This window comes from Schistocerca serialis, chromosome 6 (genome assembly GCF_023864345.2).
Source record: "Schistocerca serialis cubense isolate TAMUIC-IGC-003099 chromosome 6, iqSchSeri2.2, whole genome shotgun sequence".
Lineage (NCBI taxonomy): Eukaryota > Metazoa > Arthropoda > Insecta > Orthoptera > Acrididae > Schistocerca > Schistocerca serialis.
In genome coordinates this window covers 86,627,120-86,749,015 of record NC_064643.1, presented here as the reverse complement: position 1 = coordinate 86,749,015, position 121,896 = coordinate 86,627,120, and the positions used below count along the sequence as shown (strand labels likewise).

At 44.1% G+C, this 121,896-nt stretch overlaps 1 protein-coding gene across 1 annotated transcript; it reads right to left on the bottom strand.

Annotated features, from left to right (window-relative positions):
* Positions 1 to 2,679: 2,679 nt before the first annotated feature.
* LOC126484098 (UDP-glycosyltransferase UGT5-like) lies at positions 2,680 to 121,291 on the bottom strand. The gene is made up of 7 exons (XM_050107474.1): positions 121,165 to 121,291; positions 104,805 to 105,115; positions 82,968 to 83,219; positions 69,877 to 70,197; positions 63,771 to 63,993; positions 27,613 to 27,832; positions 2,680 to 3,327 (listed from the first exon to the last, which is right to left on the bottom strand). The coding sequence occupies exons 2-7, from the start codon at positions 105,072 to 105,074 to the stop codon at positions 3,036 to 3,038; spliced, it is 1,578 nt and encodes a 525-aa protein (XP_049963431.1). The 5' UTR covers positions 105,075 to 105,115; positions 121,165 to 121,291; the 3' UTR covers positions 2,680 to 3,035.
* Positions 121,292 to 121,896: the final 605 nt, after the last annotated feature.

Here is a 121,896-nt window from a genome sequence, read left to right as displayed (position 1 = left end):
CCGCGCGGCAGCTATTGTCGCAGGTTAGAATCCTGCCTCGGGCGTGGATGTGTGTGATGTCCTTAGGTTAGTTAGGTTTAAGTAGTTCTAAGTTCTAGGGGACTGATGACCTCAGAAGTTTAGTCCCATAGTGCTCAGACCCATTTGAACTTTTTTTTTTTTTCAAATGTAGCACGTTTCTTTCTGGTGACACAGCGCGATCTTTGCGTGCAGTGACTCTACAAACTGTGTGAGACTTTTGTCTCTGTTTTCGCGATCACACCACGAATTTGATTTAACAATACTTGTACGTAAATTGACGTGAGTGGTCACAGTTTCGATTAATATTCCGGTAAATTTCTTTACTTCTTCCACAGTGTCTCTCAAATTGACTTGAATCAAAATTGCAAAGTTTACATTGCTCCTCAGGGACTAACACAATGCTACTGCACTTACTTTTATTATTTGTAACTCAGAGTTCACTGACCTGACTTGTGACAAATAAATAAAAACACCTACAGCCGTCCTTATCATTTTATTTTATTTTGTCGCTACCAGTTTCAGCTCTTCATGCGTCATCTTCAGGCTCATTTTCACGAGATAGAGGTTGATATGATCCCCGTGCATAACACATCAGTTGCCAGCATTACTGGATACGCAGATAATGTGTCAGCACTCCAACCATCAACTATATGTAGATTTGTCAGATATTGAAGCAGGTTGTGTCTACAGCCGTGTGTAGTCTTCGTTACAGATCTCACTGACATTACTCTGTAGATCAACAACAATGCCAATTTCGGAATCTAACCGATTACTCCGATCTACATTGCCTCATTACAACTGTTTATTAGAAATCTTAGTTTGATTATTTATCTTATCATGCATTTTATCCCGACATTAGGTGACATTTTCTATCTGCTCTTTCTTCTCTGGCGACAGATTTTGGTTTTGTTTTACTACAATATTATTTTACACACTACTGCTCTCATTTTGCAAAGTGTGAACAGACTCATCATCATGGCTTAATCTGTATTACAATCCTCTCGGTTCATTTGAAATGTCGAAGTCACAAAATAATGTTCAAATGTGTGTTAAATCTTGTGGGACTTAACTGCTAAGGTCATCAGTCCGTAACCTTACAAACCTAAATTATCCTAAGGACAAACACACACACCCATGCCCGAGGGAGAACTCGAACTTCCGCCGGGACCAGCCGCACAGTCCATGATTGCAGCGCCTCAGACCGCTCGGCTAATCCCTCGCTCGAAGTCACATTCAGCGTATCTGGCGTCGTGATTCAAATCTTCAACACAGTCATTTGCTACAGACCCCGCAGTGCCATGCACATTATCCCAAATTATACAACCGGGGTTTGTAGCTGATGTACGTTACAAATATTACCGAATGGTAACTGCAGGTGGGTGCATAATAAAAGGTGTCCGATGGGTCCATCGTTCGGTTTCGTCCCATATCGGATCTGTCGGGAACACTTCATGTAGATTTCCCTGCTTTTTTTTTTATTTCTGCAAATGCCAGCAGCTGTAGTGTCAAAATTGCGTGGTTAAGCTAAACGTTGCAAAATGGTTCGAATGGCTCTGAGTGCTATGGGACTTAACATCTGAGGTCATCAGTCCCCTAGAAGTCAGAACTACTTAAACCTAAGTAACCTAAAATACAAGATAAAAATGTCGGCACTCGGTGTTGCCATTTCGACATCGATAGATCGTTATGTCAGAGAAGGGAATCTGCAGCGTTCATGCACTGCTGAGTCATGAGCGAACGTCTCGGCTAACTCAGATTACTACACCAGAAACCTCATACTAGCTGTTGTTACCACACCAGACGGTCACAGGCAGCGATGTTACGTGACTTCCGAAAACTCCAGCCAAATGTTGATGTGCCAGCATGAGCTCCTACGACAAGCAGGTGGATAACAAACCTCTTCAGTAATCTTTCCTTACAAAAGGAAAGTAGATGGTATCACTAGCAACAACTTCATGTTGCCGCGCTGAAATGGTTATCATTCGTCTAACAAAACATGACGTACGCACGGCGCCAGTTTTGCGTTTTCTATATGCCGTATTCGTGATGTTTCAGTTTTAATATCTCTGTACTTACTGCTCGGACATTTAATCAAGCCCGTATGTTAAGGGCGAAAACGGGTCTCTGGACGATTTACCCGAAATTCAAAAACAGATTATAGTTTCAGATGTGTTGAATAACACTTAATAATGTAGGGTCACAAAATGCCAGAGTACACTGGACGTGTACGGTAAACTAAATATTAAGGTTTCGAGAACGAGTGGAGCTACAGTGTTAAACGGCTCACAAAATGGTTCAAATGGCTCTGAGCACTATGGGACTTTTCTAAGGTCATCAGTCCCCTAGAACATAGAACTACTTAAACCTAACTAACCTAAGGACATCACACACATCCATGCACGAGGCAGGATTCGAACGTGCGACCGTAGCGATCACGTGGTTCCAGACTGTAGCGCCTAGAGCCGCTCGGCCACCCCGGCCGGCAAACGGCTCACACACTGCCTCAGAGATGGTCGACTTTCATTAACGATCTCATAGAACAAGGTAAGGATAATTGATGTAAAGCAGTCGGTAACTGATGAACTACGACAATCACACCATTAGTCGTCCGAGCAGGGAAATTATTTTTGTGTCAAGAATTATACAACAGATCACTCAGTGCATGTGGCGCTTCATCTGACCGACACTTACGACTCGTATTGCAAGTACGCTTGATTTGTTCTACTCGTGAAATTGTTTTAATAACAGAGTGCGCAGGCATAGTAAGTCAGTCCATCTACACTGTGAGATGTTAGACCCACTGTCACACGTTCACATCAAGTATTTTACAGACAATCTCATAATATTATTGGCAGTGCTCCAGAATGTCATCGGAAACTGGTTCAAATAAATAAACACAGTTCTTTTTGCCAGATCTGCTAACTTATCTACATCAGTCCCAAATGCAGCCTCGCCAAAGATGCGACTGGTGGTGGCAAATGTAACTGTTATCGTGGCTTGTGGTGTGGATCGTCTCAGTTCCTCTTCTTCCCTTTCGGCACAGGGCGAGAGGCCCCCACCAAGCAGGACAATATTTTGCGAACGACGAGGTACAGTACGAGCAGCGCCGCTGCCATCGTGGCCACCACGAAGGCAGCAACGTCTAGCAGCAGGTACTGGTACCAGGCCAGGTCCAGCGCCGCAGACCTCAGGTGAGGCGCCCCCCGGTGCCTGATGACGTACTCCACCCAGTAGACAGCCTCCTCCAGCGGCGGCCGGGGGCGGTCCCGGAACAGCCGGGACAGCTGCTTGGCGCGCTCGCGGTACCTGTAAAAGAGGAAAGGACAGAGCATAGTTAGAACAACATCAGACAACATAATACGGAGAAGGAATTATCCACTCCCAAGATCCAAAAAACAAAGTGTCCTGACTGAGTAAGATACAATTGCGTAATTGTACGCAGCGGGTAACGATACGCATTCAGTATTTGAAGCTTGCGATACACCAGACAGCTTACGACTACTCCTGAAATTTCTGTTCCGACACTGACAATGTTGAGTGTGTATGGATAAAGTTCAAGGCAATCGTAAAATGCCTTTTAGACGGGTACGTACCGAGTAAAACTGTGAGGAACGGGGAAAACCCACCGTGGTTCAACAACAGAGTTAGGAAATTACTGCGAAAGCAAAGGGAGCTTCACTGCAAATTTAAACGCAGCCAAAACCTCTCAAACAAACAGAAGCTTAACGATGTCAAAGTTAGCGTAAGGAGGGCTATGCGTGAAGTGTTCAGTGAATTAGAAAGTAAAATTCTGTGTACCGACTTGACAGAAAATCCTAGGAAGTTCTGGTCTTACGTTAAATCAGTAAGTGGATCGAAACAGCATATCCAGACCGTCTGGGATGATAATGGCATTGAAACAGAGGATGACACGCGTAAACCTGAAATATTAAACACCTTTTTCCAAAGCTGTTTCACACAGGAAGACCGCACTGCATTTCCTTCTCTAAATCCTCGCACAAACGAAAAAATGGCTCACATCGAAATAAGTGTCCAAGGAATAGAAAAGCAACTGAAAACATTCAACAGAGTAAAGTCCACTGGACCTGACGGGATACCAATTCGATTCTACACAGAGTACTCGAAAGAACTTGCCTCCGTTCTAACAGCGGTGTACCGCAAGTCTCTAGAGGAACGGAAGGTTCCAAATGATTGGAAAAGAGCACACGTAGTTACAGTTTTCAAGAAGGGTCGCCGAGCAGATGCGCAAAACCATATGCCTATATCTCTGACATCGATCTTGGTTCAAATGGCTCTGAGCACTATGGGACTTAACATCTGTGGTCATCAGTCCCCTAGAATTTAGAACTACTTAAACCTAACTAACCTAAGGACATCACACGCATCCATGCCCGAGACAGGATTCGAACCTGCGACCGCAGCAGTCCCACGGCTCCGGACTGAGCGCCTAGAACCGCTAGACAACCGCGGCCGGCTGACATCGATCTGTTGTAGAATTTTAGAACATGTTTTTTGCTCGTGTATCATGTCATTTCTGGAAACCCAGAATCTACTCTGTAGGACTCAACATGGATTACGGAAACACCGATCGTGTGAGACCCAACTCGCGTTATTTGTTCATGATACCCAGAAAATATTAGATACAGGCTCCCAGGTAGATACAATTTTCCTTGACTTCCGGAAGGCGTTCGATACAGTTCCGCACTGTCGCCTGATAAACAAAGTAACAGCCTACGGAATATCAGACCAGCTGTGTGGCTGGATTGAAGAGTTTTTAGCAGAGAGAACACAGCATGTTGTTCTCAGTGGAGAGACGTCTACAGGCGTTAAAGTAACCTCTGCCGTGCCACAGGGGAGTGATATGGGACCATTGCTTTTCACAATATATATAAATGACCTAATAGATAGTGTCGGAAGTTCCATGCGGCTTTTCGCGGATGATGCTGCAGTATACAGAGAAGTTGAAGCATTAGAAAATTGCAGCGAAATGCAGGAAGATCTGCAGCGGACAGGCACTTGGTGCAGGGAGTGGCAACTGACCCTTAACATAGACAAATGTAATGTATTGCGAATACGTAGAAAGAAGGATCCTTTATTGTATGATTATATGATAGCGGAACAAACACTGGTAGCAGTTACTTCTGTAGAATATCTGGGAGTATACCTATGGAATGATTTGAAGTGGAATGATCATACAAAATTAATTGTTGGTAAGGCAGGTGCCAGGTTGATATTCATTGGGAGAGTCCTTAGAAAATGTAGTCCATCAACAAACGAGGTGGCTTACAAAACACTCTTTCGACCTACACTTGAGTATTGCTCATCAGTGTGGGCTCCGTACCAGGTCACGTTGACGGAGGAGATAGGGAAGATCCAAAGAAGAGCGGCGCGTTTCGTCACAGGGTTGTTTGGTAAGCGTGATAGCGTTACGGAGATGTTTAGCAAACTCAAGTGGCAGACTCTGCAAGAGAGGCGCTCTGCATCGCGGTGTAGCTTGCTGCCCAGGTTTCGAGAGGTGCGTTTCTGGATGAGGTATCGAATATATTGCTTCCCCCTACTTATACCTCCCAAGGAGATCACCAATGTAAAATTAGAGACATTTGAGAGCGCACAGAGGCTTTCCAGCAGGCGTTCTTCCCCCAAACCATACGCGACTGGAACAGGAAAGGCAGATAATGACAGTGGCACGTAAAGTGCCCTCTGCCATCCGCCACACACCGTGGGGTGGCTTCCGGAGTAAAAATGTAGATGTTGATGTAGACTTCTTTATAGTCCTGTATGTAACGAACAGAAGGGACAGTGAGATGCAAATAAAACAGGCCTGCTATTTTCAGAAGACAGAAAATAAGGCGATAAGCTTACAGGTATTACAGATTTACTTTGACTGTTTTACTTTGATCTGAATATCTAACTGAAATCGCCGTATGTGTCAGTACATTTATCCCAGAGTGAGACAAGACGTTCAGTGGCTGCAAGGAAAAATGTTTGCGGTTGCCTAAGTGAAAAATGGTTGAACACAGGCGCGCTCCTCTTCGTCCGAGGCAAATTGTTGGAAACGAATGTTTTTCTTCAGGGCTCCAAAAATCGCATGGGGAGTGATCGGGACTACATAGAGGGTGTGGGCGGGGCACGTGCCCCCAAGGTTGTTTTCGACTGTGCAGCAGAGGTCTCGATGGAAAGCGGGAAAGCCCTTACACATCCTCCATGCGATTTTTATATTTTTGGAGCCGTGAAGAAAGACACTGGTGGTCGTCGATTTCCTTCAGACAAAGAGTTGCACGCCAGGGTGCAATAATTGCTGCCTAAGCCGAAAGGTCGGTTTTCATTACAGATTTTTATTCATTTAGTTATGTAAAGCTGATTAGATCTGTATTTTCTAAGCTTCGTTCCACGAAAGTTTGTTCACCCGTTTTAATTTCATCAGTCAAAGTAACTAAAAATATTTTCCCTCACCGCACCTTGTTGATATACGCTACGTAATACACAAGAGCTACATCTATTTGCGGTATACCAGATGGTAGAGCTCAAAAACATCTAAATAAAAGTCCGGGACAACATATGCTGATGTTATAATTGTTGTTTATTTTTACATTAGAAGTCGCCCATTTTAGAACCTACAAAGCAGCAAAAGGATGATTGTGACTTTAGCGTTAAGGATAAACATATGCTATCGCGCACTCTTTTGGAGTTCTTTTTGAAGTCTACATTTCAGTACCAAATCAAATAATTTTGCCCTAATACATTAGGCAGCCTAGTGCAAGAGAACGCAATGGCAGCCCACGTACTTCCGACCTGATTTCAATTTATCGCCATTTCGTTTGCTCATGTAACCTATATTAGTTATGTTGCTGTTATTGTGGTCTTCAGTCCTGAGACTGGATTGATGCAGCTCTCCATGCTACTCTATCCTGTGCAACCTTCTTCAACTCCCAGTACCTACTGCAACCTACATCCCTCTGAATCTGCTGAGTGTATTCATCTCTTGGTCTCCCTCTACGATTTTTACCCTCCACGCTGCCCTCCAATACTAAATTGGTGAGCCCTTGATGCCTCAGAACTTGTCCTACCAACCGATCCCTTCTTCTAGTCAAGTTGTGCCACAAACTTCTCTTCTCCCCAATCCTATTCAATACCTCCTCATTAGTTATGTGAGCTACCCATCTAATCTTCAGCATTCTTCTGTAGCACCACATTTCGAAAGCTTCTATTCTCTTCTTGTCCAAACTATTTATCGTCCATGTTTCACTTCCATACATGGCTACACTCCATACAAATACTTCCAAAAATGACTTCCTGACACTTAAATCTGTACTCGATGTTAACGGATTTCTCTTCGTCAGAAATGCTTTCCTTGCCATTCTACATCTTATAACCTCCCTACCTCGACCTTCATGTTATTTTTCTGCCCAAACAGCAAAACTCGTCTACTACTTTGTCTCATTTCCTCAGCATCACGTGATTTAAGTCGACTACATTTCATTATCCTCGTTTTACTTTTGTTGTTCATCTTATATCGTCCTTTCAAGACACTATCCATTCCATTCAACTGCTCTTGCAAGTCCTTTGCTGTCTCTGACAGATTTACGTCATCGGCGAACCTCAACCTTTTTATTTCTTCTCCATGGATTTTAATACCTACTCCAAACTTTTCTTTTGTTTCCTTTACTGCTTGCTCAGCATACAGATTGAATAACATCGGGGAGAGGCTACAACTCTGTCTCACTCCTTTCCCAACCACTGCTTCCCTTTCATGCCCCTCGACTCTTATAACGGCCATCTGGTTTCTGTACAAATTGTAAATAGCCTTTCGCTCTCTGTATTTTACCCCTGCCACCGTCAGAATTCGAAAGCATATTCCAATCAACATTGTCAAAAGCTTTCTCTAAGTCTACAAATGCTAGAAACGTAGGTTTGCCTTTCCTTAATCTAGCTTCTATGGTAAGTCGTAGGGTCAGCGCTGCTTCACGTGTTCCAGTATTTCTACGGAATCCAAACTGATCTTCCCCGACGTCGGCTTCTACCAGTTTTTCCATGCGTCTGTAAGGAATTCGCGTTTGTATTTTGCAGCCGTGACTTATTAAACTGATAGTTCGGCGATTTTCACATCTGTCAACACCTTCTTTCTTTGGGATTGGAATTATTATGTTATTCTTAAAGTCTGAGGGTATTTCGCCTGTCTCATGCATCTTGCTCACCAGATGGTAGAGTTTTGTCGGGCCCAGCTCTCTCAAGGTTGTCAGTATTTCTAATGGAATGTTGTCTACTCCCGGGGCCTTGTTTCGACTCAGGTCTTTCAGTGCTCTGTCAAACTCTTCACGCAGTATCATATCTCCCATTTCATCTTCATCTACATCCTCTTCCATTTACATAATATTGTCCTCAAGTAAATCGCCCTTGTACAGACTCTCTATGTACTCCTTCCACCATAATGATTTCCCTTCTTTGCTTAGAACTGGGTTACCATTTGAGCTCTTGATATTCATACAAGTGGTTCTATTTTCTTCAAAGGTCTTTTTATTTTCCTGTAGGCAGTATCTATCTTACCCCTAGTGAGACAAGCCTCTACATCCATACATTTGTCCTATAACCATCCCTGCTTAGCCATTTTGCACTTCCTGTCGATCTCATTTTTGAGACGTTTATATTCCTTTTTGCCTGCTTCATTTACTGCATTTTTATATTTTTTTCCTTTCATCAATTAAATTCAATATTTCTTCTGTTACTCAAGGATTTCTACTAGCCCTCGCCTTTTTACCTACTTTATCATCTGCTGCCTTCACTACTTCATCCCTCAAAGCTACCCATTCTTCTTCTACTGTATTTCGTTCTCCCATTCCTGTCAACTGTTCCCTTATGCTCTCCCTGAAACTCTGTACAACCTCTGGTTTAGCCAGTTTATCCAGCTCCCATCTCCTTAGGTTCCAACCTTTTTGCAATTTCTTTTGTTTTAATCTACAGTTCATAACCAATAGATTGTGGTCAGAGTTCATATCTGCCCCTGGCAATGTCTTACAATTTAATACCTGGTTCCTAAATCTCTGTCTTACCAATATATAATCTATTTGAAACCTGTCAGTATCTGCGGGCTTCTTCCATGTATACAACCTTCTTTTATGATTCTTGAACCAAATGTTAGCTATGATAAAGTTGTGCTCTGTGCAAAATTCTACCAGGCGGCTTCCTCTTTCGTTTCTTCCCCCCAATCCATATTCACCTACTACGTTTCCTTCTCTCCCTTTTCCTACTACCGAATTCCAGTCACCCATGACTATTAAATTATTGTCTCCTTTCACTATCTGAATAATTTCTTTTATTTTATCATACATTTCTTCAATTACTTCATCTGCAGAGCTAGTTGGCATATAAACTTGTACTACTGTAGCAGGCGTGGGCTTCGTGTCCATCTTGGCCACAATAATGCGTTCACTATGCTGATCGTAGTACCTTACCCGCACTCCTATTTTTTTTATTCATCATTAAACCTACTCCTACATTACCCCTATTTGAATTTGTATTTATAACCCTGTATTCACCTGACCAAAATTCTTGTTCCTCCTGCCACCGAATTTCATTAATTCCGACTATATCTGACTTTAGCCTATCCATTTCCCTTTTTAAATTTTCTAGCCTACCTGCCAGATTAAGGGATCTGACATTCCATGCTCCGATGCGTAGAACGCCAGTTTTCTTTCTCCTGGTACCGACGTCCTCTTGAGTAGTCCCCGCCCGGAGATCCGAATGGGGGACTATTTTACCTCCGGAATATTTTACCCAAGAGGACGCCATCATCATTTAACCATAAAGCTGCATGCCCTCGGGAAAAATTACGGCTGTAGTTTCCCCTTGCTTTCAGCCGTTCGCAGTACCAGCACAGCAAGGCCGTTTTGGTCGATGTTACAAGGCCAGATCAGTCAATCATCCAGACTGTTGCCCCTGCAACTACTGAAAAGGCTGCCGCTCCTCTTCAGGAACCACACGTTTGTCTGGCCTCTCAACAGATACCGCTCCGTTGTGGTTGCACCTACGGTACGGCTATCTGTATCACTGAGGCACGCAAGTCTCCCCACCAACGGCAAGGTCCATGGTTCATGTCGGTGGATATTAGTTATATGTGTACGAAAACATAGTCAGTGAATATATGTGTGAATTATTAAACGAAGAAGCACGTAAATTGTATAGGCAAAAAACATCTCATCGCAATTTCCTGTTTCGTCCCAAAAAGTACTGCTAAGCATCTAGGGTGTTGCGCCAATCGTACCGAGTAAACTATTAAAATAAGAAATTCAGAAAGTATGGAATAAGGTGAATAAAAAATAAATGATAAACGATTAACTTTAAATACAAGTCAGCTGCCTATGAAACGTAGGTAAATCTTAAAACAACAATATCAAATCGTCGAGTCAAAGTCTAAATTAATTTACCCCGGAAAATTCACAATGTAGGGACCAGAGGTCTACAAATCGTCCTACCAGCTTGCCTGCCTGCATCTCCGCAGCAGCCATTACAGCTGCTCAGCCTGCCGCAATAGACACACGAGAGTGCACGTGTACCGGAGCACAGTGGCTACAGCACGGCGGCTCGTGTTTCCGCAAGCCTGGCGGGCTTCACGGGACCCGTCCAGCCTGCTCCAGTCCAATGCATGTGTCTGCGTACGTATTTTTACTGCAGATCAATTACCACAATGGTGGGAGCAGCACTGATGAATCAACCTCAAATGAGACTGAGGAGAAATTACTAATTGGGAAATATATACCAGTCACGAAAAAGGGTCCAGCTGGGAAAAAGTTGTGTGTATATCAGTCTGCTTCAAATAAATCAGAAGGTGTTTCGCAATGCAAAATGTGTGAAACGTTACTGAACACTCATTCGGGAGCCTCGAATATGTTACGACATATTTGTAAAATTAACCAGCAGTTTGCTTACTCCATATATATTATGAAACACTGACAAGTGTGTGGAAATGTGTGCTAAGGACTTTAGGCCATTGAGCAGGATGTAGGCTTTCTAAATTTAGGGGAGACGTTGATTGAGATAAGAATAAAATGTGGCCCAGTGGACATTAAAAACCACATTCTGGCGGTACGCAACGTAGTGTGACGAAAGCTTAGTATGAAATAGAAAGCATATTCTTTCAGAAAAATGCTCTTTAAATTGGTATAATACGAGAAACGAAGTGCCTAAATGCACATTTTACCTAATGTCAGTCAAAAAAATATATATATATAATTGAGAACAGTGGCGTTGAACGCCCAGTCTTACTGATACTGATGGTTAACTTCTGTTCTTTCATTAATCAGTGTTAGACGATGTCGGTTTAACGCACCTGTACACTAACTTAATTTAAGTACGAAATATTTAGGCACTGCAGCCTTTCTTTCTCTCAGCCATTATGTCTTGCTAAGAATATGTAATTTGACACAATATACGTGCATGTACACTGTTCCATTGTCTTTATGGCGTTATACGCCAAATTTAAGAAAAGGTCCTCGGAAACCTAACACTTAGCCTGATACTTTTGTAGTACCACGATTAACGTGTTACATCATGTTATGTTACTACCTGATATTCTGCCAGGCCTACCCAGTTTCTAACTACCCTACGCAATTTTTGTTTATGCTATCTTCATTACTGCTACTAATGCAATGTTAATACAAATTCATCTACGTTTTTTTTAGGCGCTGTTGCCTTTATTGATGCTCAGTCATACTGATGTACTCTCCGCGATACTATACAGGGTGATTCAAAAAGAATATCACAACTTTAGGAATTTAAAACTCTGCAACGACAAAAGGCAGAGCTAAGCACTATCTGTCGGCGAATTAAGGGAGCTATAAAGTTTCATTTAGTTGTACATTTGTTCGCTTGAGGCGCTGTTGACTAGGCGTCAGCGTCAGTTGATGCTAAGATGGCGACCGCTCAACAGAAAGCTTTTTGTGTTATTGAGTACGGCAGAAGTGAATCGACGACAGTTGTTCAGCGTGCATTTCGAACAAAGTATGGTGTTAAACCTCCTGATAGGTGGTGTATTAAACGTTGGTATAAACGGTTTACAGAGAATGGGTGTTTGTGCAAAGGGAAAAGTTCTGGACGGCCGAGAACGAGTGATGAAAATGTAGCACGCATCCAGCAAGCATTTGTTCGCAGCCCAGGAAAATCGGCTCGCAGAGCTAGCAGATAGCTGCAAATTCCACAGTCAACTGTATGGAGAGTCCTACGAAAAAGGTTAGTTATGAAACGTTATCGTCTGAAATTGGTTCAAGCACTGTCTGCAGCTGATAAGATTAAAAGAATCGATTTCTGTGATTTTATCCTTGCTCAAATGGAAACAGATGAATCTTTCGTTTCAAAGATTGTGTTTAGTGATGAATCAACTTTCCACACTAATGGGAAAGTCAACCGTCACGATGTCTGTATATGGGGCACTGAGAATCCGCGGGAAACAACTCAGTATGAACGTGACTCACCTAAGGTAAACGTTTTCTGTGCCATTTCAGCCAATAAAGTTTTTGGCCCCTTTTTCTTCGAAGGTGCTACTGTAACTGGACTACAGTATCTGGAGATGTTAGAGAATTTGCTGTTCCCTCAGCTTGAACAAGAAGCACAACAATTCATATTTCAGCAGGATGGAGCGCCACCACATTGGCACTTATCTGTCCGTAACTACCTGAACGTCAACTACCCGAGGCGATGGATCGGCCGCGAGGCAGCCCGTGACAGAGTACTTCATCACTGGCCTCCAAGAAGCCCTGATCTTACCCCCTGCGATTTTTTCTTAAGGGGGTATGTTAAGGATATGGTGTTTCGGCCACCTCTCCCAGCCACCATTGATGATTTGAAACGAGAAATAACAGCAGCTATCCAAACTGTTATCCCTGATATGCTACAGAGAGTGTGGAACGAGTTGGAGTATCGGGTTGATATTGCTTGTGTGTCTGGAGGGGCCATATTGAACATCTCTGAACTTGTTTTGAGTGAAAAAAAACCTTTTTAAATACTCTTTGTAATGATGTATAACAGAAGGTTATATTATGTTTCTTTCATTAAATACACATTTTTAAAGTTGTGGTATTCTTTTTGAAACACCCTGTATATCATTCCTGTAAATAGCCACACATACGTTCATTAATTAACCAGATAAAGATTGAGCAATGTATTCAACATTGAGAAATAATTTTACAGAGTAATAGCTATTCTGTCTCACGGGCTCCGAATCTGTTATAGGGGTATCGGTCTCCTGAGAAGCAAGTTATTTTACATAAGACGCCATTAAAGGTTTTAATGGTTATATTAATCCAATTGCTAATCTAAAGATAGCTACCGTTCTGTATCTATATTTCCATGCGCGCACGCGCATGGCTTTCAGCAATGCTCGGTACACAGGTGCTCGCCGCGTTTAGTTCCTTGCGCAGCTCTCGCGGCCTACCGACCTCGTCCGCGCAGTGGGGCCTGCTGTTTCTCTTCTGCTAAGTAATGTAGATTTATGACTGGCTACTACGGTGCTACAGTTTTACACTTGACATGGCCAAACTTTGGCATGCAGTAGTTTAGTATCTCTCGCTTCTGAAGAAGGCCAAGTTATTTTGGCTGAAACCTGGGTAAAGTGAGGCTGACGTGTTACATGTTCAATTATCACAGTTGCTGACAGGGCTGCACAATGTTAAAAATACTTATATATAAAATGAATAGGTAACTCTGTTCTTTACCAATGACAGGCTAATTAAAGACGCATTGGTTTTCACATCATCTATATTCCAGTATATTCCACATTTGGTGGCACGTAGATGCAGCGTCTGTGGCTGTGATTTCAAATCATTTCCGAGTACAGTATATTTCGTTTATTTGAACCAAATAGCTGTTACATCCTCGAACACTCTCGAACATCTGTACTAACGTCGTAGTCAAGAAATTTGTGCCCGAGTGAGACTTAGGCCGTCTACAAAAAAAAAGAAAAAAAAAAGAATGGTTCAAATGCTTCTGAGCACTATGGGACTTAACATCTGAGGTCATGTCCCCTAGAACTTAGAACTACTTACACCTAACTAACCTAAGGACATCACACACATCCATGCCCGAGGCAGGATTCGAACCTGCGACCGTAGCGGTCGCTCGGTTCCAGACTGAAGCACCTAGAACCTCTCGGCCACACCGGCCGGCCGGCCGACCGTCTACAAATTGTTAAAGAAGATCTTATGTTTTTACCCAAATGTGCCATCGGCTTCCATAGAGACGATATGACCGAAAGAACAGAGACCACGCATTCATTTCACTGAGTCGCCTCCTTGGGTTATGAATCGACCACCTCCAGTGTGAATGCACAGCCACGTTCAACTGCGGCGGCAGTCTCAAAGTAACGAGCATGGAGGACGTGGACAGGTATTGCGGATAGGTGGCACTGTATGGGAATGTGGGTCCCCGTTGTTTCAATAAACATCGTGTCCGGGTGGCACAGTGGTTAGATCAACTGCCTAGTAAGCAGGAGATCCGGGTTCGAATCCTGGTCTAGCACGCATTTTCGCTCAGCGCCGCTGATTTCGCATACATTCCCGACGCAGCTGACACCATAATTTCCTTCCCTTCCCTTTGTTTCTCCCCCCGCCCACTTCAGATTACATAATAACAACCACAGCTGTGGATTCCGCGTGATCTCATTTCTTTCAGACATGTTCAAAAGAACAGAGACGAACAATCAGGCACTCTGATGACCACGTCGGAGCTCTATCGGGTGATCACGCGGGGTGATCGCTGCGTGTCTTCGACCTTACTTTTGAGGCACCACAAGACTTGGTCGTATCTGCCTCTCGATCGTACAGAAAAATCATCAGTCACGTCACAGAAAATTGGCAAACCATCGTGACCTACCACGTCTTAAATGGCATGCCTCAGATCAAACTTAAACGGACGAAGCACATGCCTTGTTAATTGATGATTGGCCTCGAACTCGTGAGGGCTGTGGCCACGAGGGGGGCGTCCAAACGGTTTGCCTCCACAGACACCTGATTCAGACACCTGTAAGATGTGTCGTACTCCTCGTGACGCATTCGCTGCTATTGCAGAGGTACCAGATGCACTGACCCAGATTCCTTCAGATCTGCCAGCATTCCCTTGCACTGACGGGACGGCGAGTCCTCAGATTGCTACTCGATCCCCTCAGGAGCCCTTTGGACGCCTTCAGAACCTGAGAGGCAATGTTGCACTAGTGATCGATATTGATTGAGACGTCGTACCAACCTCTGATTTCCTTCTGGTTGGGACGGCGTCAGATAGTGACCAGTCACACTACAATATGGGATGGGTTTGGAAGCAGAAATCACCAACGAAGCGCAAGAAACGCAGTCGTACGCCACCTGGCTATTTTCTCCTCATCGTGGCAACATGGGGTGGTGAACCGCCGTCAGAAAACGCATCTATGTTGGGCTTGGCTCCTTACCCACCTACGTCAGTGACGTCAGTGGTTTGTGCTGCACCGCCTGTGATGCTTTCTCCTCCACCGCCTGTGACCTCTGTTGACAAGCTCTGTATGGTGTTGTTGTTGTGGTCTTCAGTCCTGAGACTGGTTTGATGCAGCTCTCCATGCTACTCTATCCTGTACAAGCTTCTTCATCTCCCAGTACCTACTGCAACCTACATCCTTCTGAATCTGCTTAGTGTATTCATCTCTTGGTCTCCCTCTACGATTTTTACCCTCCACGCTGCCCTCCAATGCTAAATTTGTGATCCCTTGATGCCTCAAAACATGTCCTACCAACCGATCCCTTCTTCTAGTCAAGTTGTGCCACAAACTTCTCTTCTCCCCAATCCTATTCAATACCTCCTCATTAGTTACGTGATCTACGCACCTTATCTTCAGCATTCTTCTGTAGCACCACATTTCGAAAGCTTCTATTCTCTTCTTGTCCAAACTGGTTATCGTCCATGTTTCACTTCCATACATGGCTACACTCCATACAAATACTTTCAGAAACGACTTCCTGACACTTAAATCTATACTCGATGTTAACAAATTTCTCTTCTTCAGAAACGATTTCCTTGCCATTGCCAGTCTACATTTTGTATCCTCTCTGCTTCGACCATCATCAGTTATTTTACTCCCTAAATAGCAAAACTCCTTTACTACTTTAAGTGTCTCATTTCCTAATCTAATCCCCTCAGCATCACCCGATTTAATTTGACTACATTCCATTATCCTCGTTTTGCTTTTGTTGATGTTCATGTTATATCCTCTTTTCAAGACACTGTCCATTCCGTTCAACTGCTCTTCCAAGTCCTTTGCTGTCTCTGACAGAATTACAATGTATGCTGTGTATGGAGGTCGCTCAAATGTGGTGTCGTCTTGATGATTCTACCACTCGACAACGTACTAGTGCTGCTTCTGTTTCTTGAATGGACAACATAAAGGAGCAATTGGAACAGGCTGCGAATATTGTTGGTGGGTACGTTCCACCATCAGTTGTGCCCCCCCCCCCTCCCTCCACATTGTAGTGACCATCAAGCCCTCGACTGTCTTTTGCGGCCTGCCCCAGCTGGCTGCCACTGGAAGATCCCAAGTCTTCACAGCAGAAGTGCCAGAACAGACGTATCGCCTAGCTATTATCAATGCCAGCGCTATCTGTGTCCCACATAAATTGGCGATGCTCCACGATACACTTCTAGTGGCAGATTTAGACGTGGCCCTCTTACGAGAAGTGCATATCGATGGTTTTCTAACCGGTCGCGGTGCATTCCTTTTGTCTCCTATGTGTCAGATACTGGTAGCAGAGTGGCGATTCTCATCCGTGAAGGATTACCCATTGACAACGTCCAATATCTTCCGGATTTGAGCGAGATGGCTCATGCGATCATTGCTGTCTGAATTATTAACATCTATGTTCCTTCAGGATCAGGGAGGAGAAGGAAACGTTCCACCTTCTTTGTGTAGGTAACCTTATCTCTTTTCGTCGGGCGGCAAAATGCATTGGTGCTGGATGGTGATTTCAATTCCACCATCCACCCCAAAGATCAGCCGCTGCATCATTCGCCTTGGGCAGAGCTTGCCGTGATCTTCGACCATCTCCAACTTGTGGACACACGAGAACAAGTTTCTGACGACCGCCCCAGATGTACACTGTACACCGTTCCTAGTCGCCTTGATTGCTTTCATATCTCGCGCTCGTTGGTGGAAGGAACCCAACTGGCTGCGATCTGGCCTGTCACTTTTTCCGACCATGCAGCTTATGTCTGCACAGTCACATTTGACCATCAGAGGTGTAGCAAGGAAGGGGTGTTTTTAAATGAATGCGGTTCTACTGGCGTCTCCTGACTGTCGGCATCTTATCAAGGTGACTTGGGATTCATGTCGCCACTGCCGTAGCGCTTCTCCATCTATGTCGTCATGGTAGCTGTCTGGTGACAAACATGCCGTCCACTGGGCCTTGATGGTGTATAGCAGAGACTCTGCAGTTTGGAGAAGGCAATCCACGAAAAATTACCAAATACTGAGGGACTGCTCTACGATGCCATTTTCACCTGAAAGATGTACAATAGGGGACTACATCGAGGCAGAAATTGCCGCCCTCACGTGCCACCATCTTGAATGGATGGTGATGCTAGCCTGCGGTTGTATGCCTTCTAGCAGACAGGTGAAGATGGTGCCAGGCCTTGATTCGAACCACCACTGATGACAATGGCAGGCAGCACCCAGTGGCAATGGATGCAGCCTTCATGTCCATTATGGTACACTGTACACTAACCACCCCCATTCACAGCTGTTTTTGAAGAAGCGTCTCAGCACATGTTTGCAGAGCATAAAAAATTCGGGCAGTCCTCTGCCACTACACAGACCTGATCGCCCTCACTGGAACTCTGCATCCACCTGCAGCTTTGGTATGATTAGCCTTCAGCCCGGCAGTTAACCAGGTCGATCATTCTTTTCTTACAGCTGTCCTCCATCGAGGTGGTCAACGTATCCTGCACAGTGCGACATCCTTGGCGCTGTATAAAGGTTAGTTGATACAACCAATCCTGGTGTGATGGGGGTCCCCTGTCCACGCTGCTGCACGCCTCCACCCAGAACCATTGTTATGTGGACTATGACTACGTGTGATGGGAACGTCCCTAGGTGGACATCGATGTTGTTGCACCGACTATGCAGACGATTTGGTCCTCTGTGTTTGAAGTGCTGACGATACCCGAGTGTTGCCTGCATGGGTGGCGACCTACAGTGAGGTGTCAGGCAGCTCCCTCAATGTACGTAAACTGTGGGCTATGTTTATTGGTACAGGCCTGCCTGAGAACCGAGCGAGGTGGTGCAGTGGTTAGCAACCTGGACTCGCATTCGGGAGGACGACGGTTCAAGCCCAGGTCCAGCCATCCTGATTAAGGTTTCCCGTGATGTCCCTAGATCACTTCAGGCAAATGCTGGGATGGTTCCTTTGAAAGGGCACGGCCGATTCCATTCCTTCCCTAATCCAAGCTTGTGCTCCGTCTCTAATTACTTCGTTGTCGATGGAAAGTTAAACACTAATCTCCTCCTCCTCCTCCTCCTCCTGCCTGAGAGAAGTGCTGACCCACTCAGTGTGACCAGTGCCTTATGCTGTCTTGGCATGGGGTTTATGACTGACATGTGGTGCTCTGGAGCCTTCAGTTGCAGATACCACTGCAACGGATCACGTTTGGACTCACTGAACATCACCTCCATTCCCTTGACTTCCTGCAATGTATGTGCCATGTCACTAACTACATAGCATTGCAGATTCCTCACATGGAGCAAACTCTTCCGGCCATGCACACACTGGCTAGATACAGGTTAACTGTAATGGGTCCCTTTGTTAACCAGGGGATGACCTCCAAGGTGTACTATGAGTTCCTTACCCTTCTCCAGGCTTGATGGTGTGTGGATCTTTGCCACGTTCTGGATACAGTTCGGACCTTTTGTCAGTTCACAGTCGACGATACCCGATACCAGATTACTCTTTGCTGCATATGCGCCAGCCTTGTTGGTTGTTTCAGCGATGTTTCGGACATCCTAGCGCCTTTCTATCACATTGGACGCATTTTTCTGGAACACAGCTACCTAACTGCCTCTCTGCCGCAGGTGTGTTTGTTGTCTTCGAGTCGATCGTTGTGGCCGAGCGGTTCTAGGCGCTTCAAAATGGCTCTGAGCACGATGGGACTTAACATCTGAGGTCATCAGTCCCCTAGAACTTAGAACTACTTAAACCTAACTAACCTAAGGACACCACACACATCCATGCCCGAGGCAGGATTCGAACCTGCGACCGTAGCAGTCGCGCGGTTCCGCACTGAGCGCCTAGAACCGCGAGACCACCGCGGCCGGCCCTAGGCCCTTCAGTCTGGAACCGCACTGCTGCTACGGTCTCAGGTTCGAATCCTGCCTCGGGCACGGATGTGTGTGCTGTCCTTAGGTTAGTTAGGTTTAAGTAGTTCTAAGTCTAGGGAATTGATGACCTCAGATGTTAAGTCCCATAGTGCTTAGAACCATTTCTGCTGTCGTCGAAGGCAGTCTACACTGAGATGCATGTGGCCTACACCGCCATTGCGATAGAACAGAAGTACCTGCACAACTAGTGGTGGAATGTGTGGCGGGCAGTTAGCGCCCCTTTTCTTGCCACTGCAGCACATTCCGCTTAGTATGTCACCATCAACTGGAAACAATCGAATCATTCTCATCTCGACCAAGTTCACCTCGCCAACTCCCCACTTTTTGCCACATGTGGGGTGCCTGACACGGAAGATCAACGCTTGTGGCCTGGCAGTAGACATCTGGTGTTTGGGCTATCAAATTCTGGCATTCCTCATACGAGCTACTCCTGGCCGAATAACAAAGGGATCAGTCGTGTTCCTGGATGCCATGATCTACCCACTGATGAAGACCCACTTTGTGAAGCGATGTCTAGATATTTTTGTTTTTAGGATCCAAGTGGCTGTTGCAAATAGTCCCCCACTTTTTATAAGTTGCTTTATACACAAGAAAGCGAGGGAGGAAAAAAAGAGTGTTCTGAAATGACGAAGAAAAGTAAACAGGAGTTCGAGGTTCGAATCCTGGTCTGGCACAAATTTTAAGCTTGCCCCAGTGATTTAAGTCAATGTACACTGGCAGCTAATTTCTCAATCCTTTTTTATCTTGACTCATAGTGACTGGAGAGTCAAAAAATATTGTCTGTTTTTTCGAACATGTCCGAAAGAACGTAGTATGTCAGTCACTTTTATACAGGGTGAGTCACCTAACATTACCGCTGGATATATTTCGTAAACCACATCAAATACTGACTTATCGATTCCACAGACCTAACGGGAGGAGAGGGGCTAGTGTAATTGGTTAATACAAACCATAAAAAAATGCACGGAAGTATATTTTTTAAAACAAACCTACGTTTTTTTAAATGGAACCCCGTTAGTTTTGTTAGCACATCTGAATATATAAACAAATACGTAATCAGTTCCGTTTGTTTCATTATAAAATGTTGATTACATCCGGAGATATTGTAACCAAAGTTGACGCTTGAGTACCACTCCTCCGCTGTTCGATCGTGTGTATCGGAGAGCACCGAATTACGTAGGGATCCAAAGGGAACGGTGATGGACCTTAGGTACAGAAGAGACTGGAACAGCACATTACGTCCACATGCTAACACCTTTTTATTGGTCTTTTTGACTGACGCATATGTACATTACCATGAGGGGTGAGGTACACGTACACATGTGGTTTCCGTTTTCAATTACGGAGTGAAATAGAGTGTGTCCCGACATGTCAGGCCAATAGATGTTCAATGTCGTGGCCATCATTTGCTGCACACAATTGCAATCTCTGGCGTAATGAATGTCGTACACACCGCAGTACATCTGGTGTAATTTCGCCGCAGGCTGCCACAATACGTTGTTTCATATCCTCTGGGGTTGTAGGCACATCACGGTACACATTCTCCTTTAACGTACCCCACAGAAAGAAGTCCAGAGGTGTAAGATCAGGAGAACGGGCTGGCCAATTTATGCGTCCTCCACGTCCTATGAAACGCCCGTCGATCATCCTGTCAAGGGTCAGCCTAGTGTTATTTGCGGAATGTGCAGGTGCACCATCATGCTGATACCACATACGTCGACGCGTTTCCAGTGGGACATTTTTGAGCAACGTTGGCAGATCATTCTGTAGAAACGCGATGTATGTTGCAGCTGTTTGGGCCCCTGCAATAAAGTGAGGACCAATGAGGTGGTCGCCAATGATTCATGATTCATACATTTACAGTCCACGGTCGCTGTCGCTCTACCTGTCTGAGCCAGCGAGGGTTGTCCACGGACCTGTAATGCATGTTCCGTAGATTCACTGCCTCGTGGTTTGTGAAACCCGCTTCATCGGTAAACAGGTAGAACTGCAACGCAGTCTCTGTTAATGCCCCGGTGTGGCCGAGCGGTTCTAGGCGCTACAGTCTGGAACCGCACGACCGCTACGGTTGCAGGTTCGAATCCTGCCTCGGGCATGGATGTGTGTGATGTCCTTAGGATAGTTAGGTTTAACTAGTTCTAGGTTCTAGGGGACTGATGACCTCAGAAGTTAAGTCCCATAGTGCTCAGAGCCATTTGAACCATCTCTTCCTGAGGAAAACAACGTAGACCTCCAGGATGGTTGTAAAAAAAAATTGTCTTTCAAATGTGAATTACACTGCACATCACTCAGTACGATCTGCTCATGTATGGGGGTGCTTTTAGCTGAAGCAGCATACGGTCTCGAAAACAGCTGGAAGCCTGTTGTAAGATCGGCAGTGTACTCAAAACGTTAAAAAACCAGAATGAATTCGTCAAAGCTCAAATTCTTTAATTCCCGAGAGTTTAGGAAAATGGATGGTCTTTTTGCTCGAATTTGTCCCTTCCAGAATGCGGTTTTCGTTGTAAATACAATCGCACCAAATCAGAAATAACTTGTTTCTCATCTTGCAATGCCTTACTGTGGGCAGTTTGCAGTCAGGTTCACCTCAAACACGAGGTTTGTAACCCATTCTGGATCTTTCAATTTTTATTTTTGGTCTCCTTTTTCCAATGTGACAAAGGCGGGTTCTAAACCGAAAAATCGTTCCAGGCATGCCCCTCGATTTAATCAGTGCACTTCGCAGTAATATGTCAACTCTGTATATTTTACATTCGCTGTCATAGTAAAATGTTGTAGACGGCAGTGGAATAATGTGTGCGATTTCAGAAATCTTACTGTTTACACAATCAATTCCTTCACATGCTTCATGCCTTCAAATTTAGCACAAAGTGCTTCTTGATGTACAGAGCAATGAATCCTGCCTGTCATTCGTTGTTAACTTTTTGCTCTTTCGTCATTACGTAAATCTTAAAATTCTTTTGGCGTGGTGTTTTAATGTAATTCCATAGCAACTTTTCGCCTGTCGATTATGCAACTGTATATCTCACAATAAAAACACAGAATTCTTAGTCTTCTCTTCTGTTACTACTGTTCATTTTTTAAGGTTTGTGACGATAGACAATTTTCTGCAAACAGCCACTGGACCTGTTAACTTCTTTTACACCACGAACAAATACCAAAGGGTAAACAACGTTGGCACCACGAAATGCCGAGCTGAAGTAAGGGTGCCGACAGAGAAATGTCGTACCGCGGTGCTAAGTGATATTTCACGCTGTACTGAAGACCGCTCCGCCAACTTACACGCAGCCCGCGCATCGGCCTCGCGTGTGGTTGGGCACACAATGACCAATCCTCATCCACTGGATAACGTTGGAGACCTCATAAGGCTGTTCTCTGAGCGGCAGTCAAGCGTGGAGCACCTGTTCCGCTTACTCACTTTCGTTCAGCCATAGGCCCCCGCTTGTACGGGCTACAAATCAGGAGTCTCTTCCGGCTTTGCTTTTATTAAAGCATTAGTGAGTACTCACATTGAGGTCTCGCAGCATAACAAAATGGCACTTGGAGAGTTTAGCATGGCGTCATCCGATTGGAGAATTGTCGTGTCTTCTCGTCGAGGGGGGATGTCGAGCTTGGATGGTGCCATGGGGACGCGGCGGTCTGATTCCGCGGACCCGCAGATAAGTTGCGTGCTGTGTGGAAAACACGACACGGCAGGGTACCAAGGCTCCACATAAAACACACGCAGAAGGGAAAGGTTGCTTAGCCCGCCCCCCCCCCCCTCCCCCCACACACGAAATCAAGACACCAGCACCCCATCAAACCACACAGAGAGACCAAACAGGACAACACACACAGAAAAAGCTTTGGTAAACCAAGGCCTGACACACCAAGGTCAACATATGTGGAGAACGTGGAGAAATCGAAGCAAGTCCAGTCACCACAACACCAGACACGCACGCAACAACAACGCCGGGAAAAACACAACAATGACCAGATCCACCAAGACAGAGGAAGCACTCAGTCCACCCCTTCGGATCAATTGTTACGCATTATGGTCCAGACCACGAACGTCGTCATGGAAATGATGAAGGAATTCAGGGAGGTCCAGAAGCAGAACACTCACATCCTCGTTGCCCTTCAGGCAGCAGTCCACCCCTTCGGATCAATTGTTACGCATTATGGTCCAGACCACGAACGTCGTCATGGAAATGATGAAGGAATTCAGGGAGGTCCAGAAGCAGAACACTCACATCCTCGTTGCCCTTCAGGCAGCAGTCCAGCAGTCGCTCCCCTCTGCAACTTCCTCAGTAGTTTCAAAACCCCATCATGGATAGACGACCAAATATCCAAGGCCCGACAATGTGCGTCTTTAACGCAGTCAGCATTGTTAATCAAGAGGTCGAGTTCAGAGAACTCATGAAGGGGCTCTCCATCGACATATGCATGACGGGGAAACCCACCTAAAACCGGGAATAAAAGCGACAGTTCCCAATTACGTTAGGTACCATAAGGACGGGCCAACCCAAGGCAGGGGAGTGGCCATATACATAAAAAGAGGGATTGCCACCACCAGGTATTCTTACCAGCTACCAATAAAATCGAAGCAGTGGCGGTGGAAGTAACCACTGCCACTGGACCCCTAACAATTGTTGCAATCTACCGAGCCCCACAAGACGAGATAGACGAGGGAGACATAGCTGCTCTAGTGCAAATCGAAGGCGATTTCAGTGTCAAACGCCCCGATTGGAACTCTAGAGTAATCTCCAGAGTAGGCGCCAAACTGCAGCAAATAGCGTGCTATTACCACTTCGAAACACGGGGCCCAGTCAAGCCCACGCATTTTCCAAAAAATGGAGGTAGGTCCGACGTGTTGGACAGTGCCCTCACTAGGAGGATCACGGGATTCTAGAGGCCGATGTGGAAGAATGGGTATCACCCCCACAGTACCAGATGTCTTACAAACGTAGAAACTGGGAGCTATACCGAGAAACTATCGCCTCTGATATCGCTCGCGCTCAGCCACCTACTACCGAAACAGTAGAACAAGTGCTAGAAGACCTAACAGGTACCATCTTACAGGTAGCGGAAGATGCCACTCCCCCATAACAGGACGGCCGCCCCCGCGTGTACAATTCCCGGAACATTTGCTAGCTCAAATCCCACAGAAGAACAGAGTGGCAAAAGAGTTGAAGATCGCCAGAAATCAGGCCACCAGGAGGCTGCTCAATCGTCTACAGAGAGAGCTGAAGATAGCGCTCAATGAGAACAGAAACCAGCAGTGGCAAAAGCTCCGCGCAGCCCTCGATGACACGCTATGGCAAGCAACCAAGCAATTCACCAAAAGACACATTAGGATGCCGCCACTGCACGGCGAGCGGGTTCTGGCCTACAGCCATACTGAAAAGGCCAACGCCCTCGTCGACACCTTTGAGAAGCAGTTTCAGGCGGCAGAACCCCAGGATAACGAACACGAAGAGCTAGTCCGTCGTCGACTGGCTGTCTTCCTCAGTGCTGAGGAGGACCCAGAGGACGAAACCCCACTTTTCACCCCCGAAGACTTGGAGAAAGTAATGAGGTCCCTCCCTATAAAAAAAGGCGCCAGGACGCGACAATGCCACCAACCATCTAGTTAAAAAACTTCCGTCCTCGGTTATCGAACACCTCGCGAATATCTTCAACGAGATTGTTCGTACCTGCGAGTTCCCAGCTTACTAGAAACATGCGGAAATGGTCGCGATACACAAACCAGGGAAAGACCCTTTATTCCCGCAGCACTACATGCAGATTAGCCTCTTGCCAACTCCCAGTAAGATCTAAGAGCGCCTCCTCCTTAGACCACATCACCAACGAGCAACTTCTGCCGGATTTCCAATTCGGATTCCGACAGGAGCGCCCCACAACAGATCATGAGACTGGTGGAAGCAGCCACAGAGGGCTTCAATCACAGACGCTACTGCGGGATAGTGCTACCTGATGTAGCCAAAGCCTTCGACTCAGTATGCCATAAGGGCTGTTACACAAGTTATATACACAGGGGTTCCGACGGACCATAGTCAGGTTAATCTAAAGCTATCTCACGAACAGAACTTTCTCTGTCGAGGTAGAAACAGCTACCTCCACCAAAAGGCGTATTCGTGCAGGGGGTGCCACGGGGATTGGTCCTGGGGCTCATTTAATACGGTCTGTACACTGTGGACACTCCCACAGCCCCCCTGGTGCACACCACACAGTAAGCTGACGACACAGCCTTTTACACTCGTAATGCTAATAACGTAGGCTACAAAGGGCTTTAGGTAACACAGAAACTTGGGCCCATCGCTGGCGCATCACCATCAAGCCTGAAAAGATACAGGCTATGCTGATCACCTGGAGACTCGGGAGACGTGGACCCCCTCAATGTCTCCCCCTTCACCTGCACCTAGGTGGATCCCGACTCCCTTGGCGCAAATCTGCCAAGTATCTAGGCGAAACCTTAGACTCGAGACTAACGTAGAAACCCCACAGACGACGTCCACAGGAAGGTCTGTGACAGAATGTCCATCCTATACCCAGTCCTCAACACAACCAGCTCCCTTCCCTGCTCTGTAGGAGTAAATGTCTATCAGGCCCTTATACTCCCCCTAATGGAATATGCGTGCCCTGTCTGGGGATACGTGGCGAAGGAGCACCTGGACAAACTCCAGAAGCTGGAGAACCACGCCCTCAGGAGGGCACTGCATCTACCCACGGGATTCCCCACCGACTATCTGTACGCCGCATCCGAAATCCCCCTCCAATATCTGGTAAGGGCTTCCTACGAGAGCTCTACCAGATCTGGAAATAACGTCATCCACTCCCTAGGTCGGTATGACATGTCCCGTGATAAGCACAAACGCCCTATGACGGTCTTCGAAGAGAAAAATCCCAAAATTCCAAGTCCTAATAACAATCCTTAATCCTTAAAATACCTAACATCTCGCCAACCCCAGGCAAGTAGAAGACACCACCAGAACACCACCACAATATACAGACAGCCAAAACAATCAAAGATAATCACACACACACAACACACATTGTAGAGTACAGCCAACAGGCTATAAACTCCTCCATACACTTCCCCAAGGAGAGGAAAGCAAAAGGTGAGAGACAGAGAGTTGTCTGTATCAACTTTGCCCCTCCAGACGACTGTGGCGGGATACAGGAAGGCCTGCATAGCGTTGACAGAAGGTGCAAGGACTGCCAACTGACTCTGACGGTAAATAAATGTACCTTATTGCCCATAAAAAGACGAAGAGATCTTCTGCCGTCCGATTACTCCACCAGCGACGAATCACTGGGAACAGTAACTATAATAGAAATACTGAGGAGTAAGGTTTCGGAGCGATCTGAAGTGAAATGCCTACATAAAACAATGTTTTCTAAAGACAAAAAATGGTTCAAATGGCTCTGAGGTCATCAGTCCCCTAGAACTTAGGACTACTTAAACCTAACTAACCTAAGGACATAACACATATCCATGCCCGAGGCAGGATTCGAACCTGCGACCGTAGCGGTCGCCCGATTCCAGACTGTAGCGCCTAGAACCGCCCCTCCACCCCGGCCGGCTTTGTAAAGTCGGGTGACAGGCTAAGGTTCATTGGAAGGATACTGAAGAAAAAGCAGTTTTACCAATGAAGAATTCGCTTACAAAATTCTGTTCCTACCGATTCTTGAGTACTGTTCCTCAGTCTTGGAGGCTTACCATGTAGGATTAATAGAGCGAGAGCATTATTTAAATGCTTAAAGAACTCCGGTGGCAGATGCTACAAGAGAGGGATTGTCTAGTTCGGAGAGTTTTATTATTGAAATTCCGAAAGACTACTACTTACTCCCACATACGTCTCGTGAAATGATCACGACGTGAAAAATCAGCCAAATTAGATGTCATATAGGACTGTGCCAACAGTCATCCTTCACAAGCAATATTGCCGACTTGTGAACAGGAAAGAGATGAAAAGCGAGCAGTAGCAGGAGTGTCCTCCGCCACACACTGTATGGTGGCTTGTGGCGTGTGGACGACTATGTAGATATCCAGATCTCATAATGTTACCGCACCAGGGAGGATGGTCGTCGTTAAGCCCCAATTCCGTCACTACCTGTTTCTGTGTTCCCTCGGTGTCACTCATTTCGACTTTCGCAACAGGAAACTCGTACACAATAAGAAAACATTTCGTTACAGAGAAGTGTGAAGGCGTGCCAGATTGGAGGCGGCTCACCTCGGGTCGTTGAGCAGCTGGTTGAGGGCGGCGGCCAGCGTGCCTCGGCTGAGGTCTCGGTAGAGCAGCTTGAGGCCGCTGCCGCCGGCCACGACGCGGTCCGCGTTGAGGAACTGGTCGCCGAACATGGGCATGGCGAGCATGGGCACGCCCGCCGCCACCGCCTCCTGGGTGCCCATCAGGCCGGAGTGCGTGATGAACACGAGCACGTTCGGGTGGTCTGCAAGCGGGAACACGTTCACTGACCAACTGGAGCGAGTTACGAGTACTTTTAACAGAGACGCCCTATACAGGGTGTTACAAAAAGGTACGGCCAAACTTTCAGGAAACATTCCTCACACACAAAGAAAGAAAATGTGTTATATGGACATGTGTCCGGAAACGCTTACTTTCCATGTTAGAGCTCATTTTATTACTTCTCCTCAAATCATATCAATCATGGATTGGAACCACACAGCAACAGAACGTACCAGCGTGACTTCAAACACTTTGTTACAGGAAATGTTCAAAATGTCCCCCGTTAGCGAGGATACATGTATCCACCCTCCGTCGCATGGAATCCCTGATACGCTGATGCAGCCCTGGAGAATGGCGTATTGTATCACAGCCGTCCACAATACGAGCACGAAGAGTCTCTACATTTGGTACCGGGGTTGCGTAGACAAGAACTTTCAAATGCCCCCATAAATGAATGTCAAGAGGGTTGGGAGTCAGGAGAGCGTGGAGGCCATGGAATTGGTCCACCTCTACCAATCCATCGGTCACCAAATCTGTTGTTGAGAAGCGTACGAACACTTTGACTGAAATGTGCAGGAGCTCTATCGTGCATGAACCACATATTGTGTCGTACTTGTAAAGGCACATGTTCTAGCAGCACAGGTAGAGTATCCCGTATGAAATCATGATAACGTACTCCATCGAGCGTGGGTGGAAGAACATGGGGACCAATCAAGACATCACCAACAATGCCTGCCCAAACGTTCACAGAAAATCTGTGTTGATGACGTGATTTCACAACTGCGTGCGGATTCTCGCCAGCCCACACATGTTGATTGTGAAAATTTACAGTTTGATCACGTTGGAATGAAGCCTCATCCGTAAAGAGAACATTTGCACTGCAATGAGTATTGACACATTGTTGGATGAACCATTCGCAGAAGCGTACCCGTGGAGGCCAATCAGCTGGTGATAGTGCCTGCACACGCTGTACGGAAACAACTGGTTCTCCCGTAGCACTCTCCATACAGTGACGTGGTCAACGTTACCTTGTACAGCAGCATCTTCTCTGACGCTGACATTAGGGTTGTCGTCAACTGCACGAAGAATTGCCTCGTCCATTGCAGGTGTCCTCGTAGTTCTAGGTCTTCCCCGGTCGCGAGTCATAGGCTGGAATGTTCCGTGCTCCCTAAGACGCCGATCAATTGCTTCGAACGTCTTCCTGTCGGGACACCTTCGTTATGGAAGTCTGTCTCGATACAATCGTACCGCGCCATGGCTATTGCCTCGTGCTAATCCATACATCAAATGTGCATCTGCCAACTCCGCATTTGTAAACATTGCACTGACTGCAAAACCACGTTCGTGATGAACACTAACCTATTGATGCTACGTACTGATGTGCTTGATGCTAGTACTGTAGAGCAATGAGTCGCATGTCAACACAAGCACCGAAGTCAACATTACCTTCCTTCAATTGGGCCAACTGGCGGTGAATCGAGGAAGTACAGTACATACTGACGAAACTAAAATGAGCTCTAACGTGGAAATTAAGCGTTTCCGGAAACATGTCCACATAACATCTTTTCCTTATATGTGTGTGAGGAATGTTTCCTGAAAGTTTGGCGGTACCTTTTTGTAACGCCCTGTATGTAATAACACAATATGGTTTTGTATTATAGGAATTATGGGGTGCAGTTGGAGAAGCAAGAGAATATGTTAAAAATGTCATTCCATAAAGCTTTAAGCAACTAGAACTAACACCAGTATCCTTCACCGAAATTAATAAATCTCTAAAAAACCGAAAGCTCGTGTGATGTTGACAGAATTTCAAACAGAATTATGAAAACTTCTTTGAACAATAAATAATGTCCTTCGTAATATACGAAATGCATCACTGGCAAAAGGAATTTTTCCAGATACCTTAAGTATTCAATTTTTAAACCACCTCATAAGAAACGTGGCAAGAAAGACAGTTATCGTCCAGTTTTCTTACTGAGGTCTTTTCCAAAAATTTGAAAAAAGTTATTTATTCAAGAGTAGGCTAACAGTTAATTAGAAACAACTTACTTAGCATATCATAGTTTAGATTCCAGGGACGTTGCTCGACTGAGAAAGCTATTTATACATTCACTCATCAAATAGTACAAGCCTTAAATAATAAAATATCGTCAGTTGCTATCTTTTGTGGTCTTCCTAGATATTGTCACAGAGACTGCAGTCTAATATGCACTGTACCATGCAACCACAGTTATTACATGTGTTGAAAATGGTTTCCACGTGCCTCAATGCAGTCATGTACACGCCATGGCGTGTTTTGTCTCATACATTCATATTGGCCAGGCTGCATCTGAACAGTGTAAAAGGCAGCATGAATACGCTGCTCCAGTGCCTCTACATCTCACATTGGCTCTGCATACACGATACTTTTGAGACAAAGTATGGTTTAGTAAATGGTCTCTAACATCGAAGCCGTGCATTTCCGGACATATGTTCATTAGACCTTTTTTGTTCCGTATCGTCTTATCCATCAATCCCTAGGGTTTGTACACCGTGGAGAAAATCACCCTGTATATGTTAATGGTCTTCTACCTAACATTAAATATGTATTTTTTTCCAGACAATGCTCGTGCTACGATAAACCCCACTGGAGGGACAGCGACAGTGGAATTATTAACTGGTTCTCAGAAAAGATACTCTCTCCAAATTGAAAAAAAGAAACACTATATTCAGATCTGTACAGGAAATACAGTCCTACAAAAACTGATGACGCATATGAGCAGAAGTCAGTAAATATGGTAGGACGCTCCAAAATTTTGGGTGTATATGTTGATTCTAACTTGAACTGGAAGAACTATGTTACTAAGCTTGTGAAATAGTTCAGTTAGCTACTTTTATAGATTGTACAAAACCTAATCTCGGAAACAAACGAATTAATCTCGTGACATATCTTGCAAGGTACTGACTGCACAAAAGCGAGCAATAGGAATAATATGTGGTGTTCACCCATAGACATTATGTAGCTATCTTTTCCAGGATCTAAACATTTTAATTTTGGCTTCACAGCACATATATTCCCCAAACATATTCATCATAAATAATCCACCACAATTTAAGAACACCAGTGAGGTACATACCTACAACACTTGATGAAAAACGACCTTTATTATCTGTTACTAAAGATGTCAGTGGTTCAGAAAGTAGCTCAATGTCCAGCAACGAACATCTTTGCCCACTAACATAAAATTTACAAATCTAACCTTAAACCAGGAAAACGCATATTCTGTGGATACACTGCTGTTTAAAAACTGGTAGCTTATGTGGATAAATAACTTTAGGATAGAAATCGATCTGGCTCAAGCCGGTCTCAACTAACATCATGTAAGAATTTAAAGGTCGATCAGAAACAATCACTGGGCTCTTGCACTAAAAATTATTCTTAATCCAAATTCGAGGCCGTAATCTGTTTTGTCAGTATCAGCTCTTGAAAAGAATTAGACTGTTAATCTAAAGTAACTTAATCTTACGATAGTAACTTATTGATAATGTTAACAAATATAAATCAATTATTTCATAATGAAGAGTTTATTTATATGCTTGCAGTACTAACATTTGGATTGAGTAATCCAAAAGTGCTGCTGCCAGTCCCAAGCCTGCATAAAGAGGAGGATTGACACCCAAATAAGTCGTAAAAAACAAGCCAGGTCACATCTCGGGGCACGTCTGGGGCTAAGTACCCCAGTTGTAACCCTGTCAACGCTTAGGTGTTGACCCCAACACAAATCATTCGATTCAGCATGACGGCAATTTCGCTTATAGAAAGCACTATCCCAGGTGGTAACCAATCCACCGTTGTCAACGACAACGTTAGTGAGCTAACTGAATCTGTGGAGCTAGCACCAGCATGTGAGAGACAGAAAAGTAAGAAAGTGTCATACTTTGCTACCTTCAATGTCAACTCACTCTTCAAAACTGGAAAACTGAAACATCTTACTGATACTTTGGACAAGCAAAGAATTATTGAAACTGCATTACAAAGCAACATTTGAATCGGAAGGATATCACATTCTGAAGGGAAAATCTGGCAAGCGAGTAATGAAGAATGTACCTCAACTGGTCACAGGTTTTATAATCAATAACCAAATCCTGGGAGCCATCACTGACTTCAGCTCTAGAAACAGCAGACTTTCCAAATTACCTTTAGGGGAGCAAATACAATATATACCATGGTCAATGTACATGCTCCCATAAACGACACTATTAGAAGCGACCCAGAGAAAGTAGAAGAATTTTGGGAAGACCTGGAGGAAACACTATCCAAGATTCGAACTAAGAATGCTATCATACTACTTGGAGATTTCAATGCTCAGCTAGGGAAAGAGAGAAAGTTCAGAAATATAATGGAGAACTATCCAGCCCACAACAGGACTAACCGGAATGGCGAACGACTAGTGGAAATTTGTAATACACTCCTGGAAATTGAAATAAGAACACCGTGAATTCATTGTCCCAGGAAGGGGAAACTTTATTGACACATTCCTGGGGTCAGATACATCACATGATCACACTGACAGAACCACAGGCACATAGACACAGGCAACAGAGCATGCACAATGTCGGCACTAGTACAGTGTATATCCACCTTTCGCAGCAATGCAGGCTGCTATTCTCCCATGGAGACGATCGTAGAGATGCTGGATGTAGTCCTGTGGAACGGCTTGCCATGCCATTTCCACCTGGCGCCTCAGTTGGACCAGCGTTCGTGCTGGACGTGCAGACCGCGTGAGACGACGCTTCATCCAGTCCCAAACATGCTCAATGGGGGACAGATCCGGAGATCTTGCTGGCCAGGGTAGTTGACTTACACCTTCTAGAGCACGTTGGGTGGCACGGGATACATGCGGACGTGCATTGTCCTGTTGGAACAGCAAGTTCCCTTGCCGGTCTAGGAATGGTAGAACGATGGGTTCGATGATGGTTTGGATGTACCGTGCACTATTCAGTGTCCCCTCGACGATCACCAGTGGTGTACGGCCAGTGTAGGAGATCGCTCCCCACACCATGATGCCGGGTGTTGGCCCTGTGTGCCTCGGTAGTATGCAGTCCTGATTGTGGCGCTCACCTGCACGGCGCCAAACACGCATACGACCATCATTGGCACCAAGGCAGAAGCGACTCTCATCGCTGAAGACGACACATCTCCATTCGTCCCTCCATTCACGCCTGTCGCGACACCACTGGAGGCGGGCTGCACGATGTTGGGGCGTGAGCGGAAGACGGCCTAACGGTGTGCGGGACCGTAGCCCAGCTTCATGGAGACGGTTGCGAATGGTCCTCGCCGATACCCCAGGAGCAACAGTGTCCCTAATTTGCTGGGAAGTGGCGGTGCGGTCCCCTACGGCACTTCGTAGGATCCTACGGTCTTGGCGTGCATCCGTGCGTCGCTGCGGTCCGGTTCCAGGTCGACGGGCACGTGCACCTTCCGCCGACCACTGGCGACAACATCGATGTACTGTGGAGACCTCACGCCCCACGTGTTGAGCAATTCGGCGGTACGTCCACCCGGCCTCCCGCATGCCCACTATGCGCCCTCGCTCAAAGTCCGTCAACTGCACATACGGTTCACGTCCACGCTGTCGCGGCATGCTACCAGTGTTAAAGACTGCGATGGAGCTCCGTATGCCACGGCAAACTGGCTGACACTGACGGCGGCGGTGCACAAATGCTGCGCAGCTAGCGCCATTCGACGGCCAACACCGCGGTTCCTGGTGTGTCCGCTGTGCCGTGCGTGTGATCATTGCTTGTACAGCCCTCTCGCAGTGTCCGGAGCAAGTATGGTGGGTCTGACACACCGGTGTCAATGTGTTCTTTTTTCCATTTCCAGGAGTGTACATTCGACATGATAATGAAATCAACGGCGTTTAAACGCCTTTCAAGAAAACAGAAAACATGAGTATCTCCCAATCCATTGCTAGGAGAGTTTCAGCTTGACCACGTAGCGATATCAAGACACGCAGAGTAGGAAATTCAAAATGTCAAAGTCCTCAGGGGTACAAATTTAGACACAGATCACTTCCTATCCAAAATAAAAATCAAAATTCTAACAAGAGCCCATCAGACTAAAAACACTACCCATATTGTGAAGTATGATACAGAGAAACTTACAATTAGCACAGATTTTAAGGCGAGCTTGAATTAGAAGAACCATCAAGGTTGGGAACAGTTGAAAGATGCACTGATCGACAGCACAAAGGAAACAGTTTGCCTGGAGAAGAGGAAGAAACATGCATGGTGCTCGGTAGGAGATAAAGCAATCGAAAAGTGTTGGAAAGCGTGTGTCGGTTGGTACTCTCACAAAACACTACAAAATCTAAAGAACTTCCAAGAAGTAAGGAAAACCATTGCTAAAACTATCAGAAGTCTCAGGAAGAAATATTTGCAAGAACGTTTAACTAAAATAGAAGAAGACTGTTGGAAGAACAGCACGTGAGACTTCTATAGAATATTGAAGACCAACTTCAGTAGCTGTGATCCTCCAAACCTCAGCTTTAAGAATAAAGAAGAAAAGACAGTGTATGGAGACATGGAAAAGAGTCAGATCTTGGCCGAATACTATGAACACCTCCTGAATTGTGAAGCGCCATCCGATACATTCAGTTACAATGAGAAAGAACCAAACCATGACTCGGAACCATGAACTATAGAGTAGGTTAAGAATATTATAAGAATCTCGAAAAATAACAAAACACCTCTTAAAGTATGCAAACCAGAATGTGATCATAGAACTAACACAAATTATACGAAAAATCTGGGAGGTAGAGCAGCTTGTATAACGTTGGATATCGGCACTAATACATCCTAAACATAAGAAAGGCGGTAAGACGAACTTGGGAACTACAGGGGAATTTCTTAAATACCTGTGACCTATAAGGTATTCTCAAAAGCATTGCTAAACAGAGTGGAAGAACAATGAAACCCACCAATTAATCAGCACCAAGGAGGCATTAGAAAGGAGAGATCACGCGCAGAACAGATCCTGAATCTAAAACTGATAATCGCTTGTTCGCAGCTCGTGGTCGTGCGGTAGCGTTCTTGCTTCCCGCGCCCGGGTTCCCGGGTTCGATTCCCGGCGGGGTCAGGGATTTTCTCTGCCTCGTGATGACTGGGTGTTGTGTGATGTCCTTAGGTTAGTTAGGTTTAAGTAGTTCTAAGTTCTAGGGGACTGATGACCATAGATGTTAAGTCCCATAGTGCTCAGAGCCATTTGAACCATTTGATAATCGCTTATCAGAAACAGAAGAGCAAAAAGTTAGTGCATACATTCATAGACTTCAAGAAAGTCTATGATTCTGTAGACAGACACACACTGTTCCAAATTTTAGGGGAGATGAGTTTGGATAGAAAATCCAGTGAACTGGTTAAGCAGACCCTCAGCAACACAACATCCAAGGACAAGTTCAGAGGAAAGCTGTCAGAGGCCTTTAAGATTAAAACCAGGGTGAGACAGGGAGACGGACGCTGCCTTTTGCTCTTTAATTGTGTCCTGGATAAGATGATCAGAGAGTGGCGACATGGAATGAAAGGACTGGGTAAAACACGACTGGGGTGTAAGAATAAGGGAGTAAAGGTAGATTGTCTAGCATTCGCAGATGACACTGTGATCTTGTCCGGATCACTAGAAGAGGCAGTTAACCAAATCACAAAACTGCAGAGACAGGCAGCTAAAGCAGGCCTACAGATCTCTATCGAGAAGACCTAATATATGACAAACATCACAACAGCTCCTGGACGGATGACAACAGAAGGAAGGAAAATTAAGAAGGTGGAGGGATTCAGATACCTTCGAGAATGGATAGACATTGGACTGACCGAAAAAGAAACAATGAGAGAACGAATAAACAAAATGAACATAGCATATAAACTATCAAAACCTACAATATGAAGAATATTTCGACAAACGCAAAACTGAAACATTACCAAACAGTGATCCACTCTGAAGTTCTGTACACAGCAGAAACTGTCAACATCTCAAGAACCAGAGTGATCAAGAGGCTAGAACTGATAGGACGAAAGATTCTCAGGAGAATATTAGGACCTTGAAGAACAGAAGATGGTCATTTTAGAAACCGAGCCAACCAGGAACTGAATACTAAGATAGAAAAAATTTCTGACATCATCAGGAAAAGAAGGAGCACGTTCTTCGAACATATCCTCAGAATGGACCAGGGGAGGTTAACACGACGAATCACACAATTTCTGATGAACAAGAAAACCAAAGTACGATGGATTCAAAAGATATAAAGAGATCAGGAAGAAATCAGAATACAGGAACCAGAGATATACAACAGGGTAATTTTTAAATTAAAAATTCAGGGCTTCTAAGCTTTCAAGGACAGAACGAGACCCAGAACAAAATCATCTTGGACAGAAGAACGAAGGAGGTTGAAAAGTATGAGATTGAAAGAATATTGGGAAAGAAGAAAGACCAGAAGAAACGAAGCTGAAGCGAATTAACGTGGCCCTAAGACTGTCTAAGCGAAAGAAGAAGAAGAGTTTATTTATTCTTCACCTCAACTCAACAAAACATTATCATTAAATATAGAAAGACCAAGCAAAAAGTCTATAAAAGTAAAATGTTAAGCTCCATACGATCTTCTCGTCCTAACGATAAATTTTGACTTAAAAGTTAAACTCAAAAATTTATTAAGAGACATTTGATTTCTCATCAAGCCACTGATCAAGAGACTAATCATTATGCTACCTTTGACATGGTCAAAATACAGTGGATGTTTAAAAATGACTAAGTGAGCAGCCCAGAACTCAAAATATTATCAAGAGGACATGATTTTGACAAACAGGCAGAAATCTATTTTGCGTGGTTCCTTACAACAAGTTAACAGTAGCAAATATTAAATACAAGTAAATATACTAAAATCATCATTGTTACAAACATTGTTAAATTAAATCTAAAATCTTAATTAAACACCCAAAATTATAATCGAATCAAATTCTAAAATAATGAACTGAAACATAATCTTAAAGATAGCTAGTTTAAAGCTTACTATTATATTCTAAAATAAGTACATTATAGGTTAATAACTTTAAAACTTATCCATTAAAGAATAAATAAGTTACTATTTGAATTTAAAAATTAAGTAAAATATATTAACTTTAAAAAGTTATATTTTTTCTTAAATAACTAGATATCTTAGGAACCAATCAACATATTATTTCTAAAAATAACTTAACAATAATTATGACATATTAACTATAAGTTATTTGTAAATCAACCTTAATCGAGAGAAGCAAAACAATAGCTAAAATTTGTATAAACCCTTTTACCAAAGTCACAACAAATTAAGTCTACTTTAACACATTTAATTTAATATTTCATAAATCACTTACATCACAAATAAACTATGAGATAAATGAATAATATGACAATGTAACACAAGGAATTTATTTCTGTTAGTAACTGAATAAACAAAAACTCAATACAATACAGTCTCTAACCAAAATGTTTTGATCTGCAGAGAAAAATTTTCAGTGTAACTAAAATACTTCACTAATATATTATGTCTTGTACCTCTTCCTAGATACAGTTTCCAATAGATCTACTACATTAGAGTTTATCTCATCCAAGTTGAAAATTCCTATAGAATAATCAATAATGAGAGTGACGGGTGATGTGTAAACACCTCAGAGTCAATATCAATTAAATTAATTAAATTACATTACTACCAAATTCACATGCATTAACAGTATTTCACATTGGATCCATTATAAATAAAAATTTGTATCCTTTTTAAGTGTAATTGTTTTGAGTAGGAACAAAACATAATGTGTTCATTATGTTAAAACAAACCATGCACACACGTCCTGTAAATTCTGTCTTTACACATTGTTTCAACGAAAGAGTCGTTCAAGTCATCTATGAAACATGTAATTAAATAACTAACTAAAATATACTTAAAAGATCTGACGATGCATGATGTGCCTTGCTATATAAAGATGTCGACAGACTCAAGTTTGCAGCCTGCCAAGTTGACTTGTACAGAACACAATGTCAGCCCGCAATGGAAGGAGCAGAGTAAAGCATTGCTGTTATGGAAACCAAGGAGCTTCGGTGGATTTCTGCCCTAGAACATCATTATCATATCAGTAATGATGAAATCCCCGGTATGGAGTTGTACCTATCATTGAAACCAAAGGGAAATTATCTTCATTGCTATCGAGACGCACTTAGGGCAGATCAAGAAACAATAGCAACTATAGGATTTTCGCTGAAATACGACTGTAAACGACGTATCGGGAGACGGAAGCAACGTTCTGTAGATACCCTTCATATTGACTTCAGGAGGGCAGGTTTCCAGCCCTAAGAAGCATAAAATGGCACCATGTGGAAACTGAGAACTAGGGGGGCATATCCTACTACAGTGTGAGAGAAACAATTAAGAAGAATAATTGCAACTTACGAAGGTACATGTCTCTAATACCATACATATTTCTATGACACTCTTCACTCTTTCTTTGTATAGCGGGAGAGCTTCGATTCGTAATAACAAAGGTCAACAATGAGAGATATCTTTTGATAAAAGTGACTTACTTGTGAATGTAGCATAATGACACCATGGTAACGGAAGGGTAACGTCATAATGGTGACTTCACATAGTGTCACAGAAAGCATAGATCAATTGTAAGAGCAACTATTCATTTACTGGTGCAACAGAAAGAAATGTCTGAAAGTAAAGTGTAAGTAGGCTGTTTATGTTTTCTCTATGTAAGTAGGCTGTTTATGTTTTCTCTATGTAAGTAGGCTGTTTAGGTTTTTTTTATTGGTAACGCCACCTCTGTATGAAAATCACTGGCTATGCTGTGTGCAGTCTGTGGCTGCTTTGCATTGTTGTAATACTCGCCATTGTAGTGTTAGGCAGCTGGCTGTGAACAGCGCGTAGCGTTGCGCAGTTGGAGGTGAGCCGCCAGCAGTGGTGGAAGGGAGGAGAGAGATGGCGGAGTTTTGAAATTTGTCATGAACTGCTATATTTATATATGATGATATCAAGGTAATTACATTGTTTGTTCTCTATTAATATCTTTCATTTGCTAACTATCCCTATCAGTAGTTAGTGCCTTCAGTAGTTTGAATCTTTCATTTAGCTGGCAGTAGTGGCACTCGCTGTATTGCAGTAGCTTGAGCAGCGAAGATTTTTGTGAGGTAAGTGATTTGTGAAAGGTATAGTTTAATGTTAGTCAGGGCCATTCTTTTGCAGGGAATTTTGAAAGTCAGATTGCGTTGCGCTAACAAAATATTGTGTGTCAGTTTAAGTACAGTCGTGCATAATTGTTCAAAGGGGACGTTTCATATGTCGACCCTTAGCCTAGGATACCTCACTGGAATCTTCTGATTTTTTCTTGTAGTTTGTGTATTTAGTGTAGCTTTTGTTTATTGCTAGCGCGTAATTGTAGAGAGAATCTCCTTTGTAGTTGTAGCCTTTCATTGTTGTACAGTAAAACAGTTGTGGCATGCATGTAGATTTGCACCAAGTATTTCGCAGCTACGCTTGCAATTAACTAGATATTATTTTCAGTGCTATGTTAATGTATTCCCCTATCTTTGCTCTTCAAATTGTGCTTTTCTGTGTTATCGTGTGAAATATTGTGACAATAATGGCGTGTGAAAAACGTAACACTCGGCTCCAAAGTAAACTGAGAAATGACAGTGAAGACGAAGGCAGTGTGTTGGCCCCACCATGTAATGAATTAACTAATATTCAAAGTAGTAATTTGGTAACTGTGCATAGGGAAATAGAGCGGGCGTCAAACAATGGCGTAGGCGGTGAAACAGGTAGTGAACAGGGAAGCATTATCGATCGATCGGTCGGCAACAGCTCGCCTCAGGAATCCGAAATGATAGGACACAATTTTGCAAACACTGTAGATTCAGGTTTTGCGTCCTCACCGTTTTCTCAAATGAGTCAAGACACGTTTTCCGCTTGTCAAAATGTGAATGTTGCCGGTGCAAATTCACTGCCGAAAAGCACTGAGGAACATGTTTCAGACACCAGTGCATTGTTATTACAGTTAATGCAACAAATGGGACAAAGGCTACAAAAGTTAGACACAACGCTTGAACAAAATCAGAAACAAACACAGCAACAGTTACACACAATGGAACAAAATCAGAGACAAACACAGCAAAAGCTTCAAAAGTTAGACTCATTGGAACAAACTCTCGAACAAACACGTGAGGATTTAACTGCTGAGTTACATAACATTGAATCGAAATGTCAGAAAGTGTGTAATGACGTAAAAACACAAATTTGTGAGCATTTTCAACCTATTTTTTCGCGGCATGAAAATGCATTACAGAATCACGAAGCAGCCATAAAAGAACTGCAAACCATTGTTCATGAAAATCATGAGACCTTGTGGGCTAAAATTGACTCAGTTGCATCTACCGATTCGGTTACGCAACTTGCAAAAACTCAGGAAAACTTAAAGGACACAGTAGATTCGATTTCAACACAAATGGACACTCTGAAGCTTGGTTCAGAAAAACACACTGAGGAAATGTGTTCATTATCAGAGAAAGTAGTTGAACTTTCGGATCAGCTAAATAATTTATCTACGAAGGTAGATGATAATCTGAATGACGCAAAACCGGTAGTCTTTAATGACACAGAACAGAGCGAACAAATTAGGAAACTGAAACAAAATCTGAATCAAATTGATACGCAACACCAAAGAGAAATCCGGGAAGTACAAGATCAGCTGACACAGGTAATACAAGAATTACGTATTTCAGAAGACACTCGCGCTCCAACACGGGAAGAGGAACTTAGAAATACGCAAAAGCCACAAAATAATAACACAGGGCATTTCGGTAATTATGAAAGAAATTGGTAAGGTACACCGAATTTTGAGATGGAACCGCCGACACGACGTAACAATGACCGAGATGCTGCTCGCCGACACGATGATTTTGACTATAAGCTGTTCATTACTACACGTAAATTCAAAACGTTTAAGAATTCTGCCAACGACATTCATCCACAAGCGTGGCTCCATCAAGTCTCTCATTGTTTCCCTCCCAACTGGTCATTGGAGCACAGGTTAGAATTTATGTGTGGCTACTTAGAGAATGAACCAGGTGTAAGAATGCGATCGGTCATTCACGATTGTCACAGTGAAGGAGATTTTTATCATGCCTTCCTCTCAGCGTATTGGTCTCAAGCTACACAAGACCGCGTAAAACATAACATCATAATGATGAAACACTTCGAACAATCTGAATTTTCCAGTCTTGTGAAATATTTTGAAGACATGTTGCACAAGAATCAGTACCTGTCAAACCCATACAGCCCCTCAGAACTTATCCGCATTTGCTTAATCAAATTGCCTGAACATTTACGACACATTATTTTGGCAGGACGTTGCAAAGACGACATTGAAGCATTTCAGGGACTGTTACAAGAATTGGAAATTGACACTGACAATCGCGGAATGCGGAAACAGGAACACAACAATTACAGGTCACATCCGTCACAATTCCTCGATAATAACTGGACGCGACAAGGCTATTCTCACAACACAAATCGTGACCAAAACAGACACCACCCGTATGACAACCGTTGGCAGAGTAGTAATAATTACAGGGAAAGATCACCTCTCCGCGGTAATGACTATCACAGAGACAATCAGAGAAACAGACAATATGGGAACCAAAACAATTATTATTACGGGAGACAGAATAACTTGAGACGCAACGGTCCAGCGCGCAGTTACGATTCAGGGAGAAATTCTCCACCACTTAACCGACAAGAAAGAAACTACAGGAACTACCAACATGACGACAGACGATGTGATCGTAACGACAGACCTGAATTGAATCAGAACTGGCGGGATTCAAACAGAGCAGGGCACTTTCGACAACGTGAATTTGTAGAAGCTAGTTCTCCTAATCCCAATAACGACGCGCGCCAACAAAGGGACAGACAATGACTCGCACCGCAGGCAGCCGCTTGCGCCGGCTGGCTCAGAGAAAAATAACATAGACGCTAACCTTGAGAAAAAATTCCAGTATTCTTTACCGACGTATACCGCCTGACAATTGCATTCAAGTTCAAACTCTGAGTACTATGAAGAGTAAAGGATTGCACCACACTTCACATGTAAAACCGCTTATAGAGAGATAATCTGCTTTTTAACTTTGTCTTTGTCATAAAATTTTTCGCTTCACATTACTAATACGCTTTGTCAGACTTAGAATCTGTTAACATACAACAATGTTTGAAGTTAAATATCCAATCAAGAACCAAGAGAACTTATTTAAACAGAAATGACGAATGCATTGTTATAGTGAACAGACGTCACAGTGTTATTGTGTGTGTACATTCTTGCTTGTTTGTTGCACGATTATGGAACGACTATAAGGCTCACATACTTAGAACATTTACCAGTACTGCTAATGAGATTTTAATGCAACATTTTGGTTTATTTGAAAATACATTCTGAATTTAAAGTGCTTTCTGAGAGATACCAGATGACACAGAGGTTAGTTTATGTGACAGCTACACGATTTTATCACGACGCTACTAATGAATGACAATTTACAATGTTGCTTTTGCACTGTTTCTGTTTTATATCTGCACAGTTTTTCTGTATTATTCTGGAAAGTAAAACATGTTTTAGTAGTAACTTTTATGGTATAGCTACAAGGAGACAGCCTTTTCTGTAGCACAACAATACGTTACAGTACAGTACTTTCTTCATCACGACAATAAGCGTAATAACTAAGACATTTATACGCAAAGCATTTCACTTTTGTGTATTATGAGGTAAGTACATTGACTTCTGCAGAACTTAGCTTTCGGAGGACGATAACTACAACACTTCCACACAGATTATGTTGCAACAAGTCGCACATTTAGCGCTACAGTACACGTATTTGAGTGATTAATTTTGTACTTAAGACATTTATTTTTAAAGATTTTTGAATTACAAAGAAAGTTTTCCGTGATACATTTCATTCCATTGCAATAATCTGTAGCACCTGAGGGTATAATTACATTAATCCTCAGGGGGGTACACACTTACTTTGTGTACCATGTGTGTGGCAACCACAAGGAACCCTAGCTAATATGGTATTTGCTTATACAACTTTACACATCGGTACCATATTTCTCTAACACACAAATTACACAGCTATCTGATCATGTAACTGAGAGATAAACATTTTTTTTATTACATCAGTGACATATGTTTACGCAATTACAGAGTTGGATTACTTCACACTTACGAAATTGTATTTTGTCTGTACTGTGTGATCTGTTCATATTTTTTCGGAACCATTGTGATACTATGAGAGCTTTGAATGATGTATTTGGTAAGGGATCATGATTTTTAAAGTACGTTTGAGGCAGATGACACTTTTGACATGAGCAGAGAATTTTTTTTAGGTTTTGAAATTATTGCAGAAAGCTACGACGTTTTTGAGATTTGACTGAGGTGTTATGATGTTATTATTACGATGACGATGTGTATTATGCTGCTGAGGTATGTTTATGATTAATAGGCTGATGCTATATGAGTTATTTGATTATGCTACTTATCTGTTATGATGCAATATTGAAGAAGTGTCGACGAAGAAGGTAAGGAATAATGAGTAGTGTTTAGGGACTCTGGTTTGTGAAAAAGGTTGTTGGAAACTAAGATTCGTACTTTAAGAGTTATGAAATGTGCGTAAATGCGTGACTGTATCACAATGCTGACGAATATTTTATTTGGACACTTATATTTATAGGATTTTCTTTCTACAGATTTGCAACGCTAATTCTTGACCTGTGAAATATTTTATATGAGACTGTCACTGTAGCGGAAACTGCTGTCGTAAATATTTCCGTAAGAAAGTTAAGTGACCACCTGCACATAACGTGTCGTGGGCACCCAGGTGTGTCAGACGCCTGGAGAACAAGCCATTAGTGTGAGTGCCTCGTCAGAAGCACAGGTAGAAAAAAAAGAAAGGGAAGGCCATTGTCCGCGCTACTGACATCTCCTTGTTGAAAGCATACTGTGGAGCCCGTAATTTATGATATTTACTGAAATGCCTAATGAAACGATGAGAAACATTTCACAGCTATTGCCTTGCTAGTTAAGAAAAATGCCATATGGCTTGCTTTATGTATTTATTTACACATTTTGTTTAATATCAAGTTTCTAGCTGCACTGCAGCATTGGTTAAAATAAAATTTAATATATGTACTAATATAAATATTTTATGCCTACAGATCCAGTAAATAATTTTATGATCTATCCAAAACAAATGAGGGAGCACAAAAAGACATTTCCCTTCACAGGAATTGCATAAATAATTTTTTTACGATTTGGTAACTTATCTACTAGCGTAAGTTTTTGTGATGCATCACTCTAATGTTAAGATGTGACATAGGTATTAGACATGGCCATTTTAGTGTAATATTTTTTCTGCTTGCGCTATGTCATGTTTAGGTATAAGTTGCTGCTGTTTGCCAGGCATAGTGTTATTGAATTTGACTTTTGCTAATTTATGCTGCTTGCTTTGGCATTTGTATTTTTTTATCATTATTGTTTGTGTTAATTGTTTTGTGCTGCTGCATTGCCTCGTCCCTTAGTTTAGCATCTGAGCTCAGTAGATTTAAGTTAGCTTAAGAGGGGGTAGCCTCTAAGAGAATGAGTTGCGATGAATTGCAAGAAATGCACTGAGAAAACAGGTTTAGGTAGGATTTTCTTGGAAATAAATGTTGAGGTAAGAAATGTGTGAACATATAAATACAGAAAGCATGCTTAGATAGAATTTTTTTTGGTGGAAACAAAGGATGAAATAAGAGGAAAGATATATGAAGTTTTGGGTTGGACTGCAGTACCAAATGTTACACTGAAAACAAACCCTGTCCTTTCCTTTTGTGTTATCCCACTATGTGTTTGTGTACCCTTGTGTATTTCTTTTCTTCCTGTCTCTGTGTACTGTTTCATAGAAATTTTTTTCTGTTCTAATACTAAGCTACATTCACTATGATGAGGAATACTGTTATCCTCAAATATAATTGGCATTAATAATATGTTATTTACCTTGTAAATATGCTTAGACATTATTTATTCTGTTTTGTTTTAATGCTCACATGTGAAGTTGGTGTTTCGAAAGTTATTCTGATCTTTTATGTATGTACTCATGTCATAATTCCTGGAACATTGACGTATATGTTATTTCGATTCTTTTGTAAAGCCTGTACTACAAATGTTATCTGTATTATTATGTTTTTAATGATGTATTTGTACCTTTGTAATTGTATTCTTATGTTATTAAATTGTAATTGTCACCAGTTCATGATATTATTAACTTGTTAGTTACATTTCACTGCACACGTTTCTGTTGGTCATAGTATATGGACAGTATGTGAGAAGTTGGGACTGTTAGTGTTTGCACGTGTGTTACTAATTCAGCAAGGGACTGGATAACAGCATTGCTGGTTCTAAGGACAATTCCAAAAACTTTGTGAGTGCACAAGTGGTGGTTTATGGACTTGCTATATTCTCCGCAAGACTCTTCGATGGTGAATGTGCACCTGCACAATCGCAACAGATGGCTGCTGGCCATCTCTACAAGGACTACAGTGGGTCTGCACCTCTGGTGGCCCACCAATACCATTATCTCTACAAGGACTACAGTGGGTCTACATCTTTGATGATCCATCAATACCATTATTTCTACAAGGACTGCAGTGGGTCTGCACCTCTGGTGGCCCACCAATATCGTAATCTCTACCAGGACTACAGTGGGTCTGCTCTGTGATGACCTACCTACCAATACTCTTCAAAATTTCGACTGACTCTGCTGTGGGTTTGCTCTGTTGTGGCCCATTACCTGTATGTATGTCAAGAGTCAGCACTGTCTTTCCGTTGGAAGGACAACACTACTTCTTCAAGACTGCATGGAAATCCACTACTTCTATGTGCATTTTCTTTAACTGCTCAGACTTTGAGAAAAACTCTGCATTTTTACTGTGATGAACAATGTGGACTGTCTTTATGGACTGTGAGAAAATTTTAGCTTTTGACCAACATTGTATCAATAAGTGTGTGCATTTGATATGTTTGTTATTGTAATTATGAAAAATTTTATCAAATCATTATTGGCCACTGCCCAAAAATATTTTGTAAAATTTTTTGTGGGGAGCATGGGGGCTATGTAAGTAGGCTGTTTATGTTTTCTCTATGTAAGTAGGCTGTTTATGTTTTCTCTATGTAAGTAGGCTGTTTAGGTTTTTTTTATTGGTAACGCCACCTCTGTATGAAAATCACTGGCTATGCTGTGTGCAGTCTGTGGCTGCTTTGCATTGTTGTAATACTCGCCATTGTAGTGTTAGGCAGCTGGCTGTGAACAGCGCGTAGCGTTGCGCAGTTGGAGGTGAGCTGCCAGCAGTGGTGGAAGTGAGGAGAGAGATGGCGGAGTTTTGAAATTTGTCATGAACTGCTATATTTATATATGATGATATCAAGGTAATTACATTGTTTGTTCTCTATTAATGTCTTTCATTTGCTAACTATCCCTATCAGTAGTTAGTGCCTTCAGTAGTTTGAATCTTTCATTTAGCTGGCAGTAGTGGCACTCGCTGTATTGCAGTAGCTTGAGCAGCGAAGATTTTTGTGAGGTAAGTGATTTGTGAAAGGTATAGTTTAATGTTAGTCAGGGCCATTCTTTTGCAGGGAATTTTGAAAGTCAGATTGCGTGGCGCTAACAAAATATTGTGTGTCAGTTTAAGTACAGTCGTGCATAATTGTTCAAAGGGGATGTGTTGAGAAATCATCTATCAACCAATAGAGCTAACCAAATGGGAAAACCAGGATGCATGATGTCATTGTTGCCTCACTGTACCAGAGCACACAAGCGCACCCACGATAGACTACTGCTGTCTTGGTGGATTTCTATTCAGCTTTCATGGTCCAATCAAGACCAAGGTCCAATCTACATGAGTAGTCACCTTCAAATTACCGTGGAGCACCATGGCATGTTAGAGGGACGTTTTCAGCTGTGAGTTGCAAAGCTGCAGTGACGACTACTGAGCTGCGACTGACGGGATGCTGTGACTGTCACCACCCAGCTGGCCTTCTGGAGGCCTGACCGCTAGGGCCCAGTAGCAGATCGTCATCTGTCATGTTGAGTGTAAGCCACTGCCTCTACTCTACATGGTGTCTGCAGCAGGCATCAATTCTGCCAGCATCTCTGTCCTAAAGGGAAGCTGTAGCCTTCCCCTGCACAGATACACACACTCCAAGCAGGACTAGAGAGTGACACTCTTGGGCATTGATCTTTGAATTCAATAAGAATGTTCTGTAGAGCAATTAGCAGAGTTTCAGGCCGCCACCCTGCCTGAGTTGGTGGCACTACTGGGATTGTAGTCCACCTGTGACGCAATAGCATTCTTAATGATTTCTAGTGTCTGACAGATCGTCACCACAATGCCATACAGCACAAGTCTGACGACTGTGGGTAACATGCACCAGCGCTCTACAGCATATAAACGTGCAGGGGTGCAGCAGCAATGTTCACTTTTCTGCAGACAAGTCCATTTCCTAAATCTACGTACACGACATGACTGTACGACCCTAAATGGCCTAGTGAACAACCCATCTGCCCTCTAGTAATTTGCTGGTTGGTATATCTTCACCTATCCATAGGTTTGTGGCTTCAATGGGCTGCTTGTCGTGTAACACAGGGAGCATGGAGGCGGCAGCTAGGATTGTTGTTGCATGGGGAATTGCAGAGTGATAACAAGTGAAGGCTCATCTGTGGCAGGATGTAAAAGAACGTGTGTGTAACAAGTGGGACTATGGCAGTCGACCTGTGACTGACGTGGAAATTTGCAGTGGTTACCATGTCAGTCTATGGAGATTTTGAGTCCCAGCCTTCAGAGTGGAACTAGGCTTGTATACCATGGATGTGGTGGAAGCTGCTTTTTATGGAACGAGGCAGGAACTGACATTATTCATTGCTTGTTTTCACTGTGCTTTACACCAAAAGTCATGGGCGGTATAGTTGGTCTTTCCTTGTCGCCCCCTACGTATAACTCACATAATGGGAGAGGCGTTATTGGTGATTGTTTGCCTACTGGGTTACTGCATGTGCTGTTGTGCGCGTATGAAGTCCACTAAACAGTGATGTGAAAACTAGGTTAAAGTGTATTTCTGATATCAAATCATTTTCACCTAACTGTGGAATTTTAACTGTGTCGTGGGATCTGTCGCTGATTTTGCTGTATCCTGCTAGGGAGCAGGAGCTCTATTGTAGAGTATCTACCTGTTATCCGAGTGGACAATAAACAGAAGGGTCCGAACAAGTCACGGCAGCTACAAAAGTGGAACTGTAACATACGTGATGTAAGATGATCTTTACATTCTATATTAATGTGCTTTTAAATTTATTATGCTATGAAGATGTAGTTTTGAATTTTAATAATGCTACCGGTGGTTTCAGATTTTAGTAACGCAATTGCTGGTCTTACGTGAAAATTTTCAAATAAGAGTGTAAGGGGCTCCATGTAGAAAATTATAACATGGTGATGTGTGGACATAGAACAACTGCGAGTACCTGAAAGGTTCACATTAAAATATATGTTAGAATAATTCTGACCTGGGTTCGACTTGCAGCCATATTTGTTCTGTCAGTATTAGGGTTTTTTTTTTTTTTTTTTTTTTTTTACACACGTCAAAAAAAGTTTTGCATCACCTCGGTTCCGAGAGTTTCGGAACCTGTACAGAAAATTGGAATACAGACCTACATAAACATCATTCCCACTCTTCTTATTGCTCATGAAAACCACACATTGCATGTTGTACCACCATACAGTGAAACTTTCAGAGGTGGTGGTCCAGATAGGTGTGCACACCCGTATGTCTGATACCCAGTAACAAGTCCTGTTGCATTGATGCATGCCTGTATTCGTCGTGTCATACTGTCCACAACTTCATCAAGGCACTGTTGGTCCAGATTGTCCTATAACTGAACAGCGATTCGGTGTAGGTTGCTCAGAGTGGTTGGCGGGTCACGTCGTCCATAACAGCCTTTGTCAATCTATCTCAGACATGTTCGATAGGGTTCATGTCTGGAGAACATGCTGGCCACTCTAGTCGAGCGATGTCGTTATCCTGAAGGAAGTCATTCACAAGATGTATACAATGGGGGCGCGAATTGTCGTCGACGAAGACGAATGCCTTGCCAATATGCTACCGATATGGTTGCACTATTGGACGGAGGATAGCATTCACGTATCGTACAGCCGTTACGGCGCCTTCCATAACCACCAGCGGCGTACGTCAGCCCCACATAATGCCACCCCAAAACAGCATGGAATCCAACCTTGCTGCACTCGCTGGACAGTGTGTCTAAGGCGTTCAGCCTTAACGGGTTGACTCCAAACACGACTCCGACGATTGTTTGGTGTGGAGGTATATGCGACACTCATCGGTGAAGAGAACGTGATGCCAATTCTGAGCGGTCCGTTCGGCATGTTGCTGGGCCCATCTGTACCGCGCTGCACGGTGTCGTGGTTGCAAAGATGGACCTCGCCATCGACGTCGAGAGTGAAGCTGCACATCATGCAGCTTATTGCGCACAGTTTGAGTCGTAACACGACGTCCTGTGGCTGAACGGAAAGCATTATTCAGCATGGTACAGTTGCTGTCAGGGTTCCTTCGACCCATAATCTGTAGGTAGCGGTCATCCAATGCAGTAGTAGCCCTTGGGCGGCCTGGGCGAGGCATGTCATCGACAATTCCTGTCCCTCTGTATCTCCGCCACGTGCGAACCACATCGGTTTGGCTCACTCCGAGACGCCTGACGCCTGGACACTTCCCTCGCTGAGAGCCCTTCCTGGCACAAAGTAACAATGCGGACGCGATCGAACCGTGGTATTGACCGTCTAGGCATGGTTGAACTATAGACAACACGACTCTTGTACCTCCTTCCTGGTGGAATGACTGCAACTGATCGGCTATCGGACCCCCTACGTCTAATAGGTGCTGCTCATGCGTGGTTGTTTACACCTTTGGGCGGGTTTACTGACATCTCTGAACAGTCAAAGGAATAGTGTCTGTGATATAATATCCACAGTCAACGTGTATCTTCAGGAGTTCTGGAAACTGGGGTGATGCAAAAGTTTTATTGATGTGTGTATTATCGCTGTGAAACGTGGGATATGTTATATATCTGCAATTAATGTTAGGAAACCCGTGTAGTATTACTTTCGAACTGAAGTGGGGCTCAATCATCACGAACTTTCTGTCACAGCTTATTGTTCATAAATTGATCATGCTCCGTAACCTAATCATGTAATTTTTTTCTATGAAGATTTTGTTATGGCGATTTTGGTAACGTACAACATAGTTGTAATGTTAATGTTTTAATAGATGTGACTCTGCAGGCTTTTTTCCGAGTTCAGTTTGAATAGCTCAAGTTCCACGGCACAGTACGCAAGTCTCGTGGGGCCATTAAGTTCCTACTTGGCGTTGAGTATGGTCCTCCTTATCATCGATTTAACATTTTGTAATTAGGATTCCAAAAACGCTGCCACGTCAGACCATTTTAATCATTACAACAGGACTCTCGACAGGTAGTCATCGTCAGGTTATCTGTAAGGAATCCAGGTACAATATTTCTAATATTACACGTAAATAATAACTAGAAAATATTACTATACAATTTGTTACATAGTTCAGTTTGGTTTGACATTCATACGTTATCGTGGTTCCGTCACTGTGTCTTTATTTTAATTACAGTCTATTGGAGTAATAACGGTTGGTTGCACTAAATCTGACTTATCATCAGATAGAATTTTCAAATTGCCTTTCTTTTCTTTAAAGCAACTATTATGTAATAGTTTATTTGACAGTTGTATGGTTGCCATCAGTTTAGCTTATCAAGCTGTAATTTCGGTTGTGTTTGCGAGTGGTATCGTTGGTGCACAGACATACACTAGTATGCTGCCAGTGCAGCATCTTTTACTGAAACCTCACGTTTTTTTTTAAGTAAGAGCGCGCCATCAGGAAGTTTGTTTGTGGTGTTACTACTATTTTCTGAAACGAAATTACGATGTGAACTTTACGAGGTGGTCTAAATAAGTTCTGTAGTTGAGTAAATATCTGCGTAACAGTTTATTTCCTTAAAACAATGTATGTGTTTAAGTTACACGTTCACACTTTTAAATCAAACAGTAGTTCTCGTAAGAACACTCAATTGAATTAACACACTTGTTATCAACGACAAATAGCACGCTCTGCTTATAGGAAACTTTCATAATGAGCATACTATTCGAAGAACAGCCGAAGTTGATCAGAACTGGTTAAGAACATCACTGAGCTACGTTTCTTGAAATTCATTAAAAATGTATAAATTACTTCAACATTGCCGGTATTTCGGATAAAACAAACTGTATTATAATTGTGTTACTTCTGCCAGTACCTCGTCTCCTACCTTCCAAACTTTACAGAAGCTCTCCTGCGAACCTTCCAGAACTAGCACTCCTGAAAGGCAAAGGTTCCGAGTTTGAGTCTCAGTCCGGCACACAGTTTTAATCTGCCAGGAAGTTTCGTATCAGCGCACACTCCGCTGCAGAGTGAAAAGCTCGTTCTGTATTACAATTATTTATGGTTACATACAACACAAAAACAAAAATGTGGAACTTGTTTCTAGTTATGCTTACATTGAGACATGTTCCTTCTCTTGTATCACCCGTCTGCTGTACGAAAAATTACAGCCAAACGCGACGCATTTTTCTAGATGTTACGAAACTCGAAAAATGTTGCAAATGGCTCTCAGCACTATGGGACTTAACATCTGACGCCATCAGTCCCCTAGACTTAGAGCTACTTAAACCTAACTAACCTAAGGACATTACACACATCCATGCCCGAGGCAGGATTCGAACCTGCGACAGTAGCAGCAGCGCGGTTCCGGACTGAAGCGCCTAGAACCGCTCTGTCACAGCGGCCGGCGACGAAACTCGAAACGTAACGTAGTTATATCAGTTTGTCCCCATTTTGACGACTGTTTTATCAGTAAATAAACAGCCGTTTACACGTCCTTTGTATTGGCCTTCACACGGCAATTCTTCGGTGACACCAGTGGTACTGTGTAGGGTAAGGCCTGTATAGTAATGTATGTCTGTGCGTTGGTGGTCTTGCGTAATCTCTGATTGTTTCGTAATATTTTGTGCCTCTATCCGTTTTATTGACTGATAATTTGAATGAAGTTATCGGATCCCTATCAGCGAGAGCAGCAATATCGCGGAACGATAGATCGTTATCTCAACAGGACCACTTGCTGCCACTGCGAAATTCGGACACGTGCTGCTTTACGCATGTCCTTCATACACGAGACGTAACACGAGCTTCTAGCAAGCAAACGACAGTCAAAGGGCCTTTCTGAACACGAAAACCGCTGCGTAATGTTCCCTTATATGCAAAATGTAGACAGTGGCACTCCCACCAACTGCGTGCAGTTACTAATCATTTGCATATCAAAACATATAGTACACAAGGTGGTGCCAGTTCGACTCTTCTTACATGACTCTTTTGTGCTGTAGCAACTGTCTTTGCTAGCTGTGCATACAGAGGTAGGGAAGGAGGGGAGAGGGAGAGATGGAGGGAGGGAGGGAGGGAGAGAGAGAGAGAGAGAGTTAGGCGGGAGAGAGGGGGGAAGAGAGGGAGGGATAGAAGTTCTGAAAGAATACTATATGATGATGAATATTAAACACATGTTTGTACTGACCTCCTAATGTACCAGTTAACGCGAAAATGACACAGCAATAGAATGGAACTGAGCTTTCAACAGTGAAAAGGGTGTGTTGAACTTAATATCTTCATTCTGTCGATTTTACTAGGGCAGTGGTCGCCAAACTGCGGCTGGCTAGCCACGTGTAGCTCTCTGGTCCACGGAGAGTGGTTCTTCCACAAAGTACCACGTGAGGGCGTGCGGCTGAAACTTGGTGGCCCCTGTCCAAAAGTAGATTTTTCGGCCTGAGCGAGTCCATTTACTTCGTTGTAGACGTTACGTCTAATCTAAATCATCTTAATAGTAACCCACAGTAGAAAGTAAACACAATTCTGTTGGCTTCTGTCTCGGGCTCTTCGGCCGACGTTTGTTTGACGATTTTTCCTACACTTCGTCTGCAAGAGTGGCTCGCATTTTTAAATTCCACCCGCCATTGCTGGCGAAGAGTGGCTGGCGTTGGTAAAACTTCACCTCCATTGCTGGTGGTGGGCTAGTGTCGAGGTCGCGGCCGCAGATGATGCCAACGCCCAAGGACTTTTCCGTGGTCATTACTGCTGCGGTTCTCCCCCTCCTACCTTCAAAGTTCGTTCGTTGCAGCACTGGAATTCAGGTTCTGTTTACCCTGAAGATTTCTTCTTTCTTGTTTGAGGTATTGTCGTGTTTGTGTTTTTGCATAGCTTCCCTGAACAAGCAGGTGTGACAGCTCTTTTCTACACGAGGAAATTCCTTGTAGGCGAATTTTACTATGTGGCCAGCCTCACACAGCGCGTGCCCCGCTGCGGACGATTTGGCCACCACCTGCAATGCCGCTTACCTGAGGTGATGACTGACCGTCCAGTCATACCAACACAGATTTTTCGACATGTACATGGGATATTCCCGACATCGCAAGTGGGGTCTTCTCTCTTTCCAATCTGAGACACTCTTTGAATTTGTTTATAAATAGCCTTTACGCTGTGTTTCCACAATACATATCCGATTCTGTCGGTCACCCTGGGAATGTACGACAGAAAGGCTGTACCCGACATGTCTTTTTCCGATGTGTCACGTAGCCCAGTTCTTGATTTTATGACGTTTTTGGTGTAACGAGTGGTACTCACAGAATTAAACAGGGAAGCAATGCAGATACACAAGCATGACAGCAGCTTCAACAAGAAGGGAGAAAGCCTCAGGGTGAACGGATCATGGATTCCCACGCTATAGCAAACGTAGCAAGGGGAAACCCGCAGTAGTAATGACTATGGAATAGCCCTTGCACTTTGGCGTGCCAGGTACATACAGTCTGCGGCCGCGACCTCGACTTCAGTCCACCACCAGCAATGGAGGGTGAAACTTTGACAATGGCAGCCATTAGTGCTGGCGAAACGTCAGGAAAATCTCATCAGACAAACGTCTGCCGAAGAACCCGTGACAAAAGCCAACTGGCAGTTCGTTAACAGGTGGCCACGAATTGTAATTTTGTTGATGTTAGAAATTATTTCATTTGAAAATAAATTATATCTTTTTGTTTATGGTTTAGGAAGAGAAACTTTGATTCACTTTCTAATTATTTCAGAAGGTCTCCTAGAAAATAATTTTGATACTGAGATTTGCTACTTGAAACAACACTTTTAACTATGAGTGAAACTTTTCTCATTAACTTTCAAAAATTCAAAATCAGCAAAGTGACGTTAGTCTTTGTTTAAAAACCGATTGATAGTACTGTACCACTATTAAATTTTTATTTCTGTGAAGTTGACACTGGAACTTTGAAATGCAGTTGCTGGAGTTAAAAAAAAAAAAAAAAGAAAAAAAAAACAAGTAATTGTGAAGCTCCAAATTTGGACGTCTGTGCTAATATAGAAGTAGTAGCGAAGCTCAAATGTGAATTTAGTTTACAAATGGTCTGTTTTCAAAGACCTGGAGAAAGAAGACGTGTTCATTTTTCATCTTTGTAGTACTATTCCTGGCACATAATTACAATCAGCTGGAAAAACTAGTGTTTGCTGTTCTTTCCTCATTCCAAACTGCACGTTCATCTGAAGAATCATTTTCAACCATAAACCTAATCATGAGTAAATTGAGAATTCGTATTACGCATGAGGTCCTGGAACCGTGCATAAATTTAAAACCGACAACTCTCAATTTAAGTTACCCGAAGGAGGAATTTTTAAATTTCATGTTCAAGAAATGTTCAAGCAGGAGAACCGTACAAACATATCGTCATTTGACCGTCAGGTACGCTCCCGTATGAACGACATAGCAATAAGCATAACTGGCGTAGAGAAGCAACTTAAAGATTTGAAAATAAATAAATCAGCGGGTCCGGATGGAATCCCAGTACGATTTTACAAAGAGCGACACTGGCCTCATACCTGCCCTGCACAAGAGGAAAAAGCCTTTGTTCTTAAAAGAAATTTCAGTCCTTGTACTGTTGATATTTGGCGCTGTTAACAAACGAATTTGTCGGACAATGGGCTAAGCCAGCACTATCACGGTAACGATTTACTCTTGGACTTTTCATTCTGATCAAGCAACAAATCTGTAGATTACCATCCACTTCGCCGGAAAGACATGGCACGTGTGTGAGACACTGGAGTTGCAGTCGTGTGGGCGGGGGTTCAAATTCACTCCCGGCTATCCAGATTTATATTCTCTGCGATTTCTGTAAATCGCTTAAGGGTAGCCCCTAGACAGAGTTTCCGTCACACGTATCCCGAGCCCGAGCTAGTGTTCCGTCTATAATGACATCATCGTTGACGTCATGTTTAACGTTAAACTTCTTCTGTTTTTACCAAGTACGTCATACACGTTGCAGATTTACCTGTAACAGAGAAAAACTACCCTCGCTTCGCAGATTAAAGACAAAAAAAAAAAGGTTCTAATAGTGCCGAAACTCTGATCAACCTCTAAATTCACACACAAAATCGGTAAGTTTCCCGTTTACCGTCTACAGCAACCACTGAAAAATATTGGTACTAGACCATGAAAATGGCATACTCATTGAGAGATACGTTCGTGGACATAGATAACTTTACAAGATATTTGTCATTAACTATTTTGAAAGACCCCACGAGCCAAGGGGCGTACCAAGTTGAGGTGACCTGCCCACTTCAACCATAAGCAAGTACACTGAGATGACGAAAGTCATGGGATAGCGATACGCACGTGTACAGACTGCAGTAGCATCGCGTACACAAGGTGTAGAAGAGTAGTGCATTTGCGGAGCTGCCATTTCTACTCAGGTGGTTCATTTGAAAACATTTCCGGCGTGATTATGGTCGTACTATGGAAATTAACAGACGTTGAATGTGGAGTGGTAGGTCGAGCTAGATGCCTGGGACATTCCATTTTGGAAATCGGTAGGAAATTGAATATTCCGGGATCCACAGTTTCAAGAGTGTGCCAAGAACACCAAATTTCAGTCATTACCTCTCACCACGGACAACACAGTGGCCGCGGCAGCGACGTTTGTGTAGAATTGTCAGTGCTAACAAACAAACAACACTGCCTGTAATTACTGCACATATCAATGTGGAACGTACAACCAACGTATCCGTCAGGAATGTGCGCCGAAATATGGCCTATGGCAGCAGACGACCGACGCCTTTGCTAACAGCACGATGTCACCTGCAGCGCCTCTCCTGTGTTCGTGACCATATCGGTTGGACCCTAGACGACTGGAAAACCGTGGCCTGGTCAGATGAATCCCGACTTCGTACGAAGAGAACTGATGGTGGCGAAGAACCGACGGAGCCAAGTTGTCGACAAGGCACTGAGGGAGCTGGTGGTGGGTCCAGAATGCTGTGAGCTGTGTTTGCATGGAATGGACTGGATCCTCCGGTCCAAATCATCTCCCTGATTGGAAACGGTTATGTGTGGTTAATAGGAGACCATTTGCAGCCATTCATGGGGTTCATATTCCCAAACAACTATGGAATTCTTACGGATGACAGTGCGCCATGTTACCGGGCCACTACTGTTCGCGATTGGTTTGGGGAACATTCTGGATAGTTCGAGTGGATGATTTGGCCACCCAAAACGCCTGACATGAATCCCACAGAACAACCACAGAATCCCACGCGTACAACGACGACATATCTGTCGAGAGGCAGACATTGACGTGTTTCCTGAACAGGGGAAGCAACCTTTTTAGCAACTACAGAGGCAACGGCCTCGATGATAGACTGATCTGGCCTTGAAAGATTGGCCGAGAAGGTTTGGCTGTGCCGATACTGCGAACGGCGTAAAACCAACGGGAAACTTCCCAAGAGCATGCAGCTCTACTATATGGCTAAATGTATTTGGTTCTCAGGACGTCGTTATCAGGAAAGATATTTCTCTGGAGTGTAGCGTTCTATGGCAGTGAAACGCGAACAATAAGCAGTTCAGTCAACAGAGAACAGAAGGTTTTGAAATGTGGGGCTACAGAAGAATGATGAAGGTTAAATGGATATACCGAATTAAATGCGAAAAAAGTCAATTTATGGCACACATTGACTATAAGAACGGATTTGGTGACAGGACACACCCTGAGACATCAATGAATTGTCAGTTTGGTAATGGAGGATATCAAATGCTAGCTGCACGCCTGAAGGACTGTGACCTTGCGGACGGGAAGCATTGCAAACGTGCATACCTCCAAGGCGTCGAATCCAAGCACTTCTACATCTACATCTACATCTACATTTATACTCCGCAAACCACTCAACGGTGTGTTGCGGAGGGTACTTTAAGTGCCCTTTCCTGTTCCAGTCGAGTATAGTTCGCGGGAAGAACGACTGCCGGAAAGCCTCCGTGCGCGCTCGAATCTCTCTAATTTTACATTCGTGATCTCCTTGGGAGGTATAAGTAGGGGGAAGCAATATATTCGATACCTCATCCAGAAACGCACCCTCTCGAAACCTGGCGAGCAAGCTACATCGCGATGCAGAGCGCCTCTCTTGCAGAGTCTGCCACTTGAGTTTGCTAAACATCTCCGTAACGCTATCACGGTTACCAAATAACCCTGCGACGAAACGCGCCGCTCTTCTTTGGATCTTCTCTATCTCCTCTGTCAACCTGACCTGGTACGGATCCGACACTGATGAGCAATTCTCAAGTATAGGTCGAACGAATGTTTTGCAAGCCAGCTCCTTTGTTGATGGACTACATTTTCTAAGGACTCTCCCAATGAATCTCAACCTGGTACCCGCCTCACCAACAATTAATTTTATATGATCATTCCACTTCAAATCGTTCCGCATGCATACTCCCAGATATTTTACACAAGTATCTGCTACCAGTGTTTGTGCCGCTATCAGATAATCATACAATAAAGGATCCTTCTTTCTATGTATTCGCAATACATTACATTTGTGTATGTTATGGGTCAGTTGTTACTCCCTGTGCCAAGTGCCTATCCGCTGCAGATCTCCCTGCATTTCGTTGCAATTTTCTAATGCTGCAACTTCTCTGTATTTGACACCATCATCCGCGAAAAGCCGCATGGAACTTCCGACACTATCTACTAGGTCATTTATATATATTGTGAAAAGCAATGGTCCCATAACACCCCTCTGTGGCACGCCAGAGGTTACTTTAACGTCTGTAGACGTCTCTCCATTGAGAACAACATGCTGTGTTCTGTTTGCTGAAAACTCTTCAGTCCAGCCACACAGCTTGTCTGATATTCCATAGGCTCTTACTTTGTTTATCAGGCGACAAAATGGTTCAAATGGCTCTGAGCACTATGGGACTCAACATCTGAGGTCATCAGTCCCCTAGAACTTAGAACTACTTAAACCGAACTAACCTAAGGACATCACACACATCCATGCCCGAGGCAGGATTCTAACCTGCGACCGTAGCGGTCACGCGGTTCCACACTGAAGCGCTTAGAACCGCACGGCCACTCCGGCCGGCTATCAGGCGACAGTGCGGAACTGTATCGAACGCCTTCCGGAAGTCAAGGAAAATGTCGTCTACCTGGGAGGCTGATCTAATATCTTTTGGGTCTCATGAACAAATAAAGCGAGTTGGGTCTCACACGATCGCTGTTTCCGGAATCCATGTTGATTCCTACAGAGTAGATTCTGGGTTTCCAGAAATGAATGATACGCGAGCAGAAAACATGTTCTAAAATTCTACAACAGATCGATGTCAGAGATATAGGTCTATAGTTTTTCGCATCTGCTCGACGACCCTTCTTGAAGACTCGGACTACCTGTGCTCTTTTCCAATCATTTGGAACCTTCCGTTCCTCTAGAGACTTGAGGTACACGGCTGTTAGAAGGGGGTCAAGTTCTTTCGCGTACTCTGTGTAGAATCGAAATGGTATCCCGTCAGGTCCAGTGGACTTTCCTCTGTTGAGTGAGCTCAGTTGCATTTCTATTCCTTGGACACTTATTTCGATGTTAGCCATTTTTTTCGTTTGTGCGAGAATTTAGAGAAGGAACTGCAGTGCAGTCTTCCTCTGTGAAACAGCTTTGGAAAAAGGTGTTTAGTATTTCAGCTTTACGCGTGTCATCCTCTGTTTCAATGCCATCATCACCCCAGAGTGTCTGGATATGCCGTTTCGCGCCACTTACTGATTTAACGTAAGACCAGAACTTCCTAGGATTTTATGTCAAGTCGGTACATAGAATTTTACTTTCGAATTCACTGAACGCTTCACGCATAGCCCTCCTTACGCTAACTTTGACATCGTTCAGTTTCTGTTTGTCTGACAGGTTTTGGCTGCGTTTGAAGTTGCAGTAGTTTACTAACCTTGTTGTTGAACCACGGAGGGTTTTTCCCGTCCCTCACAGTTTTATCGCCACGTACCTGTCTAAAACACATTTTACGATTGCCCTGAACTTTTTACATAAACACTCAACATTGTCAGTGTCTATTACTCTTGCTAAACAGATAAACCTTCCTCCCTTTTTTTATATTCCTATGTACTTCCATATCAGGGATGCTACAACGGCCTTACGATCACTGATTCCCTGTCCTGCGCTCCCAGAATCGAAAAGTTCGGGTCTGTTTGTTATCAGTAGGTCCAAGATGTTATCTCCACGAGTCGGTTCTCTGTTTAATTGCTTGAGGTAATTTTCGGATAGTGCACTCAGTATAATGTCACTCGATGCTCTGTCCCAACTACCCGTCCTAAACATCTGAGTGTCCCAGTCTATATCTGGTAAATTGAAATCTCCACCTAAGACTATAACATGCTGAGAAAATTTATGTGAAATGTATTCCAGATTTTCTCTGAGTTGTTCTGCCACTAATGCTGCTGAGTCGGGAGGTCGGTAAAAGGAGCCAATTATTAACTTAGCTCGGTTGTTGACTGTAACCCCCACCCATAATAATTCACAGGAACTATACACTTCTACTTCACTACAGGATAAACTACTACTAACAGCGACAAACACGCCACCACCGGTTGCATGCATCCTTTCTAAACACCGTCTGTGCCTTTGTAAAAATTTCGGCAGAATTTATCTCTGGCTTCAGCCAGCTTTCCGTACCTATAACGATTTCAGCTTCGGTGCTTTCTATCAGCGCTTGAAGTTCCGATACTTTACCAACGCAGCTTCGACAATTTACATTTACAATACCGATTGCTGCTTGTTCCCTGCATGTCCTGACTTTCCCCTGCACCCTTTGAGGCTGTTGCCCTTTCTGTACTTGCCCGAGGCCATCTAACCTAAAAAACCGCCCAGTCCACGCCACACAAGCCCTGCAAACCGTGTAGCCACCTGCTGTATGTAGTGGACTCCTGACCTATCCAGCGGAATCCGAAACCCCACCACCCTATGGCGCAAGTCGAGGAATCAGCAGCCCACACGGTCGCAGAACCGTCTCAGCCTCTGATTCAGACCCTCCACTCGCCTCTGTACCAAAGGTCCGCAGTCAGTCCTGTCGACGATGCTGCAGATGGTGAGCTCTGTTTTCATCCCGCTAGCGAGACTGGCAGTCTTCACCAAATCAGATAGCCGCCGGAAGCCAGAGAGGATTTCCTCCGATCCATAGCGACACACATCATTGGTGCCGACATGAGCGACCACCTGCAGATGGGTGCACCCTGTACCCTTCATGGCATCCGGAAGGACCCTTTCCACATCTGGAATGACTCCCCCCGGTATGCACACGGAGTGCACTTGGGCTGCTAGCGAGGGTCTCATCGCAACCAGAGGTCCTGCTCTCAGCGGATCCAGTTGACGATTTCTTAGTGGAGCAGAATAAGCTTTCTGGGCCTGCGCCTACGGAATGGCTGCTGCAGTTTTATAACAACTGTCTTCCTAAAATCTGGAAGAGGAGAACGATCATCGCCACACTGAAACCCGGCAAGTAGCTGCTATGCCAAGAACTTTCGCCCTATAATGTTCGGAAGAATGTTACTTAATCGTCTCTGCCGTGTCACCGAACCGCAACTGATCCCACAATAATCTGAGTTTGGTGCAATAAAAATTGCACAAAATGATTTAGAGCGCGGTTTGGTCACAAGAGCAGTGTTTGTGACTCCGTCCGCAGCTTGCGGTACTGTGCAACACAATACCGTGTTCCAAGAACTATATCAATTAATAACGATTTTTGGTACCTGTAACACTTGAAAATCCTCTAAGGCCGAAATCTAGATTGTGGAATAAAACCTGTTGTATAGTCAAACGACGGTTAAATCTTTCAAAGAATTAACGAGAGATTTTGACCTAACCGAATTCATGGGAACTGTCCTTTAGGACCGTAGATTCTACGTCGAACTAGATGGCGGGGAAAGTAGATGGAGAATACAAAAACGCGTTGTACACTAAAGTAGCGTCATAGTACCATCCTTGTCTGAGATGTAAGAGTAACGATTAGCCACAACTTTTTAACACAAAAATCTTCAATTATGCTGCCGATCTGGCGCTAATGGCTCCAGTCAAATATTCCGACTTCACACCCTCGCAGGGGGAGTACTAAAATAAATACGCGAAACCGAAACCTGCTAAAACTAAAGTATGCGCTTTTCATCTACGAAAAAAAGACGAAAATAGAAAATTAAAAGATGTATGGGATGGCATGGAGCTGGAGCACTGTCATAATCCAAAATACCTGGAGGTGGCTCTGGACCGTGCGCTGACGTTCAGGCACCAGTGTCCAAACTTTAATCAAAAACTATGCGCCCGCAATAACATAATCAATAAGTTCACAAGCAATGGATGAAGTGGCCAACCGACAGTACTCAGAACATCGGCACTTGCATTACGTTACTTTGCCGCTGAATACCCGTGCCGACTTTGGTACAGTTGTACCATGTGGATGTTGCCGTCAAGGAATGACATCAGAATGCTTGAGGGCCGCTGCTACCTACAAACTCTGCAGTCTGGTGGGGATAGCCTCGCCAGATATAAAGACGGTAGGTTACCGCTAACACAGAGAGATGCAAAATGGAACTGAAAGCTGCTCACCCATTGCGTGGACACCAATTTCCGCTAAGCAGGCTGAAATCTAGGAAGAGCTTACCAGAAACTTCCGTCCACGAGAGAGCATCACCGTCAATGGCACGACAAAACCTGTGGTCAACCAGAAACGCAGATATCGCATCATGGATCCCAGCTTCGGAGGCCCTACCCTCAGTAGAAAATCTGCAATGTAAAACGTGGAAGTCCCTCAACAGACTGAGAAGAGAGGTGTGTAGAACAAAGGATAATATGGCCAAATGGAACGAAGTGGGGGTGCATAGAACACAGGATAATATGGCCAAATGGAACTGTCTTGGGGACCTGTCAAACCACCTAGCCCCTCTGCAGCTGTGGCAACTTTCCTCTCGGTTGGAGGATTTACTGTGGGCCAGAGACAATGCCGTCGAAGTCGCTAATTTTTGGTCTGACTACATTTAGAGCTTGTAATGTATTTATTTACAACTATTATTATATGGCTCTAATTGTCTCATAGTATATATATATATATATATTCTCTTTATGTATTAATTTTATATATTTAGTCTCTTTTTCTCTTTCTGTCTATTTGGTATGCAACGCTTTTGACACGAATAAATAAATAACTTCCCTCCGCCGTGGAAACAGCTCCAGCAGTATAGCTCCAAGCACGGGCTATTTATAGCGGCGCAGCTACACCCATTGGCAGATTTCCGCCTATGCTATGGGCCAACTAATGTGCCGGCTAATCGTAACCCTTCCATCAGGGACCGGTAGGAGCCACCGACACAGGACTTTGCACCTATCCAACGTCACCTCCGAGAAGTATCATCGGCCAGTTGCTGCCGAGTACACTTTCCTTCCTTCCAGTGGAGAACTTCGTTGAATTAGTCTTTACTTTCTTAATCTTAACTAACTTTAAGTCATACATGAATGACTGACATTGATTGCGAGTGGGTGTTGATGTAAATCAATGGGGGAAAGATGAAAATTTGTGCCAGACCAGTATTCGAGACCGGGTCTCGTGCTTACCAGACAGTTGCTCTGACCAATAAGCCATCCGGTCACAGTGGTTAGTGCATCTGCACGGCCTACCCTGGTACTCCTCCCGTCAGACCCAAATTTTCAACTTATCCACACACTACGAATACAGTGCCCATTGCCCATCATCCTTATTACTCATGGCATTTCCCTGATTCTCGTAATAGTTGGAGCCCGGTGCGCATTCGAACCGAAGAGATCATTGTCCGTTTCGTCTTAATTATATACATGTGTCGTCTATCTGAAATAACAGCCACTAAATATATTTAAGTAACTTTTTAGTTTTCCAGGCGAACGCCTGATAAAAGTCTGTGAGAGTTCGGTGTTAAGTATTGTAAGCAAATGTTTTTTGTTTAGCTGATATCCTATTGTGTTGTAATAAACATTCCTCTAGTTGACTTGGAACGTGTGGTTTCTCAGGCATCTAACTACGTGAGATATACCAGAAAACAGTGTGGAGAATAAAGCAGAGTGGATCCAAGGCATGAGAACAGAAAGCAGATTCAAATGGATGTAGGTAGCGACAGTTACGCAGAGGTGGAGGGGCTCCCGTAAGATAGAGCAGCACAAGGAACTGCATCAAACTAGTCCTCGGTCTAAAAACCACAACCAAATTTTCAAGGAAGTGGACTAAAACTGCATTCCAGCGTTTCTCATGACTGAAAAAGGTGAAGTGTATAGCAGCGTAGCAGTTTTCACCGCCTATGGGCTCGGAGTTGAGACAAGCAGGAACGTACTGAGGACGTCGTTCTGCGGCATCCACTTCCTGGCCATCACGTTGGGCGGCAGGCGCGGCACCTTGGTTGGGTCCACCTTCCAGAGCACCCTCTGCGGCAGCTCGGAGAAGACGTCCAGCAGCGCCTGGAGCTTCTCCGGCGCGAACGTGTCTGGCCGCACCATGGTGCCCAGGCTGAAGTACACCACGCCCTGCGGGCTGCCGTCCAGGAACTGCTGCAGCTCCTGTAAACGAGTACCAGCCACGAAGGTGAGTGGGGAAGGCGCCGTGCTCTCGCCAGAGTACAGTGGGTGTTGACACTTTAGTGGATCAGTGGTGACTTCATATAAATTACTAACGAACAGAGTGGGCGAGCTAAAAAGGTCCCGGAAAGAATTTCATGCACCTTAGGAGAGGCAACCCAACGTACATAATCTGCTCTGGGTTCGGATGATGTCGGCTGGGTCGCCTGTCTTAAGCTGCGTGAAATATGTTCCGGGACATTTTTATTTTGAGCACCCTGTACAAAAAACATATTACAGTGCCAAACATAGTGTCATTTAACCAGCTTTGCATTTGAGTCGAACTGAAATATTAGCTTCACGATGATACCATCTGTGTCACATTAGCATGTCACATTGCTTCAGTTTGACTAAATAAAAATCGTAATTTCTCATTTCTCTCTCCGATACAACTAAAATTCTAAGATACATATTTATCCCGAGCTTGTCTGCAGTAAAGACGATTTACAAGAAATTCTGTTTTCAAACAGTCTCCACATACTTCGAGAATCTCTCTCTCTCTCTCTCTCTCTCTCTCTCTCTCGCTCTCTCTCACTATTGTGAATTTGAGTAGGTTCAAAAAAATGTTCAAATGTGTGTGATGTCTTATGGGACTCAACTGCTAAGGCCATCAGTCCCCAAGCTTATACACCACCTAACCTAAATTATCCTAAGGACAACGACACACCCATGCCGGAGGGAGGACTCGAATCTCCGCTGGGACCAGCCGCACAGTCCATGACTGCAGCGCCCTAGACCGCTCGGCTAACCCCGCGTGGCATTTGAGTAGGTTTTTTATCTACTTGATGTAATGCATGCAATTACAAGTAAGTTTAATCCCCTTTTATGTCTGTATGACTTAGGATATGGCACCATACTGCATGTTCTACACCTACACCACACTCCGCCAAGGCACCTAATGGTGTGTGGCGGAGAGAACTTTCGGTACCACTATCTGATCCCTCCACACCTGTTCCACTCGCGGATAGTGCCTGGGCAGTATGATTGTCGGTAAGCCTCTGCATTGGCTGTAACTTCTCAAATTTTCTCCTCGTGGTCAATACGCGAGATGTATGTGGGGGAAGTAATATGTTGTCTGACTCCTCCTGAAAAGTGTTGTCAAGATATTTCAATAGTAAATCTCTTCGTGATGCACAACGCCTCTCTTGTAACGTCTGCCAGTGGAGTTTGTTTTGCGTCTCCGTAACGCTCTCTCGCTAGCTAAACGATCCCGTGACGAAACGCGCCGCTCTTCGTTGGATCTTCTCTATCTCCTCTATCAGCCCTACCTGATGGGGATCGCAGATCGATGAACAATACTCAAGATTCTGGTGAGCAAGCGCCTTATAAGACACTTCTTTCGTGGAGGAGTTACATTTCCTTAAGATTAATTCTATGAATCTTAGTCTGGCCTCTGCTTTTCCCACTATTTGTTTTGTATGGTGATTCCACTTAAGGTCACTCTCGATAGTTACGTCTACATATTTTACGGCAGACGTTGTCTAGAGCTGTTTGTGATTAATAATGTAGCTGTACAGTTGTGGATTTGTTTTCCTATGTATGCGTAATATTTTACATTTATTTTATCGCTAGCTTTTTGGGAGAAGTAATTTTCGTAAGTTCTCAGTTAGCTTTGTTTTCGAAATATTCCACGTAAAATTTGACAAGTGAACAGTTAAAATTTTGTATTAGTCTACAAGCAAATACAAGAACTAATTACTTCAGTTAAAAGTCATCCATACTAAAATCGCTATTCAGTATTAAAAGTAACTGAATAAAACAGTAATCATAAAAAGTGGTTGTACGACATTAAGTTTAAAGGCCCATATGATTAATGACCTGTATCACATGTACATAAAAGTGTTTATTTTCATATATTTGTGTTTAAAAAGTGTTTCCATATTCTGTCTAGCCGGCCGGAGTGGCCGAGAGGTTCTACGCGCGACAGCCTGGAACCGCGCTGCTGATACAGTCGCAGGTTCGAATCCTGCCTCGGGCATGGATGTGTGTGATGTCCTTATGTTAGTTAGGTTTAAGTAGTTCTAAGTTCTAGGGGACTGATGACCTCAGACGTAAAGTCCCATAGTGCTGAGAGCCATTTGAACCCTTATTCTGTCTTTTCAGAAGTGTTAAGTTCCGATCTCAGTCAACTGATATAGTTTCTGGGTCCCCATACTAAGAGCCAATGTTACTATGATTTCTTATAGTGTTTCACTTAATCTCTTTAATCTTTAACGCAAAGAAGTATATTGTACCAAACATAAAATATACTGATCGTATCAGTTAACATACCAGTTTAAGGGTCTGTTACTTGTCAGTGTTTACGCAGACAAAAGCACTTCATGTCCATATTAGTTATGCTGCTCCCTTGTTGAATGATTTTGCGTAACGAGCCTCAGCTTGTTTGAGTTGAATATAGAAAGCAGACGTTAATGAGAGCCAGTGTATTGCCAGAACCTTTTCAGTTTCAGTCTGTGCTGCTCATAGAAAAATTAGTGTTACAAGAATTGCTAGATTGTGGTACTGTTTCGCCTCCTACTTGCAAAACAGACTCTAGTGCCAAGTAAAGGCATGCACAATGGTCAGTTTTCTTAATGAACATTATAATCTCATTGTACCATTTTGTCTAATTAAGCTGGGAGCCATTTTTCTTTCCCTTAGCTACAGTTTACTTTATGAGCACCAGATCCTTGGTCCCATTCCCATTACTTCAAATATGTCTCGCTGTCGAAACATAACCTTTTGTATAACGAAGCATAGTCCGATACCTTAACCATCAGCACAGGTACATGGTAATGGGAGTAACATTATTTGTGGATTGCTGTAATAGTAGTAGCCAGCTGTGATATACCGGGTGATCAAGAAGTCAGTATAAGTTTGAAAACTTAATAAACCAAGGAATAATGTAGACGCGTGAAAGATCTCTTGCGCGCGTCGTTTGGTGATGATCGTGTGCTCAGCCGCCACTTTCGTCATGCTTGGCCTCCCAGGTCCCCAGACCTTAGTCCGTGCGATTATTGGCTTTGGGGTTACCTGAAGTCGCAAGTGTATCGTGATCAACCGACATCTCTAGGGATGCTGAAAGACAACATTCGACGCCAATGCCTCACCATAACAGTTCTTTACAGTGCTGTTCACAACATTATTCCTCGACTACCGCTATTGTTGAGGAATGATGGTGGACATATTGAGCATTTCCTGTAAAGAACATCATCTTTGCTTTGTCTTACTTTGTTATGGTAATTATTGCTATTCTGATTAGATGAAGCGCCATCTGTCGGACATTTTTTGAAATTTTGTATTTTTTTGCTTCTAATAAAACACCATATCATTCCAAGCACGTGTATCAATTTGTACCTCTCTATCTACATTATTCCGTGATTTATTCAGTTTTCAAATTTATACTGACTTTTTGATCACCCGGTAAATTTTCTCACATAATAATTTTTATTTACAATTGTCATTTATTTAAGATATATCAGAGGTTACAAAAAGAAGAAACTACCCTCATGTATTGGAGCACACACTAAAAACTGTGTTCATTCAATTATACAATTAGGAGTATGAGGAAGGAGGGAGGAACATAGGTGCAAGTAGTTCCCATCATATCACTACTTCAGGTAATATGTGGAACAAGGAGAATAAAGTTTAATATATAGGTGATATTGGCGAAAATGTTGTCTGGGGCTGACAATTTCCACAAGAGATGCGTTCTTTATCGTCCATTTACAGTATTGTGTCAGTGACTTTGCCCACTAAGCTATATTTTTAACATATGAGTAGTTTTCGTTTTAGTAGATTTCCTTGTGATGGTGTGTGGTTCGATTTGCGTTGCCATGGAAAATACCGGGTGATCAACAAGTCAGTATAAATTTGGAAACTGAATAAATCACGGAATAATGTAGATAGAGAGGTAAAAATTGACACACATGCTTGGAATGACATGGGGTTTTATTAGAACCCAAAAAATACAAAAGTTCAAAAAATGTCCAACAGGTGGCTCTTCATCTGATCAGAATGGCAATAATTAGCATAACAAAGGAAGACAAAGCAATGATGATGTTCTTTACAGGAAATGCTCAATATGTCCCCCATCATTCCTCAACAATAGCGGTAGTCGAGGAATAATATTGTGAACAGCACTGTAAAGCATGTCCGGAGTTATAGAGAGGCATTGGCGTCGGATGTTGTCTTTCAGCATCCCTAGAGATGTCGGTCGATCACGATACACTTGCGACTTCAGGTAACCCCAAATCCAATAATCGCACGGACTGAGGTCTGGGGACCTGGGAGGCCAAGCATGACGAAAGTGGCGGCTGAGCACACGATCATCACCAAACGACGCACGCAAGAGATCTTTCACGCATCTAACAATATGGGGTGGAGCGCCATCCTGCATAAACATCGTACGTTCCAGCAGGTGTTTATCAGCCAGTCTGGGGATGATGCGATTTTGTAACATATCGGCGTACCTCTCACCCGTCACGGTAGCAGTTACAAAACCAGAATCACGCATTTCCTCGAAGAAAAAAAGGTACGATAACGGTAGATGTGGTAAATCCAACCCATACCGTGACTTTCTCGTCGTGCAATGGAGTTTCCACGACAGTTCTAGGATTTTCGGTAGCCCAAATTCTGCAGTTGTGGGCGTTGACAGACCCTCGGAGCGTGAAATGAACTTCGTCGGTCCACAACACGTTACTCTACCAATCGTCATGTTCCGCCATCTTTTGCAACGCCCCCACCGCAAATGCCCTCCGCTTCACTAAATTGCCAGGTAACAGTTCATGATGTCGATGGATTTTGTACGGATAGCATCGGAGGGTACCCCTAAGTACCAATCAAACAGTAGTTTATGGAATGTCGGTACGACGTGCGACTGCACGAGCGCTGACTTCCCCGTGCATAGGCGAACCCGCTACAGCCTGTGGCTTCGAACTTCGAAATCATTCTCGCCACAGCTGCACAGCTGCATTTGTCAACGGACCTTTACCCGTTCGAATCCCCTTCCTATGGCGATACGATCGTAACGCAGAACTAGCACATTCCCCATTCTAATAATACAGCATCACTAAAAGCGCCGCATCTCGTGGTCGTGCGGTAGCGTTCTCGCTTCCAACACCCGGGTTACCGGGTTCGATTCCCTGCGGGGTCAGGGATTTTCTCTGCCTCGTGATGGCTGGGTGTTGTGTGCTGTCCTTACGTTAGGTAGGTTTAAGTAGTTCTAAGTTCTAGGGGACTGATGACCATAGATGTTAAGTCCCATAGTGCTCAGAGCCACTAAAGGCGCCTTTTCAGGTAACGTCAACATGCTGCGACTGCTGGCGCATCTGATTCTCTCTCTCATTACAGCTCGTTTTATACACGATTGTCATGCGCAGTCACTGACGTTTTGCTGTCCAGCGCCATCTGTCGGACATTTTGTGGACTTTTTTTTGTTCTAATAAAACCCCATGACATTCCAAGCATGTGTGTCAATTTTTACCTCTCTATCTAGATTATTCCGTGATTTATTCAGTTTTCAAATTTATACTGACTTTTTGATCACCCCATACTTCGTTTCTATGATTGTCTTTTCTTCGGTACTCTAGTGAGAAACTATTGACGTTGGAGGTCGATAACAGTAGAATTGTAGATCACAGTGCAATATGTTTGTTGGCATGTTAGCAGTAGCTTACATGTTACGCAAGATATGAGTGTGCATTTGAGTGTTGATCTCAGCTGTCGAGCTGCCATTCGCCTGCGGCACAGTGGCCGTCCACAGCGGAGCCCCCACCATACCGCCGTCCCCTCCCCTACTGCACTGCCTGTGCCTGTACGCGCCAAGATACTTTGCGCGCCCCATACCTGTGGCAGCGGCTTCGGCTCCTTGACGTGCAGGCCGCCCACCTCGACGAGTCCCGGCACCGTGGGCACAGGGTGGCCGGCGCTCCAGTGGCTGTTGACCAGCAGCAGGCTCGTGTTGCGTACTATCTCCCTGATCGGGGGCACTGCATCGCCGAACACCTCGGCCAGCAGCTGGTCCATCCCTCGCTCTGCGAACCACCAGTCGCAGAAGCGGGCCGCGACGTGCAGGAACGAGTTTTTCACCCTCTGCCAGAAGGTGAAGGGCGCCGAGTGGGGAGAGAAGTACGAGTCCATGTAGGCAGGATGGTCTGGGTTTCCCATCTGCAACGGAGTTAAAAAAAAGTTGCAAAATGTATTTCTTTTCATTATTTAAATTAACGTTTACAATACAAGAAAGGGACTGACTACACCCGATAATCTACTGGCATCTAATCTAGTCCAGACTCACAATACTGTTCGTTGCATGATGCAACAACACAAATCATGTTGGGACAAAATGTTCAAATGTGTGAGAAATCTTATGGGACTTAACTGCTAAGGTCATCAGTCCCTAAGCTCACACACTACTTAACCTAAATTATCCTACGGACAAACACACACACCCATGCCCGAGGGAGGACGCGAACTTCTGCCGGAATCAGCCGTGCAGTCAATGACTGCAGCGCCCCAGACCGCTCGGCTAATCCCGCGCGGCTCATGTTGGGACATCTGCATCACAGAGTCTGCACCGTTTTGGTGCTTTATTTTACATGTTTTATTTGAACAGAGGTCGTAAGGTGATCATTAAGCCAAAGAAATAGTTATTTCTCGACGTACAGCCAAAGAGCTGCTTTGAAACATGGTTCTCGTGCAACTAGCTTCAACTATTACATCATATGGCAGACTTTAAGCTCACTATGGTATGCATCATGTGTCAATAATTCCAATAAATAATGCAGCACTTTCTTTCTGGGCCAATTTCTGTTGAAAAAAAAGGCGGAATTTGCCGTGGGACATCCATCGTGAAATACAACCACTTCAGCCGCTTTAGATTCATGAGGTCCCCGTACGTGGCAGCACTGTATGTAGCCTTCAAAATGGCGTCTGTAACGAAGGTGCATTCCAAGCAAAGAGCTGTCACTGAGTCTCTTTTGGCGGAAAACCAGAGCATCACAGATAATAATAGGCCCTAGCAGAATGTCTACAGAGACCTCCGTATTTAAGAGCAGGTCATTCAGTTTCATCTCCCTCCTGTTCACGGCTTTCTCACTGGCATATCTGCTGCACTTCCACGTTAGATGAAAGATCTTCCCTGTAACTGGTTACACAAATAAACCACGGTTAACGATATGTGAAGCAGAGCTCCGCGTGCTAGCCCTGTTGGGCCATTCGGTACCGATCTACCGACTGCCGTGTCATCCTCTGACAAATGCGGCATGGAAGGGCGATGATTCAGCACACCGCCCTACCGGCCGCTGTCGGCTTTCTTGGCCCTGGTGCTGCTGCTTCTCACTCAGGTAGCTCCTTAGTCGTCGACACGATGCTCATTCCATGCCGTTCCTGTCCTCTCAGGAGGAAAAGTCCATGGCAATACTAGGATTCGAACCCGGGTGTGCCACATAACGGCAGTGCTGACCATTGAGTTGGACAATAGGGTATGTAGTTGTAAGGTGGCTATAATTTCGCACCTAACAACCAGTCATCTACATAACGAGATTTTCACTCTACAGCGGAGTGTGCACTGATATGAAACTTCCTGGCAGATCAAAACCGTGTCCCGGACCGAGACTCGATCGAACCCCGGACCTTCGTCTTTCGCGGCAAGTTCTCTGCCAGCTGAGCTACCCAAGCACGACTCACGCCCCACGAAAGGCAAAGGTCCCGACTTCAAGTCTCGGTCCGGCACACAGTTTTGATCTGCCAGGAAGTTTCACTCATATACATACTTTGCCGTGATTTACAACCGCAATTAGGCATCATTTGATAGGTTGTATATTGTATACAGGGTGGTCCACTGACCGTGACCGGGCCAAATATCTCACGAAATATGCGTCAAACGAAAAAAACTACAAAGAACGAAACTTGTCTAGTTTGAAGGGGGCAAACCAGATGGCGCTATGGTTGGACGGCTATATGGCGCTGCCATAGGTCAAACGGATACCAACTGCGTTTTTTTAAATAGGAACCCCCATTTTTTATTACATATTCGCGTGTTACATAAAGAAATATGAATGTTTTAGTTGGACCACTTTTTTCGCTTTGTGATAGGTGACGCTGTAATAGTCACAAACATATGGCTCACAATTTTAGACGAACAGTTGGTAACAGGTAGGTTTTTCAAATTAAAATACAGAACGTATATACATTTGAACATTTTTTTCGGTTGTTCCAATGTGATACATTTACCTTTGTGAACCTATCATTTCTGAGAACGCATGCTGTTACAGCGTGATTACCTGTAAATACCACATTAATGCAATAAATGCTCAACCTCAATGCATTTGGCAATACGTCTAACGACATTCCTCTCAACAGCCAGTAGTTCTCCTTCCGTAATGTTTGCATATGCATTGACAATGCGCTGACGCATGTTCTCAGGCGTTGCTGGTGGATCACGATAGCAAATACCATTCAGCTCTCCCCACAGAAAGAAATCCGGGGACGACAGATCCGGTGAACGTGCGGGCCATGGTATGGTGCTTCGACGACCAATCCACCTGTCATGAAATATGCTATTCAATACCGCTTCAACCGCACAGGAGCTATGTGCCGCACATCCATCATGCTGGAAGTACATCGCCATTCTGTAATGCAGTGAAAATCTTGTAGTAACATCGGTAGAACATTACGTAGGAAATCAGCATACATTGCACCATTTAGATTGCCATCGTTAAAATGGGGGCCAATTATCCTTCCTCCCACAATGCCGCACCGTACATTAACCCGCCATGGTCGCTGATGTTCCACTTGTCGCAGCCATCGTGGATTATCCGTTGCCCAATAGTGCATATTTACCGGTTTACGTTACCGCTGTTGGTGAATGACGCTTCGTCGCTAAATAGAACGCGTGCAAAAAATGTGTCATCGTCCCGTAATTTCTCTTGTGCCCAGTGGCGGAACTGTACACTACGTTCAAAGTCGTCGCCATGCAATTCCTAGTGCATAGAAATTCATGGTGCAATCGATGTTGATGTAGCATTCTCAACACCGACGTTTTTGAGATTCCCGATTCTCGCCCAATTTGTCTGCTACTGATGTGCGGATTAGCCGCGACAGCAGCTAAAACACCTACTTGGGCATCATCATTTGATGCAGGTCGTGGCTGACGTTTCACATGTGGCTGAACACTTCCTGTTTCCTTAAATAACGTAACTATCCGGCGAACGGTCCGGACACTTAGATGATGTCGTCCAGGATACCGAGGAGCATACATAGCACACGCCCGTTGGGCATTTTGATCACAGTAGCCACACATCAACACGATATCGACCTTTTGCGTAATTGGTAAACGGTCCGTTTTAACACAGGTAACGTATCACGACGCAAATACCGTCCACACTGACGGAAAGTTACGTCATACCACGTACTTATACGTTTGTGACTATTACACCACCATCTATCACAAAACGAAAAAAGTGGTCCAACTAAAACATTCATATTTCTTTACGTACTACACGAATATGTGATAAAAATGGGGGTTCCTATTTAAAAATAGGCAGTTGATATCCGTTTGACCTATGGCAGCGCCGTCTAGCGGGCCAACCATAGCGCCATCTGGTTTCCCCCTTCAAGCTAGAGTTTCGTTCTTTGTAGTTTTTTCGTTTGATGCTTATTTCGTGAGATATTTGTCCCGGTCACTATCCATAGACCACCCTGTATATGAATATTTAAAGAAGACAGACATTGTCACGTACACCATGTAAATAGTTCTTAACGCTTATTACAAGATAGCTGATGGAGTGTCTTTATTACCAAAACGGCGTCGTGAATGATTGTAGAGGTTGGAACGCGAGTAGAAATGAAACAGCAGGCGTAACTCAAGCCCTGGGTGGAAAGGCCCGCACAGGTGTGTTGGTCCTGCTTGACACAGGAAGTTCCAAGACGGACGGTCTGGGCACCTGGACGCGGAAGCACAATACAGCGGCGGCCGGATGGTTTTGTAGCTAGGCCGGAAGGATAACTGGATAATACTTCAGAAACGCTGAAAGTCTTGGACGCAGCAGAGAGGAACGAGGAAACGTTACCCACCACACTGGGTTATTTACGAAGATTTTTTTCTCTGAGAAGCGTACCATTGTAAGAGTATACGTATTTCCTCGCAAACTTTCCACGCTCGATGAGGAAAGACTAAAATATGGTTGATTGGCGTTCGGAAGAATCTGTGGAGGGAGAATATTCCTTGGTTTCAAGAATATGATTCGCCTTCTGAGTTACGAGAGAGGGGAGCCGAGGTTTGATGGGAAGCCAGCAGTGGAGAGAAGCGGTCTTCCGTTTGGAGCACCCGGGTTTGACGGTCGCTCAGTATCAGCTTTTGTTGCTACAAAGGGAGATGCTGTCTATGCTCTCAGGAGATTTTATAGTTAGGATGGTTAGGCACTGTACTGTTGCGAACTCACACGTTTCTGAATTTCGCCTCCGGACAGGGGGTTGTCGTGGAGTATGCAGCGTTCAGTGATTGAGAGCACTTCTTCTGGCTACATTCACGTGGAGACGGTATCTGAACTCCATCCTTGTGGCTGGGAGTTCGCGTTTCTCGTTTGTCGAACACCGAGACGAGAAGACATTATTAGATTATACTAATCAGAGGATCGTCTTCTGCAGTCGTAGTGTTTGAATGAGCTTCTTGGTATTTTGTGGCTGGAGTTCTTCTGTTGTCGCAGACGTGTACGAGAACCACCACTCCAATGCACCGAACGCATATTGTTAATTGCTTCGGCTTATAAGGCTATAAACCTAAACAGCTATGATCACGTAAATTATATTTCGACTGGGGTTGTGCGCCACTGTAGATTATCTTTGAAAGTAGTGTCTTCTAGCGTTTGGTACGTAGATGATGTCAGTCGTCTCACGCTAGTTATATTAGATCGCGTAGCCATAAAAAGGGGCAGATTTGGGCAATTGATCAATCGTATTAGTTACTAAATTCATTTGCATCTCTCTTTATGTCCATTGGACATTGATATATAAACATTTGTAATAAAGGGGTTTTAATCTACAATAGTCCGCCTCCGTAGCGTAGCGGTAGCGTTACCGCCTACCACGTAGGAGACCCGGGTTCGATTCCCGGCAGGGGACTGAGTGTTGTGTGTCCTTCATCATCATTGACTCGCAAGTCGCCGAGGTGGCGTCGCCTGAAAAGGACCTGCAATACGGCGGCCGGACTCCACCGAATGGGGCCTCCTGGCCAATAATGCCATACGATCATTTCGTTTCATTTTAATCTACAATAAATGTATAAGCGGAAACAGCATTTATCATTTGCTAGTTACTAGTGCCCTTAATCATTCATTTATGTTTATGTTGTAATTGATACGTTAAAGAGCAAGACGGAGATAATCAGCATTAAGAGATCCTAAGATCTGCTTCAGGAGGTAGTCAAACTGGGCCTAATCTTCATTTTTGCGTTCTGTATTGCCGTCGTGCACATACATTTTACGCCTGCCTGGAGTAGCATCTCGGATAGTCTAAGCTTATTTGTGCACCACATTACCTTTTCAAATATCGTATTGCTGCTATCCCATTGCAATGCTCCTTTTGAGGTAACAAGCAGGATCCGACTCCTCCTGACCTTCGCTGTCTCCTCGTCGTACACAGCCCTACACGTACATGGAATAATCGGCCTTACAATTTCCTTTTCTTCTTCGATATCTCTGATTACTTGAAAAACTCTAACCTGCTACTGCTGCTTTATATCTCTTTGTCGTATCCCCGACATACTTTTCTTGACTCGGTAGTGCAGCTACCAAGTCGCTACAAGCTGAAACGATGCGCGATCGATAGTTCGCGCCACGTCTCCTGGAACACTGTCTTTTGCGTGAAGGGGGCGTGGCAGGTTTGCTGCGTATGCCGCTGAGGCTGCTTTCCTTGACAGACAGTCAGTGAAGCAGCGCAGACAGCGCAGGTCTGCGGGGCAACCGGCCGGCTGTTTGTTGTGCCGCACGTGTCAGTTCCAAGCTGGTCTGGCTGAGCATTTTCCGGACATGAGGGACGTGCACCGGAAACGAGAGTGGACACACTATTCCTTTGAACGACCACGTCTGGAGGCAAGAGGTCGGTCGCCGTCATCCCCACATCTCCTGGTAGCTCCAAGTTTTTCCACTGTTTTTCACCGCACAGCGGCTTTGTGTGATCGGTGATCTACTTTGGTTGCTTCGGTGCTGAGATCACGTCGCATTCATAGAGACTCATCTTGCCCCCTACTGTGAGCGTGATAATTTATGACTGGTTCACATGCTGCGCGTGTTTGTGCCCTGATGCTTCTACACTACCGGCCATTAAAATTGCTACACCAAGAAGAAATGCTGATAATAAAGTGGGTATTCATTGGACAAATATATTATACTAGAACTGACATGTGATTACATTTTCACGCAATTTGGGTGCATACATCCTGAGACATCAGTACCCAGAACAACTGCCACTTGATACGCCTGAGCATTGAGTCAAACAGAGCTTGGATGTCATGTACAGGTACAGCTCCTCATGCAGCTTCAACACGATACCACAGTTTATCAAGAGTAGTGACTGACGTATTGTGACGAGCCAATTGCTCGGCCACCGTTGACCAGAAGTTTTCAATTGGTGAGAGATCTGGAGAATGTGCTGGCCAGGGCAGCAGTCGAACATTTTCTGTATCCAGAAAAGCCCGTACAGAACCTGCAACATGCGGTCGTGCATTATCCTGCTGAAATGTAAGGTTTCGCAGGTATCGAATAAAGGGTAGAGCCACGGGTCGTAACACATCTGAAATGTAACGTCATCTGTTCAAATCGCTGTCAATGCGAACAAGAGGTGATCGAGATGTTTAACCAATGGCACCCCATACCATCACGCAGGGTGATACGCCAGTATGGCGATGACGAATACACGCTTCCATTGTGCGTTCACCGCCATGTCACCAAACACGGATGCGACCATCACGATGCTGTAAACAGAACCTGGATTCATCCGAAAAAATGACGTTTTGCCATTCGTGCACCCAGGTTCGTCGTTCAGTACACCATTGCAGGCGCTCCCCACTGTGATGCATCGTCAAGGGTAACCGCAGCCATGGTCTCCGTAGTCGAACTGTTCGTGCAGATGGTTGTCTTGCAAACGTCCCTATCTGTTGACTCAGGGACCGAGGTGTGGCTGTACGATCCATTACAGCCATGCGGATAAGATGGCTGTCATTTCGACTGCTAGTGATATGAGACCGTTGGGATCCAGCACGGCGTTCCGTATTACCCTCCTGAACCCACCGATTCCATATTCTGCTAACAGTCATTGGATCTCGACCAACGCGAGCAGCAATGTCGCGATACGATAAACCACAATCGCGATAGGCTACAATCCGACCTTTATCAAAGTCGGAAGCGTGATGGTACGCATTTCTCCTCCATACACGAGGCATCGCAACAACGTTTCACCAGGCAACGCCGGTCAACTGCTGTTTATGTATGAGAAATCGTTTGGAAATTTTCCTCATGTCAGCACGTTGTAGGTGTCGCCACCGGCGCCAACCTTGTGTGAATGCTCTGAATAGCTAATCATTAGCATAACACAGCATCTTCTTCCTATCGGTAAAATTACGCGTCTGTAGCACGTCATCTCCGTGGTGTAGCAATTTTAATGGCTAGTAGTCTCTATCAGTCTCGGTTCAGCTCCCTGTTGTTGTTATTGCTGTTCCCCATTACTATGTCTGACCAGGCGATTTGAGGATTATATTGCTCGTATCAAAACACCGTGGTAACTGCCATAGAGTTCTCATCCATTAAGTGTTTCAGATTACCTGGATTTTGTAAATTTCTTTTATGTTCAAAGTGTCATTATTCATGACATCCAAATTGTTCTTTTTTGCGTGGTACATTTGCATTAAATTGCCAAGTCTCTTTCTTTAGTTTTTTAGAGCCCCCAAGCTTACGTGCCTTACGGGGGAAAATACTGTTGCATGCATTTTGCCGGGTTATACTTCCATGCCAAACTTGTGTTTACGTAGGCCAGGTTCATTAGCCAACTGTTCCTTCCACCTACGTTTTCCGTCCCGCGCAACGCTTACGTACTTGCCGTTTCCGCCTCGGGTGGTGACTTGTAGCTGAATCTCGGCTGCTGTACATCTACTCTATATCTACATCCATACGCCGCAAGCCACCACCGGTCCCGGATTGTTCGTGGAAAGAAAGATTGTCGGTATTCCTCTGTGTGGGCTCTAATCTCTCTGATTTTATCCTCATGGTCCGTTTGCAAGATATACGTAGGAGAGAGCAATATACTACTTGACTCCTCGGTGAAGGTATGTTCTCGAAACTTCATCAAAAGCCCACACCGAGCTACTGAGCACCCCTCTTGCAGAGTCTTCCACTCTCCGTAACGCTTTCTGCGATTACTAAATGATCCTGTAACGAAGCGCGCTGCTCTCCGTTGTATCCTCTCTATCTCCTCCATCCACCCTATCTGGTACGGATCCCACACCGATGAGCAGCATTCAAGCAGTGGGTGAACAAGTGTACTGTAACCTACTTCCTTTGTTTTCGGACTTCATTTCCTTAGGGTTCTTCCAATGCATCTAAGTCTGGCATCTGCTTTACCGACGATTAATTTTATATGCTCATTCCATTTTAAATCACTCCTAATGCCTACTCCCTGATAATTTATGGAATTAACTGCTTCCAGTTGCTGACCTGCTACATTCTAGCTAAATGAGAAAGGATCTTTCTTTCTGTGTATTCTCAGCACATTACACTTGTCTACATTGAGTTTCAATTTCCATTCCTTGCACTATGAGTCAATTCATTGCAGATCCTCCTGCATTTCAGCACAATTTTGCATTGTTACGACCCCCTCTCGATATACTACAGCATCATCCGCAAAAAGCCTCAGTGAACTTCCGATGTTATCCATAGTGTCATCTATATATATTGTGAATAGCAACGGCCCCACGACATTCCCCTGCGGCACACCTGAAATCACTCTTACTTCGGAAGACTTCTCTCCATTGAGAATGACATGCTGCGTTCTGTTATCTAGGAACTCTTTAATCCAATCACACAATTGGTCTGATAGTCCATATGTTCTTACTTTGTTCATTAAACGACTCTGAGGAACTGTATCGAACGCCTTGCGGAAGTCAAGAAACACGGAATCTACCTGGGAACCCGTGTCTATGGCCCTCTGAGTCTCGTGGACAAATAGCGCGAGCTGGGTTTCACACTATCGTCTTTTTCGAAACCCATGCTGATTTCTGCAGAGTAGATTTCTAGTCTCCAGAAAATACATTATACTCGAACATAATACGTGTTCCAAAATTCTACAACTGATCTACGTTAGAGATATAGGTCTATAGTTCTACCCATCTGTTCGACGTTCCTTCTTGAAAACGGGGATGAGCTGTGCCCTTTTCCAATCTTTTGGAACGCTACGCTCTTCTAGACACCTACGGTACACCGCTGCAAGAAAGGGGGCAAGTTCCTTCGCTTACTCTGTGTAAAATCGAACTGGTATCCCTTCAGCTCCACCGGCTTTTCCTCTTCTGAGCTACTTTAAATGTTTTTCTATCCCTCTGGCATCTATTTCGATATCTACCATTTTGTCATCTGTGCGACAATCTAGAGAAGGAACTACAGTGCAGTCTTCCTCTGTGAAACAGCTTTGGAAAAAGACATTTTATATTTCGGATTTTAGTCTGCCATCCTCTGTTTCAGTACCATTTTGGTCACAGAGTGTCTGGACATTTTCTTTTGATCCACCTACCGCTTTGACATAAGACCAAAATTTCTTAGGATTTTCTGCCAAGTCAGTACATAGAACTTTACTTTCGAATTCATTGAACGCCTCTCGCGTAGCCCTCCTCACACCACATTTCCCTTCGCGCAATTTTTGTTTGTCTGCGAGGATTTGGCTATGTTTATGTTTGCTGTGAAGTTCCTTTTGTTTCCGCAGCAGTTTTCTAACTCGGTTGTTGTACCACGGTGGCTCCTTTCCATCTCCTACTATCTTGCTTGGCACATACGCATCTAACGCATATTGTACGATGGTTTTGAACTTTGTCCACCGATCCTCAGCACTATCTGTACTTGAGATAAGGCTTTTGTGTTGAGCCGTCAAGTACTCTGAAATCTGCTTTTTGTCACTTTTGCTTAACAGAAAAATCTTTCTACCTTTTTTAATATTTGTATTTACCGCTGAAATCACCGATGCTGTAACCGCTTTATGATTTCTGATTCCCTGTTCTGCGTTAACTGTTTCAAATAGTTCGGGTCTGTTTGTCCCCAGAAGGTCTAATATGTTATCGCCACGAGTCGGTTCTCTGTTTAACTGCTGAAGGTAGTTTTCAGATAATGCACTTAAAAAATTTCACTGGATTCTTGGTCCCTGCCACCCGTTATAAACGTTTGAGTCTCCCAGTCTGTATCTGGTAAATTAAAATCTCCACCCAAAACTATAACATGGTCGGGAAATCTACTCGAAATATTTTCCAAATTTTCCTTCAGGTGTTCTGCCACAACAGCTGCTGAGCCAGGGGGCCTATAGAGACATCCAATTACCTTGTTTGAGCCTGCTTTAACCGTGACCTTCACCCAAATTATTTCACATTTCGGATCTCCGTCAAATTCCTTCGATACTACTGCACTTTTTATAGCTATAATCACGCCTCCCCCTTTACTGTCTAGCCTGACTCTGCGGTATACATTGCAATCTGAGTTTAGAATTTCATTTCTGTTTACATCTGGTTTCAGCCAACTTTCCGTCCCTAGTACTATGTGTGCATTGTGACTGTTTATTAATGAGAACATTTCTGGGAGCTTTGTATAGACGCTCCTGCAGTTTACTATTAGCACATTAATATTGTCATTCCATGTTGCGTTTTGCCTACTACTACCTTGTCGCGTCTCAGGAGGCGTCTTGTCGTGCCTAGGGAGGGAATTCTCTAACCTAAAAGACCCACACGTGCACTGCACACGTACTCCGCTACCCTTGTAGCCGCTTCCTGCGCGTAGTGCACGCCTGACCTATTCAGGGGGACCCTACATTTCTCCACCCGAAAGCGGAGGTCGAGATATTTGCACCCCACATCTCCGCAGAATCGTATGAACCTCTGGTTTAAGCCTTCCACTCGGTTCCAAACCAGAGGACCGCGATCGGTTCTGGGAACGACACTACAAATAGTAAGCTCAGATTCCACCCCGCGAGCGAGGCTTTCCGCCTTCGCCAACTCCGCAAACAGCCTGTATGAACTGAGGATGACCTCTAAACCCAGACGGCAGAAGTCATTGGTGCCGACATGAGCAACAATTTGCAGTCAGGTGTACCCAGTGCTCCCTATCGCCGCCGGCAGGGCCTCCTCCACATCTCGGATTTTACTTAAAAATTACTTCTCTGTTCTTCAGGCTATCACTGTTTGTTTGTGTCCTGGGCTTGTTCTCAGTGGTTGCTTAGAAAGGAAGGAGTATATTGTGTGTAGCGTATCGGGCCGGATATAAGTAATTTTTGATCCATTCGACTGGACCACACTGCCCGACGCAAGGTGGTGTCATACCAAGCAGTTTTAATTGTTTTTGAATCCTTGTGACGAATTCCATTTAAGGTAAGCCTCAATTATTTGTTGTGTTTTACTCAAACACATTCTTTGATGTCTGTGGCCTGCCTCTTTTGAGGACTGTTTCCTTAGAACCTTTGAAGTGACAATTAGTGAAATATCTTGATTCTCTTATTGAAGTTTGCTGTAAACATTTCAGCAACAGAAAAAGTGGCATACTAAGCACTTATATTTTTGGAAAGAGAATAACATTTGTTGTAAATTTAAACATTCATGCTTTATGGTCCTATGAATCAATTTTGGAGAGTTGAGAGTAAGTATTTGAATTATAATACTATAATATTTTTGTTATTTGGTCTCACTTGAATATTTGATAACATTGTTGATCGATTGTCAATAATTGGTCCTCAATGATTCTATCTAACTGCGTAGTTTATCTTAATGTGTCAAGGTCCTGTAGACCAAAATTGGTAAAGTTGTTTTTCCTGAGGAGTTTTAATAAAGATCGTGATACAAATGATGTTCAGTCCTTATTTTTCCCAGCCATTACTAGACAACCTTACGCCAGTTATGCATGCCACAAGTAATATCTAATACATTCTTATTTTATACCTTAGACATACGTACACGGTGTAATGGGCACATATGCAGATATTTTTATATGTGGTACCTTAATACGTATACATGTTAGTGTGTTGAAAGTTTTTTCGCTGTATCAAGCTGTCTTCCCACAAATACAACACAAACTTTATGACGTGATATTTTCTGCACAGTCGTAAATGTACCACAAAGTGAAATACACCTGTCAGTATCGGTTAACCGTTTCACGTCTGTGCTTCCACACTTCAACACCTGACCTGCTACCCAGGGGAAAATAAACATTAATGGCTTGCTCTTGCCACGTACACTTGGAGGTACTAACCAACCTAAAAACATACTGCTCCTAACAGATATAATACTGATTTAATGTTGTTCAGTACACTGTCCCCAGTCACCAATAAAAACATCTGCATTTACACTGTTACACACTGTATAAACCATTTAAGCTACTCATACATAGAAATTTGGGAGTGGTAAGTGGTATTTCTATGCTGCTATTTCCAGCGTGAATTTTAACAAACCTTCAGAATCAGATAACACATCGTCACAGCCTGATTCACATATAAAATAAAGAAAAATATCGATCTGACGTGCCTCAGAGATAGAGGGAAGCAACTCATGTGTATTGATACTGGTTTTGATCATTTTCTGGTTAATTATGTCTCTCATTATAAGTAAGCTAGAGACAGATGTAAGGCGACTTGTTGGAAAGTAGCACGCGTAATTCTATAATACAGGAAAATGTCTCAGAATTTTATCAGTTTATGCAGTACTGTACCCTGTCGTAGGCGGTTGGAAAGGCCATGCTGGTAACGATGCCAACGAGAGGAGCTCGGAACTTGTGCGCGAACACGGCCATGCAGTCGACGTAGAAGATCTCAGCGATCACCAGGTCGTAGTGGTCTTGAGAGTGGACCAGCTTCTCCACCTCTGGGTGTTCGTAGACGGTGCGGCAAGCGTCCATACAGAAGTGCCAGTTGTACAGGAGCCCAAACGGGCTGGACACCATCTCCACAAGGTCCATAGTGATCTAAAACGACAAAAAAACATCGCTATAATATAATTATTTCTTTCAGAGTTACGAATAAATCCATTCGACGCGACGAACAAAAAACGCAGTCCGTGTTTCTCAAGTGAACATGAAAGTAGAGTGTTCCATACTGGAATCCAATATGCATGTGTCAGATATCTATCACTCGTTTGTTCTCCCCAAGTACCTACAGGACTCTCCCATGTGGGTAAGAAAATGAGATATGTGAGTAGCCACTACAGGAGTTCAACGAAAATGTAGGGGGTATGAATAACATTCGTAATCTGGTAGACTTGTGGTGTGTGTACTGTAAGACCTTCGGTACACACACCATCAGATTATTTGACTCGTCGCTCTAACGAAGTAGGCGAGTGTCAGCAATATGTCTCGTGGTCTTATCGTGGCGTGTTTATCTTCTGCCGTGAGGTCAGATGATAGAAATGCCACTTGCACGCTTAGAGTAGCAGATTGACAGTGACCAACTTTAAACAGAACTTGATTAATTTTCACACACATTTATTAAAATAATAACAAGCATGAAAATAACTTAACTTGGTTCTGGATGCTATTTACAATTGACAATCTGAAGTTCCTTTGGTCTTGGTACGTTAATCTTATTCTCCCATATCTCTGATACTTGACAAACTGTCTATACATTTCTCTTCATGGCTATGTACAGGAATATGATAATCTTATTAGGCGCAGACTGAAACTTGACTATAGACTAATGCAGACTGACTAATCAGAGGTCTGTACACTCGTTATAATACCTCGAGCGTTCAGGTATCACTGCGCGAGTGTGATCCGCGAGGAGAAAGGGTTCTACGTTAGCAGCAATCTCATTGGCTGCGTTACATATTAATACGCGGATCGCCGGAAGCAGAATTTGGTCCGTCTCTATGGCAGCACCATCTCGTAGTGCGGAGACGGACGAGCGCTGTGCCTGCGCTGTTGTGCTTAGCGGGGCGCGCTCTAGTGGGAAAGTTGTGTACGCGCTGACTACGCAGAACTATGTACACAACAAGGCCCCTCATGTAAAACGGCTGTAATTTAGTGAAAGTGAAACAGAAACATGCTATTCATACGGTAACTAGAAACTGATGCATTGAGTTGTAAGGATCACATAAAGGATCTCCAGAAAGGCATACAACATGAATGCTGCTATCACTCGATATCTACCTCGATTCTGAAGAGTCAGATGAGCCTGCTACATTACTAGCTTCGTTTAAGCGCCGTCCTCGCAGAGACGATGCGCTGCAGGACAGACTTTATTATTATTATTATCAGTCTTCTGATTGTTTTGATGTGACCCGCAATGAAATCCTCTCCTGTGCCAAATTTTTCAGCTCAGAGCACCACTTGCAAGCTACGTCCTCAATTATTCGCTGGGTGTATTCCAGTCTCTGCCTTCCTCTACCGTTTTTACCCTTTACATTTCCCATTAGTACCATGGTAGTTTCTCCCTGATGTCACAAATGTCTTATCATCCTGTCACCTCATCTTATCAGGGTTTTCCATGCATTGCATTCCTCGCAAACCTGCTGAGAACCACCTCATTCCTTACCTTATCAGTCACCCAAGTTTCGACTGTAACACCTCATCTCAAATGCTTAAATCCTCTTATATTCCGGTTTTCCCACAGTCCATGTTTCACTGCCATACTATGCTGTGATACAAACCCTCATTTTCAGAAATTTCCTCTTCAAATTAAAGCCTAGGTTTGATACTATTGTATTTCTCTTGACGAGGAATGTCCTTTTTGCCAGTACTAGACCGCTTTTTATGTCCTCATTGCACCGTCCAGCATGGGCTATTTTACTACTTAGGTAGGGGAATTAATTTAGTTAACTTCTTGATCCTCAGATTTGACGGTAAGTTTCTAGCTGTTCTCTTTTCTGCTACTTCTCATTGCTCTCGTCTTTCTTCGGTTTACTCAAAATCCATATCCTGTACTCATTAGACTGCTTATTTCTTAAAAAACACATCCTGTAATTGTTTTTCTCTTTCACTGAGGATAGCAATCTCATCGGCGAACCTTTTAATTCATGTCCTTTTGCCTTGAATTTTAATTTCGCTACTGAATCTTTCATTGACTTATGTCATTGTTCCTTTGATACATAGACTGAAAAGTAGGGGTAAGGGCTACATCACTGTGTTACACCCTTTTCAATCAGTGCACTGCGGTTTTTTTGATCTTCCAGTCTTACAAGGGGAAGGCCTCAGACACGGCCAACCGAATCGGCTTAGATTTGGTAGGCCGCTTGTGTACAACCTAAAACGAAGGAATCTAAGATATTTTGGATAGGAGGGTTAACAAGGTAAGTAAATCGACAAGGAATGATAATAAGGTAGGCAAATAAATTTCTCAAACCTCTTGTGATTATAAACAACTAAAATGTTACTCCACGTCACTTTACAATGGTTCTTACAGTCACTGTTACCAGTCCTCACTTTTCTTCGAACAACTAGATGGATGGTACTTGTCATATAAACATTCGAAACAAATATACTCACGGCACCAAGAGCATCTAATGAGTGCAATCTTTCGACCGCTACACTGTTCCTTCCCTATGATATGACGAAGAGGCAACCAGGACAATATAACTCTCCCCGCGTGCATTCTATCCCGTGCCTCGCTGTAAACAAGCATCGCACGGTTGGCTATCTGTGATCCCTCGTGAGGTAGTCGCAGCACTTTTACTAGGAGTGGTTTTCATGTGACAAGGCTTAAAAGTTTAATTACTAACTCACGGCGTTTGGGAAATTAGTTTGCCTACCTTATTACTATTGCCATTCCTTATTGATTTACTTACCTTGTTAACCTTCCTATCCCTATCAATTATATGGAAAAATACTAACGAAAAGAATAACATCCGCTAGGTTTCTTTTTTTTTTCTTTCTTTTTTTTCCGATTCCCAACCAGTTACCTTGGCCGTTGCGCTATCGGCACTGTGGGCGACAGGCGTTAACCATGTGGGTACAGACGCGGCAGTTGTAAAAGTTTCTTACCTCGATTTCTGGAAAAGTATGCGTTTTTGGACCCCATACCTCATGATGAAAAATGTTCTATTTACAATTATCTATCGATCCCGCCAATTTTGAGTCGATCGCTCGTCATAACCTTTAGGGGTGATTTTCTCAAAAACGTGGGGGTGTTGACCCAAAATGTCTTAGATACCTTCGTTTAAGGTTGTACACAAGCGACCTGCCAAATCTGAGTTGAATCGGTTGGCCGTCTCTGAGGCCTTCCCCTTGTTAGTGTTACTTCTCGGATCTTGTGTATATTCTTTGCTACCCGCCTTTCCCTACAGCTTACCACTAATTTCCTAAGAATTTCGAACCTCTCGTGGCTTTTGACATTGTCTATCGACTTTTGCAGGTCAGCAGATCCTGTGAGAGTATCATGATTGCTTTCACCATCAACCACGACGTCAGAACTTCGTCTCTCTTGCCTTTACCTTTCCTAAAGCCAAACTGATCGCCCTCTAACAGACCCTTAATTTTCTTTTCCATTCTTGTGTTTCTTGTCATTAACTTGCGCGCATGAGCTGTTAAGCTGATTGCATGATGGTTCTCGCGCTTGTCGGCTCTTGTTAACTTCGGAATAGTGTGGATAGTATTAATATGAAAGTTTGATGGTATATCACCAGCCCCATACATTCTAGAGACCAACGTAAATAGTCACTTTGTTGTCCCTTCCCCAGTGAATCTGGAAATGTCGCGTGCTTGTTATCCATCCCTTCTGCCTTCTTTGGTCTTACACCGTCCAAAGCTCATTTACTTTCTGTGTCTAATACTTGATCCTCTATCTCTTCCTTGTCGAATCGAGTATCTTCTTCCATCACGACACTACACAACTGCTCCCTCACAAAGAGGCCTTCAATGTACTCTTTCCCACCGTCCCCCTTCTCCTCCGCATTCAACAGCGGAATTCCCATTGCATTATTAAGAAGAGGTTACGAGGAATTAAGCTGAACAGGAAAATAATAAATGCACCATTCCAATTGTATAGCTGCACGTATTCAGCTCCCTTTCTTCTTTAATTTTCACAGACACGAAGCTACTTTGTTTCTCTCAATTAAATTTTACGGCTGAGAAGTAGATTATATTAAGCTTTATTTTCTCATAACAAAACAAAAGAAGACAAACTGAAATGAAAGAAGGCAGTTCTTAAAAGAACTAGCGACATTGCCAAACAAATGACGGCAGCAACATATTGTCTTGGAATGAACTAAATTATGCGGAAATGCGGAAATGTCTGTGAGAGGAACTGAATTTAACTATTTGGGAATGTTTTTGATGGGATATGAGAAGGTGCAGTGAAAATTTTATACGAGAAATAATTATGAAGAGTGAAAATATTGAAAAATTAAAATTTAAAATTAATAATGTTTTAATAGTTGCTGTTATTCATCCTCAGTTGGTACTTCAATTATGTTTGTCAAACAGATAGCACAAAACTATTCGGTTTATTTTTTTTATCTGAAAGTTTATTTTGCTTTTAGAAAATTTAGTTGCCTGTCCCATATTAAGCGCCGTTGGAGATCAATGGGTAACAGAAGAAATACTTCAGTTGATTGATGAAAGAAGGAAGTACAAACATGTTCCGGGAAAATCAGGAATACAGAAATACAAGTCGCTCAGGAATGAAATAAATAGGAAGTGCAGGGAAGCTAAGACGAAATGGCTGCAGGAAAAATCTGAAGACATCGAAAAAGAAATGATTGTCGGAAGGACAGACTCAGCATACAGGAAAGTCAAAACAACCTTTGGTGACATTAAAAGCAACGGTGGTAACATTAAGAGTGCAACGGGAATTCCACTGTTAAATGTAGAGGAGAGAGCGGATAGGTGGAAAGAATACATTGAAAGCCTCTATGAGGGTGAAGATTTGTCTGATGTGATAGAAGAAGAAACAGAAGTCGATTTAGAAGAGATGGGGGATCCAGTATTAGAATCGGAATTTAAAAAAGCTTTGGAGGACTTACGGTCAAATAAGGCAGAAGGGATAGATAACATTCCATCAGAATTTCTAAAATCATTGGGGGAAGTGGCAACAAAACGACTATTCACGTTTGTGTGTAAAATATATGAGTCTGTCGATATACCGTCTGACTTTCGGAAAAGCATCATCCACACAATTCCGAAGACGGCAAGAGCTGACAAGTGCGAGAATTATCGCACAATCAGCTTAACAGCTCATGCATCGAAGCTGCTTACAAGAATAATATACAGAAGAACGGAAAAGAAAATTGAGAATGCGCTAGGTGACGATCAGTTTGGCTTTAGGAAAAGTAAAGGGACGAGAGAGGCAATTCTGATGTTACGGCTAACAATGGAAGCACGGCTAAAGAAAAATCAAGACACTTTCATAGGATTTGTCGACCTGGAAAAAGCGTTCGACAATATAAAATGGTGCAAGCTGTTCGAGATTCTGAAAAAAGTAGGGGTAAGCTATAGGGAGAGACGGGTCATATACAATATGTACAACAACCAAGAGGAAGTAATAAGAGTGGACGATCAAGAACGAAGTGCTCGTATTAAGAAGGGTGTAAGACAAGGCTGTAGCCTTTCGCCCCTACTCTTCAATCTGTACATCGAGGAAGCAATGATGGAAATAAAAGAAATGTTCAGGAGTGGAATTAAAATACAAGGTGAAAGGATATCAATGATACGATTCGCTGATGACATTGCTATCCTGAGTGAAAGCGAAGAAGAATTAAATGATCTGCTGAACGGAATGAACAGTCTAATGAGTACACAGTATGGTTTGAGAGTAAATCGGAGAAAGACGAAGGTAATGAGAAGTAGTAGAAATGAGAAGAGCGATAAACTTAACATCAGGATTGATGGTCACGAAGTAAATGAAGTTAAGGAATTATGCTACCTAGGCAGTAAAATAACCAATGACGGACTGAGCAAGGAGGACATCAAAAGCAGACTCGCTATGGCAAAAAAGGCATTTCTGGCCAAGAGAAGTCTATTCATATCAAATACCGGCCTTAATTTGAGGAAGAAATTTCTGAGGATGTAAGTCTGGAGTACAGCATTGTATGGTAGTGAAACATGGACTGTGGGAAAACCGGAACAGAAGAGAATCGAAGCATTTTAGATGTGGTGCTATAGACGAATGTTGAAAATTAGGTGGACTGATAAGGTAAGGAATAAGGAGGTTCTACGCAGAATCGGAGAGGGAAGGAATATGTGGAAAACACTGATAAGGAGAAGGGACAGCATGATAGGACATCTGCTATGACATGAGGGAATGACTTCCATGGTACTAGAGGGAGCTGTAGAGGGCAAAAACTGTAGAGGAAGACAGAGATTGGAATACGCTAAGCAAATAATTGAGGACGTAGGTTGCAAGTGCTACTCTGAGATGAAGAGGTTAGCACAGGAAAGGAATTCGTGGCAGGCCGCATCAAACCAGTCAGTAGACTGATGACGAAAGAAAAAAAAAAAAAGGAGATCAATAAAGTAAAATATAATTATTTAACGACACATAAATTACTTTATTTTTATCGGAAAGGAACAATAGCAAAATGGTGATCATAGTGGTATGTTTATAGAGAGCTACAATAGAGATGTAGTATGGACTCGTGAGAAAATGAATATTTATGTACACGCTCATGTGCGAATCAAAACATTGCTGTAGTTAAGTCATTTCGCATACAATTCTTTGTAGGCCGTCAGCGTTTTGCGTGGTGTCCATTATAAACTCATGAGATATACATTATGTGATCAAAAGTATCCGGACAGCTCCAAAACATACTTTTTCCATATTAGGTGCACTGTGCTGCCACCTACTGCCAGGTACTCCATACGAGTATCAGCGACCTCAGTAGACATCGTGAGAGAGCAGATTGGGGCGCTCCGCGTAGCTCACGGACTTCGAACGTGGTCAGGTGATTGTGTATCAGTCATATCATACGTCTGTACGCGAGATTTCCACACTCCTAAACATCCATAGGTCCACTGTTTCCGATGTGATAGTGAAGTGGAAACGTGAAGGGACACGTACAGCACAAAAGCGTACAGGCCGACCTCGTCTGTTGACTGACAGAGACCGCCGACAGTTGAAGAATGTCTATCCAGACCATCACAACAGGAATTCCAAACCGCATAAGGATCCACTGCAAGTACTATGGCAGTTAGGCGGAAGGTGAGAAAACTTGGGTTTCATGGTGGAGCGGCTGCTCATACACTACATATCAAGCTGGTAAATGCCAAACGACGCCTCGCTTGGTGTAAGCAGCGTAAACATTAGACGATTGAACAGTGGAAAAGCATTGTGTGGAGTGACGAATCACTGTCCATAATATGGCGATCCGATGGTAGGGTGTGTGTATGGCGAATGCCCGGCGAACGTCATCTGCCAGCGTGTTTAGTATCAACGGTAAAATTGGGAGGCGGTGGTGTTATGGTGTGGTCGTCGAGGGGGCTTGTAGCACTTGTTGTTTTGCGTGGCACTATCACAGCATAGCTCTGCATTGATGTTTTAAGCACCTTATTGCTTCCCACTGTTGAAGAGCAATTCAGGGATGGCGACTGCATCTTTCAACACGGTCGAGCCACCTGTTCATAACGCACAGCCTGTGGCGAAGTGTTTACACGACAATAACATCCCTGTAATGGATTGGCCTGCACAGAGTCCTGACCTGAATCCTATAGAACACCTTTGCGATGTTTTACAACCCCGACTTCTTGCCAGGCATCATCGGCCGAAATCGATACCTCTCCTCAGTGCAGCACTACGTGAAGAATGCCCTGCCATTCCCCAAGAAACTTACCAGCACCTGATTGAACGTATGCCTGCAAGAGTGGAAGCTGCGATCAAGGCTAAGGGTAGACCAATACCATACTGAATTCTAGCATTACCGACGGAGGGCGCCACGAGCTTGTAAGTCATTTTCAGTCAGGTTTCCTAATACGTTTGATCACAAGTTGTATAATGCAGACTTACACAAAGTACATTTTATTGATGCCACTTATCGCCACGAACACTTTATTTTTAATAATGTTACCAAACAACACATCTCATTAACATTCTGAAATAATTTTTTACGTAAAACACGCGTATGTCACTATATGTATAGGCAATTCATCCTAAATAATGAATAGTGTGAGGTCGTCCACATTAATGCTAAAAGAAACCCGTTAAACTTCTGTTACACGATAAATCAGTCAAATCTAAAGGCCGTAAATTGAAATAAATACCTAGGGCTTACAGTTACGATCAACCTAAATTGAAAGGCACTCATACAAAATCTTGTGGGGCAGGCTAACCAAAGACTGCGTTTTGTGGGCAGGACACTTAGAAAATGTAACAGATCTACCAAAGAGACCGCATACACTACGCTTGTCCGTCCTGTTTTGGAGTACTGCTGCGCTGTCTGGGATACTTACCAGATTGGATCACCGGAGTGCATCGAAAAAGTACAAAGAGGATCAGCACGTTTTGTATTATCGAGAAATAGGGGAGAGAGTGTCACTGACATGATACGGGTTTTGGGGTGGACATAATTAAAGAAACGCGTTTTCCGTTGCGGCGGAATCTTCTCACGAAATTTCAAATAACAACTTTCTCCTTTAAATGCGGAAATAATTTGTTGACGCCGAGCTACATAGAGTGAAAGAATCATCATAATAAAATGAGGGAAATCAGGGCTCGCACGGAAAAATACGGGTGTTTGTTTTTACGCTCGCCCTTCCAGATTGAAATGATAGAGAATTATTATGCAGGTGGCTGGATGAACCCTTTGCCAGGCACTTAAGAGTGATGTGCAGAGTATCCTTGTAGATGCAAATGAGGTAGGAGTTCGGGAATGTCAACAGCTGAAGTGCTGTTTTTGCGGTCTTCAGTCCAGAGCCTGGTTTGATGCAGCTCTTCAAGCTACTCTATCCTGTGCAAGCTTCTTCATCTCCCAGTACATGCTCAACCTACATCCTTCTGAATCTGCTTAGTGTATTCATCTCTTGGCCTCTCTATACGATTTTTACCCTCCATGCCGCCCTCCAACAGTAAACTGGTGATCCCTTGATGCCTCAGAACATGTATTAGCAACCGATCCCATCTTTTAGTCAAGTTGTGCCACAAATTTCTCTTCTCCACAGTTCTATTCCATACCTCCTCATTACTTATGTGAGCTTTCTTCTGTAGCACAATATTTCGAAAGCTTCTATTTTTTTCTTGTCCAAACTATTTATCGTCCATGTTTAACTTCCGTACATGGCCACACGCCATACAAATACTTTCAGAAACGCCTTCCTGACACTTAAATCTCTACTCGATGTTAACAAATTTCTCTTCTTCAGGAACTCTTTCCTTGACATAACCAGTCTGCAACAAATACTTTCAGAAACGCCTTCCTGACACTTAAATCTCTACTCGATGTTAACAAATTTCTCTTCTTCAGGAACTCTTTCCTTGACATAACCAGTCTGCATTTTATATCCTCTCTACTTCGACCATCATTAGTTATTTCGCTCCCCAAATAGCAAAACTCCTTACTACTTTAAGTGTCTCATTTCCTAATATTATTCCCTCAGCATCACCGGACTTAATTCGACTACATTCCATTATCCTCGTTTTGCTTTTGTTGATGTTCATCTTATATCCTCCTTTCAAGACACTGTCCATTCCGTTCAACTGCTCCTCCAGATCCTTTGCTGTCTCTGATACAATTACAATGTCATCGGCGAACCTCAACGTTTTTATTTCTTCTCCGTGGATTTTAATTCCTACTCCAAATTTTTCTTTTGTTTCCTTTACTGCTTGCTCAATATACAGACTGAATAACATCGGGGATAAGCTACAACCCTGTCTCACTCCCTTCCCAACCACTACTCCCCTTTCATGCCCTGGACTCAGTGCTAGGGAGTGAAAAAGATACAATTTTTACGATTAGGTAATTCTTTCTGGGCCTTCAGCGATACAGAAGTATTCTGCAATCCGTACATCAAATTTAGGAAATACCAGTATGATTATCGTTATTACTGTTGGTTCCTTCCGAAGAAAAATTCTTCGCTGTAGCGATACAGATGTGTGTTCGGTGGGTCCAATTCGACATATCAAAATATGCCCTGAATTCTTTTTGTAGGGGAAGAATATACCGAAATAAAAACCCTGTCAAAATTTTAGCTGCTAAGACGCACTGCAAGTTTTTGAAAATAATGTTGAAAATTGCCAAATTTGTAGCTTGCCAGGCAGCTGGAGGAATGTACACCCCTCCTGGAGCTGTATAAAACTGCACATGGCAGGCGCATATCCTTGGTTGACACCGAACGGGTTAACAGCTAACTGGACGCGACTCGATAGTAATTTTCAAAGCGAATTTCAGTTTTTGTTCCTAATTTATCTGATGCAATTGTCGATAGTTAATGTTGATTCAAATTTGCAACACATTTAATGTCCAAAGTAATTAACACTTGTTTTTGTGATAGCATAAGCGTTGACAATTGAGGTAAAACTGAATTAACAGGTTGGTTGCATAAATTCGTAGCGTTTTTGTTTCGCATGTGGTATTCTGGTCGCGATGGGTTTATTTATCAAGTGTCATTTTTTAATTGTAGTTCACTGTTGCTGTTTGAGTTTACACATTGTCATTTTGTCATATGGAGATAATGAGTTGAGCTGAGGGCGCTAGAAAATGGAGTTCCCAGTGAGGAAATTGGGAAAATTTCCGACATTTTGCTCTGTTTGAGTTCAGTAGAAGGTTGACAGCAGAGGAGGCAAACATTTGCGCCGTACATGGGGATAATGCTACTGAACAGAGCACGGCAAGAAAATAGCTTTCTCGTTTTAAGGAAGCTCGTTTTGACATTAGTGACTCCCCACATTCAGAATAACCTTCGGGGTTTGGTGAAGATCGTTTAAACGCATTAATCCACAATCATCCACGTCTGCATACTCGAGGGTTGGCAGATGTATTAATTGTGGCCATTCCACCAATGTACGATGTTTTCCTGTAATGTGGAAAGTTCTAAAATCGGATGCATGGGTACGACATGCTCTAAGCCAAAATCACAAAAATCCGCAGGTGTGCATCTCCGCATTCCCGTCATCTGTTGGCTCATGAACGATAACGTCCACTCCTGTCCTGTACCGTTACTGATGACCAGGAATGGCGTCTTCATGCTAACGTAAGGAAAAGAGAGGAATGATTGAGGCCAAACAGAGCAGCAGCTCCCCCTACAAAGATAATGTTACGCATCTGGTGGAACAAAATGGCTCTGAGCAGTATGCGACTTAACTTCTGAAGTCATCAGTCGTCTAGAACTTAGAACTAATTAAACCTAACTAACCTAAGGACATCACACACATCCATGCCCGAGGCAGGATTCGAACCTGCGACCGTAGCGGTCACGCGGTTCCAGACTGAAGCGCCTTTAACCGCGCGGCCACACCGGCCGGCTCTGGTGGAACAGTGACGGGATATAACCACCACTGCTGACATGAGTTGTCAACGACTGAGACGTATTGCTGACGCAATTCAAGGACAACGAACAGGAAGACTGCGTGAAGTGGTGATGCTCCACCGTAGCTCCCGCCCGTATTCTGCTAGACTGACAAAAAACACAATACAGGAGTTGGGTTGGGAGGTCATTCCGCACACACTTTATTTACCTGATCATGCGCCCTCGGATTTTCACCTTTTCCACTCTCTGTCTGACAACCTTCTCATTCTGGAAACCTTCAAGAAAGTTACTTTCCGGAAGAAAATGTCCTCAAAAATGGCTGGACGGGTTCGCCGCCTCAAAACCACGTGATTTCTACAGTCGCGGGATCGGAAAGCCACCCCAGGGTTGGCAACCTGTTACAAATTGTGGTTTTCTTTTCCATTCCTCTATATGTTATTCTTGTAAGAAACTTGGATGCATGAGCTGCTAACCTGATTGTGCAATGTTTCTCGCACATTTCAGCTCTTGCCATCCTCGGAATTGTGTGGATGGTGTTTATCCGTACATCGCCAGACTGGTAAATTCTACACACCAACGTGAATAGCCGTTTTGTTCCCACCTTCCCAAAGGATTTTAAAAATTCTAATGAAATGTTATCTATGCTTCTGCCTTATTTGATTTTAAACCGACCAAAGCACTTTTGAATTCTCATTATAATACTTGTTCCACTACCTCTTCCATATCGACTGCTGTCTCTTCTTCTGCCATGTCATCAGACAAGTCTTACCCCTCATAGAGGCCTTCAGTACACTCTTTCCACCTATCTGGTCTGTTCTCACCATTTAACAGCGTAATTCCCATTGCACTCTTAGTATTATCACCCTTGCTTTTAAAATCACCGAAAGTGATTCTGACTTTTCTGTACGCTGACTCAGTCCTTCGAAAAGCTATTCCCATTGCACTCTTAATATTACTACTTTTGCATTTAAATTCACCGAAATTGATTTTGACTTTTCCATACGCTGACTCAGTCCTTCGAAAATAATTTATTTTTGGATTTTTTTACAGTTTTATGCAGCCGTTTCGCCTTAGCTTCCCAGTGCTTCTTATTTATTTCATTTCTACGTGACTTGTAGCGCTGTATTACTGAATTTCCCTGAACGTTTTTGTACTTTCTCATTTCATCAATCCACTGCAGTATCCCATCTCTTACCCACCATTACTTTGCAGTTACCTTCTTTGTATCTATGGTTTTCTTTCCAACTTCTGTATCTGCCGTCTTTAGAGACGTCAGTTTCTCTTCAACTCATCTGCCTACTGAGCTTTCGTTTATAGTAGTATCTATAGCCCTAGAGAACTTGAGTCGTATCCCTTCATTCCTTAGTACTTCTGTGTCCCACATCTTTGTACACTGATTCTTCCTGTCTAGTCTCTTAAACTGTAGCCTATTCTTCATCACTTCTAAATTGTGATCTGAGTCCATATCTGCTCTTGGGTGTGCCTCAAATCCAGTATCAGATTTCGGATCTCTGCCTATGATATAATCTAACTGAAATTTTCCCGTATCTCCCGGGAGGCCTTCTCCACGTATACCTCATCCTTTTCTGATTCTCGTACAGCGTTCGCCATTACAAACTGAAATCTTTTGTCAAACTCAATTAGTCTTTCTTCTCTCTCATTCGTAGTACCAAGCCCACACTCTCCTGTAAGCCTTTCTGCTATTCCGTTCCATACAAGAACATTCCATGCCCTATGACTGTTAAATTTTCATCTCCCTTCGCCTACTCAATTTCCCGCTCAGTATCCGCATATACTTTCTCTGCTTCTTCATCTTCAGCTTGCGGCGTTGTCATGTATCCTGAACTATCGTTGTTGATATTGGTTTGCTGCCGAATCATGAGAACAACCCTATTAGTGAACTGTTCACAGTAACACACTTTTTGCCATGCCTTCCTATTCATAACGAATCCTACTCCCTTATACAATTTTCTGCTGCTGCTGATATTACGCCATACTCATCTATATTACCCCATACTCATCTGACCAGAAATCCTTGTCTTCTCTAGATTTCACTTCACTTGCCCCCACTATATCTAGACTGACCAATAGCATTTCCCTTTTCAAATGTTCTAGCTCCCGCCACCATGTTCAAACATCTGAGATTCCACGCACCATTTCATAGAACGTCACCCTTTCGTTGGTTATTCAGTCTTTTTCTCATGGTCACCTCTAAAGTCATCCTTTCGTTGGAGGTAGAGTCTTTTTATGATCACTCATCACTTGGCAATCTCCTCTCGGATACTCGATTGGGGGACTAGCGGGCAACGCTTCGCCACTGGGTAGATTATCATGACACTTTTTTAAACTACAGGTCACATGTCCTCTGGATGCACATTATATGCCTCTAACACAGTGGTTTCCGTAGCCTTCTGCATCCTTATGTCGTTGCTCATTGCTGATTCTTTCGCCTTCGGGGCAGTTCCCCACCCGAAGGGCAAAAGAGTGAGCTAAACCTTTGTCTGCTCCTCCGCCCTCTTGGTCAAGGCTGTTGGATGAATGAGGATGTCTTCTTATGCCGAAAGTCTGATGATTTTTGTTCAAAATTTAAGCGGACGCGGGCTTCGATCCCGGGACCGAGGGCGTTTTGATTACTAATCGAAGACGCTACCACATTTTTACCATATTAAATTATGTTCTTTGTATTTACATGCAGGCAGAATACCAGTACCGACGAAAGCAAAAAGGAGACTCCTTTAATGCCAAATTGAAATCACAATACAGAAACAGAAAGAAATGGGGCAAGATTGACGGTGTAGACGTAAAGTCGAGCGTTCGTGTCCACTACATCCACAGTTATATACTTACGAATACTTTAAATTTAGAAGTACTTTATAATTCTTGTCGTTCTTCTAAACTAAGTTACCACGAATTAAAATTCATGAAAGGACAGCTTTCGAACCCTCTAAATCTACATCTACAACCATACTCCGCAAGCCATCTGACGGTGTGTCGCGGAGGGTACTTCTATTCCAGTCTCGTATTGTTCGTGGAAAGAAAGATTGCCGGTATGCCTGTGTGTGCGCTCTAATCTCTCTGATTTTATCCTCATGGTCCCTTCGCGAGATATACGTAGGAGGGAGCAATATACTGCTTGACTCCTCGGTCAAGGTATGTTCTCGAAACTTCAACAAAAGCCCGTACCGAGCTACTGAGCGTCTCTCTTGGAAAGTCTTCCACTGGAGTTTATCTTTCATCTCCGCAACGCTTTCGCGATTACTAAATGATCCTGTAACGAAGAGCGCTGCTCTCCGTTGGATCTTCTCTATCTCTTCTAGCAACCCTATATGGTACGGATCCCACACTGGTGAGCAGTATTCAAGCAGTGGGCCAACAAGTGTACTGTAACCTACTTCCTTTGTTTTCGGATTGCATTTCCTTAGGATTCTTCCAATGAGTCACAGTCTGGCATCTGCTTTACCGACGATTAATTTTATATGGTCATTCAATTTAAATCACTCCTAATGCCTACTTCCAGATAATTTATGGAATTAACATCTTCCAGTTGCTGACCTGCTATATTGTAGCTAAATGATAAGGGATCTTTCTTGCTACGTATTCGCAGCACATTACACTTGCCTACATTGAGATTCAATTTCCATTCCTTGCACTATGAGTCAATTCATTGCAGATCCTCCTGCATTTCAGTACAATTTTGCATTGTTACAACCCCCTCTCGATATACTACAGCATCATCCGCAAAAAGCCTCAGTGAACTTCCGATGTTATCAACAAGGTCATTTATATATATTGTGAATAGCAACGGTCCTACGACACTCCCCTGCGGCACACCTGAAATCACACTTGCTTCGGAAGACTTCTCTCCATTGAGAATGATATGCTGCGTTCTGTTATCTAGAAACTCTTCAATCCAATCACACAATTGGTCTGATAGTCAATATGCTCTTACTTTGTTCATTAAACGACTGTGGGGAACTACCTGCAGAGTCACTCTCTCTCTCTCTCTCTCTCTCTCTCTCTCTCTCTCTCTCTGTCTCTATATCTCTTCCGCTTCAGGTGTTGGCTCCTAACACCGATACTACCCCCAAAATCTATCTAACCTACAAATGCCACCGCCACTTTCAGCCTAAAAGCTAACTAGAACGGATTTTTGCCACCATTTCAGGTTCTGGTCGTGAACACAAACAAAATACGTCTCAGATTGTTGTGTTAAAAAATAAGGAGTGATCGTCGAGGCTTAAACCCCATATAACTACCGTTGATATCTCAAGTCCATACCCTGCTAGATCTTCAATCTCTTCTCACAGCCGGTAATGCTCTGAAGGCTGCATAAACAGTGATACCAAGTAATTTACAAGGAGCCAACTATACGACGTCTTGTGCCTTAAAAGCGTGTAGTTGCCCGTTAAGTCGTGCCAAAACTGTAACAGTTCTGCAACGCCCCCACTAGAAAGGTATGACAACGCCACACCTTTAACCCACACCTTGTCATTGTGTGGAATAGCAGGGAATTAAGCGACCTAAGGCTGAATCAGTTTGGTGGTCTCTACGGACTGCGTTGTCCCACGCGACGTGTGCTGCCAACTGTCGACAGCTGTATCACAAACGAAGTTGTGCATGTCGGAGCCGACAGAGGCGCACGTGGGGCAGAGAGCGTCCTTGGCAAGATTTACTGTATAGTGTACAAAAGTTGGTAGGTGGGGAATTTTTCAGTCGCTGTCACATACCACAACGCCCTCGTTGCAGTGGAATGAATGATTAGTGTGTGTTACTCCACACGCGCTTCCAATCAACCGCCGGACGTCGGCGTACAATCACATTAGCAGGCAATGTCTGTTGAAAGTAACGCTGGAAGTCCCCAGTTCTAGGCGCAAGTGTGATCGGTTTCACATTCAACATACAGCTCGACCAAATAAGTGCGAATGTGACATAGTGACAGTGCGATTGTCCACCAGGAACTGGTGGCCTGAGGGACTCAGGTGCCACCTCTACACTTAGTGTGCTGGTGAGGGGGCCCTTGTCCAAAACATGTAGATGATGCATCATCAGAAGAAAGAGAGCACGCACCCCTTTTTGCCCATATATCATACCAATGCCGCCCGCATGTGTGGGCAACGTCAGTGTGTCGCAATGGGTATTGAACACCCTACCATCGCCTAACAATGACCAAAGGTCGCCTGGTAGTTGGCAGCCACTGTTGCATCACTCCAAAACGTCTTATCATTGGTGCCTTATTGAGGGCACTGGCATGCTGATGATCAGTGCTCTGGCCATGTCCACGCAGTGCGACTACTGCAGGACGATATGGCTGCTCGCCACCTTGTCGAAGCTTCAAGCCACGCGATTGCCATACATGTGTCTCCTGCTTATCTTGTCAAGAAAACTATATTGTCAGTGTAGGCGCAATAAGTAAAACGCAAGTTGCGGAGGCAAATGCCCTCCAAACGCTGGCACAGACCATGAAGTGCAGGCTCAATAGCGACGGCGAATAGATAGGCTGACAATGGGCAGCCTTGTCTCACTCAGCACTCAATAGTAAGTGGAAACAAGTGGTGGCTATTGAACAGGACCGTCAAAGGGGTCCCACAGATGAGACAGAGAACTACACCAGCTGATACCTGGGACACACTCATCTTCTCTAACGCAGCCCGCCAGAAACAGTGCTCAACTTGGATGAGCGCGTGATCTAGGTCGGCCGCCACGAGGGTATCTTCCAAACGACATGCAGACATGAGCGCCACCACATCTCTACAACAACTAAACGTAGCTTGTATTTTACTGTCACTTCCCAGACATGTTTCATCAGCGTGAATACCATCCTTGACAGTAGTGAGGAGGTGAGCACGAAGAATGCATGCAAACTGCCTGTAATCCAAATTCATTTACGATAGTGGATGGCGGTCTTGCGGTCTGCTCCTTACTTTTGGTTTTGAACATGGATTACCGTGCCCTCCAAAAATTCGCATGGGAAGCGAATGTACAGATCAAGAAGTTCGCAGCACATCTGTCGCCAAACTTCCACTGGCAGGTCAGACAAGGTGCGGAAGACCATCAGTTCCAGAAGACTTGCTTCTCGCACCGTGTAACAGGGCGACACACAACGTATCCAGTGTGACGGCCTCCAAGCATGTATCGTCTTGTAGTGCCCTTCCCAAAGGCGAAAGGTCGGGAAGGACGACCTCAACGTCACTGACCCGCCAGATAGAGGGCGCAGTGATAGTATGCGACAAGGGAGATGGCGAGCTCTGTCTCTGCAAGTTGCCTGCCCATCTCAGTAACTCCTGTGATGAGTCACGTTTCACGATGTCTCCGTTCCTTGACGATGTGATACAGCCCGCTCGAACTTGCATTCCTTCGAATCTGGCTGCCGTGATATGCAGGAGCTGCGCCTGTGTCTGGTGGACGGCCGTTTGGCGCTCCAACAATACTGGTTGCGACACTAATTCCCTCCAGAACTCAGAGGTCGACCGTCGTCAAGGCTCTCTGTCACGCCCACATAGCATGAGCGTGTAACAAATAGGTGGTTCGGCACAATAAGTTCACCACCGTATCGCAGAGTCATAGGTATGACATCGTCCTTCACATTTGTGCCAGGTATTGGTGACGACTACCCGACAAGCCTCTTCCCGGAGAATGTTGGTGTTAAGAGTCCATGATCCTCTACTACAGCTTGTCCTTTGTCGAGGCAGGGCCATGGCGCAGATGGAGGTCTGATGGTCAGTGAATGCAGTGGACACTGACAGTCCCTGCCTGAAGACTTCGAGAAACGTAACTCTTGTCCAAACTGCTGGTTAAGTGCAAATATCCGCGTCATTCATCATGGATGAGGGTTCTTGTATGGTGCGAAGCGAGATTTCTGACCATCGCTTGAAGGACCGGACACGGGACATGGTGATGGAGCTCTTCCTCAGGGCATAACAAGCTGTTAAATTCCCCGCCCGCCACTGAATGTTCCGTGGAACCGTGAAAAAACAGAGCCACCTCGGTGAAAAGGCTGTTCACACTCTACGCACTGTCGTCGGTTGCGTTGTCGCGTCAGCACGAGGTATCTGGACGAGGCATCTCTGCAGGCATTCCAAGTGAACATGCCCCCCTGCCCGCAAGCCGAGCGAGTCCGCGATTGATCGTCATTAATAGCCATCGCTCGACAGCCATTACGGCGACCGCCATCCATGAGGGGATGTGTTCGCACTGTTCAATTCGCTCCTGACGCACTCTATTCAGAACAGGATACATCGCGAACGTGCGCCACTTGACTTAATATCTCCACATAAGGACCTAGTGCACAACAAGTGATGGTGAAACTTCAAACGGCAGCTAGAAGATTCGTATGCTCCGAACCTCGAGTCCTGTGTAATCGATAGTCACTACACCGAAATTGTCATCCGAGTGACAGAAATGATACTATCGAATAAGCCGTTCGCACACGGCTTCAGCGACGAATTTCAGGTAAACAGTGCTGCAGACTATGGAGATACGTATTCCGAGGGGTTCCTGTGGATCGACGTGCATTACTTCGCTCAGAAGTAGCTCTACTTCGTATGCCTTAGGTCGTGCGTACCGGACATGGAGCGTTACTTTTATCGTGGTCTTTCTGTGCGAAAGCGACATCGTCGGTCGAGGTGATCTATCGAAACTACCGTACCACTGTTCGCGCTAGCAAACAACGGCCTGCACAGAGCCCCGCACCCATCCGCTTCGGAACACGTCTGAGAACCGACTGTCCCCCAGACCACGGCTAGAGACTGCCTCTCATTCTAAACATCAGTGATACATCGCATTAGGTGTATAGTTTAAGTTCAGAGAATTGGCTTGTGTCAATTCGGATGTTAGCACTACACAGTGGTGCACTCTCTTGTCACGGGTGACAGAGCAATAGGCAGAAGGGCTTTAAAAAAACGCTGTAAAGAGCGGTTCTTTGTGCGACAAAAACCAGTAACTTCAACAATTTTTAAAAAATACTTGGAGTGGTACTTAGCATCTAAAACTTAGACAGTGGATTTATCTCGTTCTGTTCTCCCTTCACGAAAAATTTCAAGGTGGGTTTCGACATATAGACTTGAACCGTGTGAGACCTTAAGTTTTCCCGGAGAATCGAATGTTCAAATAACTTATGGGTTTGCTGCCGGTTGGCGTCGTCGAACACCGCGGTGTTCGACAACGTCACCCGGCAGCAAACCCGTAAGTTATTTGAACAGTAGATGTGAACCGTCCCCTTGTTAGTCTCCCATCTTAGCTAGTTCCTCTTGTCACCGTTGCTCAACGGAAGGTGCCTTCACACGGCATCCAATAGGGAGGTGAAAGTTTCAACCTCGATTTGTCCTAAACGCCGGAAAAGCACATCGTATTGAATTAGCATTTGGTACATCTAAGTTTGGGGTATAATCGTGTGAAATGGGGTAAAAATCAGTTACGTTTTACACGTACGCATCTCTTCTTAAGCCTTCTTTGCACCGGAGCGAATGGAAGCGAACACTAGTGAACGAGAATCCGCAGAAAACTGATCAGTGTCCACTACGCCGGCCGCGGTCGTCTAGCGGTTCTAGGCGCTGCAGTCTGGAGTCGAGCGACCGCTACGGTCGCAGGTTCGAATCCTGCCTCGGGCATGGATGTGTGTAATGCCCTTAGGTTTAAGTAGTTCTAAGTCTAGGGGACTGATGACCTCAGATGTTAAGTCCCATAGTGCTCAGAACCATTTGAACCATTTTTTTGCTAATCGTGGAGCTCCGCCGATCCCAATTCTGATGACCTCACCCACCGTGCCCAGCGACTAACTGTACTTCTGTCGACAGCATATGCTCCATAGAGTTTGCACAAGCGTTTGTGAACATTCCCCACAGTTTCTCTGCAGTGAGAAATTCAATGACGGCACGATGTTTGTTACGTACATCATATACAGACCCCAATTTGAAACTGTCCTGCAGCTACGCTAACTGTCGGAAGTGACAAAAATATATCATTATGCGATACATAATTCAGAAGATATGACGTCATATACTGAGATGACAGAAAAACTGCCGCATTTCGTTTTAATTCTAGTAATTCTATTAGCAATACTATTCGCACACAGTATCCACATACGCTGCTAAATATACCTACAAAAGTATATCACTGTACGACACGGGAGATATGACGTCACAAACGGTGAGATGTGTGAGAAACTGCCGCCGCATGGAGAACATTTTCATTTATTACTTCTTCAATACTTATTCAATCCACGACACATTTCGCAGACAATAGACACATACACCACTAGATGTACCTACGAAGTTCTATCACTGTAAGGCACATGTTGAGAGGGTACGTCGTCATAAACATTGAGCTACGTGAAAATGAAACTACAGGACGAAATTCGCTAGACATACGATGAAATATGTGTACAGTACTCCTGAAGTATTTTAAATATGTGTGAAAATACAGTTGACACGTGCCTATGTGGAAGAGGCCACGGGTAAAAAGCTCATCTAAGCCCCTGCAACGATTTCAATCAAATTTGGACAGATACTAGTCACATTCTGGAAAGAAGTACTGTAGGAGTAAGAACTTCTAGCCTCCTATTGCGGTGAATGTGACAGCTTGGAGAGAGACAGATAGGCGAAGGGGAGGAGGAAATAGAGACAGACGGGAGGAGTTGGGGAGACATGTTAATGGAGGGGACAATGGACAGAGAAGGGAGATAGAGAACGAAGGAGTTGGACAGAGACAGGTGGAAGAAGAGATAGGCAGGGACATGGAGGGGAGAAGATGACTGGACAGAAGGGGGGAAGCAAATGGAAAGAGAAAGAGATGAGGACGAAATGGACATAGAGTTGGAAGAGAGGGAGATGGACACGGAAAGGCGAGGAGATGGAAAGCGAGAGGGGGAGGAAGAGACAGACAGAGAGAGGTGGAGAAGAAAACTGACAAAGAGAGGGGGAAGAGGATATTGAGAAAGAGAGGAGGAGGAGATGTACAGAGGTGGAAGGAGCAGGCAGGAGGAGATGGACAGGGAATGGGGGGTGGAAGGCCTAGACACGGAGAGGGAGTTGTCGAGACGGACAAAAAGAGGGGAAAGGAGGAGATGGACGAATAGAAGATTGGAGTAAATATATACCCGGACAACGTCGAGTGCTCAGTTAGTAGAGAAATAAAAACAACTCTAAGTGTCCACTACAGTGGGCTACGCACCTTGTCGGCATAAGAGGGCAGACTACCGGCGATGCTGATGTCGGTGTAGTTGGGCTGGGGCGCCTGCCGCGGGAAGTGGCTCAGCACGGTGACGTTGTGGCCCCTGGCGGCCAGCTCCGAGAACAGCCGGCCCAGCATGACGAAGTGGCTGGGCGAGACGAACCAGACCGGGGCCAGGATGTTGGCGGCGCCGGCGACCGGTGCGTTCTGCAGCAGCAGCAGTGGCAGCAGCAGCAGCAGCGCGGCCCACAGTGGGCCACCGGCCTTCATGGTTGCAGGACGCTGGCCTGGTCCGCGAGCGAGTGCGGCTTCTGAGAGAGACAGGCAGAGGTTGCCGACTCCAGAGATAACCTACCGAGATAAGCTCTCCCGCCTCTTATATCGTTGTCAGTGCGATAAGCTGTCCGGAGGCGCAGACGGTCCCATATCGAGCGTAAAGGCAGTGTACCGTTACAACAATACCTACATCCTCCATCTGTGGTACATTGCGTCTCCCTGACATATGCTGCGGAACCTTTTACTTAAAACACCCTACAAGCTAACCGTTGTGTTGCGACTCTGACCTTAATGTTTATTTAAGATTTTGAAACTCCTTGCTAATCATAATGTAGAACTGTACTGGATCTGAAAAGGTCAGTTTCAAAAAGGCATACAGCCCACGAAAAATGACTTTACTACTCAAATTGCTCACTTGACGAGTTTCAACGCCGGCCGGTGTGGCCGTGCGGTTAAAGGCGCTTCAGTCTGGAACCGGGTGACCGCTACGGTCGCAGGTTCGAATCCTGCCTCGGGCATGGATGTGTGTGATGTCCTTAGGTTAGTTAGGTTTAATTAGTTCTAAGTTATAGGCGACTGATGACCTCAGAAGTTAAATCGCATAGTGCTCAGAGCCATTTGAACCATTTTTTGACGAGTTTCGGATTTATTTCCAAAAAATTCAAATAGTTCAAATGGGTCTGAGCTCTACGGGACTTAGCCGGCCGAAGTGGCCGTGCGGTTCTAGGCGCTGCAGGTTTAACTAGTTCTAAGTTCTAGGGGACTAATGACCTCAGAAGTTGAGTCCCATAGTGTTCAGAGCCATTTTTTGAACTACGGGACTAAACATCTCTGGTCATCACTCCCCTACAACTTAGAACTACTTAAACCTAACTAACCTAAGGACATCACACACATCCATGCCCGAGGCAGGATTCGTACCTGCGACAGTAGGGGTCACGCGATTCCAGACTGAAGCGCCTAGAACCGCACGGCCACTCCGTCCGGCATTTATTTCCATCACCAGACATCTAAACTGTAAGATGTCAACAAATTTGTACATGGAATATGAAAAATGTAACAGACATTAACGAAGTGCAAAATGCATACATGGAAACCTACTCAATTGGACAGAGGGTCACGGGGTACCAGCGTTTCTAGACGTATGTGTAGCATAAGCTGACAGATTGCTAGTTCTCGTAGAGACACGGAGGGGGAAGGAGGACATGGTTGGCTATTAGACCGCAGGAGATACAAGATGGCGCCATGAGGGTAATATCTGTGTTTTCGTATGCAAACATTTCAAACTGTTTCTCTTTCAAAGGTTAAAACTATATTGTAACTATAAGCATGAAATGTACAAATATCAACTGAAAACTTCGTGACTGTTAAGCCGTATAATCATACATAACAATCGCGAAGAAATGTTACGGTCCATGTCGTAAGGCTGAAGGAGAGTGTAAACCTATACTATACAGAAAAATAAGCGGTGGCAAATATTGTAAAGACGACTGTGATTCATTAGTAACTGATATCTATAATCATTACGAGGTAACTGGTTCACAAAAATAAACAAGGAAAAAAAACGAGACTTGATATGCACAGAAGCTCTATCTGAACAGGCCGCATATTTTTAGTAACAATACTTAAATTATACTTACGTGGACAACACGCATGGAGTAGAATAACATAGTGAAATCCAATGAAATGGAATGACTTAACTAAAAATTTATTGTGAGAGGTGAAGGTCTTGTGATGTTATGGCGTGCAGGTAAGAAATAGGGTGGTATGAGACTCAGGACGGGGGTGGGGCGGGGGGGGGGGGGGGAGGTGGGACGTGATTGCGCAAAGAGGGCCGGGGAGAGATAGCAGAAACCGGATTCAGTGAACGTCGAAGCGACCTATTTGGCTCCATGGTAACCTGTTTTCTACGAGATTTCATGTCTCTACCAACTAACCTTTGTAACCAATGGACCGACATGAACCAAACTTCGAACACATATGACTTATTGTCTGAAAAGAACCGCTGTGAGGTAAGAACAACTTACCTATGAAAGCAGTAAGTGGTGGAGGCGGAAAATAAGTGTATCACACGACCTGTGAATATCCAGACTTTATACGAGTATTTGTGAATGAGACCAGTTAGCGATTTGCAAGGAAGTTTATACATAAGTACAAACCGCTAAGAAACGTTTTCTTGTTGACAACCTACATTTTCGATGTTTATGCAGTCAAACTGTTGCATCAGGATTGACATTTTAATTTATTAGTTCTTAACTAAGAATTTTTATTTTTTTTTTTTTAGTCTCCCATAAGTCCAACCCCTCGTCCAAGTCGTGGGAGATGGGCAACGGCACAAAGTAGGGGACTGCCTATAGGGGCGATGTACAGCGGGGACTTCGTGTGCCCCAGGACCGCTACGGTAGCTGGGAAGGCCCTATGGGAACCCTGAAACGTGACGGCTAACGGGGCTCTGGTGAAGCTGCGATAGGCCTAGCAAGCCAGTAGTGGATAAATTAACTGCTTTTAAAAAGGGAACATGCCTCGGATCACGGAACGGATTTAAAGGAAACCGACCAAGCAATGGAAAAGGATTACGAGATGGTTTACGACTGGGCACCTTAAACGTAAGGACTCTAATTGGGAAGTTAGAAGAAATTGTAGAAATGATGGAAAGGAGGAAATTGGACATCTTGGGACTTGCTGAGACTAGGTGGAGAGGAGTTGGTGAAAAACCACTAAGTAAAGGATGTAAACTGTACTGGATAGGGAATGAGAGGGGAAGAAATGGAGTGGCAATAGTGGTCAGAGAGGGTCTGCAGGAGGAGGTGGAAGGTATCAATGATCGAATGATAAAAGCCAGAGTACGAGTGAAAGGAAAAAGCATTGAAATCATCCAAGCATATGCCCCACAGGTGGGGTGTACAAAAAAGGAGAAGGACGAATTTGAAAATGACATGCAAAAGCAGCTAAATGGAGGTAATCAGACTATAATAGGGGACCTCAATGCACATGTTGGTACAGACAGGAAAGGATTCGAAGAGAAAATGGGACCAGAGGGCTGGGGGAACCGAAATAGAGAAGGAAAGTTGTTGCTGGAATTCTGCAAGAGGAATGGGCTGGCGATCGCAAATTCCTGGTACAAGAAGAGAAGTAGCCACAAAATAACTTAGTACAGTGGAGACTGGTCCCAAACTTCAGTAGTAGACTATGTACTAGTGGATAGGCAGATGATGAGCAGCCTCACAGATGTTAAGGTCATTCCATCTGAGGCCTTAGACAGTGACCATCGGCTGTTGGTAGCCACCCTGAGAGAGAAAAAAGATAGGAGGGCAACAGATATACAGGAGAAAAGGTTGAAGACATGGATGCTGAAAGAGGATGAACGGAGGACCCTGTACCAGACACTGATCAGGAAGAAGCTGCCAAAGGAAGATCAGAGAACAGTGGAAGAAGAATGGGGAGATTTTTAAGAGGGCTCTAGTTGAGGCAGCTAAGACTGTGTGCGGAAGAACTAGCACAAAGAGGAGAAATAAGGAAACCCCATGGTGGAACAACATATGTAAAGAGGCAGTACTTCGAAAGAACAAAGCCTTCAGAGAATGGTTCCAGACCCGAACAGAGGAAGCTAGGGTAAAATATAAGGAAAGCAAGAAAGCGGCACAGACCATAGTAAGGGCGGAGAAGAAGAAGTGGATGGAAAAATGGACAAGAATGTTAGAAGAGGACAGTGAAGGGAACAAAAAAGTACTTTACACCATGGTAAGAAATAAGAGGAACGACAGAAGCGAGTGCCTGAGGATCATGGATAATAATGGAAGAGTTGTGGAGGAAATGCATGAGCTCAAAAAGATTTGGAAGGAGTACTTTGAAGATCTGTTGAATGCCGCCAAGCGGGTAACTAACAGCGATGGAGAGCCTAAGGCAGCAGACGATTATAATAGTGGGGAAATTGATGATCTAACTTGGAATGAAGTGGAAGAAGCCATAAAGAGGATGAAAGGGGGCATGGCACCAGGTTGGGACGAAGTAACAGTGGATATGATACGAGCAGCAGGAGAAGTAGGAACCCAGTGGCTATACAGAGTGCTGAGGGTGGTGTGGAAGGAGAACAGAATTCCTGAGGATTGGAAGAAAGGAATTATAGTCCCGATCTTCAAGAAAGGGGATAAAAGGAGATGTGAGAACTACAGAGGCTATGCCACTGTGGAAAAATCTATGAAAAGGTCCTGGAGAAGAGAATAAGAAGCAGTATTGAAAGTAGACTGCAAGAGGAGCAGTACGGTTTCAGACCGGGAAGATCAACAACGGACCTCATATTTGCGGTAAGGCAACTGCAGGAAAGGCACTATGAGTACGGGAAGGACTTAATCATGGCCTTTTTAGATATTGAGAAGGCGTATAACATTATCTGTAGGGACAAGCTCTGGGATGTGCTGAACGCAAAAGGGATAGATGAAGAGATAACACGAAAAGTCAGAAAAATGTATGAGGGAAGTGAGAGTTGTGTGAAAGTGGGGAGGGAACGTACTGCATGGTTCAAGCTGGAAAATGGGCTGCGACAGGAAAGTGCACTTTCGCCTTTATTGTTTATTATTGTTATGGATGAAATCCTACAGCAAGTATCAGATGCAATTGGAGATCATAAAATGAAAGCAGTGCTTTTTGCCGATGACCTGATGTTATGGGGAAATCGCGAGAAGGAGGTGCAAGAGCAGTTAGATGTATGGGAGGCAACGGCAGCACAATATGGAATGCATTTCTCTGCAAAGAAAAGTGAAATAATTGTCACAACAAGGAAGAAGAATAGGCCAAATGTGGATATAACTTGTGGAGGGGAAAAACTACAAGTGGCAGAGAACTTCAAGTACCTGGGAAGCATGATTGAAAGTAAGGGGGGAAACGCAATGGAAATAAATGAAAGTTGCAGAAAAGCAGGGCAGTTCTACAAATGCATTAGCGGGCTTATTTGGAGCAAGGAGGTGCCACAGAAATCCAAGGGAATTATATACCGAACCTACTCTGTCCCCATATTGGCATACGGAAGTGAGACATGGGTAATGCACAAAAGCGACAAAAGTAGAATACAGGCTAGTGAAATGAAGTTCCAGAGGAGCAGGTTGAGTGTAACAAGACGAGACAGATTGCGAAATGTGTATGTGAGGGAAAGACTAAAGGAGGAACCAGTACAGGACAGGATAGAAAAATCAAGACTGCAGTGGTATGGACACATGAAGAGAATGGATGAGGGAAGAATTCCAAAGAGGATGTTTGATCTGCAACTGGAGGGGAAGAGGCCCAGAGGAAGACCAAGAGATAGATGGGTGAGGGGAGTGAAGGAATGTGTGACGAGAAGAGGAGAGAACTGGACGAAGGTGGAAGAGGGGGAATGGTGGAAAGACAGAACACGATGGAGAGGCTTGTGTTCCCGACAGACCCAGCCAGTGGCTGGAAACTGTCCAAGATGATGATGATGATGACTACGAATTTTACTAGTTTCGTATTTCGCAGACAGGATCCACGTATGCCGCTGAATTTACGTACAAAATAATAACATTGTACGACACATAGCTCAGGAAGTATGACGTCATAAAGATAGAACTGCTTGAAAATTAAACTGCAGGGCAAAATTCGCTGAAGATTCAGGTGAAATGTGTGTACAGAAATGTGTGAGATACGCTAAATATTTGTGAAATACAGGGCTATTACATCTACATCTACAGGGTGGCCCAAAAAGGATGGTCACATTTTAAATAACTATAACTCCATCAGTTTTACAAATTAATTTTATTCAATTACATAACTAAATGCTCCCAGGCACCCAATTACAAGAACTAACCACAAAAAATCATGTACGGAAAATGACTTCCGGAAGATGGTGTCCTTCCTCGGTGATGCATTCCACAAGTCTTTCCTCGAAATTTTCCATCACTTTCACTACTGTTTCTTTTTGAATTGCCATAATTTCCGCACTGATTGCCTCCTTCAGATCAATTAAGTTTCGGGGCTTCTTTACGTAGACTTTTGACTTTAGGTATCCCCAAAGAAAAAAATCACAGGCTGAGAGGTCAGGTGATCTCGCGGGCCAGTGGACATCTCCAAAACGCGAGATGATGTGGTGGGGGAACATCCGCCTTAAAACACACATGGAGTCATTGGCTGTGTAGGCCGTGGCCCCGTCCTGTTGAAACCAAATTCGATCTCGATTTACATGTAACTCTCGCAGTTTCGGCACCAAAAAGCTACGTAGCATGTTAACGTAACGTTTCGAGTTCACTGTGACTGTAGCGTTGTTCTCCTCAAAAAAATAAGGACCAACAATCCCCAATCTTGAAATTCCACACCAGACTGTTACCTTAGCACTATGAAGAAGCTTTTGGTGCAATTCTCTGGGATTATCTGCTGCCCAATACCTGCAGTTTTGTTTATTGACATAGCCATCTAAATGGAAATGGGCTTCATCTGACATAAGAAGCACAACATCATTATTAGAGTACAAAATGTCAAGCATTGATTCACAAAATCGTCTTCGCTGTTCAAAATCACGATCATACAGCTTTTGCGTGATCATAATTTTGTATGGGTGAAACTGTAACTCACGGCTTAAAATACGCTGCAACGAACTATGGCTGAGGCCTAAAGTTTGGGCACGACGCCTAGTGGAACAATGCGGGCTTTGCAGCACTGACGCTCTAACATCATCAATGTTCTGTGGAGTAACTGCCGTACGTGTACGCCCTGTAGATTTACCACTTTTGACAGACCCTGTTGTCCGGAATGCAGTCACCCAACGTGATATGGATCTGCGATCTGGAATGGGTCCATCACGCGCTACACCAAAACGTTGTCGAAACAATCGTTGCACAGTAATAAACGATTCATCATTTCTGAAAAACTGTTCCACAGCAAAAACACGATGCTCGACCGTCCACTGCGCCATCTCGTGGCAAACTGGGTGTAATGGCCGACTTGCAGACGGCCGGCAGTGGTCCCCCCTCCTCACCTTTCAATGGTACTACGCAGTTCAAATCCGACCATCCTTTTTGGGCCACCCATACATTGATACTCCGCAAGCCACCCAACGGTGTGTGGCGATTGAAGCGATTTCATAAATTCACTGTAGCTCCATTCATTGACATATGGTCACGACACACTACAGATACGTAGAAAAACTCATAAAGTTTTGTTCGGCTGAAGCTGCACTTCAGGTTTCTGCCGCCAGAGCGCTCGAGAGCGCAGTGAGACAAAATGGCGACAGGAGCCGAGAAAGCGTATGTCGTGCTTGAAATGCACTCACATCAGTCAGTCATAACAGTGCAACGACACTTCAGGTCGAATTTCAACAAAGATCCACCAACTGCTAACTCCATTCGGCGATGGTATGCGCAGTTTAAAGCTTCTGGATGCCTCTGTAAGGGGTAATCAACGGGTCGGCCTGCAGTGAGCGAAGAAACGGTTGAACGCGTGCGGGCAAGTTTCACGCGTAGCCCGCGGAAGTCGACGAATAAAGCAAGCAGGGAGCTAAACGTACCACAGCCGACGGTTTGAAAAATCTTACGGAAAAGGCTAAAGCAGAAGCCTTACCGTTTACAATTGCTACAAGCCCTGACACCCGATGACAAAGTCAAACGCTTTGAATTTTCGGCGCGGTTGCAACAGCTCATGGAAGAGGATGCATTCAGTGCGGAATTTGTTTTCAGTGATGAAGCAACATTTTTTCTTAATGGTGAAGTGAACAGACCCATTGTGCGAATCTGGGCGGTAGAGAATCCTCACGCATTCGTGCAGCAAATTCGCAATTCACCAAAAGTTAACGTGTTTTGTGCAATCTCACGGTTTAAAGTTTATGGCCCCTTTTTCTTCTGCGAAAAAAACGTTACAGGACTCATGTATCTGGACATGCTGGAAAATTGGCTCATGCCAAAACTGGAGACCGACAGCGCCGACTTCATCTTTCTACAGGATGGTGCTCCACCGCACTTCCATCATGATGTTCGGCATTTCTTAAACAGGAGATTGGAAAACCGATGGATCGGTCGTCGTGGAGATCATGATCAGCAATTCATGTCATGGCCTCCACGCTCTCCCGACTTAACCCCATGCGATTTCTTTCTGTGGGGTTATGTGAAAGATTGAGTGTTTAAACCTCCTCTACCAAGAAATGTGCCAGAACTGCGAGCTCGCATCAACGATGCTTTCGAACTCATTGATGGGGACATGTTGCGCTGAGTGTGGGAGGAACTTGATTATTGGCTTGATGACTGCTGAATCACTAAAGGGGCACATATCGAACATTTGTGAATGCCTAAAAAAACTTATTGAGTTTTTGTATGTGTGCGCAAAGCATTGTGAAAATACCTCAAATAATAAAGTTATTGCAGAGCTGTGAAATCGCTTCAATCATTTGTAATAACCCTGTATATGTGATATCTGCATACTCTGTCAGACCCATCGGAAAACTGTTCCTCCTAAACCTTTGAATCGATCTCAACCAATCTTGGTACACTTATTACTCAATGTTTTCCTGTGGAGGTAAGAATCACCATCCTGCAGTTATGGTGGGGATGGTAACTTGGAGACGGAAAGAGGAGATGTGGGGGAGGAGAGAAACAGAGCAGGCAGAGATGCACACAGATAAGGGGAGGGGGAGGTGAACAGAGGAGGAGGACAAAATGGACAGAGAAAGGGAAAAGGATGAGATGAATGGAGAGAATAGGTGGAAGACAAGGACAGAGATAGTGGGAAATACGGACAGAGAGAGGGGGGAAGAGGAGATTGCCAAAGGGGGGAGATGGACAAAGAGGGAGGAGGGAGGAGATTGACAAACGGGGAAGGACGAAGTGGACTGACAGGAGACTGGAACAAAAACGTGCTTCGTCAACGCCGTGTACTATGCCCGTTAGTTAATACTAACAAGGAAGATTTGCAAAGGTAATAGATTCTTAATGCAAAGACGTTCATCTTACAAACACTCGTACAGTGCATATGTATGTCTCAACTAGCACTTAAATCAAAATTACTCGCCAGAAAAATATTAACCTGTAACTTCTAGTGACCTTCGACAAACTTATTTGGAGATCTGATCTGAAAAACAGAGCTGTTGACGGAACTGCATTCATCTACAAAGTAAAACACATATAATTACTGAAAGACTGAAGGGCTGCGTAAATCAAGGCAGTGACGTGTGGCACAAAGAGAGGAGTGTATCGCTTGTTTAAACAGAGCTGATAGGCAAACAGGAAAAGAAGTCAATATATGACCAAAGATGGTGGTGAACATGATTAGCCACTTGTTTGTTCCAAGAACAAAGGAAGTTTCAACGCAGTAAACAGACGAATGTCTACACTGTTGTTAAATCAGTCTAGTGTTTCCTATTCGAGATACATAATAAGTAACTCTCGACAGGAAACTACATCCAGTCTCAGATAGTACACAAAAGAGCATCGTTTACCACGTTTATCCATAAATTAACTCACCAAATCTGTTTGCTCCGTATTACTCAATGAGATAGATACCGTAAGCTACGAATGCTCACGGATGAATGAAGAACCACTTTATACCATTATCCACGTTCCCACACAACTCTGTACTTAACACAAAGGAGAGCTAAGTTGTATTTCAGTTTGAATAGGTACGCTGCACAAAAATTTACTTCAGTTAACCATGATATCGAGAAACGAATCCTTTTACGTGCATGCGCAAGGACACCCGTCAAAAGCGGGCTTAATAAAAAACTACGTTCCGATTTCACCCAGCACGTTTAATGTAGCATGGTAAAGACCAAACTCAGCAACCACACCTCACAGGAGGGAATTATGCACGAGATAGGTCCGATCGAACAAGAAGTAAGGGTTCTACCGCAATGGCGTACAACAACATTCATTGATCTAATTACAATTTTGTCGGACAGGTGGTCATTAACCAAGATACGTGATGTGGCATTGGAAATGACGTGCTGCAATAGTTTGACGAATTGTTGGCCGAAACCGGTCTTCATTGGTACCTTAATCGGATATTCATGGTTTATGCGATCTAAGTTTAAAAATAGTAGCGCGCCGGGTCTTTATTGTCCGCCCTTAGATCACAGTAGATCGCAGGCAGCTGATATTACAATGCGTCCAGGTACCGCGAGATATTAGTGTTTTCCTAGTATTTTTATGTAATACCGGTTGCATTCGCTGCCTCACAGTACGTGTTATGATTTTAAAGTCTGTATTAAGTAAGGTGATAGGGCGCATTTCATGTATCCTTTTACAGTTTCCTTCTTTGGGTTCCTCTGATACAGATTCAGGCTGCCACAATTCATTAGCAAGTTGAGTTAATGCTGGGGCCAAGATATTCCGGTAGTATTGATAAAATTTCGCACCGAGACCGTCGGGTCCAGGAGAGTTTCGCTTCGTGACGCTCAACACGGCCTGTTTTACATCGTCTTCACTGAACTGGGCCTCAAGCGTATCATTGTCATCACTAGACAATATGGAAACTATTGCATTGAGTAATTCGGTTCAAAGAGCGTCACTGATCTCCTACCTGTAGTGAAGTTCTGTGTAGTAGTTACACCCTTCTGACAAGATATCGCGTTGTAACGACAGCCCCTGTTCCATCAACAACTTCTTCAATTACTGTCACATTCTGCCGCCGCACTGTTCGCAAAGTCTGATACAGTGAGGCTTTTTCCTCTGACGTGAAGTCTTTTGGTTGGGATCGTGTTATCGTGCCTTCCATTTGTTTGCGATTCAGATTTGTAATTTTCGCCTAATACTTCTTTACACAGCGATAAGCATCATCAGCTGTGATGTCGGTGGCGTGGTATAGTTCACGGAGACTTGAGAAATAAAATTTTATTATTTGTCTGTCCTAATAGACTAATAACTTCTTACTGTTTTTCTAAGTTTCTGTTCGGCTCTATGTAGCCACCATTTAATAGTCGATCTGTACTGGGTTTTGGAGCGCTTTACTTGCTCCCATGACCGTTGGATGTCTGCACCCAGTTGTTTGTCTTGCAACAGGCTGATGTTCATTCTCCGGTAGTCTCTTCCGTGAATCACTTCTGGCCGTTGGAGGTTCATGTAGCATTGATGGGCACTGTAATGAGAAAATCCAACTGGAGCAATACCGCTCTTCACTATATTACGGCCGACAGCGGCAGAGACGTATATGCGGTCTGTTCGGCTGGCCGAATTGCAGGCTACATGTGTGTGAATGCGACGCGGTTCCCGTGTATTTTTTGTCAGGTGTCAAGTAGTTTCAATCCATAGACGAGGTGGTCGAGATTTTCCCATTTATTGAAGTTCAGTGTTCGATTTTTTGCTGAGATAATACAGTTACAACCTCCGCTTATGATACAATTGGCGGCATACCCATTAATCAAAAAAGGCACGTCATTTTTATAAAAATAAGAACGTTCCTCTCGGGGGTTACTGCCGGATGCTGCGTATAAGCTGACAACATGAATGCAATTGGCTCGACAGGATATGCCCCGTCCATCTGTCAGCCGTATTATGTTCGAGTGATGGATACCGCCTCGTAGTAGGATTGATGTTCCTATTTAGTTTTGCTGATGTTCGTTCTGTTCTACGCAGACATCTTGTAAGAGAGCGTCGTCTACATATGTGACGTATACGAAGTCTGTATGCGCTCTGAATATTACTTCACTCTGAATTCAGTTAATGTTAATCATTGTTATGATGTACGTGAAGGTATCGGTCATTGAGAAGGAAATATAGCCGAACCACTAAATGCCACTCTGTCCACACATTGACATTAGCACATACAGTTCAACATAAAAATACGGTTGCCGGCCGGAGTGGCCGTGCGGTTCTGGGCGCTACAGTCTGGAGCCGAGCGACCGCTACGGTCGGAGGTTCGAATCCTGCCTCGGGCATGGATGTGTGTGATGTCCTTAGGTTAGTTAGGTTTAATTAGTTCCGAGTTCTAGGCGACTGATGACCTCAGAAGTTAAGTCGCATAGTGCTCAGAGCCATTTGAACCATCTGAGAAATACGGTTGGCCCTCATTTCTGTCCGCTTCACCGTCCATCCTCCAAGAATCACCCGGTGGTATGCTTCGATTGTCGTCGGAGTCCTTGGGTTCCCAGGTGGCAGTTGCGGAAGTTGCCTTAGTTTAAGTTTGGCTGTTTTTCAGTTTTTCGGTCACTTGTTGGGCTACCGGCGTTAATTGTTCTGCTGCCTGAGTTGTTCTTCCGCGAGCAATGTGAAGTATCTTTTTGTCAGGCGAGGAAATCTTTCTGGGACTCGGATATGGGCTTTTTACAATTTTTTGAAGTAGGAACTGCTTGTTCGGTGACACTCGAAAGTTCGTGACACGTCAGAGTGTGATCTGTGCCATTGTCTGTAACCTGTGGTGTCATTTGTCGGTCGTTGTCGTTTGTGGTGTTACATTTATTCAAAGAGTCGGTTGCAGGAGCGTTGGATGTGACAGCAGTGTTGTGCGACGGTGCACAAGATGTGGCTTCTTCCCGTGCAACAGATTCTTTCGAAACTGAATCATCTATGAAGCATGAGGTCGGACTGACTAAGATCAGGAACATTAGATTGCGAGGTTATTGAAATGCTTGCTTGAACGTAGGACAAAAAAAATGGTTCAAATGGCTCTGAGCACTATGGGACCTAACATTTGTGGTCACCAGTCCCCTAGAACTTAGAACTACTTAAACCTAACTAACCTAAGGACATCACACACATCCATGCCCGAGCAGGATTCGAACGTAGGACATTTCCACGTCAGCGCTCACAGGGAGTGCACTGGTTTGCGACACAGTTACGAGAGCTTTGAAACCACACATATTGATAAAGGACGGTATGTGAGATTGTAAATCGTTTTCAACAGTTCTCACATCATTATCCACTTTTTAGTGCGTGTTACCGCCCCACCGGTCGGCAGTTACCATGTACACTACTAAATTTAGAAAGGGCCTGTTTAGTGTGCGCCAGGCCTAGATCTGAGACGTAACCCAGCGTAACCAATGGTAACGTGACTCACCTCGCCTGTGCTTGTACTCGGCATCCCCATTCGCCATTTTCATAATCCTTTGGCAGTATTCATCGTTCCTCAATTTCGCGGTGTATACATTACTCAGAAAATCCTGTGCCATTCCAAAAACGTCTTCTACATCTACATTTATACTCCGCAAGCCACCCAACGGTGTGTGGCGGAGGACACTTTATGTTCCACTGTCATTACCACCCTTTCCTGTTCCAGTCGCGTATGGTTCGCGGGAAGAACGACTGTCTGAAAGCCTCCGTGCGCGCTCTAATCTCTCTAATTTTACATGCGTGATCTCCTCGGGGGGTATAAGTAGGGGGAAGCAGTATATTCGATACCTTATCCAGAAACGCACCCTCTCGAAACCTGGCGAGCAAGCTACCCCGCGATGCAGAGCGGCTCTCTTGCAGAGTCTATCACTTGAGTTTGCTAAACATCTCCATAACGCAATCACGCTTACCAAATAACCCTGTGACAAAACGGGCCGCTCTTCTTTGGATCTTCCCTATCTCCTCCGTCAACCGACCTGGTACGGATCCCACACTGATTAGCAATACTCAAGTATAGGTCGAACGAGTGTTTTGTAAGCCACCTCCTTTGTTGATGGACTACATTTTCTAAGCACTCTCCCAATGAATCACAACCTGGCACCCGCTTTACCAACAATTAATTTTATATGACCATTGCACTTCAAATCGTTCCGCCCGCATACTCCCAGATATTTTACAGACGTAACTGCTACCAGTGTTTGTTCCGCTATCATATGATCATACAATAAAGGATCCTTCTTTCTATGTATTCGCAATACATTACATTTGTCTATGTTAACGGTCAGTTGCCACTCCCTGCACCAAGTGCCTATCCGCTGCAGATCTACCTGCATTTCGCTGCAATTTTCTAATGCTGCAACTTCTCTGTATACTACAGCATTATCCGCGAAAAGCCGCATGGAACTTGCGACACTATCTTCTAAGTCATTTATATACATTGTGAAAAGCAATGGTCCCATAACACTCCCCTGTGGCACGCCAGAGGTTACTTTAACGTCTGTAGACGTCTCTCCATTGAGAACAACATGCTGTGTTCTGTTTGCTAAAAACTCTTCAGTCCAGCCAAACAGCTTCTTGCGGTACTGGAACTTCAATGTGTACTTTGGCATTTGAGATTCCATTTCAAATCAGATGGTAAATATCAAAACACGTGCAGAAATAAACGCCATTCAGCAGCGGTGGCGGGAGCGCTGTGGCCACACAGCCAAAAGGTACGGCGGCGCGACCGCGGCTAGGGGCTATAAAGAGTTTATTTCGTGATTCAGCAAATTATTTATTTTCCCACGGTTGGGCCTTATCATGTTACATCAGAGTAAAAAAAAATGGTTCAAATGGCTCTGAGCACTATGCGACTTAACTTCTGGGGTCATCAGTCGCCTAGAACTTAGAACTAATTAAATCTAAGGACATCACGCACATCCACGCCCGAGGCAGGATTCGAACCTGCGACCGTAGCGGTCGGTCGGTTCCAGACTACAGCGCCTAGAACCGCACGACATCAGAGTAATAACTGTCACGGTCAATGGTACATAAAACGTAAGAACGAAATAAGCTTAGCATCATGTGTCACTGCCAAGTAACATACAGTAGTTCAAATGAAACATCGACGATTCATAGACAGAAGTGCCACTGTGCAGTATAGAAGGTAAAAGGAAGAAATACGCAGTGAGACGAATGACACTTTTATTCAAAGACGGTAATCACAGTGAAGTCACTGGAATTTATGATGGTCCCCCTGCACATTAGGAAAAGTGGGACGTGGTTTTCAATAGGGCTTGTGATCATCACGGTCGGCAATAATGAGCTCCCACGCTCGCCACTAGGTTCGTGAGGAGTTCATGAGGTTTGGTGTTCCATCCTCCAACAGCGCAATTGACATCTGTTGGATGAACGTTGGCGCATATGGAAGTGCAGCAATACGTCTCTGCAACGCAACCCGCACGTGCTCGATGGCGTTTAGGTCTGGGGAAAGCGCGGGCCAGTCAATTCGACGAATATCTTCTGGTTGCGAGAACTACTCCACAGTTCGACACGGCCGCGCTTTGTCAGCCATAAATGCACCCGTGAAAAGACGTACGTGGGGAAGTTGTACAGTATCACAATAACGCTGACCGGTGAGTGTAGCGTGTTCAAAAACAGGAGGTCAGTACCCCTATGCAACATTATGCCACCCCACACCATGACACCTGGACCACCAAGACGATAACGCTCGACAGTGTTACTGGGTGTATCACCTGTTCCCACCTCTCGCCATATGAGGGTACGTCCAGCATTTATGTTTCAAAACATACAAGCACATCGAAAATGTTCAAAGCATGTTGTTTTGTGAGACTGCTTTTCACATTTGTATGTTATCTTTTACTGCATTATGCACGATACTTACTGAAATATATAGCATTATAGTGTCTCTTAATTGTTGATTTCATGATTTATTTCATTTTATTTTAGGATGGAGGAATTCTCTTTGACGGTCTTTTGATCAACTGGCTTGGTTCAAATGGTTCAAATGGCTCTGAGCACTATGGGACTTAACATCTGAGGTCATCAGTCCCCTAGAACTTAGAACTACTTAAACCTAAGGACGTCACACACATCCATGCGCGAGGCAGGATTCGAACCTGCGACCGTAGCAGTCGCGCATTTCCAGACTGAAGCGCCTAGAGCCGCTAGGCCACACAACCCGGTGTTCAACTGGCCTGTGGCATATTATGCACATCTCACGGGGCTATACAAAACTTTTTACTCTACCTACAACTTTTGTATTTTACGTTAATCGACAAACTGCACTTTTCCGGGCCCAGAGTAGTGTGGGTTCTAGCAACATTTTGTTGTTAATTATGCAGCCTGTGATAGCTGTGTTTGTAACATTCGAATTTTGTGATATTCTTTTCTGACTAGACCTAAGGACGATCTGCATTGTCCCCCCGGCTTTCAGTCTGCTCTGCCACCAGACCATCTGGTTATAGGTTGAAGAGTTCCGGTCTCTAAAGTCCGTTGCACCTCGAACCCACTCAGTGAAACGTGTTTTTAGCATTGTCTTGTATACTTACGGGGTAACCGCCTCGTGGAAGGCGACAGGCGTAGTCACGAATAGCTCGAATCAGCCCAGCACTTGCAGCTGCCCGCTCAGCACAGGTCTCGGAGAGCACTGCGCAGGCGCGGTCTCTGGGAGCCCCAGACGGCTCACTGCCCTCCCTTCACGGCGCTGCCACCGTCCGGGGACGGCACTCATTTAATCAGTGGCTGAGTTCCTCGATTAGCGTATGCACGCACACACACACACACAAACGATCTACGCTTCTATGGCGCGACTCCCATTGGTAAGGGCTCTGTGTGCAATTTTTGCGCAGCCACAGGTCTGACGTAAAAATTAAGCTGACATTGGTGAGATGGTGTTCGTTCTGAGACAATTCCTTAGTCTGAGTTACATACATTCAGGGGCAAACTTAATTGATTTGTGACTCCCTGGGGAAAATCCGTCCTTCTAAGAAACCCCTCCCCCTCCCCCTCACCCTACACATCCCTCACCCCCTCAGAAATAACTTGCCGATACAATAACACCTTCGATATCAAATTAATTGACTATTTAATTAAATCGAAAAATTAACTAACCCCTTCCCCTCTGGTAAACGCTAACGCCCTTGTTGCAGTGTTAATACCGGTTCCCATCAGATTACCGAAGTTAAGCGCTGTCGGGCTGAGCTAGTACTTGGATGGGTGACCATCCAGTCTGCCGAGCACTGGTGGCAAGCGGCGTGAACGCAGCTCTTGTGAGGCAAACT

Bases quoted from the DNA above. Each gene is read 5' to 3' on its own strand.
- LOC126484098 (XM_050107474.1), bottom strand. From the start codon at position 105,074: ATGAAGGCCGGTGGCCCACTGTGGGCCGCGCTGCTGCTGCTGCTGCCA. The intron at 27,833-63,770 runs GTACGTTCCTGC...TCCCGCTTGCAG, and splicing joins GCCGCAGAACGACGTCCTCA to ACCACCCGAACGTGCTCGTG. The intron at 3,328-27,612 runs GTGAGCCGCCTC...CCTCTTTTACAG, and splicing joins CAGCTGCTCAACGACCCGAG to GTACCGCGAGCGCGCCAAGC.